The sequence below is a fragment of the Strigops habroptila genome, chromosome 6 (genome assembly GCF_004027225.2).
Source record: "Strigops habroptila isolate Jane chromosome 6, bStrHab1.2.pri, whole genome shotgun sequence".
NCBI classification, from domain to species: domain Eukaryota; kingdom Metazoa; phylum Chordata; class Aves; order Psittaciformes; family Psittacidae; genus Strigops; species Strigops habroptila.
This window is the reverse complement of record NC_044282.2, coordinates 37,918,370-38,062,548: the sequence shown is the minus strand read 5'-3', so window position 1 is coordinate 38,062,548 and position 144,179 is coordinate 37,918,370. Positions and strand designations below refer to the sequence as shown.

At 39.4% G+C, this 144,179-nt stretch overlaps 1 protein-coding gene across 1 annotated transcript; it reads left to right on the top strand.

Annotated features, from left to right (window-relative positions):
- The first annotated feature begins 84,838 nt into the window (after window positions 1-84,838).
- Window positions 84,839-133,705, top strand: FAM83B (family with sequence similarity 83 member B). The gene is made up of 5 exons (XM_030489901.1): window positions 84,839-84,987; window positions 89,555-90,059; window positions 121,217-121,381; window positions 128,409-128,533; window positions 130,645-133,705. Exons 2-5 carry the CDS (start codon window positions 89,616-89,618, stop codon window positions 133,001-133,003), a joined length of 3,093 nt encoding a protein of 1,030 aa, XP_030345761.1. The 5' UTR covers window positions 84,839-84,987; window positions 89,555-89,615; the 3' UTR covers window positions 133,004-133,705.
- Window positions 133,706-144,179: the final 10,474 nt, after the last annotated feature.

Genomic DNA, 144,179 nt, shown 5'->3' with positions numbered 1-144,179 from the left:
TAATTCTTTTGTATGATTAGCTTACATCTACTCAAGAATAACACACATCTTTACATTCTTGGGTTGCTTCTACTGCTGCCTCAGTTTCCATCACAGACTTTACTTCCTTACATTTCTTGTCACAGCTCCCTTTCCTGTTTATTGCTCTGTTCTCTGACTCCTCCAGTTTCTCTACTCATCAGACTAATTTCGAATAATGCCACTGATGAAGTATCATTCTTTATTTGATTAAACACTGTGTAACCAAAACCACAGACTTCGGATAAATGTTTGATGATTGACTGAAGGTTTTTGGTAGCAAGGATTTAATAGGAAATAAGTAATTATCGTAAAGTGCATCACAGAAACCAGGAAATGAGTTCACGCTGAATAGCTACTGAGAAAGCAGTATCTATAAGTGAGCTAACAAAAAAGTAAAGAATTTGCTACGTATCTAAATGACTCAGTTCTAAAGGAAAGGAAGGCTCTGAATGCCACTTGGGCATAGGTGGGTCTAAAGCTGTTGCTAGGGAAATGTGGTCCTACAGAATAAAATACCTGACTTTCTGTTAGAAATGTCTCAAATCAGATCATCAGAAGAAAAATGATCTGTTGATTAACCCTTATCATGTTTCTTCTGTTAATGCATTTCTGACATCTCAAACTTTCTTTGGTATGTCTATGATGTTCTATATTGTCTCCTGAAACTTACTCTGTGAACTTTTGGTACAAATCCCTTTGTTACCATGGGAGCTGAAAACTGTAGAAACCCAATCTTCTTTACACTCTTTTTTCCTTTTTCTCATGCCATTTCAGCTATCTTGGCCACAGAAAGGGTTGGTTTTACACGTAAAATTACCAGTAGACTAACACCAACTAGGTTTTACTAGGTTTTACTAGTTAGCAAAATACAAGGTACAGGAAATAGGAGACACTGCTATTTCAGATATACCAATTTCCATTTGGATGGCAAATTCTACAATCAATCCTAAAGAAAGCAAATAATCAGTGAATTCGTATATAAATAATTCCTCAAAAAAATCTTTTGCCTCTGCCAAATGCTAGCATCCTGAACTCTTATGTCTGAAATGTTGCACCACAGAAAAGACTAGGAGGGAGAGCCTGAGCATATCCTGTTGCCTATGGACTGCTAATAACCAGTGCTCTTTCTGACTGCTGAGGCAAATGGGAGTACTTTCTTTCAGGATGAAATCTAGGCTGTTAGGGGCTGGCATTACTCTGGTTTCCAAAACTTGCCTCACAAAGTACTACAAAAATAAGTTCTATCTCCCATATTATTTGAGCCCTCTGAGTAGATTTTTGGGAATTCAGGTGTGATATATCTGCATTTAGCAGGATAGAAGAGGACCTCTGATAATACATACACTTAAATCATAATCACCAAACTCTCATGCCACATCAGCATGGAATGACATTTGGAGAAAGAATAGATACCCCAAGCCATATGTCAGCTGGATTGAAGGAGATACTAATAACAAAAAAAAAAACCCACAACAACGTGTAAACCTTTTACTTTCATATTCCCCAGACAATGGCACTTGACTCTGCATTTTGCTAGCCTGCAGCCCTAATGTCCTTGAACTCTCCTTGGTAATACATTACATCCTTACAACCCCAAAACACACATCTGACAGCATAAATATAGCCAGAGAGATTAATGTATGTGTTAGCTCAAGGTGGACTACAGCAATGCTTCTGATATCGTGACAGAGCAATACAGTCTCTGCTCCACTTGTTAGAAAAAAGCAGCAGCTCACTGGCCTTGGAAAAGCACTGTTTGACTTGTCAAAACAGATGTGGCCGTTAGCACTACTGTCATTTCTCCTGACTGCAGTCCAGGGTCAAATGTGCCACAGGAACTGGCCCTGGATGCCTGTGAAACTCCACTGATGGTCATTGCCTACTCACGAGGGTTTGAACATTCTGTTTTCTCTGATTTAAATCACTTCAGGAAATACTTTAAAGACATTAAGAGCCATTAGGTATCAAATTTGTTAAAAATCAGTGGGAATTATGCTCCTTCTTTCTATCTCCATATTTTGAATCCTTCTTTTTTTGTATGTCCATAATAGTATGTTAAAATTTTACTCTGAAGAAGAGCATAAGGATTGAAGAAATGGTAGAAAACTTAAAGTACCTCTGCAAATTTGAACTAAGATCAAACTTCAGTTGTATGACATATGCAATATTTATTTAATAAATTTAATGTACTAATAAACTTCTTACACTGTATCATTATTAAGAATTACAAAATAAATTACTGACAAAGTGAAGCTCTGATAACTAATTTTTAATTACTTTAGGTGACCATTGTCTAATAGAAAAGGTTCTGAGCTAATTTGTATGTGTGCTTAGCTATTCAAGGGAAATCAACAGCTAATTCAATGCATTTAAATTTTCCACTGTAGCTTAAATGCTTTCACGAAAAATCCTTTCCCTATGGGGAAAATTAATGACTCATATTTTTTGATTAACTAACATAAACACAACGGAATTGTAGAATAGAAAGGATAATGCAAGTCACTTGAGCTTGAAAGAATAAAATTATCATCAACATAAAGCTGCATCCTTCCCACTCACTGTACTCTCTCATGTGGTTTTACCTGCTGCTTTCGTCTGCTCTTTTTGAAAATTGTGTTTCAAAATAGTCTACTTCTAGCCAGCTGTAATATTTAAAACCAGCACCAATAAGACACTGTAGGTATAAGTTTCCATACGTGAAGCTGTTTTTCCTTAGTATTGAGGTTATGACAGCATATTGCTTGTCCAAGAATATTAATGACCAATGGTAATAAAACAACCAACCCTTCCCATACAGAACCTAATTTATAAACAAAGCACAATAAATTACAAGAAACTAAAGTGTAAGATCAAATAGCCCTTACATTAATCTTTTCCTTTATTACTTGATTATAGCCTAAGTGAGGCACCTCAGCTCCTTCTGTGATCAACAGAGAGAAAAGAACATCAGAGAGGTGTTCATAGTATGTGAAATGAATCATCTTCTGGAGGTGTCTTTGAGGTGATGTAGCTTAGATTGGCAGTTCAATTTTTACATGGCTGTGATGAGCTGAAATGAATGCCACACTCATTAGACAGGCTTTATACAGGAAGTCCTAAGGGGTTTCAGTGACAAGACTTTGTCTTAGTTTTAGACTGCTCAAATATAGACTTAGTCTACTCAAATACAGACTAAACTTCCTGTGGCTGTTATATCCTAATTAGTATCAAAGTTGTTTGAAGGCCAGACTGAGGCCTCAAAGAGATTTAGGCAGAGGGGTGCCTCACCTGAATGCCAAATAGGCTTGGCAAAGTTCAGCCAATGGGGAAGCATGAAGATACTCCCTAGTAGTGCTGAGGGACCCAAGCACATAATTTGAGAAGAATGCAGGTGCCTGCAACTGCTGTGGCAATGAAGCAGCATTTCTACAGCCCACTAAAGGAAGGCTGACGCCTAAATCTTGTGAATGCAGAACAAACACCTGACCTCAGCCTTAGATCCATAGGGCAAAAGTTAGCCCCTGGGACCAGCACTTTCCACCTGAACCAAGGCTGGGCTTGCTGTTTCAGGCTAATGAAAAACTGATACTACTGATTGGATACGCACTGGTTTCTCTTGATGTAGCATGTCTGCTTCAAGCTAGCTTTTGTCTTTAGGTCTACGGATATTTTAATAGAGTTCATTCTGATAAGGCTTTGTCCCTGTATTTGCAGATAAAACAGACTTTAACATAAAGTGTAGGAAAACATTTTTTATAGTAAAAAGAAAAATACTGTCCATCTTGACCTTAGACTAAATTTTCTGAGTATGTAAGAATCAAGAAATAATGTACCATTTGAATTTGAATATTAAACTTATTAGTCCTTGGGAACTCAGTTATTATGAGGTCTGTAATTAACACCTCCTCTTCTTCAATGAAATGGGACTCTGCTGGCTTATTGTGTCAGCAGGTTTGTATGCTTTTTATTTGGCACTTGCTATTTTGTGTTACCATAGAATAAAAAGTACACAGACGATGGCTTCTCCCACACCTATTGGTAAAAATGAACATAGAATCATAGAATTATAGAATGGCTTAGGTTGGAAAGGACTTAAGATAATCTAATTTCAACCCCCCTGCCATGGGCAGGGACACCTTATCCTAGACCATGTCACCCAAGGCTCTGTCCAACCTGGCCTTGAACACTGCCAAGGATGGAGCATTTACCACTTCTTTGGGCAACCTGTTTCAGTGCCTCACCACCCTCGCAGTAAAGAACTTCTTCCTCATATCTAACCTAAACTTCCCGTATTTAAGTTTAAACCCATTACCCCTTGTCCTATTGCTACAGTCTGTAATGAAGAGCCCCTTTCTGGCATCCTTGTAGGCCCCCTTCAGACATTGGAAGGCTGCTATGGAGGTCTCCATGCAGCCTTCTCTTCTCCAGGCTGAACGGCCCCAACTTTCTCAGCCCGTCTTCACACGGGAGGTGCTCCAGCCCCCGTATCATCCTCATGGACCTCATCTGGACTTGCTCCAACAGCTCCATGTCCTTCTTATGTTGAGGACATCAGAACTGTACACAGTACTCCAAGTAATAAATTTTCTTATCTTTTTCTTCCTTTTCTTAGCCTTTCAAAGCTGCCAAAATGATGCACTTTGAGGTAGTTTAGGCAGTTATTTTTCAGGATGGTAGGTCCTTTTTTACAGAGAAAACTTACTGAAATTAGTGGATTTATGAGATGCACCCCATCTTTGGGGTGCACAATCTGACTCTGCATGTCTCTAACATCTCTAATAAATTCAATGAAAATCCATCAATATTCATCCACTTCAAGTACATGTAATTGAAAATCAACTTTCTTTCCCTCTTTATACAGTTCTTGGAATTAAGAAAGCCAAATGAGTAGGTCAAAGGAGTTCTTCATAAGTTTAGATTACTCTCTCTAACAATATTGCAAGGTCGGGATCAGGTTAGCCATTTAAATTGTTACTGTCCATTTCTACTGCTATGCCCACAAGGAGGGCAATAAATATCTAGTTAAAAAGTCCTCTCAGTTACTTACATAAATGGCATCTTTTCCATTGTGCTCATCTCTGCTGGAAACGGCTGGTTGATACCTTCTGGCCATATGTGTAGCTGTGATGTTGCTGTTTGATTTTCCACATCCTCAGCTTTAATTATGCTTTATTCAGCTGTAGCCATTCTGATGACAACAGAACTCTGCTCTTAACCGTGTATGGGGAGGCAGAGACAGCCCTGGCATGCACATTGTGCAACAGCTCTGGGTGCTTCACATCTACACATATTGCCAGTGAGTAGTGTTGACTATTTAAAAGTTGACAGCTGTTAACCATTTTTGCCCTTTGAACTAGGAAGCAGAAATCATGTCATGATTGACATAATTGACTTAGTGAGTTTATCCTGATGTCAAAAATAGAATATGTTTAGGAGACACCATTGCTTTTCCGCTTCAAAAAGAAATTAAATGAAAAGCATATCCCATTGGCCTCTTTGCAGTGGTCTGATTGTCAAGTTTGTATTTTTGGCCCAAACTGTAAAGAGGGCAAAGATAAGCCTGGATGGTTGACAGGCTGCATAGAAATATTTCATTCTTTACACCAAGATCCCTGTCAAAGTTGCTACGCCACTGTTATACGTTCATTATAAACAGCATTTTCTCCTGTTCATCTGTATAGGGTCATCAATTTGTGAGGGGAGGCTCAAAGGGAGGCTTGTATTTCCCTTGTTTGTGGCTATGAATTTTAAATAGGAACATTGATGCAGAAATGACTGTTAATATGCAACTTTTTAATACATATATGAATGTATATATTCTCTACAAGATCCATCATCTTAGCTGCACCTTTAATTTAAGAAATACTTACAGATTTTATGGCTGGAGGTGGGGCAACTGTCTAATATTCAACCAGTGTAAAGGCAATGCTGAGACAAATGAGGTAAATAGGCATATGTTCTGTACAGTTTATAGTAAGAAATATGTCTTTGCATGGTCTTAAAGAGATGGGAAAAAGTGTGGATGTGGCTCAGGCCTCTTAATTCCTTTCCTAGGGGGAAGTTTAGGACACCTGCAGGAGCCAGTGCAGCCTAAGATAGAAAAAAACCCTAAACTCCACAACCTTGTTTTTGGAAAAGACAGAATAACCCACTTGCTAGTTACTGTCAGACATGAAAATGATTTCTCCATTCATGTCCATCCTCCTTGCTGCTGCTCCAAGAATTAAGAATCTTAATGGGAATCTTGTCATCACATATATTCATAACAGAAAATAGAGTCTATTATGTGGCCCCGAGGGCAAGCGGTATAGCAAAGCTTGCCATAGCTAACCTCCCTTCCCTGATCCAGACAGCCCAGCTCTGTCCAGATTACATACTGGAAGTATTCCCTGGCTCATGCTGCTCCTCAGACCTTTCCTGGGCTTTGCCTGATAGTTGCTGCAGCCCTAAAACTAGCCTTGTCATGCCTGGAAGTCTACTAGGAATAAAATGGTATGGATGATAGGAACAGTGCTGAGATGTTGTCCTAGCCTTGTTATTTTATCAATTTGCACTTGCCTTTGTGCTTCCTGCATGACCTTTTCTCTGTTTTGCATCCAGGCTGGCCCATAATTTTAGCTGCTTCAATGTCTTTGTGAAAGGATATGTGCAGATTTGACTATTTTAAACCCCTGCTTTTCTTTTTTTGTTCTTGTTATTTGTTGTCTCATTAATAATTTTAGTCCTGTTGTTCCTCACAAACCAAGAGATTTATTTCTTACTGGTCTTCAATCCATTGGTCAAAGGTGCATGATTAGAGAGTGTTGAAGTATCATGCATAGATAAAAAGATTTTTTTTCTAGAGAATTCTTCCAACTTCTGGTCATTAAAGGATATTTTATGTTGCAAATAGCAATGGTTTTAATGCTCAGCAATGGACCTATTTTCCATCTATTTCCTTGCTTGAATTTCATTATAATCTGTACTCTCTAATATGACCCATCAATGAGTTCTATGTTTTATTATATGTTGTGCAGAAAAAAAAGTAATTCTTTTTAGCTATAAATCTGCTAGCTCATTATCTCACTAGTTGTCCCCAAGATATTGTGACAAATAGTGAACTATCCGTCCCTACTCACTGCTTCCAAATCTCTGCTATATGTATTTTCTAGATCTTTATCATATCTTCTTGTCACCTTTAGGCAATGAGTTTTAATTTTTTTAGTAACTCTTCAAGCTCTCCCACATCTTCAGGCATTATTCTTACCCTTTTGGTTTATTTTGTTGATATAGATTTTCAGGATTGTACTGAATCTTTAAGGTGTGTGTGAACCATCACAAACTGGCAGAAAATAATGAATCTGTTTTGTCCTCAGTTCTTAATAGTTCTAAAAAACAGCTTACGTGTTTTTTATGTTTATTGAGGACTTGACCTTCCTCCACTTGACCCCTAGATTGCAATCACTGATTATTTCTATTCTGCATTTTTGCACATGTGAGTTATGAAACAATGTCCTACTTCTTTTTCTTTTTTTTCTCTCTTTTTTTTTCTTCGTTTTCTTTTTTTTTTTTTTTTTTTTTGGTTCTGCTGGTATCTTTAGTCATCACTTGCCCAGATGCTTCTCCCAGCTGAAAGCTGAGGGTGATATTTTTTGGTGTTTCAGGATGCGGTTGTGTTTCTTGCAGTGCTTTGAGAGATAGTCACAGCATGTCCATGTCCTGAAGGACTGTATTTAGGTAACAACAACATTCAGATTTCACTCCCTAGACTTCATAGTTCTGGGAAGTAACATTTGAGCATTGTTTGAAATGGTTTAATTAAATGGCTTCTTTGCTATCTGAGTCCTCAAGTGGACTGTTCAAATGATTTTCAAAGTGGACTACATCTATTTTCTTGTAACACCAGTCCTTCACATACTGTAGATCAAAATTTAGTATGTGAATTTCCTTTTTTTTTATTTTTTAATTGTTTTCATTTTTTCTTCTGTATTTCAATGTATAAAATTGTAACTATTTTATTTGACTTTGTATGTAAATCAGACTTCTTACTAAGAGCTGAAAAGATTTCACAATGGATGCAGAATCAAAAAATGAAACAATTCTTTTGGGTGGCTTTCTTTTACTCTCACATGGTTACAAAGAACTATACAATATCCAATGGAGAAAAATGCCCCTTGCATTATATTTCATAGAATATATTTTAGTAACAATTATTCTTAAACCTACCTGCATATTTTCTTCATTTTAATAAACTCCATTGAGATGTATATGGTATATGGCACAGTTGATAATTTTGAATTCGGGATGAATTTTAATGGTTGCAGTTCAGTTCCTTAACTTTCAGCACTCCCATGAGCAGAATGCTATACTCAATCTCCTGCAGGTACAACATGCCAGTATAGCTTGATTTACATACTGTAATGGTTCAGATAAGAGCAAGCCTGAAACAACTAAATTGTGAAGACAGATATTGCAGGTAAACCCAAACATGCTGGTGCTCAATCAGACCTGATCTATTAAAACTATGTTTTTAAATTATAAAATGTGCATCCTATATGGCTAGAAAGATTGAGAGTTTGCTTTGAAGAACCTAAAAGGATATAGTCTAAGTCATGTCAAAGTTGTCAGAAACATTCATGTCCATACCATAATAAAGGTGAAGATTTACTTATTCCAGGTGATAAGTCATCAACTCATACCCTGAGCCAGGCAGGTGGAGAGCTTTTGAAGGGTCTACCTGGGGCCTTCTCTGCTCACATAACAGATTCTCTTGAGAGATGAAAAGGCTTTCCTAATGCCAGTCATTTCAAAATTCATATGAAGTAGCCTCATTTGAGGTATGAATTAATACAGGTCACTTACTTGTCCCAGTATAAACAGGTCCTGCTGCACAAAGGGATAATGAGCAAAGCACTCTGGTCCTGTTTTTCAGGAAAGAAGAGGAACACAGAGGAAATACGGAGCTGTGTGCAGCAGTAGCTCTAAGAGGCACAGTTAAGTGGAGCCCTTTCTGCCAAACCACCTCTTCAAACCAAAAGTGCTCCCATTTAATGTTCCTCAGCAATAGCTGGCTGCTGAAGATTTGACTTAGCTTGCTTATAAGCATTTGTGACTGTGAGATTGGAGTAACTGGGGATTCATGGGGGTATGGGGATGTTGCTAGGCTGGGATCCTATTACTCTTTCTCTTCTTGGCTAAATGCTGTTTACATTGGTAACGGTCTCCAGTGGATGAAGTTCACAGCTTGAAGTTGGTTCCTCAGTATGTCAGTGATACTGAGACCAGCACTCTGTATTTCCTTTAATAAAATTTTATTTTCATAGGTGGTGAAAACATGCAGATAAAATTTAATGCCTTGCTTGTTTCTGGTCCTGTTGAGAGTCTTTGTCCACAATAGCTGCAATCTGATCAGAATTCCTAATTTACAGGAATCACTTTTCTGAAAACCCTTAAGATATGTCCTAATGGAAAGACTAAATTATACTGATTTCCATTTTGCCTCAGCCCAGGTTTCCCAAAGGGACTTATTTATCTGGTTGCTGTAGCAGGATCCAAAGCCACCTCTGTGAGCCTCCAGTCTATTGCAGGAACAGAGTTCAGAAGCCAGTGTGCTGAGAAGACTGGAATTAGCCAAGTCAGGAAATTTCAAGAACAGTCTGCCTGGGACATTTATTGAACAGCCACCTGCTGATGATAGAAAGTGCTTTCTACACTTCAGATTTATAGTGCAAAAAATGTCTTCTCTTTCCTAAAAATCTAAAACTTGTTGGTTCTGTTGTGTTTTGGCTTCTTTGATTTTTTCAAAAGAGTTACCCTCTTCTGCAGTAATATATAAATGTCCTAGTATTTAAAACCATCATCCAGAAGTGAGAAGATTTCCCTCTGTGATCTGAAAGTATCCAAGCCCACATTTTCAAATTTCCATTTATAGCTGTTGCTGTGGGGTGAGCATTTGTCTGTAGGGGACAGTGCTTGCTGCTGAAGCCCAGTTGTTTCTCCCTGCAAGGACCCAGGATATGTGGGGAAGGACTAGAAATACAGAAAGAATTTGGAAGGCAGGGAATGAGTCTATAGGCAGTAGATTTGCATTCCAGCTATTTTTGCAGGAGAACAGGCTTGGCATGCCCCTGAGAACAGGTGAGGGCAGCGGTGGCTCAGGGTGCAGGGAAGGGAGTCTCCTGCAGCCCTACCTGAGGATATGCCCTGCAGCCTTCCTGCACAGGTCCCAGAACAGCCCAGCTCTTCTGGCCCCACTGTGCCACTCACCCTGACACACTCATTGGCAGCATCGTGTTTCCTCCTAAAGGAAGCAGCACTGCCCTTGCCAAGAGGTCCCAAAGAACCAAGAAGTTTGAGTTTGTTGTTGGTGAGAACTGCTGGGAGAAGAGGCAGGGGGAGCAAGAGCACAAAAGCTGATGAGTAAAGGAGGGCATCGCCTGCCTTTGCCTCTCCTCCAAACATATCCATACTCTGCTACAGAAGTCTCTGCCTGAAACTGTCCAGACCACTCTCTCCTACCCAGACCTCTGGAGACCCTTCTGACTTCTGCCTCTTGCTCTGCATCCCACGCATGTCTCCTCTGCCATCCTGCTTTTAAGAGAGCAAACTCCAAACTGCTCAAAACATCCTCTACTTCTCTCAGCTCTCTTTTTGCCCACCCACCCACAAATATGCTCCTTCCAGTGCCCCTGCTTCATCCAGTCCAGATGCCTTCTCAAAACAAATTAAAACAATTGTACATTTAGGCATTTTCAAACTAGGAAGTAACCTCATAGGAGTTAGCCATCTTTCATATGATTTACAAGTAATGTCTAAATGGCATTAAAGCTTTTATTTTGTTTTATAAATCCTGGTATAGGCTTATTATTTTGTACTCCATTCAGAAAAAAAACTCATAAAAAATGTAAGTGACTGAAAAGACAAAATACAGTCTTAATTGAGAAATACATGCAAAGAAACACTCTTACGGCTGAAAACCTTGGTGATATATTATTTTTCATGTTGAATCAGTAATGAACCTCAAAGTCAGTTTAAAATAATTCTAATTGAATTTCATACCAGATGTATTTGTCAATAGAATAATAGCATGCATCAGTGGGCTGTAGCCATTTTTTTCCTTTCATCTCTATTCCCTACCATTTGGCATTTTATGAACCATGCTTTTTTTTTTCCTAAAAGAGTCAGAACCCATTGATTTTTAAAGTAACCTATGGAATTCTGCCTTGTAAGGTGCAAAATGAACATGGAAAATCACAGAATGTGGTAAAAAAACCCTGTGAAGTCCTCTCTAATTAACTGTGTTCCTGAAGGATCCCCAGGAGAGGAGAAAGGCGCTTATTAGACAAGGCAACAGTTTCTATGGAAATGTAAAATAACCTCTCTCTAAAACTTCCTACATAAAACCAGTTAGGCAGGTTTTATGAACTATGTTATATACGGTAGTTCTTTCCAAATGGAAAACTTGTCAACTTTGAACTCTAATAATGACATGGACTTCTGTTAGTCAAATTAATAGAATCTATATGTGCAGCTTTATTAGCTCAACTTGTAAAAGACAGGTGGATCATGCTATTCTGTTCATGTATGTGACCGTGTTCAATTAATCATTTTTAGATCTCCCTTTTTTTTTGCATAAAGTGTTGTTTAGTTATCATTTGAGTTATTTTCCGATGTACTTGTCTATTGATCAATAAAATCTGACTTTTTAACACTGGGCTGCTGTGAAAACTGCAGTTACACAACCTATTTGTAGCACAGTTGTGAAAGCACTCATGAGCTACCTGGCCAATGAGTTTTGCTTCAGAGGCCACATTGTCCTGTCTTACAGTCCGAGTCCTTTGCAAAATTCAGGTCACTGAACACTTAAATGCAAGCCCCAAATGCAAAACAATCCAAAACCACTGTATGGATTTTACAACTGATTTTTTTGCAATAGCAGCAGAAAAGTATGTTTGAAGCTCTACAAGTTATGTTAGGATGAATGCAAACCAATGTTCGTTAAGCAGCAAAACCAGAGTAAATACAAATAGAACATATTGCATATTCAATTTAAACTGTTCCTTTTATAAATTAAATTTAAAAATCTTTCTGAAATTAATTTAATTATCTTGGCCCCTGAAAAAAAAGTAACTAAGCATAAGGGCTTGAACTACGGTCTCACTCTGGTGGTGTTCTTGCAGCCTATGATACATCTCTAGCTTTGATGAAGTTGGTGACATAACTCCAGATCCCTTCAGTGTCCGGGACTGTGAGAGATCCTGGTGAGAACTGCTATATAAAATCCTCTGGTTCTGTCAGACCAGTAAAACACTGTGTTTTTCCTATTATGAAAGCAGGTAATAAGTTAGCATCCTTGACAGCAGTAGCCTAGTTGCAGACACGACACAAAAAAGAGTAGGCAGCCTGAATTCACCATAACTTTCAGAGTATAGTTCTCTGAAAGGAGTCTTTCCATGAGTTCTGGCCACATAGACATAAACAATGGGTCGAAACAACAAAACCAGACCTTAAACTTCATTTGCCACTGTACTTTTTCTTACTAGGTGATTTCCTCATATTTGAGCAGTTCAGGCTCCTTCTGTGTACACACTTTCAAAATACACAGCAGAACTCATATTTCTGCAGCATTTATTTTAATCAGAACTTGTGGGATGAAGCTGCACCTAAATTACCTCTTGTTCACATACCTTTTGCTGAAAAAAATAACCTCTGTGCAAATGAAGTCTGATTTGCAACTAACCTCTGTTAAGAGGAAGAGAAAAATAAACCAAGGAAATGTCATTAGCAAATCTCCACTGATACTTCTCATAGCTGGCTTGATAGCAAAAATGGTACATTTTTATCAAAATTATTGTATCGGTTTTGTGTGGCAAGATTTTAATAATCATACAAGTAAAAATAAATGTTTATTGAATAGCTATTTAGATGATGAAGCTTTTGTTTCATAATCTTCAGTAGGAGACAATGTAGTATGGAAGCAGGGGATTTTATTGACTGCTTTTTTGTATGAAACTAAAAACAATGCTCTACAGTATTTGAAAGACTTCATTATGTCACCAGAGAATGACAGGCCTGAAAATTAGTTTTTAATTGTGAGTAAAATTATATAAAAGCTGATCTGAAGCGTTATTAATAGAAAGCTAGAAGATGATAATATAATTAATACCAACCAACTAATACTAAAGACCTACTATTGAGAATATGCCCTGTCAAAACAACTGAATGTTAGTGCAATATTGCTGGTTTGGTTTGCTTGGAGATACACAAAAAACTTAATTTCATAGCATGACTTTTTGAGGAACAGTCTAAAACAATTTGAAGCTGACAAGTGTTAATTAGGTACTTTGCATGTTTGAATTGCAATTTGAGGGAATTATGCTTCTGCAGGGTATTCCAAGAATCATTTCTCAGCTAAAGATTAGTGAATATATTTACTGGCAAACTGAGTGTGAATACTGTCAGTTCCCTGTCTGTATAACCAGACTCATGTCCAGTATCTTTTATTCGATATACCATTATCAGATGTATTGAATTGCCGAGGTGAGTGACTCCAGAGAGGACGCCTTTAACACCGGAGCGGGGGGAAGCACCGCGTCCAGCAGCCTCAGTTCGGAGCGGCAACAGCCACCGAGGGAGCCTCAGGTCCTCGACAGGACTTTCCCGGGAGGCGGCAGCTCCGCTGACGCGAGCAGCTGACTCACAGGGGGCGACGCCAGGAGTGACGGCACCAGCCCTCAGTGGGGAAAAACCCACCCCAGGGAGCGCGAGCGACCAGGAGCGAGGCGAGCAGGGCGGGCAAACAGGGCGTGGCGCGGCAGTTGGCGCAGTCAGGGCGAGCGGGCAGCGAGCGGGATGGTGAGCACTCGCTTCAGGACCAGGGCCCGCTGTGGGAGCTCTGCCCCGGCGGTGGCCAGCGTAGGCACCCAGACAGAGCCGATGAGAGGGGAGGCTGCGGCGCAGACCTCGGAGTGTAGAGAGTGCCTCGACTGGTCTCTTGAGGCGAGGGTGCACAATGGACAGGGCTGCACTCGGTGTGCCGTGGTGGAGGTCCTCCTGCAGCAGGTGGCTGAGCTGCGGGAGGCTGTTGGTGAGCTAAAAGATGCTAGGGAAGCTGAGAGGAAGCTGGGCTGCTTGCTCCAGGCCCAAACTGTGCAGGGGCCACAAACGTCCAGCATTGCTCATATAGGAAAGAAGGAGGGCAGCAACCCAGGAAGCTGGGAATTAGTCACGAGAAAAACGAACAAAAAAAGGAGGAAGAGGACAATTAATGACAAGGGGCTTCCTCCTAAATTTGATGTCCCCACCCAGAACTGCTTTGCAGTTCTGCAGGGGGCTAATGAGGAAGCACCCACCACACCTAATGAGCATCCTGCTGATGCACCAGAAAAAGGATCACTACTGGTGCCTCCAGGAAAAAGCAGCGGGTCATAGTAGTAGGTGACTCTACTTTGAAAGGCACAGAGGCACCCATCTGCTGGCCTGATCCAGTCTCGAGGGAGGTGTGTTGCCTGCCAGGAGCTCGGATCAGGGATGTTGCTGAGAGGCTGCCTGCTCTAGTAAGTCCTGCTGACTATTACCCCCTTCTAGTGGTCCATGTGGGTGCTAGAGATATAGATAGCAGTAGCCTGGAGAACATTAAGAAGGACTACAGAGCCCTGTGAGAGGTGGTTAGGGGCTCTGGAGCTCAGATAGTTTTTTCATCGATTCTCCAGGACAAAGGAGAGGACCTTAGAAAAGCTAGGCGCATTTGGCAGGTTAATAAATGGTTAGAATGATGGTGCCATAGTCAGGGGTTTGGCTATTTAGAACATGGGGCTCCATTTGGGAGGCCAGGTCTACTGGAGGCTGGTGGAGTTAGTCTAACAGAAGGGGAAGAACTGTTTTGGTAGGAGGCTTGCCAGGCTAGTCAAGAAAGCTTTAAACTAGATGTGTTGGGGGAGGAGGGCATTGATCCATCCCAACACTCCCAGTCAGTTGCCAGCACCTGTAATAAGTGCTTGGAGCAATGTAGAGATGTTCCAGCTGCCCCAGCCATTGAGTTGGCTTCATTTGGAGCTCGGCTAAGATGCCTCTATACAAACGCCCGTAGTATGGGGAACAAGCAAGAGGAATTAGAGATGTGTGCAAGGCTACGGGAATATGATGTCATTGGTATCACAGAAACATGGTGGGATGGCTCCTATGACTGGAGTGTCGGAATGGAAGGTTACAGGCTCTTTAGAAAAGACAGGCCAGGCAGACGGGGAGGGGGCATTGCTATTTATGTCAGTGGTAGGCTGGAGAGTATGGAACTCTGTCTGGGGACAGGTGATGAGGTAACAGAGTGTTTGTGGGTTCGGATCAAAGGGAGAACAGCGATGGGGGACATTACGGTGGGGATCTGTTACAGGCCGCCTGATCAAGAGGACTCTGTGGATGAAGCGCTCTACAGACGGATAGGAGCAGCCTCACGCTCGCAGGCCCTTGTCCTCATGGGGGACTTCAACCATCCTGACATCTGTTGGAGGGACGGTACGGCCTGGCACAAGCAATCCAGAAGGTTCCTCAACTGTGTGGAAGACAACTTCCTCTTGCAAGTAATAGAGAAGCCAACAAGGAGAGGTGCCATGCTTGACCTCGTGCTCACCAACAGGGAGGGACTGGTTGGAAATGTGACACTCCAGGGCAGCGTTGGCTCTAGTGATCACGAGATGGTTGAGTTTGAGATCCTCAGGACAGTGAGAAGAGCATGCAGCAAGCTCACTGCCCTGGACTTCAAGAAAGCAGACTTTGGCCTCTTCAGGAGCCTCCTTAGTAAGGTTTCATGGGATACAGTCCTAGAGGGCAGGGGGGCCCAAGACTGCTGGTCGATATTCAAGGATCACCTGCTACGTGCTCAAGAGTGTTGCATCCCCACTAGAAGAAAGTGCAGCAGGAGGGCCAGGAGACCTCCATGGATGGACAAGGAGCTGCTGAGGAAACTTAGAGGGGAAAAAGAAGCTTATAGAAGGTGGAAGCGAGGACAGGCAGCCTGGGAAGAATATAGGAGCATTGCTCGGGAAGCTAGGGACCAGGTTAGGAAAGCTAAGGCCCAGCTAGAATGAAGTTTGGCAAGGGATGTAAAAGATAACAGGAAAGGATTCTATAGATACGTAGCAAATAAAAGACAGGCTAGGGACAACGTGGGCCCTCTCCGGAAGCTATCAGGAGAACTGGCTACCATGGATTTGGAGAAGGCTGAGGTTTTTAGTGACTTCTTTGCCTCAGTCTTCACGAGCAAATGCTCTGACCACACCACAAAAGTCTTGGAAAGCAAATGCAGGGACTGTGAGAATGAAGACCTTAGGCCCACTGTAGAATAGGATCAGGTTCAAGACCATCTTAAGAACCTGAACGTGCACAAGTCCATGGGACCTGATGAAATCCATCCACTGGTCCTGAAGGAGCTGGCGAATGACGTTGCTAAACCACTGTCCATCATATTTGAAAAATCGTGGCAGTCAGGTGAAGTTCCTGATGACTGGAAAAAGGGCAATATAACCCCCATTTTCAAGAAGGGGAAGGTGGAAGACCCAGGAAACTACAGACCAGTCAGCCTCACCTCTGTGCCTGTCAAAATCTTGGAGCAGATTCTCCTGGAAAACATGCTAAGGCACATGAAAAACAACAAGGTGGTTGGTGACAGCCAACATGGCTTCACTAAGGGGAAATCCTGCCTGACCAGTTTGGTGGCCTTCTATGATGGAGCCACAGAACTGAGGGACAGGGGCAGAGCAGTTGACGTCATCTACCTGGACTTATGCAAAGCGTTCGACACTGTCCCGCATGACATCCTTGTCTCTAAATTGGAGAGACATTAATTTGATAGATGGACCACTCGGTGGATCAAAAAGTGGCTTGATGGCTGCACACAAAGAGTTGTGGTAAATGGCTCGATGTCCAGTTGGTAACCTGTAACGAGTGGTGTCCCTCAGGGATCGGTGTTGGGACCAGTCCTGTTCAACATGTTTGTCGGCGACATGGACAGTGGGATTGAGTGCGCCCTCAGCAAGTTTGCCGACGACACCAAGCTGTGTGTTCAGTTGATACGCTGGAGGGAAGGGATGCCATCCAGAGGGACCTTGACATGCTTGTGAGGTGGGCCAATGCCAACCTTATGAAGTTTAACCAAGCCAAGTGTAAGGTCCTACACCTGGGTCAGGGCAGTCACAGGCACTGCTATGGGTTGGGCGAAGAAGAGATTCAGAGCAGCCCTGCAGAGAAGGACTTGGGGGTGTTGGTTGAAGAGAAGCTTAACATGAGCCGGCAGTGTGCGCTTGCAGCCCAGAAAGCCAACCGTATCCTGGGCTGCATCAAAAGAAGCGTGACCAGCAGGTCGAAGGAGGTGATCCTGCTCCTCTACTCTGCTCTCGTGAGACCTCACTTGGAGTACTGTGTACAGTTCTGGTGTCCTCAACATAAAAAGGACATGGAGCTGTTGGAGCGAGTCCAAAGGAGGGCCACGAGGATGATAAGAGGGCTGGAGCACCTCCTGTATGAAGACAGGCTGAGAGAGTCGGGGCTGTTCAGCCTGGAGAAGAGAAGGCTGCGTGGAGACCTCGTAGCAGCCTTCCAGTATCTGAATGGGGTCTATAAGGATGCTGGGGAGGGACTCTTCCTTAGGGACTGTAGTGGTAGGACAAGGGGGAATGGGTTCAAACTTAAACAGAGGAAGATTAGATTAGATATAAGGGAGAAGTTCTTTACAGTGAGGGTGGCGAAGCAGTGGAATGGGTTGCCCAGGGAGGTTGTGGATGCTCCATCCCTGGCGGTGTTTAAGGCCAGGTTGGACAGAGCCTTGGGCCACATGGTTTAGGGCAAGGTGGGTTGGAACTAGATGATCTTAAGGTCCTTTCCAACCCTTACTATTCTATGATTCTATGTAGTTTCTTAGTATCTTTTGACTAGTAAACTGTGATAACTAGTGTGTGTCCTAATTTTTGTGAAGTAACAAACAGAACATGTCACTTGGGAACCAGGATGACTGTGGGGGAAAGAGGAGCCCAAATTCCTCCACCTGCAAGTGCAAACTACTAGGAGATCAGAGGCAGAGCTCAGTCCTGGCTGCAGGGTCTTCCCTGGTAGCCCCTGTGTTGGTCCTCAACCTCCTTATGAGCTCCTCTCTCCCTCTCCTCCTCTAGCACTGGCAACATTCTGTGGACGAAAAATTAATTAAGCACTTTTAATGTTCAGGGAATAGGCTATAGATGTTGGAACTGAACTTCTGCAAACCACATTGGTTAGAATTAGCTGTTGTCTTTAGCGTCTTGTGTAAGTGATCTGTTAAACTTAATGGCTGAAAGAAGCAGATCACTGTCAGACTCTTTGACTATGTATGTGCTGCTAAATGTAACATGCAAGAAGCTGTTCTCTGGTCCTATGAGCAAATGGCATATCACAGCTCACATCCTTACAGCTAAGCGCTCTTCCTCAACAGCCAGTTTGTGCATGTGTCAGGGAATCCAGTTGCAGTTGAGCAGTATGGACAATCACACACCAGTGCCTGAGCTCATGTGCAAATCTATCTAATACTCTTGGCTTTTCGAAGCTGACTAAGCAAATCACATTAACGTAATAAATGGAACTAAAAATCACCTTTAGTGGACCAGTTAAAAGCGTCATTGGCACTCTCTGGAAACATGGATGACTGATGAACACATAAAGAATAGTTCATGTCATGACTGTAAATGATGAGTGCTAGCTAGTCAGAAGATGGTTTTATTTCAGGCAACAGATGGTCTTGCTTTTATAAGGCATAGTCGGTCACCTATGCCTGAGTTAACAATGAAACTGGAAATTAGAAATGTTCAGGGGGTACTACATTCTCTGTAAAATAAAGAGATTTTTCTGAAAAATATGACACCCCAAAAAACACACCCGTAAAGCAATTAATCCCTACTCTAAGGCAGTAGATCCAGTCTTAAAAGTTTCTGAGGTTAATGGAGTCTGTGAAAACAGGATAAATCATGACTGGAGCACAGGCCAAAGCTCATCGATATGTTGAGGAAACCCAGACTTAATACTTAGGCAAGGAGTTAGAATGCGTTGAGAAAGAAAATCTCCCAGTCTTGGCTGAAGCTTGCCCTTTGACACAAGACCAGCACTGAGAGCTAAAAATACTGTAGTCAGAAGCAGGTTAAAAGTCACGAATAATTAAAAATCTGAGTTCCCTAGGAAGAGCTAGAGCACCATGTTCTGTCCAAAACAATATCCAAATGTGCCCACTACAACCATGTGCGTCAGGTAGGGAGATATCTGAAGCACCCTGAGAGCATGAGTATGGTCAAAGAGATTGACAGCTTTGTTGGCTCCCATTGTCCTCACTCCTCATGGGTGAAGTAATTGCAAGCAATGAAGAAAATAGTTGCCATGAAAACAAGTGGTGTGTGTTAGTTTTAAACTGGGCATATGTACATGCCTGTTATATCAGAAGCAGCAGGACCAGTACTAAAGGAAGAGATACAGTGACCAGAGGTTTCGGGTAACTTAATTCTTCTGAGTAATTATTTAAATTGTATATTAACCATACTTTCCCCTATTCCTTCCTTTTCCATGCATATATCACATACAGAACTGTCCATGAAATGCACAATAAAGAGGGCTTGACACTAACAGTTTGAACTCTGCCTGTTGCTATGAAAAGTATCCCTCTCATGAGTGAAAACTGGATAAACAGGACTTTTGAGAAGAGAATGTACTAAATGAACTCTCAGAGGGTAATTCGTGTGCTTGCTATTATCCGCATTTTTACCTTATCTAGTTTTTCCCAAATTTCCATTACCCTGATAAGTGAGTGATGACTGTGTATACTTAAAATTCATTGCTTAATGGGATAAGTTCTTTTCACAGAATGTGTGAAAGACCTAAATGCATGCCTTTGTGAAAATGGGAAAGCTGTAATTATGATATCATTGGAAGAAAAGAGAGACCAATAGTGGATTAAATGGCTGTCAAGGTATTGTCAAGTCAGAGCTCTCACGAAGAAGCAGTGAATCAAAATAAGAAAAAATTGGAGAACTTACAAAGGAATGGAGAATCTCTCAATGGAGAGTAGATGGGAACTGCAGGAGTTTTATATAAAGGAGTATATTCACATAATTTTGTATATTGATTCTGTATTTTTGTTTATAGGTGTTGGACCTAGAGCAGAAAAGGATCCATGGAAGATCAATGGTTTGCATTACACAGGCACATGTATTTCACGGCAGTGATCCCCTCTGGTCTTAATCTCTGTATCATAGCGGAACTGTAGGAATCCACAGCAAATGACATTTTTCCTTTCAGCATTCCTAGAGAGCACAAGCACTGTGAAGTTTTGAAAGTTAATCCAACTCTGTTGACTGACTTAGAAAATTTAGGACCATGGTTCACTGCAGATTTGGGCTCATATTGTCACTAATGCATTTGTGTACTACAATGCTATTGTGTTGGCCAGAACATGGAAGAGAGTAGAGAATAGAATCATAACTTTCCGGGGGTATCAATGAGTCAGAATTTTCACTGAGCAGTTACTAATTCTCAGTGTCCAGGTTTTCCATTTCTGTAAAGATTTGGAAGGATGCTATGTCACATTTTGATTGTGAAATGAAAGCTGATGTTCCTATACTATATACAGTGAAATACATGGTTACTATTATAAAACAAAGCATGCAGAGAAGTTGTGACTGTCAACTTTGAGGATTACCGATGTCATATGATGGCTTACATCATGGATAAAATATTGGAAGAAAATATTCCAACTTGGATAAAATATGTATCTGTATCTGCACTCATGCTTGTTTATTTGCAGAGATAGTGAGAACTGGTTGAACACCCTGTAGCATATCAGTGAAAACTCTGCTTCTGCAAGCTAGAACTAGCAAGACACACCTTGAATAGCATGAGATACTAGTAGGCGAGCAACGTGCCTTTCACACATTAATATGCACGGTGTAATTTTACAGTAGGTTGAGGACAGTGTAGATATGTCTTGAAGGTCAAGGTCCTACTCAGGAGGAAAAAGTTAATTTGGAAATACGGTTTTGGGTAAGGCACTGTAATGCAGCCTACTCTTCATCTAATTGTTGTGAACGTGCTGGTTGATATGTGGGTTGAACTTCCAAGTAATTTGAACAGTATCATTAAGGAAAAGTACACAGAACAAGGCAGCCTGTGCCAATGTTGCTAGAGCTGGTTCTTTCTTAAACACCGCCTGCATACTCAATGCTGGGAGAGACATTACAGTTTGCACGTTCCACCCTTACTGGTGAGCTTCATCTCAGATTAACAGTCGTTGAAAGCAAGCTATATAATTTATGAGGGGTGTGAATTACCTCTCACTTAGCAATTCTGCACAAACCTTTAGCAAGCAATACAACTTAATCCATATTTTCAGAAAAATTGAACCACTATTTCAGCTCTTCCTGGGGTCTATCATAATATCATTTCTGGGTTTGTAAAAATAAAATAATGGAAAAATGATTAATGCAAGAAGGAAAGAGTATTCCTTATTTAAATCCCATCCTTATCCTCCAGTTCTGACCTTGTCATCTTTCTAAAAGAAAGAACTTAATAGAAAAAGACAACTGTTTTATAAAACCTCATAACTAAAATTATTTCACTACATTTAAGAGATAACCTAAAACAAAAATTAAGATTTCAAAAGTTTTTAAAATTCTATAACATTTTCAGAATAATATGGATATGATATTTCTTTTTTGCCTTTGTTAAAGTTTTATGTAGCAGGATTTTGTTGTTATATGCTACAGTTTCTAGGATTTCTGATAAGCCAGTCTTTAAATGGGATGACTTTCAGATCAAAAATATAATCAACTTTCTTATCAACTTTCTCATATATTTTATTTGCTTGGATTTTCCCCACACACACCTCCAAACCCTTAGGCCACTTTCTTAAATTATTGAATTACATTATTTAAATAATTTTACAAATGTGGGATGATAATTTCTGACAGTTTTGAAAAGTAAGTGAACCTAAATGGAAAGTTTTAAGAAAAGATTGGGCATGAACTTGACAGGAATAATCTAGGCAGCTATAGTCTTAGTCTCAGAACAAAGGTATGTATCATATAACATGTTGAGGGCCCATGCAATTCTACCTTTTCATTATTTTTCTGGTTTTTTAAATATAAGCAACCTTGGGCTAATGGTATCAGAAACTTAACTTGAACTACAAGTTGTAGTATATTATGTGAGGAGTGTAAATTAAAATTAGGCTGCTCATTCTCAAAAGATCCAAGAACTATTTTGCTGAAGTAATTCTTTTTTTGTTTGTTTGGTTGGGGTGTGTTTAAGAGGACATTTGAAACTTGAAAAATCTATGAAGTTTCATTCTAGGAATTCAAATCACACAAAACCTTATCTTAAAATTCATTATAACTTTGACATAAAAATATAATTCATTCTAAAATACATTGTATAATCAGTTACAATGTCAAATGAAAGTTGGCATTTCTCAAGTGCTTGCTATGTGTAAACCTTCTGGGAAATTTTGGTTCTTTATAAGCATTAATCTATTATTTTTAGAACACTGTCTTATAGCAAGTATTAGGGAACATGGGGAAACTGGTGTACAGAACAACTAGAACATGAAAATTATGGAGAAAGTTGGGGTTGAGTTTTTAATAGAGCCCTTGTGTCCCTGAAGCAGAAGAAATTTTCCCTATCCTATGAGGGGGCAGGAGAGTCTCGGAAAAAAAAAAAAACCAAACCAAAAAAGAGGTTTTATTAGTCTCTTCCTACAACTTTTAGTGTACAGGCGCGTTGTTGAGTGCAAAACGAATGCATGTATAAAGGCAAATAGATTATAAGTGGAACATGAGGTTTTTATTGAGGAGGCCCTATATACCCAGAGATACAGTCTGAAGCAACCTGGAGATGAAGAGTAGACAATCAGGGGGTTAAACTAAAGGTTATATATATGGACTCTGATGTGCCATTTCCATTTCAACCTAGAATTACATCCTCCTCCCTATTCTGTTTCATAAGATCTTAATTTTAAAATGTAATTTAAAGGGTAGCATCACCTTATGTGAGCACTTCTAACCTGGAGAAACCATGGAGGGTAGGGATGCTATTTTCAGGAAAGGGACATTGCAGTTATCTTTTCTTTTTCCAGCTGGCTCTTGGATGCTGGTTGCATTCAGACTGGATGGTCACCCAGCTGTTTTCACCCAGGCAGTTCAAAAAGTGAAAAAGAGCTGGTTAACATAAAAGCAGATTATCAAACACCAGGAAAGTGAGAGTTACATAAAGGAAAGGGCTGAAATGCTTGCCAGTTCACACAAGGATACTGTCCTGCCTTGCTAAGCCCTTCCAGACTCTGCATGTCCACCAGGAATGACTGTATGAAGCATGAATGATTGTATGAAGCAAAACCATCAGGAGTCTACACTTCTAGAAGGGATTGTCTTCCACAGTTTTGCAAAGAGTTTGTGATCAACATTTTTGCCTGATGCACCTTCTGTTCATGAACAGAACCCTAATAAAATGGCATAAACAATTAATTTTACAACAGGAAAGCTTTAGGCAAATTACAGGGCATGGACACTACTTCAACTTGAATATTTTGTTCTCATTTTACCCCATTCCATATTTTGCATATTTTCCCTATTTTGCCTTTAGAGTTCTGTTTTTTCAAATAGCTATGAGAAGTACATGTAAAGTAACTCTAGTTTATATGAATTTAACACTGAATAAGGCCCTTAAAACTGTAACAGAAATATTTAGAATAGTTAGAAAAATATAGACTGGGAATGGAATAGAAAATCCCATAAAAACATTGCATGCTTTATCCTACAACATGTTGGAGTCAAGAAGGGTTTGTAAATATAAAATAGATCGGGAAATTGCTCTCATATAATGAGGAATGGAGGCGGATGCTTTAGAGTATCTAGCACTTAGTGGAGTTAATCAGAAAATGTAATTTCCCCTGTACGCTGTGAATAGCTTTCATCTCTATACAGCTTCAGTATGCAAACATTACTTTAAAACTACCCTGTTTATTTTATTCCTTATATTAGATATCTATTTATATTTATTTAAAACTTCTTGATTGGCCTTTTCTTTTTTAAAATGAGCACAAGAATTTTTGCCTTTGTTTCACAAATGCATACATATTAAACAAAGTTAGCTAATCTCAATTACACTCTGGTGAAATAGTTTTGACCTATGTATGGTTACCTTGCCCTTTGAAAAATAGAAAATGATAATCATTGTAGCAGGGATGAAAATCTTGAACCAAATGGGTAAGTGAATAGATACTAGCTAGTTGTCAGGATTCTTTCCCAGATGTGGGAGGGGATCCTCAGATCAGCCTTCTCACTGAATTCTCTTTGACAGTTGCTCATTTACGTAATCTGAGTAAAAAAACCCCACATTTACTAAAGGCTTCTCTGTCTTTGTAATCTTCAAGAACAGAAGTTAGGGGGGAAGGGGAGTGTTCCCTCGAGTACAACACCAGTTTTTGGCATCTCTGGTGTAACTCCAATGAAACTTGAGCAAAGCAAGCCTAGTATTATCCATAGGTATCTCAGGGATATTGAGACAGCAGCAAAACCTGCTTAACCTGTTTGCTTTCCCATACTCCTAGGCTTTACCTAGCTGCCTTATGCCAACCTCCTGCTTAATTGTTTGATTTAATTGTTTCTCATAGAATAATTGTTTTTTCTAACCACATCAACAACAGTTATACAGTCTTCTTGTTTTTCTTGCTTTCATTTATAGTTACCAAATTTTGTTTGTTCGCGTTTGACACTGAAGAGCTTTTAACTCAGCCAGTACTTAATTTAGGGCCATGATGCTTCTCCATTCCCTGTGTCATAGAAAGAGATTAGCAAAGCCAGAAAATTTCATGAGATTAAATTAGAGGAGATTCTTTCAGGTATGTCATCCCATTGTGTCGAAAGAAGACAGGGTCAGCAACCTGTAAGTCCTGCTTGTCCTTGGGATCCTAAAACAAGAAAAGTGCCAGACACAGTGGGACAGGCTAAATTGCTTTTATGAAAGGATGGGTGCTGCAACAGCAATGCAGCTGCTGGAAAGCATTGCAGGCAAATACTCAGCCCTCCCTCTGTTTTGACAAGTGTGAAATGAATAAGCCTCAAAAACTGAACATTTGTGTAACTTCTGTGATTCACTCTTTCATGAACATCAGTTATACTAATGATTAAATTTAAGCACCCAACCAGTGAAAATCAATGCTGTGCTTACAAAAGGCAGATAAAAAGGTGTCACTATAAAAAATTCCTTCAGCTGAGTGACATTTTCTCTCATGCCACATCCCATTACATCAATCCAGTTCCATCGGCCTTTGTTCAACAACAGGAACTGCCAACATGTTGCTATCATGCATCCCAATGTGTACTGTACGGCAGTGCCTTTTTGAAGGCCGTCTCTTAACTTGTTAGAACTTGATTGCTCAAAGGCACATAGTATTGCATGTACTTGCCTGTTAACTGCTAAATAAAGGTCTTAATTGCTGTATTTTCAGCTTTTCTCTCACTTCCCAGGAGTCACTGCCTATGTTTTAGCTGCTCAGCAGCAAGTTGTTATTCTGACCACATTTTATCTAATCAGGACTTTCTCCCTTTCCCCCTTGGTTTGTAAACTGTTCAATTACTGACATCAACTTTTGCCAGGTTTTACTGATACTTAGTGGAAATCCAGTTATTTTCACTCAGCATCACCGCGAAAGCCTGCATCACAAATACCTGGTGTACGTGCAGAAGAGCTGGGCAGTGTCCAAGCCTGTGGTGCATTCCTGCCTGCTGGAATCACAGCTTGGTGTTCAGTTCTCTGCACAAAGCTTCTGCCAGTGTCAGCACAAAAATACTTTTAGATTTTAACTCTTATCCATCTCTACTGGCAATTTAAGCTAGAAAGCCAGGTTGAAAATTTGACAGTGAGATAGGCATACATGCTTTCTGCCACTGCAGTGCTAGCCTGAGTCTAGCTTGGAAAGTCTTGATTCCTGAGTGTTTACCAGACATCTTGATTGCAGTACCAACAAGCTTATTAAAAGCCTGCATATGCTCAGTTTTGGGTGGTTTCAGTGTGGCTCATGTGGGGCTGACACCACTTTGCCACTGGGCTGGCTATGTTGGCTGGCTCTCTGGCTACCTCCAGCCCACAGCCAGGAGACAATGGTGAGGGGACACATCTCAGACACAGCTCTGACAGTGCCAACCTTTGCACACTGACACAGGGTGAACAGAGGTTTGGGACTGCTATGTGTTGTCTAACTAATGGGGGAATGATTCCTGAAGATGGGGTGGGAGAGAGGAGGCTCTGGGACACCAGAATTCTCAAGGCTCATAACCAGAAAAACATGCCTGTCTATAGCAGTCTTTCAGTAATTAAAAAGGCCTTGTAAGAAAGATGGGCACAAACTTTTTGGTAGGGCTAGCTGTGACAGAACAGGGGGTGATGTTTTTAAACTGAAAGAGGGTAGATTTATATTAGATATAAGGAAGAATTTTCTTACAATGAGGGTGTTGAAACACTGGAACAGGTTGCCCAGAGAGGTGGTTGATGCTCCATCCCTAGAAACCTCCAGGGTCAGGTTGATGGGGCTCTGAGCAACTTGATGAAGTTATAGATGTCTCTCTTCATTGCAGTGGGATTGGACAAGATAACTTTTAAAAATCTTTTCCAATCAAAAGTATTCGATGATTCTAAGTCTGGCCTCAGGTGTCTTCTCTGCATGAAGGACTCTGAATGCACACCTCCTGCCTCCTACTTCCATCGAGCAGGACCTGGGCAGAGCTTGGACAGAAATAAACATACACTAAAGCTGTGGCATGAAGGCCAAGAGCTCCAGGAGGAGGGCCTGGAGTTCCTGGGGAAGGCTCACTAGCTAGCTAAGATGATCCTTGTAGGACATGTTGAGAACAAAGTGAGGTGCAGTCTTTCTGGGGAGATGACCTGTACTGAAAAGAAATGGGTACGGGGTATGTTCATGCCCTTATTCTTTTATCTTCTGTTAATATGAAACTAAGAAAACCCTGCAGGTAAAATGGTGTTTTCTCACTACTTTTACCTCACTTGAATCAATATGATCATACTATCATTTTATACACAGATGTGAATGAAATAGCAAGACTACTTTAAATCCAGGACTGTTTACCACTTTTAAGACACTTAAAAAAAACAACTCAGAAAACTAAATGGTGAATAGATATAAATTGGTATTTTGCCTCTGTGGCTTCAACATCTGTGCTGTATCATGACATCAATTTGTGAACATAATTTCTCTTTGGAATGGCCTTTTCCAATATGTTCCAGTAACTATAGTCTCACACTTCAAACTTTCCTTTCTTTATGGAAATAAATTTTTTATTTTGTGTATGTGTTGAATATCCTGCTCACTCTTAGCTCACAAAAATATACTTCTGGAGCTCTGCAATATGACAGTAATGGGGTCATTTTATGAAAGTTGGATGTTTTCATCCTGCTGTACTACCTAGCTCAGTGGTTCTCTTTGCTATATGTGTCAGCCATCTCAAGTACAGGTAATTAGGTTCTCTGTGTCTAATTTTAATTGGCTGTTGTGTCCTATGTTGTGTTTTTTTACACAGTTGCAATGAGTTGCTGTGTTCTTAAATGAGGCAAGGAAGAAGAAATATGTTTTATTAAACCAACTGAGATACTTCGGAGTTATGGTAAAGGTAACCACAAACTAGCGTGGTGTGGACTCCTCCCTGAATAGATCTCACGTACCTGAGCAATGCATTGTGAAATTTCTTGTTTCAAGCTATTTAGAGTTTTCAGATTTAAAGGTGGGGGGAAAAGATTGTCATGATAAAAATGGTAATAGCTTTTGCCACAAATATTTTATGAATACGATGTTCATTATTATAATGTTTGTGGAGCAATGAGATCCAGAATTGTGTCACCAGGTCCAAAGATGCAATTAGGAGGGACCTTATTGATGTTCTGGGAAAACTCCAGTCAGTTTATTAAGAGTCATCTGAGTAATCCACTTGAGAATTTAGGACCTGGAGATGACCCTCATGAAACTCATGATACCTTCTTGCATTTTGGTGCTATTGATTCTGAGCTGGGCTTCACCTACCTGTCAACTATGAACTGTTTAAATTAGGATCATTGGAGCCTGTCTCGTTCTGTCCTTCAGTCAAACATCTGCTTTACTTGTGTTACCACACTGTGCCTATTCCCAACCCCTAACCCAGTGCTCTGTATATTTTGGTCAGTTTGATCTGCTTTTCTGCAAACAGTGACATATTGAATGTTGTGCCACCATACCTCAGCCTTTGCTAGAAAATTTTAGGATGTACTCAAAGAAATATGTAGAGGACATAACTTTTCACTTCAGGCTCTTGCTTAGGACATGATCCATTCTGCAACTGGATGTTTTAGGAGAGAAAGATGGAGAGATCTGATTTGTCTACCCATAACCCTGTAACTATGAAAATAAATATAAAATATGATTGATTGTTAATCAAGAAGAGCATTGCTACAAATTCAACAAATTAGAAAAGTGCTGACAAATATGTTAAAATCCTGCTTGGCATAAATTTCATCAAAGATTAAAAGTTATTTTTTAAGCACATCCAGTGACATTAGCATAGGCTTTTCACCAAAAATAATTCCAAGTCATCTATTTTCCCCTCTCTTCATGATTAAACAAAGTGAATAACGGAATGAATGAGATCTCTGTGTCAATGCAAACTATATTTTTTTTAACAAAATTATAATTATTTTTTTAATATGAAGTAAGAAAATAAACTCTTTCCATTTATTTTCAGAAGAAAGGTATTCTCTATTTCAATCAAAATTTACAGAGTTGATGCATAAACTGGATGAATTTCTAAAATTTTATGTTTTCCTATGGCAATAGGACTTCTGTTATCAAAATGTACTATCTTTAACCACAGAATTTGAATTAGGTCTCCAATGGCTGATTATTGGCAAAGGTAGGAACTGGACCTGCATCCAGTGATTTCCAGACCAGTGCTCAATCTGCTGGGCCATGCAAAGGAGAACACTTCAAAATTTATTGCATATTTTATATATGTTAGAAATGTGTTTGTTGTCCTAAGCTGGATAACTGTTTCTCTCACAGCCACAGTTAGTCCTCATTACACAAATTTTATGTTTACGATGTTGCGTATCAGACAATAAGTATTTGTAACATATATTAAAAAATAGAAACTTTTTTTTTTTTTCACTACTAGAGATAGTGATGGGTAATCTGTTGTTGGAAAACTCAGTTTTACTAAACGTGAGTGACCTTTTGTCAATCTTGAATACAGCCAGATTGGCTTGCTTTCATGTTTGCTCCAGGGCCAAGTCAAATGATCATTCTACACAGCACACATACTAGTTCATTCCCAATGTCCAGATTGTAGCAATCCAATTAATTCTCTTGATGAGGAAACTTTTGGTCAAAAAGAGAAAAGTTTGCTGACAGATGAGTCATTTCTTTTTTATTATTATTAAGCAGCACATCTCAATTTACCTAAGACACAACTTTACGTGTATAACAAAAATACCCAAGTGTAGCTGGCTGTGAAACAGCCATTCCATTATTCACCTGTTTGTCTCTTTTCGCAGCATCTTCTGTTGAGGACAGAGCATGCAGCTACTCACAGCCGCTTTTCCAGCCCACTGCAGAGAATTTGCTAGGTTATTTGTGAGAAAATTGGCAAGCCTGCTGTGTGTATTGAGACATCCTGGGAATTTCACTAGTCAAAGTTGAAAAGCGCCAAAGCTGTCAATCAGTGTGTATTTACCAGTTTCTCTTCTTTTCCAAGACTGATGCTGTTGGAGGAGATGAAAGACTTTGTGATGAGACAAAAGCCCAGCATGCCTAATGCCCAATTTATTCAAGAGATGTCTTTTTCTTCAAATGTTATGGCAACTTGTGTACTCTGTCTCAAAGTTGCCATAATACCTGATCTATACCCGATAAAATAAATTTATGCATAACACACACGTAAATCCATTATCTTCAACACGTATAATCCATTATCTTCAGTATTTCTGGGAAATAGTTCTCACCCAATTTCTGCTTCTTTACACAAATTTTCCAAGATATGTTTCAGAGCATTAATGTTTAAATGTATTACCCACCTGCCTAATGGAAATTTCCATTTAAGAGACTACCACTTCACCCCGTACGTAGAGCACTCTTACTGGGAGATTCTACTTACTCTTCAAGTCTGAACTTTAAGTCTTCTTGATAGAGGTAATAAGTCTTTCATTCAAATACGCAGTTAGCCCTATCCTAAATCTTACTCCAGTCATTTATTTGTCTCTTCTTACTCTGCCATATTGCTATCTGCCCATTTATTATCCCATCTCCCTCACTGAATTGTGAGGGTTGCCAGTGTAGCTATGAAGAGTGTGTATTTTTTCTTCCAGCCGTAACACAAAACGATTGCTTGTCCTGATATTCCTGTCCTTTCATTTATTTCATCTACAGTTACTAGAAATAAATCTCAGCTCTACTCTCTTAGAAAAAGAAAAATATATTCAGGAAGTCGTGTTTGCACCTGACAATAGGTTTTATGGGAGTGGATAATACTGTTTCTTTCTTGTTTTTTAAAAAAAAATCTCAAAGGCAAAAAAATTCATTTTAGCCATCTATTCCTATCCTTGATGTTAACTTAGCACATTTATCACAATTTAAGGTATGTTTCAGGTTTTAGCATTTCTTCCAGTTACAGAGATTTTTAATTACATATTAGGTGTTCTTACCATTTAAAAACTTTGCATTTAATCAGCTTTCAGCCTTGAAGAGAGAAATTTTACTGCACAAACCCCTATCTTACTTTAGTTAAAAGACAAAAAATCTGGGGTATCTACTTCTCAAATGTAAAATGACTTTAAAAGGGTACTTTAGTCAAAGAAACCATTTTTCTGTTGTATTTGCATATCTTTTCATATAGAAAATGCACTTAGAATTATCTTTATCAAGGCAAAGCACCTTTTCTACTTCATCTAATTCCCCGGAAATATTTCAGTTTAAATAGAAGAAAAAAAAAAAAGGAAGACGATTTTAACATGTGTTTTTCATCAGAATAACATCTTAACTTATAGTAATATGGTGTCTTCTATGGACTGTTGATATAACATGTTATAGTTTTACTCAGTTGGAAGGAGACCAAAGGAGAGGAATTAAAAAAATGAACAAAGGGTTAAAGAAGTTTTGACCCTTTGCTTCATGACTTTTCTAAGCCTCTTAACACTCTTTTCTCTGTAGGCCTGAACAGGACAGGACAGGACTGGACATCTTTTTCCACAACTTCTGTAAAATTTTAAATTGGAAATGGCCACTACAACTGTTCTGTCAAACAGACTGCCTGACAAACCATTGCTTCAGTAATTCTTATACTTCTTTCATAGTGCTTAAAGCAACACATAACCAATGCTAATAGAATATTTTAGACACTATAGAATTAATTATAATTAAAAGGTTGGACTAGATGTCATCTAGAAGTCACTTTCAAGCAACATTTCCATGCTCGAAGGGTTCTGTTCAATTTTTTCCCCATAAAGCAGCCAAGAGGATCTCTGCACTATCATGAGCACTGGCAGATGATGAGAAAAATCACAGCCATCTCCATCTGCCATACTAACTCCTCTGAAGATGTTACACATTGAATATGAAACCCTGCAGAGGTGAAATGTGGCAGTTGTTCCTTTTATACTGTTTTTTTGTAGATACAATGCTTTCCTTGTCTCCTTAAACCATTCTTTTGAAGTTGTGTCTATTTTGAAAATGACTTTTTCTTCCAAAATTCCACCACATCTACCACAAAATCAAAACCTAGTGAATTCATTCATACTGACTGACAATAGAGATCTTCAGTAGATCTAATTCTCCTGACAAACTTCATAACTTCATAAGCACCTTTAAAGTACATTTTGGCAGCCTATTTGAGGGGATGGAGTGTCATAAACAACCATTAATTAACTAACTAACTTATGTTTGTGTATTTAAATCCATGTAAGTCAACAGGCTAGAAGGAAGTTCAAAGGCATTGCAAAATTCATTGTGCATTTTTTTGTTTTCCTTTTTTTTTTTATCAATAACTAACAAGAACAAGACTGCCCTAAGCTAAACACAGACTGATGGCACTAAAGAGCCATATTCTTCAAAGCACAATCAAATATCTACAGATATTCTCAAAAACTCCTGCCTTAGAAATAACTAAATTCAAGTTAATTTTTCACAGCTCATTTTAGAGCTGGCAGCTGTGTGGATTTTTCTTAGATGGAGCTGTTGTCTTTTTTACAGCTATATTTTATCAAGTCTCAAGGGTCAAGGCCTGGTGGTTTGTTTTTTTTTTTTTTGTTTTGTTCTTACATCATAAATCTATAAATCCAAGCCAATCTAAAGCCTGAGAGAAAGGAGCTGGACTTTAAGAAATTTAAATTCAAATAATATAAGCTCTTCTGAGCACCAGCTTGTGAGGACAAGTTGTCTGATGGTACCTATAGTAATAAAATAAATTAGGCATTGTACAGCATAGGATTTATTTGAAAGTGTATTTTGACAAAATGCAGTATCCATGATAAAAATAAGAAGAGTATTTACAGCAAGATAGTTTTAGAACCAAAATATAACTGGAGGATATAAAACTCAGAAAAAATGAACACTGGCAAACTATTCAACAATAACTTTTAAAGAATTGGATCAGAGAGATTACAAATGGGGGGGGGAGGGAAGAACAAAACCTGAATATGAAAAAAGAAACAATATCCGGCACCTTTTAAAAGAAGTGATTTAAAATGATGGTCAATTATGTCAAAAGAAACATGCAATCGACAGAATGTAAGAATGAACCTCTCTTATACTAAGCAATTAAATATTCCATTTTATATTAAAAATATTTTTATGTAGAGATGGAAACAAGTAGTATAAGAAAAAAGATATTTCTCAGGCATGATAATATTCTTTGGAATTAAATATCAGAGGCATAAAATTCCCTTTCAATTTTCCTCTCAGACTTCTTTAGCTAGGGCCTTAACTAACATTTAATTTCATTGCTTTTGTTACACACAGTACAAGGACAATTAAATATTTTTGCAGTAAACATATTTGATGTAGCCCTGGAGAATACACCAGTGGATAGCCCTACCAAACTGCAATATTTTACTCTGAAGCTGGAGGCTGAATATGTTTATTCTGCAATCATCTATTAATTCATTATTTTTCTTTGAGCACCTCTTCCCACCTTCTCTCTCTCTCTCCATGCTAACACATTGACGTTACCAAAGTGGTATTGAATTTGTAGCTAGCTCAGGAGAACAGGGAACAAGTGTCTTTAAGTAATATTCACAGTTTCCTGGTTCTGAGTGAATCCAAGTACTGGCAATATAATAGGAGTAATTGACACCTCCAGTTTGGCTCAATCATCTCTCTCAGTTGACCCTAACAAACTCCCTGCAAAGTTAACAAAGACACAGCCTTGATCTTAGGTGCAGATTACAATAATTGGATTCAAAGAACAGATAAATGTTTGTCTAGCAGACCACATGTAAGTGCTGTGCTAGGATCTTATGCTGCTCTAGGTCTCTTACCTGATGAACAGAAATAATACCAAATGTGAAGATGCTGCTATTTGAGGATCACCAGGATCATAAGGAATTTTGACCACCCTCTTGAATCCCATTATGGGCGTACAGTTCCAGACACAAAGACTTCACAGCAAACAAATATTTAATCTCCTGCTGATTAGTTTAATACCCCAGCAGCTACATCATCACAGAAGTGACCAGGGGGTTTCTGCTAGTGGAAGTAGAAACACAATGGTTTCGTTGTATGAATTATTTGTTGGCCACTGTTCTGCAGCTTCTAAGTAGGCAGAATCTCCTTCAAGTGCATACCAGTTGTCACTGACTTGGATTCACAATGCCCAGTCCTGGCACTGATCTGAGTTGTAGAAATAAGAAAACATTTTCCACTTTAAAAACTGGCTGTTAAAGAAGCATAAACCAGAAAGGATATACCAAGCAATGGGTAGTTATGTGAAGGTTATATCAGACAAAGCATAATTACATGAATTGCCTAAAAAAGTTGCAGGAAATGAACTCTGAATGATACAATGAACAAAATGAAATCTGGAAGTTATGAAAAAGATGTTGTAGTAACTGGTTAAAAAAAAAATTAAAGACTTCTTTAGAATAGTATTTCAGAAAGCTAAGTAATAGTCAAAAAGGTGACGGTATTAGGGAGTTTTGAATCTAGCCACATACATCTGAATGGGTGTAATCAAATTCATGTGTTCATAACAGAGAAAAAAAAAAAACAGGAGAAAGTTTTTATTCATAAGCAGCACATAAATTTCTATCCTAGCTTATATATCATTGGTAGATTTATTAGTCAAGCCCCTGGTCCAACTTCCGTTAAAATAAAATATGAATTCAAATTAGGTCCCTATATTTCACTTAATAATTTTTTCAATTAACTTTACCAATATGCAGACTGGAAAGAGCTAAGATTTACTTTTATATTCTCATGTGACTCCGAGGACTGTAGTTTCATTTTCTTTTCTTGTTAAGAATCAAATTCATCCTGGAGATATTTCCACACAGCTATTTCAATAGGTCATTCATCACAGAAAGAAAACAAACCAGTTTCAACATACAATAAAGTGTTGGCAGGGTCCTTTCTCAACTGTCCAGCTCTCAGTTTAGTGTCTGATCCAAATATAAAACTTTGTTATTAGCACAAGTGCTTGAGAGCTCTTTGTTGCAAAATATCTTTGTCTCTACAGTAGCCCTGTCACAACTATGGTTAGGCTGTTGTATTGCTCAGCAAACATCTAAAGCCCTTTTGCAATGTCTTTGAAAGGCAAATATATTTTTATGGCAGGATATGGTGACCTGTGCAGTTGTGTAAAGGTGGCTTTGCACTCTCCTCTTTTGTTTTCTTAGATTTTTCTGACATGGACACAGATATGCTGGACTATACTATGGAAAAAACAGAGACAAAACCACCCAAAATGTAAGATTACCAGAACAGCCAATTAAACAGCCAATTAGAGTGGGTTCTATAAGTGTCAGGAAACCCCTCTCATCCTAAAATTTAGAGCCAAACTTCATATGTAGTATAGGTGATTTCATGTAATAAAGCATATTATGCTCATATAATAAAGCATATTATGCTCTATCAGTGTAGATGGGGGATACAATATTCTTAAAATACAGTGAGCATAAGAATACATTTTTCCACAGAAACAATTCCATTGTTGTACGTGTATTTAATGAACATTTAATTTAAATGGAGGTTCAGAAAAGTTTGAACCCACTTCATTTGGATAATGAATAATGTCATGGTGAAGGTATTCAGCAAGATGATAAAAAGCATGATTTTTAAGGAACAAGGGCAGCCCCTTTCACAGGTTTCTTTCACATCCTGTATTTAATAAATGTGTAACTGTCAGTATTGTCTCCTTATGACAACTTGAGGTACATATCTTTTTGTCAAGCTGGCTAGCAAGTAAAGGAAATCTTTTTACCTTAATTTATAAAAATAAATGAATAAATAGATAACCACGATTAAACTCAGTATCCAAAAGTAGCTTCTTATGATCCACTCCTTCAGAATATTACATTATAGACAGTCCTTGAGGCATTTTTAAGGCATCTCTGGCATCGATGATGTCAGTTTGCAGTCTCCAATGGCAAAGGCACATGATGAGCACTGACCCAGAGAATGAGTTAGAAATATCTTTTAGAACACAACAGACCAGATATACATTATTGTAATGTCAAGAACTAGGTACAGGATATTTATGTGTATGTGCAAAAATCTATGTATGTAGAGATGCATTTTAACTACATATAAAATAAGTAGAAGTTGCAGTTACAGTCAACAGATAGTGCTCCTGAACATACAGTTAAAAGTACTCTGAAAGCTTCTGGTTTAAATCACCCAGACTGACACCCCAAACTGCTGGAAACTTTTGACCGTAAACAACTTCTGCACTGGTTTCTTACTGCAAAAAAAAAAACCAGTTAATTTGAGTTTTGTGAGACTGAATGAATTAATGTTAGTAAAGCACTCCAACACCCTGGAGGAAATGAATAATTCTACCTTATAGGAGTGTTTGAATAATGTTAGGCAAATAAAGCCATAGGGTATACAGTGAACAGTGAGAGGCAAATATAATGCACAACTGCTCACTGCTGGAGTACTGTCTATTCTTTGTGCTTAATGAAGCAGGGGTCCTCTGTAATTACAGTGTCAGTAGTATATTCAGCAAAAGAGGGCTGAATTAAGGTTTCCTGGGCAATCTTATTTCTGGCATTTCCTATCTTTAGAGTACTTGACTCTGCAACCTTAATAATGTTCTTTTGTGTTTAAGATTATTTGTTTTTTAAAGACATAAATCATTCCAGTATCTAAGCAACACAGCATGAAGTACAAACAGCCAATCCTTCATTATAGAGCAACTTGCTTGCTTTCATCTCTTCCTCAAGAGAAGGTAATCCACAGCACAGTGTATCCCACAGCATGCTCCCAGGAGCAACTCTGTCGTTAGTAAGGCACTCACAGAAAGTGGTCTGGTTTTGAATGCTCCTTTAGATTTGAGGACAAGCTTATCTCTGGCAGCAGCATATTCCGTACGGAGAAACCCTTCACTGAAAATACTCTGCCTTTACCTCCTCAGAGTTGAAGCTTTCATGAACTCCAGCATCATCATCAAATGCAACAGCTGCAGGAGGAGACCAATGTAAGGGAGCAAGCTGGAGAAGCTGAACAGCATGGCTATAGAGGCAAACAAATATTTTAGGGTATTGCATTGAATCCAGTGTTGCATAAGTAGCCACTTTACAGCAAATTATGGTACAGCCCATTTTTTTCCATCCATGGTAGCAGCTGGGTCACCAAACAGCCATAAGAAGCTGCAGCTTCTGCAGAGCTTTTAAATTTCATTGGAAAAAATTATAAGATATTTCTGTGGTAGCTGATGGCATGACTTGCTTCAGCTGAGACCTCTACCAAAAATTTGACTGATATGAACCAGCTGAGGTAGGACTTCTGAAGAACAGAAATACACAGCTGCTTACGCTTTGGGAAGAAGCCCTTTAGCCCACAGTATACTCCAAAATATGTCTTTATAGTTAATCAGAATACGCTGTAAGAAAGATATCTGCCCAGACTTCTTCCAGAAAAGGTACTGTGCCGTGGAGATCTCGTTGTTGCTTACTGTTTCAACTCCACCAGAATCTGAACAGTATGAAGTCCCCCACCCTCTCTTTTCGAAATAGTGTTTTCTCCTTGAATGAATGATTACCTACCTCCAACATTATCTTTCTCTTATCAGTCATCAGTATAACATTTTCAGGATGTATAGAATTTGAGTTTTCAGAAAAGTATTTTAGACATGTAAGCAGATATCCTTTTATCATTTGGTTTTTACCCTTCAATTTCTATGAAAAATAGTGAACATGTCTATTTCTATGGGGAGCAACAGTCAGTCGCTCCCTATGTCTAATAACCAAGACTATTTGGAAGGATTATCTGCAAAGCAAGAACATTTTGTTTTCAACCGGCTGTTTAATACTTCATAGTGAGTGATAAAAAATAACTAAAAACTTCAATAAATCTTACCATCCTTTTTCTTATTTTTTTCTTTACACTTGGGATACCAGAATTGTAGTATAAGGATCAGCATTTTTTCACCTTCATCCTCCCTTACACCCATCTCTTTGAAGGATGACTACTGCAACATGATATCTCAGATGAATTCTACAATGATCTCACTGTAACGCTTTATCAAAGAGAGACTGATGTTTCTAGTGAAAAGCAAACAGAAAGATATGAGGGCTTTTTTGCCTTATTAAAAGTTGAGGGAGCAATGGAACAGTCTTTTTAATACTGGAAGCTTTACAATGTAAGACCATTTTATTTTGCTGTGCTACAGTTCAGTTTCTTGCTCCAAGTGGTAAATGCTTTAACAGAAATGCAAGAAATATAAGCTGTATTTTGTTGTTTGCTTAGATTTCTCCAGAAAACAAAACAAAGCAGTCCCACTGTTGCTGAAATACTTAATTCTATTGGCAATTTATTAAATCTTTCTCCTGGTAGCACAAAAGATTTAAATTAGAGCCCAGTAAAAATTATCTGGAGATAACAGAAATGCTCCTTGAGACTTAAGTGGGAAGCAATGATTCAGAATATTCATTGCCATATAGATCGAAGCTGAAATAAAGTTGATGATGAAAGTAAGGAGAAGGCTGCATGATATCCTAACCTCCCACACCTATATATGGGAAGTTCCCCATATCAGGTAGTACTAATGGGTGAGAAGAACAATTCTCTCTTTCTTCTGCCTCTACCCTCAGTGTCAAACTGTGCTGGGCCTGCACCAGTCAGACAGCTCAACTACTCCTGGAACAATTCCACAGATGCCTTGTCATGCATTCCCAGGAAGACATTATACACTGAGATTCTTAGATGGTACCACAAAATGCAGAGAGAAATAAAAAGATGCCATGTGTTCTTGTAAAAAAAAAACCCAAACAACCAAACCATTACACAAAAATGTCTAGCTACTCCAACAGGATTTCCCAACAATGATGATAAGGTTGGTTACTGCAAAGATGTCTTCTGAGAACACTGGCATGAATAGGCTATATGGGATGACTGGGAAATAATTGTTTACCATTTCTTGTAATACAATGCAATACAATACTGCACAATATATTTAAGAGTTACTTATCTAACTACAGCCATCCTTGGCTCTCCTTTTGGTCAGTGGGAGCTTCTACAAAGAAGTCCATTTAACTTGTCCTAAACACATTTGGATAAGCTGGATAGCCTGTGGGGAGTGCAAATTGTCTTCCATTAACTCTATAAAAGAAAATTGATGATTGTCTCAGACAATTTTTAGAAGTCTAAAAGAGGACTATTCTTGGTTCTCTTATGAATAGTACATGAAATCTGAGGTTACCAGGGTCCTAATAAGAATCAATGTGATTTATGTTAGGTATTGTGTCTACCACATTAGGATTAATCCATATATAACTTGAAAATAATGAGTATTAACCTTTGTTGAACATTCAGGGTACTACAACTCTGACTGAATAAAAATGTTCTGATCTAAGGTGAAATCTCATTCTTGTGCAAACTAAGATGTCAATATCATTTGCAACATCAAATGCAAAATATTGATTCTCATTTTGCTGGCACAAAAAAAAAAAACCTACAAAGGAAAACCCTGTTTTTCTTGGATTCTACTATTTACTATTTTCATCATAGCAAAAAAAAATCTCCATTATGATTATACTACTAAGCTAAGAACTGCACAAATTTGAGAAAACATATTTCCCCATCTACAAAAACATAACTCTAAAGGAGAATAATTACAAATGACTTTCGTCCTCATAGCCTTATAACAAGAACATTTTTTTTAAATTCAGACAGATGTGAAGGATTACATATAATAAATGTTGCACAGTCAGTGTCCTCGTCCTTTTAAGTAATGTTTTTTAAAGTCCTGAGCACTTTCAAATTTTATATTCCGTAGCTGATTTTGAAGTAATCTTTCTTTCTTTCTTTCTCATCACATCAAGGCAAATCCTGGGAGGTGGCATGTCTCTCACTTTTGTTTTTCCCTACCTCACTGGAAACAGAAAGTGGAGGGGAGAAAACATGACTTTCAGAGCTTAGTTTTCAAGATGTTTCTCTCTTTTTTTTTTTTTTTAGTCACAGAACTGCAGGATTACACTTGAACTTGGTTATAGGATTTACTAGCCTGCTGGTGAAGCTCTTGGGGCTAGATCTGGAACAGACACAAGACTTGTTCTGTGTTCTGTGTCCAGAACAAGCAGTTCTCACTCCCTTTTATTTTTGTTTATTGAAATAAAAAGGATCAGAAGAACGATATCAAAAAGCAGACATATATTTGAGGTTGATGCGGTACAGACTGGCACTAACCAAAAATTACAGAAATTATAAATATCCTATTCCATTACTGGCATTTGTACATTACAATAATATCAAAATCATATCCTAAACTCATATTTAGGCTTTCCCTTTGGTTGGTGGGACCAAAAGGCTTGAGCACTTCCCACATGAAGACAGGCTGAGAAAGTTGGGGCTGTTTAGCCTGGAAAAGAGAAGGCTGTGTGTACACCTCCATATCAGCCTTACAGTATCTGAAAGGGGTCTACAGGGATGCTGAAGAGGGACTCTTGATTACAGACTGTAGTGATAGGACAAGGGGTAATGTGTTTAAACTTAAACAGGGGAAGTTCAGGTTAGATATAAGAAAGAAGTTCTTTACTGTGAGGGTGGTGAGGCACTAGAACAGGTTGCCCAAAGAAGTGGTAAACGCTCCATCCCTGGCAGTGTTCAAGGCCAGGTTGGATGGAGTGTTGGGTGACATGGTTTAGTGTGAGGTGTCCCTGCCCATGGCCAGGGGGTTGGAACTAGATGATCTTAAGGTCCTTTCCAACCCTAACCATTCTATGATTCGATGATTCAATTTTTTCTAATAATTTGGAAATTAATTTCACTGTGTACCTTTAAAAAATCCTAAATATTTAAAACTAAGTCCTGAATTATTTGGATTTTATTGACTTGATGACACTGAAGTCTTTCAAGCTTTACTGAATGGATGAAGGAACGGGTTTGGTTTAATTTAAACAGTATAAACAAGAGGTTTGTCATGGATCTTCTAACTGTCACATTGTTTCATTTGCACAAGTGCATCATTCTTACTTTGCTGTTGAAAAAGAATTGTAAGTGATGGTTTAAACACTACAATATGCATAGTATGACAACAACAAAAAGCTCATGTAGCAGTACTGCTCCATTTGGTTTGTGGTTTTAATTTTAAATATAGAAAATATTATTAGCAGATGGAAAAGGGTTAACCAGCTGTCATTGTTTAACCCCAGCCAGCAAGTATCACGCAGCAGCTCAATCACTCCACAAATGGGAGAAAGGTAAAACCCATGGGTTGAGATAAGAACAGTTAAATAATTGAAATAATAATAATAACAAGAAGAAGAAGAAGAAGTATGTGAGAGAGAGGAATGAAACCTAAGAGAGACAAGTGATGTACAACAAAATTGCTCACCACCCACTGACCCACACTCAGCTTGACCCGAGCAGCGATCAGCCCCTTCTTGGTAACCCCCTCCAGTTTATCTACTGGGCATGATGTGCTGTGGTATGGAATACTCCTTTGACTAGTTTGAGTCAGGTGTCCTGTCTCTACTCCCTCCTGGCTTCCTGTGTCCCTCCTCACCGGCAGAGCATGAGACTGAGAAGTCCTTGATCAGGGTAAGCTCTACTTAGCAACAACTAAAACATCGGTGTGTTATCAGCATTGTTCTCAGACTAAAGACAAAACATAGCACTGCACCAGCTACTGGGAAGAAAATTAACTCTATCCCAGCCAAAATGAGGACACCAGCTTTGAAAAAATATTGATTAATAGTCAGAAGGACTGAAGGTAGAGCTGTATCTTAAACACAAGTATTTAATGTAGATTTATTCCTCATGGTTTCTGGGTGAATAGCCATTGTGGCCTATTGTGTTTTCATTACTGGATGAATTCCTGAGACTTTCCATGTGTATCAACTTTCAAATCTATATTCCTAAAACTAAGCTCAACACTGCATGATGCAGAATGTCTAGTTGAAGAAAAAAAGCAATCAGAAGAGCACACTAATCTTTAACAAAGCAAAGCACGTTAAAAAGAATCAAATCAACTTCATCTGCATTAGCCATACAATTACATTTCAATAATGACTAGATGTTTTACTGAGTCAGACCTAACAGCTATGGTATCATACAGATACCACTAAGCTTAGATAACCAAACACTTCTCTCTGTCAACTGAAACACCAAAATACACAATTTGTCGGCTTTTATTTTGGCAATTTGCTGTCTTATATCTTCTTGTTCCAAGCTTGCAAACTGTGATAATGGATAAGGGTAGGTTGTCTTGTTAGCTTTGATTACGTCCCCCCAACCCCCTCAACCCCCCACCTTTAAACCTGCCTTCCTTAACTGTAGTACTGCAGGAAGCATTTTTCCTAATGCTTGGCACTCTGTCAAAAAGGTAAATGTAAATTTCCTGAAAAATGCCAAAACATAGCTTCAGCTGTGTACATAGCCAAGACATTTCTTTTCAAGAGCACTTAAGTATAAGGATGAACATCAAGTATGAGAAAATATAATTGGAAAAGTACCAATGTTACAGAAATACCTTTTCCATGTTGTAACATGATTTTGAAGATTCTTTACCTAAGTACTGAGTTACGCACAAGTACAGTGTGAGGCAGCTGCCCTCGAGGCATAGTACAGCTGAAGGTGCAGAGGAGTGAACTCCCCAGAGAGTCATGATTTACTGCTGACCACACCTACAGCATTTATAAAATGTCAGTACAGCACATCTTGGTGTGGGAGAGAAAAATACAGCCAAGCAATGTTTCCTTTAAGAGCTCTTCTTTTCCAGGCTTGATGTCTGCTCTATGTTTTCATTGGCTTTGAATACTCCTTTTTTTTTTTTTTTCAGATCAGAATTACCATGCTAATGACATTTACAAACCACCTGCTGTGTACAACTCCTCCAGAGAAATTTTGTGGAAGGATTCCAAGTCTTCCTTTCTTTACGTATTTCTATATATGAAAGAAGTTACAGTGTTTGTGGATAAGATAAAATTGGATTGCTTCCATCTAGATAGCTTTTATCGTCCACAGGGAAAATTTGTGGGTATTTGTGCCTCACTACTCCATTCGACTCCTCTTTCTTAGGCACTAGTGCTGATAAGCTTTCAGGAGGGAATGTAGTCTTGGTATGAGATCCCACTGATGTCGAAAGCAGATATCACATGAAGAAGACACATTGTGTCTTCTAAGTCTACAGTTTAAAAGTTCTAGTAGAGCTAGACTACTTGTGCATGGTTTCTTTTGTGGTATGAATAACAGACTGCCAAGAGATCAAGTAGAAGAGCAATGTCACTTCAGATAATCTTCTAAACAATTCCTAGGGGGTAGCAGCTTCTTACTACTAACAGCCTGACAGATAAAATGGTGAAATGAATCAATACTTTATGGTGCATTTCTCATAAAATGAACGCTTGGTCTTCAACGGACACCTCCAAAGTGGTGTCTGCAGGTGCCTGCAAGTGCTGGGCTTTCTGAAACAAAAAACTTAGCACGAGAACTGATAGCAGAGGAGCATTTTTACTTACTGAGCAAGTTCTTTCCTCTGTCAGAAGTAAGCATTGTGTTTTAAAGGTATTCAGTAAGGATCTGTATGAACATGTTCACAAGCAGAGTCACACCCTGCTGCATGGGGTTTACAGCATGAATCAGAGACGGAAGCACAGTTTGAAAGTTTGGCCTGGTTTTTTTTTTTGCAGAGTGCAGATATCCCACAGCAGTTGAAGAAATTATGTGGAAACTTTGCTTGGGAACAACCCAAGAAGGACATTTCCTTGCTTCTGTAACGTTCACCTTATCAGGAAACATTGCCTTTGGGATGTTACTCTTACAATTAGTAAATCCCAAGACAAAGTTTCCAACATCATGAAGTGCCTACTAAGCACTCTATGAAAGGAAAAGTATCAACAGATGGCTGACCATCTAGAGCAGGGGCTGGAGAAATGAGCAAAAAGATAAAGCATGAAACATAAAAAAATTACATGGATAAAATTAATTATAAACCACACAGAATCCTACTTTAGCCACTCTAGAGTTAGCCTGCAAGCTCTACAATTAGAGATCTGCTGGGATGCATGTCATTAAAATGAAGCTTGTGTTATTGTTCAAATTTAGATATTTTGAGAAACAGGTTTAAAGCAAAATTCTTTTTTAATTTGATTTTCTGCTGGACATTTATATATTTATATCCTGAGTTTATGTATTTGTTGAACAGCTGTTCATAAACAACTGTGCAGCTGAAAACCTGGGTTCAATCCCTGACTGCCCTCATCCCCTTGGTTTCAAGAGAAAGAAATCAAATACTGTTGATAAACCTGGCCAGGAGTGCTCTGAAAACGGAAATACGCATACCAATAAAATGTCTTTGCAAATGACAAAATCAAAACATAGAGGTGACATGATTTTCCCAATGGAGATGAAAGACCAATAGCAGAAAGCAAAATGGTTACCGGTCTCCTGGTTTAGGTGAGTTTGATTCACTGTTGTGTGTACGGGTTGGAATGGTACTGCAGAGGACAACTCCTTTAACTTACAACTTGAGGTCAAATTACGAAATTCAACAAGGACAGATGGAGGCAAATAACCCCTGTTAGCAATTCAGGCTGGGGCCTGGCTGCCTGAGGGCAGGTCTACTCAAGAGGCCTGGGAGGTCCTAGTGTGCAGTGCCTGAGCCCTGGCAGCAGGGATGGCCAACAGGGGCTGTGTTAACAGAAGCATAGCCAGTGGATCAGGGAAAGGTTTAGTGCCTTTGTTTAGCACATATTAGACCACATCAACATGGCATCTGGTATTGTGCACACTCCACCCCCCAGAGATAAACATTGGTAAATTTGAGTTATTTTAGGATAGGCCACCAAGATGGTCAGGGCTGGAGCACTTGCTCTGTGAAGAGAGGCTGGGCGAGCTGGGCTTGTTCAACCTGGCAAAGACACAGCTCTGGGGGACACCTGTGGGGAGGTTTTTGAGGATATAGAGTCAGGATCTTCACAGTGCTGTATCATAGGATGAAAGCAAATTGTAAGCTGAAATAGGAGGTTTGGAGTGGATATAAGGAGAATTTTTTCATCGTAAGGATAGCCTGGCAGTAGAGCAGGTTGCCCAGAGAGAGATTATGCAGTTTGCTTCCTTGGAGGTTTTCAGACCCATTGGAGTAAAGCCTTGAACAACCTGCTCTAACCTCACCATTGACCCTGGCTGGAGCAGGAGGCCTGACTAGAGACCTTCTGAGGTCCCTTCACGCCTGAATTATTCTGTGATCTTATTACAGTGGCTGTGACTGTTTATACCTATGTGAACATTTTGTACTGGCAACAACACTAGAAGTCAGCTCACTCACAGCATATAACATCTATGTTTTGTACAGTATTCTTGAATGGGTTTTCACACTTTTAGTCTAATTGAAGTGAAAATATAAGCTTAAAAATGTGAATTAGTATCTGTAAATATTGTTCAAGAAAGTTAATGTTTTCTAATACTTAGTATTAGAGTTTTCTAATACTTAGTATTAGAAAAATACATAATTAACATTAACCTAATGTTCCTAATAAAGAATAAGTTAAATCATCCATTAGTGACATTTTAGGGTTATGTCTCATGTCACTTAGTACAGCTGTTGGGTGTCTGCTTTAGAAAAACACCTTTTGTCAGAACCACAATAAAAAACAAGCTTACTGACTGTGTCAGCAGGGCTCAGTAACATCCAGTTACATCCAGTTACTGTAACATCCAGTTACAAAATACACTAGGGATTGCTCCACGTAATTGTGGGTGCAGTATTGGTAATATACATTTCTGTAAATGCTCAACTAAGTTGGAGGACACATCATTTCTAATAATTTTGCTGTCATCATTTTTTTTAATTGAAGCAACACGATTAACACTTAAAAAGGTATGGCAACATCTTCATGGATAGTCTGAACTGATGCTTCAAGGATACCATGGATTTTTTTTCTGACAGAAACGAGCTTCATTCTCATGCAGTACAAAGCTGTTTCTAACACTGAAGTCAGAGAGAATCCCCCTAGAAGTCAGTAGCTGGTAGAAAAGGGCTTGAACTTGTGCATTTCTGTTGGCACTAATATCATATTGCTCAGGCTTTAGGTTCCAAAAACCCACTGTTGCAGTCCTCTTCAAAGATACAGCTCATGATGCCACATATAAGCAAAGGTGAACTCTACTAGTTCAAATCTGATAGGTGGTGATTCAGACACAGTTGATCCACAAACCATAAACTGCCAGATATTTTTGTAACACAATGAAACCCTTTGCTACAAGCCATGATGAAAAGAGTGGTTCACTACTAAATCTGGGATTTAGCAGGTATCTTCTTACATGTCTGTTCAGTGGAACTGAATGACTTTCCACCTAATCAGATCACAGCATAATCCTGTGCAGTTCTGGTAAGGACTGACAGTAAGCTGTTGGTTCCAAATACATTTATATCTAAGCTAAGACACAACAACTTAAATTCAAAACCGAACATCTTCATGTGATTACTTTGTCTTTCTTCTGTCCTTTTGTGGGTGTTCCAGAAAGCTATTAATATTGGTATAAAGAGGGATTAATTGACAATAGTAGTGACTGAAACACAAGGCTGCATTTAAGCTAAGGCTTCTGTCTTTTTTCTTCTTGCTCCTATGTATTTCTTGTATCAGACAATTGCATACTCTACTGCTTAAACCTTTATCTCTTCTCCTGAGCTGACTCAGCTGCTAAAATCTATCTGCTTTTGCTGTCATGTGGTCAGCTAAGTCAAGAAAATCAGTGGTGAATGTAAGTTACTGATATAATTTTTGGCCTTAATGCTAACCTGGTTTTAAACCCTTTTAATTAGTTATAGGGAATTGCAAACTTGGGGAACCTAAAAATGAAAAGGTTGAGTCTTAAAATGGTTATTATTTCAAGTGATTCACCTCAGAATCAACCTGATATTGGTAACAACAATCCATTCTTCTTTTTCTCTCCCCTTCCCAAAAATTCCACTGTCACTTCAAAACCTGGAAATAAATTAGTAAATTAGTACATTTGTTGCTTTTCCATTCACAGGAAGACAGCAACTTTAAATATGTCTAGATTTAACTCTTTCCCTTATGTGTAAACTAGCATAATGACAGAATCATCTAAATGTGAACAAAGCTTCATGATCAAAGGGATTATCTGAATCTCAAAGCAAGGACATGGCACATTCTCTGTAGTACTTAAAGGCAAATATATCGCCCCTACAGCCTTGTTCTGGAACTCTCTGAAGCTGTTGAGGAAGCACTGGAAGAAATGCAGACGATGGTCTCTTGTTTCCCAGAAGACTCAGATAAACAGCCAGCAGCTGCAGTTCTTAGAGGAACCCCACGATAACAAGCCTCCATATACTGCCCCTGATAGTGATGACGGGCAGAGTGCCATAGCATACATCTTCTTGCAGACAGATCTAGCTCTCGTTCCTGTATCCAGGGGGCCAAATGCTGCATCTGAAAGCTAAAACACCATGGTTTTTATCTGCTTTCCACCTTGACCACTGGCAAGCACAGAATGCTCTAATTTAGAGATTTCTCCTGAGCAGTTAAAAAGAAGAAAAATAACAAAGGATCTTTGAATAAAACTGTGTGACACAAACATATTTTTATGTTTTTATTTACTCCAAGGAAGACCTGACTCACATTTGGCACTTTATTGGCTTTGGTTGTGAAAGAATATGTGCTTTCTCTAAGTTGCTGTCCTTAGTATTGTTCCTATTCTTTGTCATCCCTCTTATCTGTGGCTCCTTCAAACAAGCACAATGTTTATCCAGGGAATGATGGGATGCTGATAAGAAAGCACCTGTGATAATCAAAACCCTTCTGGGTTTCTCTGTGGTGTGATGACCTAGTGCTCTACCTCTGCCTGCCTTCCAGCCAGTGCTGCCTGGACACAACAGTGTTGATGAGAACTTCGAAATGTGTCAAGAGTCCAAAGTTCACATCGAACTTTGCATTTGGTAATAAAACCAGCTGCAACTGTGTTGCTTAACATTTTTTCTCCTGGAAACCAAATAATCTATAATTAGAGGTAAAACAGATCCTATATATGCATTGGATAACTAATAAGTGATAGATTTTTTTAGGTATCTATAATTCAAACCACCAAAATAGAATAGTATTAAATGGCCAAATCTATGCCTAAGCTGTGCAGCCATGTCTCTTTACACATGCTTTTTTAAATACCTGACACAGTTTTCTGTGTATCAGAAGGCACACGGGGGAACAGTGTAATTTTAACCTGTAGGAGACAGCCCTCTATATGGTCCCCATACAGTAGGGAACAGAGTACACATTTGTAAATACCAAACCCCTGCAAGTTAGAACAGCAAGAAAGTTCATTTTCATTGTTCTTGGGGAGATTTCCATGCCAGCTAAATATCAGAAGGAACATTGATAACTCACAGCTCTTTATTTGTGTTCACTGATGTAATTTTAGAAGGGTTGGCAAGGTACCCATGGACACAAGGCTCTGTGTGGAGTGATTCTCAGAAGCCATCACAAACCACTGTAAGCCATTATTTTCAACAGCATACACAAAATCTTAAGGTCTTACATTTTTTAATTACTTGAACCAAATTTTGGAGTTGGATGCATTGGGATACAAAATATTTGTGTCTGTTCATACGAATTTTTGGAGAGTTGAGTGTCAAGGTGTTTTTTATTAAGTATTAGTAATAGCTGTATGCATATTTCATTAGAGGTCTTCATCAAAGCCATGAGGCATGTATCAAAGAAAACTGTCTTCCTTGTGTCATACACATCACACAACCTTCACCAGAGACATTGCTAGAATGGGAAATCGCCTTGGGAAATGAGTCTGGAGAGATAAAACAAAGGTGAATGATGAAATAGGGCCAAAAAAAACAAGGAAAAAGAGAATTTTCCCTTTGCTATTTAGATACGTGTTGTGATTTTGTTCAAAGCAGCAGTCTGCCAGTGGTTCCTTAGATTTCTAAAAAGTAATGTTTTTTTCCGAGAAAAACATAAACACCCTTCAATGAACCATATTTACATGGGAAATTTTTCTACAGACCCTTGAAGCATCACCAACACTTCATTAGGCGTAAACTGCCTGCTTTGCTGCAGGTGACATGTAAAATTTGTACACATAAATCAGCTGAAGACTGCACAAATATACATGCATTATTCATGTGAACACTCCTGTTAGCATCAGCTGAGCTTCCTAGGGACTGGAAGTGTCAGACAATAATGCCCAGATCAGTGATTCTGTTTGCAATGGAAGTGACAACGTTAATGTTATGCCAACCTGAAGTTCACATCCTCTTGAAAAAGAGATTTCTTACCAAGGAACAATCCAGAGAAATGTCAAAGGACTTATTTTTATTGAGGAAGAACAGGTTATAGAGAAAGAATAAAGGACATAAGAGTCTGAAAATTCTCAGAAGTTATAGAGAACATATTTATCAGTATGGTATTAGATGTCCCAAGAGACCAGGTCTCCTAAGCTCTTGCTTCTTATTTCTCTGCTGACATGCTGGCAGCACTGAGGGCAAAGAGAAGCTGCACCTTAGCCAAGCAACTGTGTCCTTACACAGTTACTGTGTGAAAATGTCTCTCTGCTGTTACCCACACAGCGCTGTTCTCCAGTTTCAGTCTGCATGGCCACTTGGGAAATGTAGGCCAGTGTCGTGGTTTGAGCCCAGCCGGTAACTCAGAACCACACAGCCGCTCGCTCACTCCCCCCACCCCCCCTTTTTCTTCCTCCCCCCGCTCCCGGAGGGATGGGAAGGAGAATGGGAAGAATGTAACTCCCACGGGTTGAGATAAGAGCAGTCCCGCAACTAAGGTATAACACAAAACCACTACTGCTATCACCAATGATAATAACAATTAGTGAAATAACAAGGGGAGAGGATACAATTGCTCACCACCCGCCGACCGATACCCAGCCCGACCCGAGCAGTGATCAGGGCCTTCCGGGTAACTCCCCCCGGTTTATATACTGGGCTGGGCATGACGTGCTGTGGTATGGAATACCCCTTTGGCTAGTTTGGGTCAGGTGTCCTGTCTCTGCTTCCTCCCGGCTTCCCCTCCTCCCTGGCAAAGCATGAGACTGAGAAAGTCCTTGGTTGGAATAAACATTACTTAGCAACTACTAAAAACATCGGTGTTAACAGCGTTGTTCCCAGGCTGAAAGTTAAAAGACACAGCACTGCACCAGCTACTAAGCAGGAGAAAAATGACTGCTATAGCTGAACCCAGGACAGTATCCACCCCTTATTCCATACCATTCACGTCATGCTCAGATCCCACATCTCTCAGCACACCATCACCCCTGTCCCATATATACACATATATATACACCCACACCCACACACAGAGAAAGATATCATTCCCTAGTCCATGGACCAATCCCTGTAAAATTGCTGAACTCATCCAGTCCGTGATGTCAGGCTCCATCTCTTGTAATAGTCTTTCGGGGCAGGAGGGACGGTACGTAGTGTTGGGTTGTTGCCTGCTGATGATACCGCCAAACTCATCTGGTCACTGCTGAGCTCGTCTGGTTTCCTCAAAATTCATTCTTTGTTGAGGTGATGATCGGAGGGAAGTCAGGGTCAATGGCTGGTGACCTGAAGATATCTAGCTGGTGGGCTATAAAAGTGTTATAGAGCAGGCAACAGCGTACAATTGAGTTCATTGGCTGTTTTCCCCCAAAATCAAATCCCCTTGAGGTACACATCGGACTTCCCCATCTTCCCGCATTACCCACCAAGTATATCCAGGTCCCTGAGCAAAAGCAACCCCACGAGTGGGTTTGCCTTTACCTGAAGCAGGAATAACCCAGACTGTCTTCCCCAACAAATTCTTTATGTGCACCACAGGAACTTTATCCACCTCTACAGTACGTAAAAGTTCTGATTGGGCTGGGCCAGCCCTGTTGGCAGATCCCCTACTGTTGACCAACCAGGTGGCTTTTGGTAAATGTGTATCCCAGTGTCTGAAAGTCCCACCACCCATTGCTCTCAGTGTAGTTTTTAACAGCCCATTGTACCGTTCGATTTTCCCAGAGGCTGGTGCATGGTAGGGGATGTGGTATACCCACTCAATGCCATGCTCTTTGGCCCAAGTGTCTATGAGGTTGTTCCGGAAATGAGTCCCATTGTCTGACTCAATTCTCTCTGGGGTGCCGTGTCGCCACAAGACTTGTTTCTCAAGGCCCAGGATAGTGTTCCGGGCAGTGGCATGGGACACAGCGTATGTTTCCAGCCAGCCGGTGGTTGCTTCCACCATGGTAAGCACATAGCGCTTGCCCTGGCGGGTTGGTGGGAGTGTGATATAGTCAATCTGCCAGGCCTCCCCATATTTGTACTTCAGCCATCGTCCTCCATACCAGAGAGGCTTTAACCGCTTGGCTTGCTTAATTGCAGCACATGTTTCACATTCGTGAATAACCTGGGCAATAGTGTCCATCGTTAAGTCCACCCCTCGATCACGAGCCCATCTATATGTTGCATCTCTGCCTTGATGGCCTGAGGTGTCATGGGCCCACCGGGCTAAAAATAATTCACCCTTATGTTGCCAATCCAAGTCCATCTGAGCCACTTTAATCTTAGCAGCTTTATCCACTTGCTGGTTATTCTGGTGTTCCTCAGTGGCCCGACTCTTGGGTACATGAGCATCTACGTGGCGTACCTTCACCACCAGGTTCTGCACCCGAGCAGCGATATCTTGCCACAATGCAGCAGCCCAGATGGGTTTACTTCTGCGTTGCCAGTTGCTCTGCTTCCATTGCTGCAACCACCCCCACAGGGCGTTTGCCACCATCCATGAGTCAGTATAGAGATAAAGTACTGGCCATTTTTCTCGTTCAGCAATGTCCAAGGCCAGCTGGATGGCTTTCACCTCTGCAAATTGACTCGATTCACCCTCTCCCTCAGCAGTTTCTGCAACTTGTCGCAGGGGACTCCACACAGCTGCCTTCCATCTCCGATGCTTTCCCACAATACGGCAGGACCCATCAGTAAACAAGGCATATTGCTTTTCACTCTCTGACAGTTCATTATATGGTGGGGCCTCTTCAGCACGCGTCACCTCCTCTTCTGGTGACATCCCAAAATCTTTGCCCTCTGGCCAGTCCATGATGACTTCTAGAATTCCTGGACGACTGGGATTTCCTATTCGAGCTCGTTGTGTAATTAGTGCGGCCCACTTACTCCATGTAGCATCAGTTGCATGATGTGTAGAGGAGACCCTGCCTTTGAACATCCAGCCCAGCACAGGCAACCGGGGTGCCAGGAGGAGCTGCGCTTCAGTTCCAATCACTTCTGAGGCAGCTCGAACCCCTTCATAGGCTGCCAGTATCTCTTTTTCAGTGGGAGTGTAGCTGGCCTCGGATCCTTTATATCCCCGACTCCAAAAGCCAAGGGGTCGACCTCGAGTCTCCCCTGGAGCTTTCTGCCAGAGGCTCCAGGTAGGACCATTCTCCCCGGCTGCGGTATAGAGCACATTTTTCACATCTGGCCCGGCCCGGACTGGTCCAGGGGCTACTGCATGGACTATTTCTCGTTTAATTTGTTCAAAGGCTTGTTGTTGCTCAGGGCCCCATTTGAAATCATTCTTCTTCCGGGTCACGTGGTAGAGAGGGCTTACAATCAGACTGTAATTTGGGATGTGCATTCTCCAGAACCCCACAACACCTAAGAAAACTTGTGTTTCTTTCTTGTTAGTTGGTGGAGACATTGCTGTTATCTTGTTGATCACGTCTGTGGGGATCTGGCGGCGTCCATCTTGCCATTTTATTCCCAAAAATTGAATCTCCTGTGCAGGTCCCTTGACCTTATTCCGTTTTATGGCAAAACCGGCCTTCAGCAGGATTTGGATTATCTTCCTCCCTTTCTCAAAAACTTCTTCCGCTGTATCACCCCACACGATGATGTCATCAATGTATTGCAGGTGTTCTGGAGCTTGCCCCTGTTCCAGTGCAGTCTGGATCAATCCATGGCAGATGGTAGGGCTGGCTGTGTTTCCACCCCTGGGGCAGTCGGTTCCAAGTGTACTGGACGCCCCTCCAAGTGAAAGCAAACTGTGGCCTGCATTCTGCTGCCAAAGGGATTGAGAAAAATGCATTGGCAATGTCAATTGTGGCATACCACTTGGCTGCCTTTGACTCCAGTTCATACTGAAGTTCTAACATGTCCGGTACGGCAGCACTCAATGGTGGTGTGACTTCGTTCAGGCCACGATAGTCTACTGTTAATCTCCACTCTCCATTAGACTTTTGCACTGGCCATATGGGGCTATTAAAAGGTGAGCGGGTCCTGCTGATCACTCCTTGGCTCTCCAGTCTGCGGATCAGCTTATGGATGGGAATCAAGGAGTCTCGGTTGGTGCGATATTGCCGCCGGTGCACTGTTGTGGTCGCAATTGGCACTTGTTGTTCTTCGACCTTCAGCAACCCCACAACAGAAGGATCCTCTGAGAGACCGGGTAAGGTGGACAGCTGCTTAATTTCCTCTGTCTCCAAGGCAGCGATACCAAAAGCCCATCTATACCCTTTTGGGTCTTTGAAATACCCTCTCCTGAGATAGTCTATGCCACGGATGCATGGAGCCCCTGGACCAGTTACAATGGGGTGCTTTTGCCACTTCCTCCCAGTCAGGCTGATTTCAGCTTCCAGCATAGTTAACGCTTGGGATCCTCCTGTCACTCCAGAAATAGAAATGGGTTTCACCCCTTGATACCTTGATGGCATCAGAGTACACTGTGCACCGGTATCTACTAGAGCCTTATACTTCTGTGGGACTGATGTGCCAGGCCATCTGATCCACACAGTCCAGTAAACCCGATTATCCCTCTCCTCCACCTGGCTGGAGGCAGGGCCCCTCTAATAGTGATCACAAAATTCTCCACTTCTGTCTTGTAGAGAGGGATTAGTATTCCTTATCACAGGAGCTGGAGTAAAATCAGCTCTTTCGCTCCATCTGGGAAACTGCTCGCCAGAGACTGGAGCAGCAGCTTTCCTGGGAGGATCATCCTTGACCATTGTTCTCCTCTTCAGTTCACGCACCCGTTGCTCCAGAGCTGAAGTAGGTTTTCCATCCCACTTTCTCATGTCTTCTCCATGATCCCGCAGGTAAAACCATAGGGTGGCCCGTGGCGTGTACCTCGTATATTTTCTTTCTCGAGCAGTAGGGCGCCTTCTGTTAATAGCTGAGACGTGGGTTGGTACGCGTGGAGAGCTGGATAGATCGGATAAATCGTCTCTCAATTGTTTGAACTCCTGGGACAGTTTTTCCACAGCTGAAATGATGGAAGGGGTGAGATTGTCTTCGAACTCTCGGAGTTGACGAATCAGGAAATCCACTGTTGGTGATACTCCGTCATTCCAGGTCATTGATGCCAATGTGTGGGCATATGATGATGGCGCACTCCGTGTAAGTTTCCGCCACATGGGTCGTGTACATTCGACTTCATCTGGGTCTACGGATGTGTTCCTGGAATCCGGCCTACGATAGATCATCTCTATAATGGCTGATTCCCTCAGGGACTGGATGCCTTTCTCTATCGTGGTCCAGTTGGCTGAGCGATTCGTAATATCGTCTTTGTAGGGAAACCTTTCCTTCACAACTGCCAGGAGCCGCCTCCAAAGACTGAGGGCTCGCTTCTCTCTTGCAATCGCTTTGTCAATTCCTCCTTCCTTAGCAAGTGATCCCAGCTGCTTGGCTTCCCTACCTTCTAGTTCATGACCGTCGGCCCCATTGTCCCAGCACCGGAGCAACCAGGTGACAATGTGCTCCCCTGGAAGACGGGTGAAATCTTTTCGCATATTCCGTAGTTCGGTTGAGGTCCGGGGTCGAGAAGTGACCTCTTCTTCTTCTTCCTCTTCCTCTGACCCACGTAGTAGTAACTCTTGCTCATGTGCTGTTGCATATAGTAATGGCACTGGGTCTTCATCTTTCTTCGCTTCGCGGGTTGCTCTTTGTGCCTTTCGTCTGCTTTTGCTTACAGGGGCAACAGACATTGTCACAAACTGGACATTTGGTTTAGCTGCAGTGTTTGTCACTGTGGTTGGAGTGGCTGCAGTGTCTGCCACTAGGATTGGAGTGGTTGCAATGTCTATTGCTGGGGTTGGTGCAGCTGTTGTGCTTGGGAGTTGAGTAACACCAACAGCTGCATTGTCTGTTGCTGTCGGGGTTTGAGTAGCTACTGTGCTTGTCACTGGGGTTGGTGTAGCTGCAGTGCTTGGAGTAGCCATATTGTCTGTTGCTGTCGGGGTTTGAATAGCTACTGTGCATGTCACTGGGGTTGGTGTAGCTGTGGTGCTTGGAGTAGCTATATTGTCTGTTGCTGTCGGGGTTTGAGTAGCTACTGTGCTTGTCACTGGGGTTGGTGTGGCTGCGGTGCTTGGAGTAGCCACATTGTCTGTTGCTGTCGGGGTTTGAGTAGCTGTTGTGCTTGTCACTGGGGTTGGTGTAACTGCTGTATTTGAAGTTGGAGTAGTTGCGTTGTCTGTTGTGGTCAGGGTTTGAGTAGCTGTTGTGCTTGTCACTGGGGTTGATGTAGCTGCTGTACTTGGAGTAGCTGTGTTGACTGTTGTGGTCAGGGTCTGAGTAGCTGCTGTGCTTGTAGTTGGCATAGCTGTGTTGTCTGTTGCTTTGACATCAGATCCAGAGACATTTTTTTCCCTTTGAAGGTGCTGGATAGTGTTGAGCAGGGCTCTGTAGGCATAGGCCAAGCCCCAGCACGTTGCCAAAATTTGTCCCTCTCTGGTATAACCAGGACGACAGCACACCTCGTTTAAGTGTTTTACTAGTTTTTCCGGATGTTGCACTTGTTCAGTGGTGAAGTTCCAAAGCACTGGAGGGGCCCACTGGCCTAGGTACTTGCCCATACTATCCCACACACCCTGCCACTCATAACTGTCCAGCCTCAGGGAAAATCTCCTGGTGGTCCTCCTATATCGTCGTCTAACCCTAGACCAGATTCGAACCTGATACTGCTGAATTTTTGACATTAAACGAAATAGGATGTTCCTACGACGGGATGGCCGTGGGTAAAACACACTCCGTATGTTTGCCAACATGCTGATCCCCAGCACAATCAGCAGGCAGGTTTCAAGGGTACTCAAAGGCCATCTAAAACCTTCAGAACTCTCAACTGCTGTTGCAAATAGGCTGGTGGGGGACGGGGGGTGAAAGAGAATGCTTCCTTCGTAAGTTTACCCCCCGAGGAGAAAAAAAAAAGATATGCAATTGCTAAAATATATAATGTATAGTGGTGATGGCCACGCTGGAAGCACAAACCAGACCAGTTTCATGATCAATGAGTCTATTGTATTACAAGTCATTACCATGAAGTACAGTGAAACAAGAACCTTAGCCCAGGCCCCCCAGCCGATAAACGCTAAAACAGCAAATAGTGGCTGTAAGTAAGGTACAACATGCTGAAATTCTGAGATCAAGCGCAACAAGTCTGAGAGCCAAATAATCACCATTGTGACGAGTAGTAACAATGAATTCTTATCACAAATATGATTAAACACACTCTGGTCAGATCTGTCGTTATCTCAACCTTTCGTGCCCCACGTTGGGTGCCAAAAAGAACTGTCGTGGTTTGAGCCCAGCCGGTAACTCAGAACCACACAGCCGCTCGCTCACTCCCCCCCCCCCCCCCTTCTTCTTCCTCCCCCCGCTCCCGGAGGGATGGGGAGGAGAATGGGAAGAATGTAACTCCCACGGGTTGAGATAAGAGCAGTCCCGCAACTAAGGTATAACACAAAACCACTACTGCTACCACCAATGATAATAACAATTAGTGAAATAACAAGGGGAGAGGATACAATTGCTCACCACCCGCCGACCGATACCCAGCCCGACCCGAGCAGTGATCAGGGCCTTCCGGGTAACTCCCCCCGGTTTATATACTGGGCATGACGTGCTGTGGTATGGAATACCCCTTTGGCTAGTTTGGGTCAGGTGTCCTGTCTCTGCTTCCTCCCGGCTTCCCCTCCTCCCTGGCAAAGCATGAGACTGAGAAAGTCCTTGGTTGGAATAAACATTACTTAGCAACTACTAAAAACATCGGTGTTATCAGCGTTGTTCCCAGGCTGAAAGTTAAAAAACACAGCACTGCACCAGCTACTAAGCAGGAGAAAAATGACTGCTATAGCTGAACCCAGGACAGCCAGGTGCATGTAAGGAAGATGGTATCAGCCTCACAGTCCACAGATGAACTTCATTCACATCCAAAAGTCAAATGGAGAAACACATTCAGCTCTTCCTAGAAAAAAGGTGAAGGAAAATGGTGGGAAAGGAAATTCAGACATTCTGCCAGAAAAATACAGCCAAAAGTAAATATGGGAAAATATTATGGTAGAGCAGAAAAATTACACTGCTTGGCATGTTTAAAATCAGCCATGCTTGTTTCACTAATAAAACCTCTTTTAAGGAGCAGTCCTACACTGCTGGAAGATGACAAGATGTCCCAGTAATTTCTTTCCACTTGCACATTCTTTGGCACTAATTTGTGCTACTTCACATCAATTTTAGACATCAACAAAATCTGTTGCTCATTCTGAGAGCGCAAGTGAGAGCAGAACTAAACAACCTGACCCCCTGATAACCCATTTGCTAATATGGAGTTAAATGTGTGATTTTCCAATTGCTTGTTTTCTGGACAGATGGTGTTTCTTTTTAAAAGCTACAATGGCTGCTAAGACTGGGCAGCTCATATCACTACATCAAAACCAGACAAAAAATGACAAAAAAAAAAAGAAAATGTCGATGCTGTTGGTAAATGTCTAGGAAACTCAGCTGCACATGTATTTCCATGCCCTGCATGAACCAGGTCCATAAGAGGCTTCAAGAGCCAGGTAAAAATGTGGTAGAGAGAAAGAAAGTCATAACTTTTACTCATATGCCACTATCTTTACGCAACTTCTTACCCTAAGGATACTGTGCAAGTGACAGGTGATATCTGCTCAGTCTTCTGTTTGAAGGGGCAGTGTAGGAGTGTATGAATCAGACAATCTCAGAAGAATGGCCAGTGGGAGTCAGTGCTAGTGGATCATTTTTCATCTCATTTTCAGTAGGAGTCTGTTCTCTCAGCAGCAGCCCATGGGTTGTGGCAAATAAATCTGTTTGTGCCATGCAGATTCTTCCTGATTGTTTTTCTTTCTCTGAAATAGAGATAATTTCATGTTCTACCTACGTATGCAAAGAAAACACCAGTATTTATGTTAAATTGTCTTAATATAATAATATTGTATATACAGCACAAATGAAAGATGAGTTCTCATTAAAGTATTAGATCCCGCCCAAAGTTTTGTGGCATCCTAACATTATAACACATGGCAAGTTCAAACATTTTTTCCCTCATGCCTGGTTTCTTCTGCGTTTGCATTCCTAACCTCAATTACACCAATTGCCTAGGGCTTCGCTCAGATGATGAGGACTCTTCAGCCATTTTAATGATTTCTGTGGACTCTGGAGACTTCCTACTTGAGGCCAGAAGTGAGAAAGAAGATATGAATTCCACATTCAAACCCGGGGATTGAGAGGTGGCTGACCTATGGTGCAATTTCCTCCTGTGTGAATAAGAAAGGTAGTGTAGAATATCCAAAATCAGCATGTGAGTACTGCCTGAAAAGGACCCTTTTGTAGTCTAAAAGCATATATAGATTTAGTGCCACTGCAGTCTTTCCCAGAAAAGGATGCATCATCTGTCAACCAGATCATATATTAGAACGTAGGAGAATTCAGCTTTATTTTCACATTGGCACAAGGGGTAAGGAAGCTTCATTTACCAGTTGAGTCTAATCTCAGAGATACCAGGGAAATCTGTTCAGGAAAGAAACTTCAAGATCAGATTGAGCCGACAGCAATTATATCCACAACTATGTCACCTGCGTGTATTGAAACATGATTTTCCTGACCTTCTCCGTTTTCTCTGCTTCTGTTCATGACAGCTGAGCAGAAATAAAATTTTAAAAAATGTTTAAAAACCTAGGCAAAAATTGGAAAAACACTTTTGTTTGAAATTTGTTTCAAGAATTTGCTTTTGCTGAAAGATTAAAGCCCTAAGTAAGTCGGAAGGGAGGGAAGGGTGAGAAAAGTCAGATTTCAGCTGGATATTTTCATGTTCTGAGCAAAATACTGAAAGAGTGACCTTAGGGCAGATAATATGGCTTTTTTGAAGGCAAAAAAAAAAAAGTTCAAAATTCAACTGAAGTCTTTCAAGGAGGTGTCCAGTAAATGTTAGGATTTGATTTTCTTTTCTTGGAGGAGAGAGAGTTATTACTGATCACAACTTGCAATATCTTCATGTATAATGAATTTCATATGTTCTGCCATATAACTAAACATTTAGGCCATTGGAGGAGTTCTGTAACTTCATATTCCTCTTCTATTTTTAAGCTGAGATGGATAGAAAGAACCTATGTTAAGACAGTAAAGCGTACATGTCCAGACAAACGATCCTATCTTTCAGAACTAATCAGAAACTTAGTTGAAGTAATATCTGACTAATATTCAACTTGATAGGTATAACCTATCTGAAATGTTGCTGAAATATGCCAACTGGTTTACTTGTCAAGTACCTGAGCATATTAAAAAAGATTGAAAGAGTCAAAAGTAACTCTGAATATTCACTTATTATTACATTGTGAAGATTACTGTAGTCCAGAGGCTGCTAAATCAACATGAAGAAAAGGTTATTGTTTTTCAACCATCTGTTTTGTGCCACCATCACTATACAAGGCACGATCTAACCACAAGTCAGGGTAAACTGTCTCAAATTACTTCCCACAGGTGAGACTGATACACTCTGTTCATGATGAGCACACTCATTTTTTCTCTGTGAACATCATTAGGAGATAATGTCAGGAAGAAGCAAGCTCATAATTTTTTTTAACAGCAATACAGTATTTTTGTCAGATATTAAAAAAAGCTGTCTTCCTCACCAGCTAACATCTGAGTAGTTTCTTGAGTAACAGTTGGTTTTAGAAATTATTGTCTGAGTTCAGGGTATATGATGTTATAAAACAGAACACACAAGGACCAGATTAAAACAAAAAAGTGTGCAAGATAATGTACACTTTATTGTATTGTTTACGAAGTAGTAAATTGTAGTAAATTGTGTACAGTACTGCACTAACAGGTAAGGTGTTTTTCTTGTCCCGAAGAACCTACAGCCTTAACATAGCATGTCAAAACACAGACTTACAGGCAAAAATAAGTAAGGGTGTGAGATTACTACTGTGGATTATAAAGAAGAGTGTTATCTTGGAGATACGTGTTCAGGGAAAGACTGCAGAGTAAGAGATAAGAGAGTCTGATAGATGAAAGCAGAAAAGGTGTTCTAGCAGGATAGAAGGAAGGAAGCAGAACAGATAAAAGCAGCAGGAAAATTAAAGGATTGGGAAGAACAAAAAGAACAACAGAAGGAAGATAAAAGCAGGGGTGAGGTGATGAGATATGCAAAATTCTACACAGACACTTATAAAATTAAAAACACACCCTGGTGTGTACAAAACTTACCCACACCTTCTTTTCACACACAGATCACTCTAATGCTACCTGATAGTCCCATAGATATGCACTCCATTTCACAAATATAAAGGCATATAAAATCCACAGCCAACTATCTTCCAGTCTAAACCAGATACAACCCTCAACTGAGCAGCAATTTCTATAGACATTGAACTTATTACCATGAGACATCACATTACTAAGGCTATACACTGTCCTGAAGCTTAATATGCAAATAGCTACAGGGTGAGACCTCTACGTGTATGCTTCCTACTTTGTTTCCAGTCTAGTCATATGCCTATTACTAAGAAACTTGCTACCTTTAAAAACCATAAAAGTGCACTGGTGGTACCCAGTGTGACACAGCACATGAAAGTGTCATTATGTAAGACCTTTGGGCGGTGAAAGAAGTGCAGTGATAAAATCAGAGAGCAGGTGTTTGGGAAGTGCTGCTTTCCTGTATACTCAAGGCTGTAGATATTAATGTTTGAATAAGGGTTGTCTTTTTGTTTCATTTGGTTTGGTGGTCAAATCCATCATGCTTCGAAGGCCAACTGGTGGCAGGATACCAATAAGAAAGAAATTACAACAGTGGGCTTTGAGATCATATTTGGGAGCCAACATAACAAATGGTTTCAGAGTTTGAGTGTGGGGAAAGTCAACTACTAGAAGAAGATGCCTTGAGCAAGAACCCATCATTCTGGCTGTGTGGATGTGCAGTAAAAGCTGAGAAGGGATTTGAAAGCTTATGTAAATTAGTGTGGTGAATGTTAACACGCACACGTTCATGTGGGTGTATACAGTCTTCTAAGCAGAGACACAAACATACAAGGGGGAGTGATAGCCATAACCAAGCACCTACACATTTTAATCCTAGGATCATTTAATCAGATGCTTATAGCTCTGAGACCTCCATTTTTATTGTTAGTGCATGTATTGTTTGCAGCAGGATGGTCTTGCAGTGGAAAAGTTTATCCTGATCTACTATATACATGCATCTGTTTAATACAGAATATGATTGTATGAAGAAGTAATATTCCTCCCAAAAGATTCCTGCCTCATTTAGAATACCTATTTTCTGGTTCCCAGAATAAGGAAAAGGAACTATGGAGATGGCAAACTCCTCAGGGCCAGTCATATCCCATTAATCTAATAAATCCTGTCAAACTTGACCTGGGTTTGCACTTATCTCCTAGCCATACAAATACAGCAGGACTCTCAGTGTAACTGGTCTGCTGACTCACTACCAAATAAAATTGTCTTGCCGGATGGCCGGACCCTTGGGCCACCAGTGGGTCAGCTCTGTAGCAGATAAGGAAGAGGAGAAGGAAGACGCTTATGACGAAGTGCAATGGGGAGAACACAGGGGTCATCTTTCTCGCTTTCAGTATGGCAACTCCTGCCTGTTGGCTGAAGCCCTGAATGTTTGCTGAACATTTGTTGAAGCCTTTCCCACAGCCTGGTTAGGATGGCTAGCTGCCCTGCTTGCCTGTGCTGTGGGGAAGGAGGGAGAGAGAAAAAGCAGTGTTGGGAAAAGTTACATCAGGAATACTTTGGAGGAAAGTGGTCCTGAGGGCTGCAGTCCTCCTCTGCACGGATCAGGTGAGGGTAGATGGTTAGTTCTTTCCAGCTTTACTGACTCTTGGTTTCTTTCTAGACTTTTTGTCACAGAGATGACTTAAAATGTCATCAGTCTGGTCTATGTCTTTCATGCACTGAAAATAATTATGTTACAGGTGCCAGTGTTACGTACTGCTGCTACGTCTTTCCCAGGTTTAGGCCTTTTCTACCAATTATAGCGAAGTGCCTATCACATTGATTACAGGCACTGTCAAGTTTATCACTTCGCTTCATTATGCGCATCGCCTCTTACCCCAACACAAGTGGCAAAGGAGGCAACATCACATACTTGTTCTCTTCCCTATCGCCACATCCCAGATATTTGCAAGCAGTTTGGCATGCTTAGACATGATGGTCAGGTAATTTCTGTTTAACAGGTCTGAATAAGATCTGCAGCAGTAGACATTAGGAGATAGAACTGCAGAAGCAAAAGGGCTCTTACTTGAATCTGTGCCAGATATTGGCTCCCATGGACAGCCTCACTGCTTGTTTGGACATTTTGAATACATACAGGAGATCAAGAAGAAATATGTGGCAGATAACCTTATCTCCAAGCAAGTAAAAAATGCAGAACCATGAAATGTCTAATGACTGACCACAGTGAAGAGCTTGGTACTCGACTGTAGGAAGGGAGTGCTTCTATCATAACTTCCCTAAAAATTTCCTTATTATAAGTTCAAAAGTGAGTCTGGACAATTTAAGATTCAGGCAGCTGCTCCTCTTTGAGGAAATGATTTCTTGAAGGCTTTGTGGTATCTTTTTAGTGGTAGTGGTTACACCACTAAAAATGACAAACACAACCGAAAACCATTGGCACTGCAACTTGTACTGTTATCCTGCATGTCCAACAGGTTTCATGTAAGTGCTTGAGGAGGGAAGTTTATAGGTTTCTTTAAGTAGTACTTTGTCTATTACCCATCGCTTCTCTGTGCTGTCAGAATATTGCACCATGTTGCTCAAGTAGTATCATGTTGCTGGGTTAGTATCTGGAACAGGATGTGGATTAAAAGCTGCAGAAAAGCCTAATAAATAAAATTACATTGTCCACAGCAAAACAATGTTCACTTTTACATGCTGTTAAAATACTCTTGTTTATATGCCAACATCGTGAGATCCATGATGCTCAGACTAAGTTCTCAATAGGCCTCTGCTAGTATTCCAAGTCAGTTATTACCCTAGTTTGATCAGTGAATTAAATTACACAATTCATAATAAACATATTCCATTTACATTGTTAGTTTTTTGCCATCATGGTTTATAGAAACCTTATTACATGCAACCATCTATCTCTGTGACTTTGATCAACATAGACTCTCCTCCTTGACCTTTAATATTAAAAATTATGGGTTTCTGGTCAATTACATTCTTTGACTAAAAAATAATTCATAGAGATTTTTCTTCTAGCTTATGTCATACTATTGAAAGCACCAAACTTAGGAAGCATGAATGCTCATTTCAGAGCCCAAGGAAAATGGTTGCTGGTTGTTTTCTGATTTCAGAGAAAAGCTATGCTAACAGTTGTTTCTGCCGACTTTACATAGTTCTATCAAACAGCAGTGTAAACTGGGAAACACTTTGTCTGCCAGAAGTATTGTTTCCCTGTCCTTTACTTCATACAAATTTCATTTGCAAAATAAATTTATTTCTTAATGGATTAGCGACACCCAAACAACTATTTCAGCCTAATACAACAGAGTGAAATCTGTGTAAGTTACTGCCAATTTAAAATTGAAACACAATGTCTTTTAGCTTCACACTGCCATTGGACAGGTCACCTATTCGACCTTGAGAGGATCTGAGAAGTCAAAATGTTCTAGATATAATAGATGTACAGAGAGTGAGCAAATGGCACTTTTTATCACTTTGATCACTGCTTATAAAAATGGTTCTAAACTCTCCCAAAAATCTAACAAACTTTGTACAATTTGCTCTTCAAGTACTTTTAAGCTTTGACTAATATCCTTGAGCTTAGACATGCTGATATTTTGAAAATGTTTCTTCCAGTTTAAATTAAGCTTGTTTCTTAGTTTGCAATATTAGGCAAAGGAAAATTTAAGCCTACTCAGTATTTACACAAGAGAGCACAGCCCAGGGAACAAGTGAGGCTGTGATTTCACCATTCTTAATACCAGACGTACATTACCACATCTCTAAACAAGACAGACTCGTCCTGGGTCACACAGGAGTACACAACCGCACTGCAGAGGATAAATGGGCAGGCAGCCACAAGACACGATGCACTGATTTGGTCAGATTAATGTTTTGAAGTTTTCTTAATGCCAGCTACAGGAAGACAGATGATGACATATGACAAATATCTACATTAAATTCCATACAGCATTTGATCTATTTATCAAATACTAGTGCCTGTTCGTTACTATGCCATCATAGTCAGTTAGAACAAAGTCTCACATATCTCTACTCTTAAGAACAGCCCTTATTCATGTTGACTTCATTTGAAGGTAGTAAGAATGTTCATCTTGCTTGGCCAGGTAATACTGTTTTTCTTTCCTTGTGACCTTGTAAGAACTGAGAAAGCAAAAAGGTCAAAGCAATCCATTGATCTCAAAATTTTAGATTTTCAAAATTAGTTGTTAACTAATCAGCATTTGAACACTGCAAAATCATCACAAAAAGATCTTTGAATAAATGTAAAACATTTCTATGATATTTGAAGTTCCTTTTAATAGCAGTCCTATTTTAGCTTTTGCCAGTTTTGGTGTAAATCAAAGTATCTGCCTGAAGTGGGACAAAAGGTCACTCTCCTTTTTGTGTGCACTGAGAATCTGAACCATTTTCCAAAACTCCTGAATTCCCAGAGTGTTCACTTGACAATAGGAAAAAGGCTACACAGATAATGGGCAAAGTCTGTGACTGAACACAGTACCACCTGTTATCTGCTGACACTTACATGTAGGCTTAGAGTTGTTTACTCATTGATGGTGATCATCAGTTGCTATTGATGAATTATGTTACTTGAAGCAGCCAAGCAGAAAGCTGCAGTACAGGGTGGAACGACACAACCTGTTGGTAACATCAAATGCTTCTACAAGCCTGTGCTCGGCAGTTGGAGGCAAAATAAGCCTTCTGCTACCACATTAAGAATTGTACATCTACAGATCTGTACAGTCTCATTTTAATTACATAAACCTGTAACACAGTATATCTCAGAAATGAGACACAAGTGTAGGAATTTAAAGTAGATGACACGGAAAAGGAATCATTCACATGGAAATTAAATCCTCATCATTTTAGTAGCCCTGTCAAAAGGCTTGGATTGCAATAATCATCCCAGATCTCCAGCAGTGGTTCCAGTCGCTCTAAATATTTTTCCAATTCCTGCCTTGTTTACAAATTAACATTCTTTAGCAAAATGATTAAGAACAGATCAGTGCTAAGTTCCAACAATATGGTATTCCAGACATGAACCCCAAGTTCCAGCATGTCCTATCTGTCAAGATCCTGGATACTAGTAGTGTTTCTGACCCTGGCAAAGCATCAAGGTAGCTCTGATGGCTGTAGAAGTTTAAATGGGCAGCAGTCACTAAACACACAAAATTCTCCAGGTATTTTAAATAAGATGAAAGAAATAAGTCTACAGTATGTAGTATGACATTTCCTTTCATTAACCCTTCCTGCATTGGACACTGAACTAGAGCTGAGACCAAGCTTGGCCAAATCCTTAGCAGTGGCAGAGAACCCCCCCCCCCGCCCATTATACAACAACTCAGATATGAGCATGCTAATGATATCACTGTTTCTTACCAGTTCTAAGAGTTGGTTTACCTTCACGCTGAATAATAGTAATGATTTAAGTGATCCCATAAGACGCTATGGAGGAGTGCACTGAAAGCTGATTGCATATCCTCACATAGGTTTAGTAACTCGTTATTTGGAAACATATAAAAGGAAAGATACCACAGGAATTTTGTGGGAAAAGTACCACTCCCATCTTCCTTACGATTTGTCCTCTCTTCCCTTCTGCATATCTGCATACAGGAGGACAGGGAGCTGGGGACAGGAACCAACTCTACATGTCCTACACTAGGTCAAACAAACACAGCAGTTAACTTTAAGATACACTGGAACTACTGTATTATTAATCCAATTTAGGAGCACAGATCTTAAATTGAGACATGGAAAGAGGTGAAGAAGAGCTTGATTTAATTTTTCCCAACCATCATGCAGTAGTGACAGCTTTTCACACAAGGAAAACCAACCTATATTCCAAAAAAAGATGTAGCGATGGGGTCAGAGAAGAGCAATCTTTGAAAGAGGGTGACAAAGTTCTTCTTACTTCTTTTCCTGAGGTGGTATGCTTCAGTATAGCACCTGTCCTGGAAAGTTGTCAATAGTTATCAAGTAGTCAAGTTGACTACTTGAATGTAGTCAATGGTATTATGGAGAAGGAACAAATAAAAGGAGGATTATTATGTGTAGGAACATAATGTTGTCGTTCAAGGATAGAAAGAATGAGAAATTTTAAGAAAAGTTTAAGCCAACGGTATTGATACCGAATTAAACAAATATTTCATTGTGTATAGAGCCATAGTCACGAACAAAACTACAAAGATTCTCAAGATAAGGAAGGCATGCAACAAAAGTACCAGATGTTGTCTTTCAAATTGATGTGGGCCTTCCTTCTGTAGATAAGCCCTGAGACACAGGTAAACAATTGCAAAGAAAACAGCTAGAGGAGCCTCTCTGGGTTGTAAATTAGCCCAAGCAAAACATGTAGTTAATTGGCAAGACTAGAGAGCGCCTGCGCCATGGCCTTATCTTCCCAAATTACCATATCAATGAGTAACAAGAATTGGGTGGGCATTTCATGGAATTATTATGAATATGTATATGATAAAGGTATATAAGCTGTAAACTGCCTCTTCTTGGTGTGCATGATAGGCAGAGCAATCCCCCATGCACCCAGTACTGCAATGAAGTAATGTTGGCTTTCTAACTTTGTCATTCTGGTTGGAGAGTTTATTTCACAGATTTTGGTAACAGTAGACATGCTAAATATCTCTAAAATATCATGGAAAATGAATGTAAGTGAAATAAAAATAGCAAAGAAAGATACAAAGTGCACGTTTATCCACCTAAAGGACCTTTAAAGATGGACATAAAATATATGGAATGGTAAGACGTAAGAATGGCAGACACAGATTAATATGGTTACTAGTGCAGGAAAGTACAGAATTCTAGAAAAAGAAATGTAAGGAAAATAAATACAAAACTGGAAACACCTGAAGGCTATAAAACAATTTTTTTTTAAAGCTCCATAGTAAGAAGACACAGGGCTTTATACAGGAACTCTATCTCTTGAGAGGAAATAAGCCTATAATTGAGTGAAAAATACTTTAACTCAAGACTGCATTCATTCCTTCATTCAAGAGACAAAAAGTTTTTCCTTAGTAGTGTTTTTTGAGTTACAAGATCATGTTTCTGTCACTTTTCCCTGTAGTAATATCTTTTCTGTGAAAAAATCTGCCAAACAGAGGACTGTTTCCAGGCAAATCATAAAAGCTGCAAAAGTATAAGTGTCTTTCATAGCAGTAAGGTGTTCACGTTTCAAAATAATTGAGACTGAATGTCTGTCTCAATTTAAGATTAGGCTAGATGCAAGTCAGGACATTAGTTATCAACTGATCTTCTTTCAGATCAGTTACTTTGGTTTCCATTAAAGGCCACAAAGGCATTGTTATTAAGCTCCATACTAACTTTTTCTCCACTCATCTCTGTGTTTCCTTAGCAGGAATTTCCTGATACACTGCTTCAAGTTAAAAAAAGGATTGAGACATCTTCTTGGCTTTTTTCCCCTTTCATTAGAAAATTTCCCATTCCTTTGTGTGACTACATTTTACTATTGTAAACACAGGCGCCACCAAGTATCTTCTACAATCCTAGACTTTGGGCATTATTTCCTCAAAAGAACTAATTTCATTAAAAGCTTCTGTTTATTTTCTTTAATGATCCAGTTTTAATCCCAAGTATCTATGGAGCCTATTTTACTTCAGGACTGGTCTGTCCGTGATTTTTCTGTCAGTCCATCTGCTGTCATTATCCCTTCACCACGTCTACAGTACTGTTAGTCCACTGGCCAACTGGACACAAACATGCAGGTCACACCTTATTAAATTGTGAATTTCATGAAAATTGGTTTCTAGGGAGGGAAAAGGAACCCAAATCAATGTTTTTCCTGAGAAAAGGCCTCCCACATGCTCTGTTTCTCTTATTTTCTTGTGAATGTCAACTGTTATTTTTTAGTGAATAAGCATCCCATGTAAGGCTCCTTACAAATGTCCTACATGGGACTTGATCTTATGCAATAACCTTGGCTCCTTTTTCAAGGACTCATGCTTTATGTTTTTCTACCACACTGGGTACATTGTCAGGACAAGATCAGCACGTGCTTCTGCCTGACTGGCCAGGCTGCCCAGGCAGGGAAACAGAGCTGGCCAGCTGGAAGGTCAAATGAAAAGAGTTGTGAGTAAAAGCACATGGGTTCTTTCAGAACGCTAATGGGAAGGAATTGGTTTAGAGCCAGAAGAAATGGGCAGGAAAGGATGAAAGAGTGAGAAGGTGGAGAGGACACAGGGGCTGGACTTGATTGCTCCACATGACTGGATTAAGAAGTGCCACTTAGCACCAGTGGAAAACAGAGACCAGAAACAGAATAAGTCACACTGAGAGAAGATAAAGTTGATGAGACTCTGATCACCTGTAATGGTAGAGAGGTGCATGAGTTCTGGGACTGATGGAAAACTGGGAGGCAGGACTACAGACACACCGCTGGGACAAAACAGGAGCAAGAGTGGTATCAGTCACCACTAGGGAAAGAAGGCACAGATATTTCTATGGGCAGCCTACCCTGTTAGCGGAGTGAGACAAGTGATCTGGCTCCACAACAAGGCACCTATTGCAATAAAGTTACTGTGTGAGCTAATCCATCCATCTGAAAATTGGGGCTTTTACGAGAGGTGTGTCACCATGCTGATATAAAAATACCACTTATCTGATAGCATGGGAACTGTACTTGTATTTCCTAATATGTATAGCATCATGTGGACATTTTAGCTCAAGTGGCATTAGCTTAGCATCTCTATAATCCACTCCATACAAACAAATGTAGGCTCAAAACTATCACACATTCCCTTCCAAAGCCCAGAACAGAACTGAAGCACCATTTTCCTCTTCTGGCAAGGTGTATTTACGACACTCAGTGTACCTCATCTCTCACATACAGAGCCATAAATCTATTTGCTAAAGATCCAATCTTGGTGCCTCCAGGCTGAGACCAGATACAATACTGTTCCTAAAGTTTATCAAGTTGATTAAAGCTGTGCTTTGAAGATAAAAAAGTGTGATAAAGTATTACGTGCTTTGAAAACGAAGCATGAGACATCTTGTGTTTGGCATCCAAAACTAGCGAATGCTTTTGACAATTCTGACATTCATCTTTGTGTGTCTAAATTTCTCAATTATAAAATAAGAATAATAGTGGCATTTAATTTTGTAGGGAACCATAGATTAGCTAATTTTTTGAAGCTATGGTGAGAGCACAGCACAATGATCCATGAAGATATTAGATAATTTTTCATTTGATGCAGGATCTGCCTGTTGGAAATTGACTAAGATCTGATATTAAATCCTGAAGGAAGAAGAAATATGGAGTAACTACCCCTTTATTGAAGGATTTCCCAAAAAGGGAAAAAACACATATCTATTCAATCATGTAATTAAAAACTGTCTAACAATGTATATACACAAAAAAGGCAGAATGAAATTTGCACAGGAAGCCTTTATTTTTACATTCCTCGCTTTTTAAGGACCTGACTTTGCAATTCTTATCACTCTTTTTGTATGGTTTCTCTCTGTAGGCAACTCTATTTTAATTATATTAGAGTTTGTTGCATAAACTAGTTAAGCAGCTTAAAAGTTTTAAAGTTCTGGTTTTCAACAGAACATTATTAAAATTCATTTGATTGTCCTTTTTATCTTTACTGTGTACTTCTGATTTATTTGTAAGTATTTTTATATAATGATTAAATAATCTATTGTTTTCATTGTTGTTACTGAAATCTTATCAGGAAGTTAAACATTTCATTAAATTACTGTCGTGGTTTGAGCCCAGCCGGTAACTCAGAACCACACAGCCGCTCGCTCACTCCCCCCCCCCCCCTTCTTCCTCCCCCCGCTCCCGGAGGGATGGGGAGGAGAATGGGAAGAATGCAACTCCCACGGGTTGAGATAAGAGCAGTCCCGCAACTAAGGTATAACACAAAACCACTACTGCTACCACCAATGATAATAACGATTAGTGAAATAACAAGGGGAGAGGATACAATTGCTCACCACCCGCCGACCGATACCCAGCCCGACCCGAGCAGTGATCTGGGCCTTCCGGGTAACTCCCCCCGGTTTATATACTGGGCATGACGTGCTGTGGTATGGAATACCCCTTTGGCTAGTTTGGGTCAGGTGTCCTGTCTCTGCTTCCTCCCGGCTTCCCCTCCTCCCTGGCAAAGCATGAGACTGAGAAAGTCCTTGGTTGGAATAAACATTACTTAGCAACAACTAAAAACATCGGTGTTATCAGCGTTGTTCCCAGGCTGAAAGTTAAAAAACACAGCACTGCACCAGCTACTAAGCAGGAGAAAAAATGACTGCTATAGCTGAACCCAGGACAGTATCCACCCCTTATTCCATACCATTCACGTCATGCTCAGATCCCACATCTCTCAGCACACCATCACCCCTGTCCCATATATACACATATATATACACCCACACCCACACACAGAGAAAGATATCGTTCCCTAGTCCATGGACCAATCCCTGTAAAATTGCTGAACTCATCCAGTCCGTGATGTCAGGCTCCATCTCTTGTAATAGTCTTTCAGGGCAGGAGGGACGGTACATAGTGTTGGGTTGTTGCCTGCTGATGATACCGCCAAACTCATCTGGTCACTGCTGAGCTCATCTGGTTTCCTCAAAATTCATTCTTTGTTGAGGTGATGATCGGAGGGAAGTCAGGGTCAATGGCTGGTGACCTGAAGATATCTAGCTGGTGGGCTATAAAAGTGTTATAGAGCAGGCAACAGCGTACAATTGAGTTCATTGGCTGTTTTCCCCCAAAATCAAATCCCCTTGAGGTACACATCGGACTTCCCCATCTTCCCGCATTACCCACCAAGTATATCCAGGTCCCTGAGCAAAAGCAACCCCACGAGTGGGTTTGCCTTTACCTGAAGCAGGAATAACCCAGACTGTCTTCCCCAACAAATTCTTTATGTGCACCACAGGAACTTTATCCCCCTCTACAGTACGTAAAAGTTCTGATTGGGCTGGGCCAGCCCTGTTGGCAGATCCCCTACTGTTGACCAACCAGGTGGCTTTTGGTAAATGTGTATCCCAGTGTCTGAAAGTCCCACCACCCATTGCTCTCAGTGTAGTTTTTAACAGCCCATTGTACCATTCGATTTTCCCAGAGGCTGGTGCATGGTAGGGGATGTGATATACCCACTCAATGCCATGCTCTTTGGCCCAAGTGTCTATGAGGTTGTTCCGGAAATGAGTCCCATTGTCTGACTCAATTCTCTCTGGGGTGCCGTGTCGCCACAAGACTTGTTTCTCAAGGCCCAGGATAGTGTTCCGGGCAGTGGCATGGGACACAGCGTATGTTTCCAGCCAGCCGGTGGTTGCTTCCACCATGGTAAGCACATAGCGCTTGCCCTGGCGGGTTGGTGGGAGTGTGATATAGTCAATCTGCCAGGCCTCCCCATATTTGTACTTCAGCCATTGTCCTCCATACCAGAGAGGCTTTAACCGCTTGGCTTGCTTAATTGCAGCACGTTTCACATTCGTGAATAACCTGGGCAATAGTGTCCATCGTTAAGTCCACCCCTCGATCACGAGCCCATCTATATGTTGCATCTCTGCCTTGATGGCCTGAGGTGTCATGGGCCCACCGGGCTAAAAATAATTCACCCTTATGTTGCCAATCCAAGTCCATCTGAGCCACTTTAATCTTAGCAGCTTTATCCACTTGCTGGTTATTCTGGTGTTCCTCAGTGGCCCGACTCTTGGGTACATGAGCATCTACGTGGCGTACCTTCACCACCAGATTCTGCACCCGAGCAGCGATATCTTGCCACAATGCAGCAGCCCAGATGGGTTTACTTCTGCCAGTTGCAGAAGTAAAGTGCTCTATACCGCAAAACTTGCCAGTTGCTCTGCTTCCATTGCTGCAACCACCCCCACAGGGCATTTGCCACCATCCATGAGTCAGTATAGAGATAAAGTACTGGCCATTTTTCTCGTTCAGCAATGTCCAAGGCCAGCTGGATGGCTTTCACCTCTGCAAATTGACTCGATTCACCCTCTCCCTCAGCAGTTTCTGCAACTTGTCGCAGGGGACTCCACACAGCTGCCTTCCATCTCCGATGCTTTCCCACAATACAGCAGGACCCATCAGTAAACAAGGCATATTGCTTTTCACTCTCTGACAGTTCATTATATGGTGGGGCCTCTTCAGCACGCGTCACCTCCTCTTCTGGTGACATCCCAAAATCTTTGCCCTCTGGCCAGTCCATGATGACTTCTAGAATTCCTGGACGACTGGGATTTCCTATTCGAGCTCGTTGTGTAATTAGTGCGGCCCACTTACTCCATGTAGCATCAGTTGCATGATGTGTAGAGGAGACCCTGCCTTTGAACATCCAGCCCAGCACAGGCAACCGGGGTGCCAGGAGGAGCTGCGCTTCAGTTCCAATCACTTCTGAGGCAGCTCGAACCCCTTCATAGGCTGCCAGTATCTCTTTTTCAGTGGGAGTGTAGCTGGCCTCGGATCCTTTATATCCCCGACTCCAAAAGCCAAGGGGTCGACCTCGAGTCTCCCCTGGAGCTTTCTGCCAGAGGCTCCAGGTAGGACCATTCTCCCCGGCTGCGGTATAGAGCACATTTTTCACATCTGGCCCGGCCCGGACTGGTCCAAGGGCTACTGCATGAACTATTTCTCGTTTAATTTGTTCAAAGGCTTGTTGTTGCTCAGGGCCCCATTTGAAATCATTCTTCTTCCGGGTCACGTGGTAGAGAGGGCTTACAATCAGACTGTAATTTGGGATGTGCATTCTCCAGAACCCCACAACACCTAAGAAAGCTTGTGTTTCTTTCTTGTTAGTTGGTGGAGACATTGCTGTTATCTTGTTGATCACGTCTGTGGGGATCTGGCGGCGTCCATCTTGCCATTTTATTCCCAAAAATTGAATCTCCTGTGCAGGTCCCTTGACCTTATTCCGTTTTATGGCAAAACCGGCCTTCAGCAGGATTTGGATTATTTTCCTCCCTTTCTCAAAAACTTCTTCCGCTGTATCACCCCACACGATGATGTCATCAATATATTGCAGGTGTTCTGGAGCTTGCCCCTGTTCCAGTGCAGTCTGGATCAATCCATGGCAGATGGTAGGGCTGTGTTTCCACCCCTGGGGCAGTCGGTTCCAAGTGTACTGGACGTCCCTCCAAGTGAAAGCAAACTGTGGCCTGCATTCTGCTGCCAAAGGGATTGAGAAAAATGCATTGGCAATGTCAATTGTGGCATACCACTTGGCTGCCTTTGACTCCAGTTCATACTGAAGTTCTAACATGTCCGGTACGGCAGCACTCAATGGTGGTGTGACTTCGTTCAGGCCACGATAGTCTACTGTTAATCTCCACTCTCCATTAGACTTAATAGATTAAATAATCTATTGTTTTCATTGTTGTTACTGAAATCTTATCAGGAAGTTAAACATTTCATTAAATTACATAATTTATGAAGAAGGTGGAATCAAATTAATTGAAAAACAGAATTCTCCCATTTTATTAAAGTAACGCCTTTCACTCAAAAAAGATCCAACTGGCATAAAAAAGTTGTAAATGAGATTTGTTGTTCAGTACAATGCTCTTATGAATTTATGTGTGCAACAGTCCAGCTTTCTGCCTAAGGGTAAAGAGAGTCTCCAAGAGAAGGAATTTTTTGTAGGTCATTCCAAGAAGTGTAAAATCATTTTGGACAGAAAATAATAACCATTGCATGCTTAGCAATGTGCATTTGAGATGCAAAGCATGTCTTTTCAAGCCTTAAATTTTCTAGTAAAAACACCAATTTTTGTTTGTTTGCTTTATTTGTTTGGTTTTTAACTTCCCTAACTCTTCCTGGGGAAAATCCTACAAAACCAAGTAGTATAAAATGTAAACAACTTTCCTTCTGAGGGAAAAGGAAGAGAGGGAACTGTATGTGCTGTTTCATATGCCATTGGCAAGGCTTAGCCAAAACTTGGTGGGGTCATAGACAAAATGGTAAAGAATAAGAAATAAGATGTGTATTGACTAGAATATGGTTTTCACTGTACTTAAGAGTATTTAATGCAGGCTGTAGTACATATGCATTCAGACTTAAATGTGTTTCCTATCACTAAATGTCATTTACTATCACAGAAATTCCATTACAATCAGGATACGATACCTGAAATACAAAGCTCCCCAGTACAAACAAATCTTGGAAATATTGAACTTAATTCAGTACAATCTTTCTTGCATTACAATGTTTGTTTCTCCTCTCAATAACTAAATTTAATTTGAAGAAGAACTATATTCCAAGTATGAGCACCAGCATTTTCTGGACAAATGTGTTCATTTAGTTCTGTGAATAAATTAATTATTTTTTGTTATGGAATAAACCATCATGGTCATATGATTTCCCTTTTTTTCCCCTTTTCAATACATGTGCTATGCTCCTCATTTTTGTCTTAAATTTGCTGAACTGGGTATTTTAAGCTCCACCTTGAATGTTTTAAAGTCTGCATGGATTATTTGTACTTCCGTTTGCTATGATGCCAGTAATTCACTGGAATAATCTACTCAGTTCCACTGCGACATCTCTCCTCTAAGTTGCCTGTCGCTCCTATGCACTTCTCAGCATTCTGATTAATGCATGTCCAGAATGCACTTGCTAATAAAATAGATTGCAGCAGCTGTATGAATTATAACATGGAATCAGAACTTTAATTTTACACTACACAGGATTAAATTCATACAGGATTGTATGAATCTCCCTTCTCCATATCTCCACATTTCCAGCCTGAAAGGCCAAGATCACCCTTACAGGCAGGCATTTTCAGAAATCTCTCAAGGCTTCTTCCGGGGATAGTGTGACTCCTGTGTCAGTTGACAAGATGATGATCACTGTCCTATTTTCTATCTGGCAATGGAGCAAGAAGAATTCAGTCAAACACAGTCACTCAAGCACTTCTTACCACAAATATTACCGATGTTTGTTGCACTTGGCTTTCTGCAAAGCCCAATCTGACACTAAATTAAACCAAAACTTATAGACAAGGTATGAAGCCTCAGTGCTATGTACATTTTCGCACTTTATCAGGCTATGGAGGAATGTCATGGACAAATTCATGGGGAATGGAGAATTAAAATTTCATTCTTTCAGGAATATCAGACTTTTTATCAGGAAATTGATGAAAAAGAAAAGAGCAAAATTCTGACAGTGAAAATTATGTTGTTAAGAAGGTATATTACAGCAGTATGCATACACAAGTTAGGGCATAAGGGTAATTATACAGGAGGCTATTAAGTCATTTGCCTATAAAACAGCCCTCAAGGAACACTTTTGTTCTTATCACATCTGCAATTATTTGTATTGATATTTCTTATTCTTTTGTCTCTCACTTTGTGTTAGATTTCACATAGGCAGTAGTGTCCCAAATTCAGACCATGATTTATTTTGATCATCCTTCACAAAAAAAACCTGTTTCTGCTATGAATAATATAGCTATTAAATGCTTCATATTATGGCCAATTTTTAGACTATTAACCAAATCCAAGAGGTGTTGCTTACTTGTGTTCCAACTCCACTGTTTATTGCTTCCTACTACTAAGATATGCATAATAACAACTGGACATAACCTTGTATTTGTTGTTCTTCCTGTGGGTGTGGACGTGTTGCATGCTGGTTCATGATGTAGAACGTCACCAGTACTGCATGTTTCTGAGGTCACCGGAAGCCTTCCTTACTCACTGCAGTCTATGCACCAGTCTTCTCTGACTCACTCTGCAAATCTCCACTGAGATTTGTGTTCTTTATTACGAGCCTGAACTAAAGCTTATTGAAAGAAATTAAAATGGGAGCATCCTCTTTCATTTCACTTCAAATCACTGTAAATAAAACCTGAAATATAGCTTAGAGGACTAAAGCCAACAAAGAGCCCAAGCACCTAAAACCTTTTCATCTGATCATCACATGGAATGCAAGAGGAGAAATTCAAAGCTTCTGGATGTTGATCAAGCTCATGAGTTAGGTGCCCATAAAAGTGCCCAAAGGGGCCAAGATCTGTGTATTCACAGGCACAGGCTGACAAGCACGACATGCTGGAGCTTTAAAATGGAAAAGTAAGACCCTGTGGAAACACTTTAAATAACAGTTGAGAAGGGCTTATTTGATGAGCAATTTTCAACAGGTGCCTGAGGTCCTGTGTTAGTCAGCAAAGTCCCTATTAAAGTTGAAATAATTTTGGCTACTTCATCCAGAAGTTGCTTACACTTTGATAAAAAAATGAAAGAATAGCATCTACTTCATTTGGAGAAGGTGTTTATGCTGTCTTACATTTTTATGATTGTGTCCCTCATTCTAGAGCGCCATACATTTATAGTTCAGCATGACTGAGCTTTAGGTATTTTCTAGCTTTAAAACCCTTTCCCCCCTCCCCTTCCCCCCATGAATGATTCCATTTTAAAATAAATTCAATTGTTGGCAAGGGCAACTCCCAATTTCCACATTCATAACCCAGCTATTTTTGCTGAATTACTCTTTAGTCTGTGTAATTTTTGTCCTCAGTTGAACTACTCTTATTCATTTATTAATTAAGTACAAGTCAGATTAGGATTGCCACTTACATGTTAATGTATTTGTTTGATCAAAATGAATTGGAAGCACATGATGTCTCAGAACTGGTAAACGTAAGATGATAGCTCAAATCCACCTCTTGGGCCTTTATCACACGAGTTAACAATTTTCTATTTTAGATAGATGAAGGGAATGGAAAGAATCCATAAACACTTGAATTTATGAGCATGTTTTGCCCAAGATACTGTTCAGGAACTTGACTGTTTCAGATTAACCATGAAACGTCATAGAGGACTCAAAGTGTTGAATTATTTCAAGGTTTGATGCACAACATAATCTCTTGCAGCCATATAAATGTTATTGATAAAGTACAGAAAATTTTCAGCTTGTTTGCTTGTAAATACTTGACATAAAATTTCTCTCAGACATGAGATGGTCCAATAGCAACCATTAAAATCTCACAGTGTATGTTTTGCTTGACTTGCAGTTTCGTAAGTGATAATCGTGTGTACATAAGAAATCCACATAGCATCATGGAATTACGGTTTCAGATCTAAGCTTGTGTTTAAAAACAATAACCTATTTCTGCACAGATTTCAAGACAGACCCTAAGGACATTAACAGCTAGCTGAAGACTCAAGCACTGGGAGTGAATGGTTTCCATTACTCTTTCTGTTTTAACTCCAAGCCAATTTAAGTACCAGAGAATTTTGCCATTCGATTGCTGATAACGTTAGTAGACGTCACCAGGTAACAATGTTATTTCCTAATCTCAACCTATTACTTCTCACTATTTCTTAGTTGCTTCTTTTATGAACTGGCAAACCCCACAGTTTCCTAGAGGTAACTTCTACAGTGCTCTTATATGCTGATAACATAAAACTCTTAAGCTTGTGAAACCAAAATTTTGATTATCACCATGTAATTTTAGTTTAAGACTTGGGACTATAATCTAACACACAACACAGAATCATAAAAGAAAACTGCCTTTTAGCAAAACTCTGGTGAGGCCTTTACCATTCTAGGGATGGAGGAAACTGTAAAAATTACATCTATTACAGAAAGGAGAATAAATATAGAATCGCAGTATCATGGAAAAATTAGGTTGGAAATGGTTTCTGGAAGTCATCTAGTCCAACCTCCTGCTTCAAGACAGCCTAACTGAAAACTTAAAAGAATGGCCAAGGCCTTGTCCAGTCATGTTTTGAAAATCTCCATGGAGGTGGATCCCACAGGCTGTCCGGGAAGCACATCCCAATGCTTAACCACCCTCGCAGAGAGGAATTTTTCCAGTGCCCAATTAGAATTTCCCTTGCTGCAACTTGTGATTGTTGCACCCTGTTGTCTCATCCTCACGCAGAGCACTGCCTAAGTGCAATCACAATGTATCTCCTTCCTCCCACAACCTCACAGCAAGAGTTTTTAGAAACACATTGAAACAAGTGACTCTGTATTTTCTCCACTTGGGTTTTCAATTATGTTTGGGATTTCAGCGCACTTTATCCATCATCCCCAACTCACATACGCCTCTCTGAAAAAGCTGGCAGCTGAACATATGAGACTAAAAACCTGCCCACATGTTTTGTTCTAACCACTTACCATCAGAGACATGATGTTGAATTAGACGCACCTAGGGTAGCAACTTCTGTATTTGTTAGTTCTTTCTCTTCTGTACTTGAAACATCTCTAATTCAACTCAGAGCAATTGTTCACAATCTGTAGTTGGATTTGAAGTTTGCTCCATCTGTTTCAGACTTGGAGAAGCTTCAGTGTCCATAAGCTTGTCTAATTTTACCACAGCATTATCTAATGTGATGAAAGACATTACTTACAAATCTGTATCCTCGATATCCTTAGTTTATCATGGTGACACTAACACTACTTCTGCATTAATTCTGAAGACAGCTTTATGAATGTAAAGTAAATTAAGTTTATTTCATTAATTGTACATACAAATTAACAAATTCACACTGATTGTAAAGCAACAAATTCATGGGAAAGCATTTGCTGAATGCATGTGTGAACTCCAGCATTTGCTTTGTATCATTCAGCCAACAAACAATCCCTAATGATAGGTCATTTGTGTTTTCTGGACAGGTATGTGGACAGTTAAGAAAACCTTGTCTGAGGATGGAATATTTTCAGAACTTGTTTACTGCTTATACCATTATTAATAACTTCCTTGGCTATAACTTCATTGGCAGCTTGTGAATCTATCCAGAAAAGAGTAAGCCTGCCATTTCTAGCAGCTGCATTCAGACTTTTGATGTTGTTGATACTTTGGAACATTAACATAACTTTCTATGCTGTTGAGACTTTTATGTGATTTTATTATTTTATATAGGCTGCTCTATTCCCTGGTTTATTTTTCCCTTCTGCTTCTGCCAGTATTACTACTGATGGCCAGAGACCTCCCAAAAGCATTGTGAAACCTTTAATTCTTCCCAGATTTTAGCACTAGAAAAAGGTTACAGCAAAGACAGGCTTGGGTTTACAAAGCTCATTAGGACCACAAGCACCCAAGCAAACACTAGGGTAACAGTGAAGGCTCCAATGCTCCAGTGAAGCATCCACTGTAACCAGCCCTGGGAAGAAAACTATCTTCAGGCACTTCTGGGATTGGAAGGAGACAAAAAGACCTTTCATCCTTTTGCCAACCTCTCCTCCAAGCAGAGAGCTGAATATTAGGCCAAAAGTGGATCCTTGTCAGTGCCAACATAGGCCTTTCAAGGAGGTTATAGCTTTGAAAATAAACCATGTGCAAATTGAGAAACAATTTGTTGCCTCTAGCCCTGTTTCATTTTTGTCTTTCTATGCATTTATTTACAGGTCTCACCTTTTTTCTCAGTCAGAAACAACCTGGGAGCTGTGAATTCTCCTTTCGACTAGAAGATCCTTATGGCTATGTTGCAAGAGTCTACACAAACCCCAGGTACTTGTTTCAGGTTCCTGGCCATGGCCTAATGCAGGAATTGGATCTACAGTTCATTAAAACATTAAGATCAAACAACAAAAGACAGCTTGCCGTTCCACTGAGTACAAACAGCTTAAACAGAAAGAGGTGTTTTCTATTACTACTGTATCAACAGCAGACTGGACTTTGATTTACTCAAGATCTTGGTCCAACTGGGTATCCCAGGTTCAAGGCTAGATTTTAATAACTTGATTCTTACCTATACGCAATGCATAGTTGTATATAATAGTTTCTCTAATATTATAAATGTAAACTACAAAAAAATTTTCAGTTTTTTTAATATAAAATTTATACATAAATATAAAAATATATAAAATATATAAAAATAGAAATATATAAAAATTTATAGAAAAAATTATACTAAAAATAAAATAAAATAATTAATTAAATATAAATTTATACTATAAAATTAGTATAAAATTTTCATTATTGATCTCTGCATTACCCCAAAGTATGCCTGTCTGCAAGAGATAAGAGTATTCATCCCTAATTTCTAAAGCCCTAAGCCCCAAATCTGGTCAATTTTTTATTACTACCTGCTTGTAATAGTACAATGTGTACTATTTCCAAAGTAAGGCAAAGGTGGATGTTCAAGTAAAGGCAAGTGAGAAAAGAAAAAATTACAAGAGTCAGCCTGAAGTATTTCGGAAATTACAACAACTACATGAATACCAGCTGGGCAAAAAGATTTCTAAGACAGAGCCTGAACCACAAGGACATGTAAAATCTCCAAAGACCTCAGAGAATATGAAGATTTAGGTAGGCTTGAAGAAGATACCTAACTGTGTGACTAAAAAACTTGAGAAGCCATGAAGAAAACAGAGAAACAGGGCTACTTGCTGCTAGCTGTGCAGCCATCCTTCTCCAGGGGCCGGGCTGGAACTGTGTTTAAGGGCACACACAGAGGACTGGAAGCCTGTAAGAAGATCAAGGGGAGCTACTTCTCTGACCCATAGGTAAGGAAGTTAATCTGCAACAAGGAAACTTACTCCTCCCCCTTTTCTATACATTAGCATGCTCTGAAGGAATACAAGAACAGCTGTATGAAGTCAGAGCAAAGGTCTGTGTAGTGCCCGATCTGCCCTTGAATGACTAGCAGCACATACAGACATGAGGCAAAAGAAAAAAGGAGAGAAACAGGGCAGAAAATATTTTGTCCCTCTTCATCAGTTTGGAACTTCTTGTCTCAGAGCCTCCTGAGCCAGAGGTATTGTCTTCATATTACAGCAGAACTCAGAGGAGTTCCCTTCTCTGTGTTCCACTCTGCTTTACAGCAGAGATACAGGGTATGTGACAAACCACATCAGGAAGCCTCAGTCGCCAACTCCATTCCCAGCCTGAAGAGTCCCAGACTGCACGGTTCTTCCTCAGATGGCAGCTGTTCTTCACCTTTGATCATCCTTCTCACTCTGCACTTTTATCCTCTCTCTCAGCTATATATATTGACGGCAGAAAGTAAAGACCAGTGGATTTTTATCTATTTACTTGTGTCTCAAAATAAAAATGTTTTGCGTAATTTTATTAATCTCTTACCATAAATTACTTAAAGGAAACACTCAGATTCTCTTCACAATTGAAGTTCTTAAAGCCATTTCAGTAGGTTTGCACAAGGCCTTGACAGGACCTTGGACAAAAATCTACCCTAGGGTATATAGCATATATACCCAGGCCACTATATATGGGTTAGGAAGCCTCTTTCAGTTAAAGAAGTTGACTTTAATTCTTTGTATTTCAACTACTAGCCATTTCTTGATAGAAGCTGTGGAGTAATTAGTAAGCTAATTGGTGTTTGGACACCACCAAGTGTTTCCATTATGTCACTATGACCAAATTAATGTATCCTTGATTTAAGAATATGATACCAAAAATAAAAGGTTATGATTATTTAATTTGAAAAGCGTGTATTGATACTAATTTGTACTTTTCTGTGTCACTATTCTCTATGCTACTCTATGAAAGGTGGGGGTTTTGAATCAGTAGTCATCAAGCTTTGTATAAATGTAGTGCAGCTCTTTTATATCCATAAATGTAAATAGCACATTTCCTCAAATTTTAAGACCATTGTGTGAACTCTCTATGCTTATACTTTAGATGAGATGGCCTTTGATTTGCAAATAGCATGAATCTTCAGGACTGTACTCTTTCTTCATCTGTTTAAAATTTAATAAATCTCAACTCACAGATATCATGAATTGTATGAACACCCACTTCTTCCAAATCAATGTCCCCTTTAGTGAATCTAAATTAAATCTTGGTAAGCATGCAGTAGGAACGTAAGTATCATTCATATAAATACTTATCCTTAATAAATATTCATATCATAAACTTCTGGACTGGTGTCATTGTATATGTGATAACAATCTTTTATACTATGCTTGCATTCAGCTAGACCTGTACATGGCAAGGTCAATACCTAGAAAAGTCTCAGAACTGACAACTGGGAGTTGATAGAAGTCACAGAGATGACAATCCATCAGCACCCTCATCTGAGTACTCAGGTCACTTCAGACAGTAAGCATTCTTCCTGATTACATTCTCAATATGGTATAAAACAGATGGAGTTAATTCTTTCTTGCCCATGAACAAGCTGTGCCTAGAATAACAACTTCTTCTTCTTTTTTTTTTTTTTTTTTTTTTTTTGCTGTAGTTTTAAGGCTTCATGAATCGGTGGGATTCCAGTAAAACTATTTCAATCAATATGATGCTTCAACTGGCCCAGCGTTACATTTCCAACAGCAAAAGGAAAGGTTGTTTAGGCAAACGAGAGCCTGGCCAGTTTCTGCAGTCCATTCCTCTCAAACTGCTGCAGCTCCACAACTCTAGGAGTAAGGACACTTACTCCTAGAGGCATACCCCTGCAGGCATACCCCTGCTTCATCCTTTTATAATCCAGTTTTATACGTATTGTTTAAGAATTTCTTTTACAGCTTGTTGAACTTGCTCATACCATCTGCCTCCATTGTCTCCTGTAGCTGCAAGACCTGGAAGTTTATGACCTGAAAGTTTATTACCCGCTGAGTAAAAACGTTCTTTATTTTGACAGATGGCTGCGGGTAGCTGGTTTCCAAAACACGTTATCCAAGCTAGGTTTTATGAAATGTCTGGTCTGGTATAGCTACTGGATGGCTTCAGTTGATAACCTCAGGCAAGCCCCAACTGTGTGGAAGAATCTCAACAGCATTTGCAATCCCCTCTTTCTACATTTTATGCAAGGGCTTTCTCAGTGTTTAAAAAGATCTGTGTAAGTTTTCTACATCTCTTCTCATCGCTCTGTTTACCCATTAATTTTAAAGTTGGCATGGTGTACTGGCTATTTAGAGAGCGTATTGTTCTCTTTAGTAACAACAGCAATAATAGTGTCGTATTATTACTGATATTACTGTCACTGTTTTATACTGTATTGTTCATTTGTATTGTATGTGTGCATGAGTGTTGCTGAAGGTCTCAGTATTAGATTGGTTTCCCACTGAGCTGGGCACTGTAAAGGCACAGGGAAAAACCTTTTCTTGTACGGATACTAATGTAGCAAAAAAACCCCTCAGTCCTTTTTTCATGCAGATTTCCTTATTTAGAAAGCTACTACTGATCTCATTAGAGCTTTTTTTTATGCTAAGCTGGTACTCAACCACTGACTTCTCTAAAAGAAAGACCTAGTAGTACTTGTAAATTTCATGTAATCAAAGTCCAACCAATTCACTCAAGGTTAAAAGTTGTTTTGTGACCATCCATCTGCCTTCCTACCCTTTCAAAAATAATTGTAGAAAATAGATCTGCTTTTCTAAAAATTTACATGGCCCCACCTCTTGATGGACAAGTTTCCACAGAAACATATTCTCCTTCCTGACCACACATTTTCATGGGATAAAAAGTACTATGTTCTAGCTAACTATAAAGTACTAAGTAAACTTTTAAAGGTTGTTTTTACTACAGTTTTTCCTCTTTATGTTTCATCAAACCCAGGGAAATTCTTTTTTGGGTGTGAGAAGAGTCTAATCATTTAATGCAGGTGATCCGAGGCCTGTAAACGTTAGTCCATGAGTATACTGACATCAACTATCTCCTCTTTTGCACTCCACTACATGAATTAACTGTACAGAAAAGTACTGCCTGGTGGCTACCAGATTTATACATTTATATATGTATATTGTTGTATAAATATTACATATTTTTTTTTTCCTCAAAGAATCCTCTTCAAAAAGTCACAGTAGAACCATGACTACCTTCAGAAATAGGATATAACCTGCACTTGCTATGGGGCAGTAAAGGTTAGAAAAAAAGTTTGTGCTTAAACCCAGACCGGATGAACTATTGCCAATAAAACGTAATTGTCAGGGTTACACTGCACTGTCTTAAATGGCTCATGAAAAAACTGCTCGCAGTTATTCATCACAGGGTATGATATGGACAAAACCTATAAAAAGTTTCCATCTATTGCCATTAATTTAAAATGACAAAGAAAACTCGGTGTTCTTATGCCTCGGTGTGCTTAAGTCATGCACGTATGCGACATGCTGATGTGTCGGCAGTTGCATGATCCTACTACGAAGATGACCGTGTTCTGGAAGAGCCTTACAGAAAGGCTCTCAAGGGTTTCCCAATGTGGGATTGCCAAATTGGCGTGCCCAGCCTGCGGGCAGGCAAGGAGGATGACGGTGGCACCGCAGCCTGGATGGGGGGCTCTTCCTTCAGGTTTGTTTCTCCAACCTGAGAAAAAACGAGGGAAAGAGCATTTTTAAGCAACTGATCTGTGGAAAGTGGGCTCACCCACATAACCCCATTTAAAGGTCTCAAACGTGCATCGCTCTCTTGCCATGACTTGCTCCCTGGGAGTTAACCTGGAAACCGTGACTCCAGGCTGACGGGTTTATTTTGTAATCCAAGCCAGAGTTTGTTTCAGTTTTATCCCCCACGCACACACGCATCCCGCCCCCAGGGCCCCCGCAGGGCTGCCCGTGTGCGCGGCCCGGGACGGACCCTGCCTCGAGGGACCGTGGGCACCCGCGTCCGGCCCGGCAGGCAGGGATGGGCCGGGATGGGATGGGGTGGGGTGGGATGGGGCGGGGGGGCCCCCCACGGCCCTGGGAAGGCGCTGCCCTTCGCTCCGCGCGAGGGCCGGGCTTCCCCAGTTCAGACAAGCCCTTGCCCCGCTTCCGCGGCGGCGGGTTTGGTGCGACACCGTCCTGACATGTTGTAACTGGTTTCCACACCCACCGCGCCTGAGAGCGACGGGAAGTACCTGCGATGAGCCCAGCGCCGCCTTGACTCGCCGCCGCCGCGATCGCAGCAGCCGGATCGAGCCGCCCCGCCGCTCCGGAGACGAGACCCCACCGTAGGGCACCGGCGCGGTAAGTGGGTCTGCCCTCCGCCTGCCCCGGGACGGGCAGGGGCAGCGGCAGGGGCAGGCTCTGACTCGGCTGCAGGCAGGCGTGTGGGGTGGCCGCCCCCCCCCACTCCTCCCCGCCCCTCCAGCCGCGGGGCGTTTGAAAGGGGGTTGCGGGGATCGCGAAGTGGAGGCGGCGGTGGCGCGGCTCTGGCCGCCGGCACCTGAGGGAAGCCGGTGCTGAGCCGCGGCGGGCGGTGGCGGAGGAAGGGGAAGAGCCCGGCGGGGGTAGCACAGGCGTGCGGGCCTTAGGGCGAGGCGTGCCCGCAGCGGAGCCAGCGCGGGGCTGGTTGCCGCCGCTTCGCTCGGGAAGTTAACTTTCTGGATAGTAAAGAAAAAGAAAGAAGCAGGAACGCTTGGGGTGTTGTTTTTCACTTGAATCTGATGCCTTTGCATCCACGGCAAATAGTGTAATTCCGTTTGTAATGAAATAATTGCCTGTGACTGCTTAGTATAGGTAATTATTATTTATTCTTGATACAATTCCTTCACACGAAAGTTGGTGGTAGGCAGCTGTCGTAAACCGCCTGTTTGGTCACACCGGGCCCTTGAGCGGTGGGGAGGCTCCTCAGCAGAGCCGCGAGCCAGAGCTCCTCAGGTGGATGTCCCCAAAAGCCATACGTGAGAGAGGGGCCTGCGACAAGATGTTCCCGTGGTTTAACTTTCCACTTGAAACTTTATGCAGAAACTGTCAAAAAAATCACATTTCCTTTGGAAAAGATAGAAAGATATCCCGAGGAGAGCACCATAGCCAGGGCCTTGCCAAGGACCGGCTGTGCGAGCCTGAGGTTAGAGCCCAAAGTTGCTGAATAGGAAATTTTTCAAATCTTGTGAATATTAGTAAGGCAGGGAAGTTGCTTGTCTCTAGCTCTAGCCTGGAGGACTGTGCTCCTGGAACCACTGCAGAATGTTGTTGCATCATTTTCTTCAGTGGGCAGTTGTCATCTGCCACTTTTGTGGAAGCTCCGATACTCTTATCTTTCTGCAGAAAGGCACATTGACTTTTCTTTCAAAGGAAAGCTTTCTTCTTGCTGGGTTCTTGATAATGGCACTGGAAAGGTCCGAGCATGTTGTTAATAGAAGAACAACATGATCACATCAGTGCAGGATTCAGGATTTGCGTACTGCAGCAGAAGATTCAGTTTTAGCAGCTGCATTGGAGTTTAAATTCAATTGAAGCCCATTAATGGCACTCAGTGAAAAAGTTTTAAGTAATGTATCCCTGTGTCCAACCAGAGAATATGGCTGATACGCTGGGCTGGGAATAACAGCCAAGGTTATTTCTATTTAGAGGATGAACAGCAGCTTTCCTGATGCTGGTAAAATTTGTAATCATGTATATGAAGCATGATAAAGCTCTGGAAGGCTCCAGAGATGTGCCTCATTCTGCTTATAGAACTGTTCTCCTGAGGAGAACCTCAGGAGAAGAATCAAGTTGATTATGCAGAATCATTATACATGGTTGAAGAAGACACCAAAATGTTTATTTCAGAATTCTAAACCCCTGCCGCTCTGTTCAAAATTGTATTAGTTTCATAAGTACATTTCCTACAAAATAGCTCTTACCTTCTAAGAAGGAAAATACCTGTGTCAAGACATCTAGAACTTTTGTTAAATATACCTGAAGCCATCATTTTAATTTGGGAGTTTTCTTTTGTTTCTTCTCATGAATGTATGGCGTGCTCATGTCCTTAATGACAAAAAACAGAATCAGAATCTCATCTGTTCTGTGATTTATTTCTGTGCTGACAAGATTTTACATTTACTTTCTTAAATAAATGTGCACTACTTGAAGCTTCTTTTGTAAACTGCACTTCTAAATCAAAGATCAACATCAAAGATGTTCACTGCAAAATAACTATTCTTGTTTGGAAGACTACACTAGAAGTCTCACCCTTCGAAGATTACAGTATATTTATACCTGCTTTCAGCATAAGTCTGAGCATAAGTTACTGTATTTGACCTATGCCACGTTTAATTAATTCATTGTTTTCAATGTAAAGTCAAACAATATACTATACTAATGCACAAAACAAATCAAAAGAACCAAACCAAACAAAAACAACACGTGAGCCACATGCAATCATTTTTTGCCTTTTATTTGTTCATAACATCCAATACTTTAAATTGCACAACGTTACATAGTAAGTATAGTCGCATTCCCTTATATTATTTTCAAAGGAAAGAGTGAGGAGAAGAAAAAGGGGATTTAAACAAGCTTTTGAAATAAACACTGAAGTCTTTCTCAACTGTATATATGCAATCAGTGGCAAAATTCCTATTTTAGAAATACATCATTCCAAAGTAGGAAGAATTTCAGAAATATCTTTAATTTGTAAAATCAGATTTAGTCTTAAATGTCACAGTAAGACTGATTGTTTTACTATACTGTTTTGAGAGTTACTTGTCCGGGGGGGCCCTACAAGAGGGGTGTATTAGATTCTCAGTAAAGTCACCTGTATTAGTGTTCAGATTCTTCAGAACAGCTCAGCTGAGTAACTGCATTTTTCAGTCTTGGTGGTTTTCGTTCTTCATCTAAAATGTCTTGAAAACCTGTTCCAGATGATTGGCTTCCATGGGACACTGATGAATGCTTTAATTTTACAACATTATAAGGCTTTGACCTTTGAATCGGTCTGTCTCGTCTGTACTGTGTGCTCAGTTCTCTGTCGCCTTACGCCACAGGTTGTATCTGCATCTGGGCAAAGTGAAATGGTATCACCCCTATTTCATAATGTTCTATTTCTACCTGTGAGAGCAGTGTGGAACGAAGCCCTGAATACCTGACAGGGGAATACATGTAATTCTCGACCAGGGAAGAGCAGTTGGATCCCTTTTGCTCTCTGCTTTCCAGTTTGCCACAAAGAGCTACTCTGGAAGCAGCCAGAAACACTCCTTACCCTCAGGCTCGAAAGCAATCCTATCTGGGAAGATCTACCCTGCTATTTGGCTGAGAGACAGGATTCAAATGGAATTATTTCATATGACATGCTGATGCCAGCCTCAGATCTGGATTTTTCTTTCTTGGTCTTTTTTTAACCTCAGAGTTCCCAAGTTCCTCAGAAATCTTGGTTTAATTGAACACTTAATTGAATTTTGGGTTATCAGTAGTGTATGGAGATTTTGATTTTCATTCTTTTAGGTTAATGCAGCTAATTTGTGTTTCCTTTCAGGAAGATTTAAACTGCTCCCAGCAGACAGTGTAAAGCAAATGCACTGTTTGCAAAATTTCTGAAAGTTCTTGATGTGAAGAGAGAATTGTGTTGCATTTATATGCTAGTAAATTAAATCAGAACTTCAAATGACCATCTCTTGCTATAACACTGCTATACCAATAACTAGGCGTGTAGGGAAACCCAGTGTTAACTTTCAAGCCATCATTCATATATGCTTTTTGTAACTATTCTGTCTTTCCTTCCTACTTCTGCTTTCTCCTAAGCTTCATGCCCTAGTCCTGAAAGATTAAACACTACTACCGTTTACCATCTTTCTATGTACATGGCCATGCTCATGCCACTCCCATGAAGCCTTCCCTTCTCCCCCACACCTTTGTGGGTTTTTTTGTGGCTTACCTGTCCAGTGCAGAAATTTATTGCAGTTTAGGTTTTTGATGAATGGTGAGGTTGCTGGAGTGCCAGAAGGTTGCACAAACATGAAGGAAGAAATGCTGGCCATTTGTCATCTCTTTACCTTAAATCCCAAATTGTTGAAGCAAGAACCAACCCCCTCAGCCCTTGCTAAATGAAATTAAAAAAAATGGTAAGAATGGATTTATAAGTTCAGCAGCAAACAATTTACTTATTATTAATGTTTTGGGGGAAAAAAAATAGGTAAGATTAAAGCAGCCGCTCCTTTTGGCAGAAGGAATAAGCAGGGTGGAAACTAGACATCAGATTGCTGATTCAGAGTTTGATCCCAGATGTGGGAGGATAAACCTTTCTGGAGTTCCTCATAACTCACTGAAACGAGGTAGGCTGGTCCTGCTTGGGAGCAACAAATGGATTAGATCAGCATGGGAGAACAGATGATAAGGAGAAGGACCTGAATGACTGTGGTTTCAAAGAAGACAGAAAACAGGAATGTGTTGCAGAGAAAGAGTAGTGCATCAAAAAGTAGGAAATGCAATTGGTTTCTGAAGTGTTTACCTGAACACTACCCTGTCAGTTGCTATAAAGAGTTTTGAAGCGTAACCTGTGGTAGCATACTGGACCATGCATTAGGTATGTATTGGTGTTAATGGTACAGATCTTCAGTGTGTTATGAGTTTTGCTGTAGCTTTTAATTTAAGAACATCAAATCACTTAATTATGTGTTTTGTTTTGCCTTATGCAGAAGAAGCTCTTTATCTAGCTCTTTAATATTCATTTGGCAATATTAATCCCTGAGCCTTTTCAAAACATTTAAAATTTTTTGGAAGATGCTAGAAATACTTAGAGCCACATTACCGGAAAAGTATTTTGAATAATATCTGTGTGCGTGTCATACATCTCTACAAATATTCTGATTGTTTTCTTACTTTTCTCTCTTTACAGAGAACATTTCGTCAGCTCATGAATGGAAGTTTAAGAGACTTTCTACAAAACATATGTGAAAATGGAAACTTCATCTTTGCTATCATCCTTACATGATGAATGCAGATCAGACAACTATATTGAACCTCATTACAAGGAATGGTACCGAGTAGCTATTGATGCTCTGATTGAAGGAGGTTTAGAAGCCTACAAAGAATTTCTTTCCAAAGAGAGATGCTCAGAGTTCCTAGCAGATGAGGAAATCGATTATATTTTGAACAATGTTCACAAACTTCCTCAAAACACAGTTTATTCCTCTAACCATGCTATTGATGACACCTCTTCCTCGGGAACCTACTGGCCCATTGAATCAGATGTGGAAGCTCCAAATCTTGACTTAGGTTGGCCCTACCTAATGCCTGGAGTTTCTGGTGGCACAAATATTGATCTGCTTTTCCATCCACCACGAGCACAGCCTTACACCATAAAGGAAACTATTCGGAAGATGATACGAGATGCAAGAAAGGTAAACATGAAAATTATTATTGGGGGGTTGAAAAAAGTGCCAATAATAATCTAGTTGTGTTTTACTAGAGGCTTTTTTTTTTCTTTCCTCTGTCAGAAAAACCAATCTGCTAACAATTCAAACAGAAAGGTTTTCCCAGACTGATTGGTCATTTGGTACCAGATGCACCAGTGTTTTTAACCTAATTTTCAAGGATGAGGGATTAATGGGAGGGATTAATGAAGCATAATTTCCATTTTACTGTAATGCTGACCAGTCCATGAGAAATTCATAGATAATTAGCACACATTTTCTTTGACCTTAGTTGAATATACCTCAAGTGATACAAGTTTGTCCAACTTCAGGATATATCATAAGGTTTCTCTTGCATTGGAGGGAACTTTCCTTGCAGAAATCAGTCAGAAAGTATTAAAGAGAGCTCAGAAAAAAAAAAATAAATAAAAAAACTTAAGCAAGAAGGAGATAGGTTTTCCTTCTGTACCTTACCTTCATTTCTGACTAATGACTAGTTATAAGAAATGTGGACACTTTTCCAAATGTACTTGTCTACACTTAGGGTCACTTACATCTTGAGTTTCCTAAGGCACACCCAGCTTACACCTCAGTGATAAGGCGCTGTATGTACAAACCACCTTTTGCTTTCCAGTGTCAATTTAAAAAAAAACAAAACCAAACACCCAAAAATGTATTAGCATGTAGATCTGTTTGTCCCTGGGCCGTGTTAACTTTTTAAACAGATGTGACAATGTTTCAGAAATATTCATAGGAAGTACCCACCCTCCTCCTTCTTCCCCCTGAAATAAATTGGGTTCTGCATGACTCTACAGGCTTTAAATCAGTAGAACGGGCTCTAGCTCGAGTGCAGCCATAAGCACTTCAGTCTCTGAAACGTGCGTGTAAATGTGTGCAATAGAAATGGACTGAAAAGGGTGGGGAAGGGAAGGACAATGTCCTTTTACAATGTCTCTCGTCTATTTAGATAAAGCATATAATTTGTTGCAGTAATAGAGTTATCACTAGGCCTTTCACCCTGCAGTTTACAGTCTAGAACGACTGTATGCTCAAGGAAGAGGAGAATTAGTTACTTTTTGTCCCTTTCAGAGGGAGATGCCATGTTTTCTGCTTTTGTATGTAGCGAGGCTTGAGCGTGACTTGCCTAAGGCACTCCCTGATCTTTTTCAACTGCAGCTCCTTGGCTACCATGTATCCAGTGTAAGGGAAACCACAAAAACACAGTTAACTATTCTGAAGACTAGCTCAGATTTGCTACAAGGTCTTGAAATGCCATGAAGAAAGGCTGTTTTCCGCTAGTTGCCTTGCTTTTTGTGCCTAGCTGGCTGGCTGCGTGCGATCCAGTCCCTTTCCAACAGCTGTCTTAGCTGATGGTGCTGCCTTGTAAAATGCCATTTTAAGGAGCATGCCTTCTTTGAATGCAGCTGTGGAGGAAAATTATGTATGATTCTTACCCAACTTTGGAAAAAGATTGAGCACGTAGTATATTGGCTCTCTGGTGTGTTTGTAGTGCTTGCACATTATAAAGAGGATGTTATGGATGTGCCACTGTCAAATCTGGCAGCTGAAAGGTTTGTTTAGTTGATCAACGCAACCTCAACAGCAACAACCATAACACTTTTGATACAGTGATATGTGTTGGTTGCTTCAGGAAACAGCAATTAAATCTAAAAGACAGTGTTCTGTCTGCAGATGCATAGAAAAGTTTAAAGGACTTCTACGGTAAAATAAGGTATTTAAAACATGCTTACAGTAGGCAAACACTTTGTAAACAGGCTAACCTACTTCTCCTAAGTAACTTATAAAAATACAGTTACATTAAACAGGGCTCTTTGTTATGCAGTAGTGGAGATGTGTGGTCTTATGAGAATATTCAAAGGAAATAGGAAAAGGTTACACATGAAAAACAGAAACCTGTAAAGAATAAACAAGTTCTTCAGCAAATCACATTAAGCCAATACAGCTCTAAGCAAACTCTATGGGAATTTCAGCAAACTTCTGTGGGAAAATAAACAAACTATTGGAGGTGGGTGTATTCATACCATGTAACTAAGCACCAAACCTGAGTGCTTGAGTTCAGGCACTGATTTCCCTGGGCTACCTGAACATTCGGTGCAGTAGGAAGCCAACTCCTACAAGGTCAAGTATTTCTTCACTCATTCACCCCATGAAGGAACCCATTTGATATATATTTATATGTATATACTAGCCCAGAAATTCATGAAGGGGGCTGAGCCAGTTGAAACCTGGATTCTATCTGAGTATTTGGAGATATATAAGGATAAACATTAGTGGACTTACTCTTGACCTCTTTCATGCTTGATGCATCACAGTGTCACTCCTTAAAATGATTATTACATATGTTAATTTTGACCTTAAGAAGAGATGTTGTAAACAACATTAAGCAACTTGCTTGCTGACAGTGATTTTTTCCTGACTAAAGAGGAAAATAATTTGTAAGGCTATGCTATACTAGACTAAAACCAGTGACTATGAAAAAGTGTCATAAGAAAATCTTGTCACTTACATTTTTCTTAAATGCATAATCTGCATAAAAATTATGCATATCACCTTCATGGTAAGTACAGGCAATATAATAAGTTTTCTTACAGAAAAGGATCAGTATTATTAAATTATAGAAAAATGAGCTAACCATTTTAAAGAGATGAGTCCATACTTGTGGTATATGTTTCTGAGCTTGTATTAGAGCAGGGGAACTGTATTGTATACAGGATGGCATTACATTGCAGTCTGTGCTACAGCACTTCCGTGGGATTGGTGTGATGGTAGCAGAGTACCTTAGGTCAAACCTAACATGTCAACAAAATGGGTTTACTGCCAGTGTAACTAGACCTCATCTCCAAATGACACAGCTTGCCAACCATCCTCCTCTGTCAACATAACCTGTGTTCACACAAGGAGGCTGTTTGGCATGACTGTGTCAACTGGGGAGACAGAAGTCTTTTTGAGGTGCTGATATAACCATGTGGGTAAAAAGCACTGCAAGGGCTGTCTGACCTTAATGATGGACAGGCTTTTGCAAACAAGCTGGTAGCTTTATTTCTACTGTGTTTTGGAGGAGGCTTCTACCTTTAATCATTTGCAGTTTTCTGGCTTTTCTGAAGCTTGAGGTGCTCCTACAGCCTGACTCATCCTGACTGGGCTGTCCGAACCACAACTGATAATGTTTAACATTTTTTTCTGAGAAGATTATTCACCTGGGAAATGGTATCAAGATGATTACTCATTTGTGTCAGTTAACATGGAACTTCCTTCTCTTACTATAAAGTAGCACAAGAGACTTCAGTAATGAAGTGTCCTCTCCCTCTGTGACTTCTCATTAGAGTTGCCTCAAACCCATCAGTTATGAGGCTTGTACATGTGTGCAAGAAACAGCTCGTACTATCTTCTCAGACATGATTGACAGGGTGAGGCAACAGGGAAAGGACAGGACAGAGCACCAAAGGGTCCTTCTGGCAGTGTGTTTTTCTCTTACTTCATTAACTGCATTCCTCTCTCCACCACTGAGACATTCCTGCACAGTTTTAGAGAGAATGCATAGCTCTGAGTCTTTTAGACTGATATCCAAATAAGAATCAGCTCTTCCTGGAGAGAATTCAAACCTGCTTTTTTAAAGAACTATGTTGTTTAGACAACCCAAGCATTGCTGATTTGCAGCAGAAGCCGGAAATCACTGAGAGACTTCCCTGACATATTTTTGGGGTCTCTGATGGAATCTATGAAGCTGCACACTAGTTGATAAATATGCAATACTTTTCACTGATTTTATTTTACTCAAATAGAGTAACAGTATTAAGCCTGGATTCATAAAATCGGTGATAGTTGTAAGACTTTTAAAAAAGGTAGTTGTTTAGAAGCCTAAGTAGAAATTTAGATGGTTAGTGTGTTACCATTTTGGAAAAGAAAAAAAGACAGTTGTTTTTGCTGAATTACTCATGGTTGGCTTTTTAACATTAGAAAGAGTTGCAAAACTTAGACCTTTGGGATGGAATTAATTTACACTGTAAAGAAAGTTTTGCCAGACCCACTGTAGTTAGGTCCTTAGTAAGTCAAAAAAGACTTACTTTGAATCTTGTGAGAGTTATGTACAAGATCTGATGCCTATGTTGTCTTCTAGAGCAGTGGACCTAGTCACATAAACAAAGCCAAGTGACTAATTTTACAATCCTATAAAAAAGAAAATATTTTGTTACAGATTGGGCTTTTTTTTTTCATTTTATTTTGTGTCAGGCAAAAGTGAGAGTTTATTTCAGAAAAAAATGATTCTTCGCTATTGATCTTTTGTTTGCTCATGTATATAATACAATAATAATAATCTAGTACCAGCTGCAGTCTAGTATGAAAGTAAAATTCTTTACATGCCTATATGAAAAGTGATGTTTCTATACAGAAGGAAATTTGTAGAACATGGGTGTGTTGAGCAATCTTTTTTTAGTCTCCCAACAATACTTAGCCAACTATTTTAAATATAATTTGAACACAGACTGGAACAATGATAATGAATTGCACTTGTGGCAATGCTTGTCTTAGCTCATTAATTGCAGCAGTCCAAGCAGATGAGAGAGAGGGGCTGCATTTTTTTTTTTTTTTTTTTTTTTGTTCATAAAAGCTAGAGCAATCTGCTGAATTCAAGGAGAGAGAATAGGTAAATACGATAGTCATCCCACTGAAAAGCTTTCTACGTTATCTGTAGAGTGTCTGATAAACAGTGTATATCTTTTTTAAGCTGAGAGTAACATTCAGTTCCCAGCTGAAGCCACATAGGCAACATTTTCCCTACCAAAATATTCTACCTCACAAGGATTTCAGGAGGTACTTTTTGGTTCAGCTACTGCACTGAAAGGTGCATTCATCATTCACTTCCACTCACCTCTTGTTAAATGACTTCCTCTTTGTTGAAAACCAGCGTGGCAGTCATCTGCATGGTTTCCAGGTGAAACATGATTTTTAGCTTTTGGTAGATTTATTAGAGTGAGTGAGGTCATGTTGCAGCTTTTCTAATTGCACAGGGCACATGCCATGCATTGGAAGAGGACACGTGTCTTGCTCTTGATGCTATTATTGTGTGACCCAGTATCAATTCTGTCATCTGCTCACAACAGGTAATTATTTCAGATAATTTATCTGCTTGGATTTGCCTTCGGAGTCTTCACACTATTTTACTTGCTTGTCCCCTTCTCCCACTGCCCTCCTCTGTGTAAGGGTAGTCCCAGAGTGGTCACAGCAGAGCACTTATAGTGCAGAGAGAGAGGACTGCCATCAATGGGACATGCCTGTGTGCAGTTTTATAGTCTGGAAAGCCTGGGACTTCTGTGAAATGCATTTTTTATATGCAGTTGCTCTAAACATGAAACCCACAATTTTTTCCTGGTAGCCCTCCCATTAGATGGGAAGGATCCAAAACTGAAAAGCAAGCAGAAGATAGGGCTAGCCTGGGGTGTCAGAATCTGATAAAATAATTGTTAGTCACTTGTGGTATTTTACTTGCAGGTCTATCAGGTCAAATGTTTGCAAAACTATTTTGACATCTTTCGTACTCATATTTTGTATTAAAATATATAACTAATTTGTAGGTATTGACATTTTTATGTCACAACTGTGCTAATGTGTTATCAAAATACCACACCTCTGTGATGTGGAATAGGGAAAATTAAAAACCAGATTGTACAGACAGCTGTATCTATTAATGTCTGTCTCATTCAAGCATATATAAGAGGTAAGCATACACGTTTTGTAGCAAGATTTTTTCATTAAAACCATTGACATAAATCTATGTCAGTTAAAAAAGAGAAAAAGTGCTACTAAAAAGTCATTTACGGTTTTCGCATATTCAGTAGATTAAAAGGTTCTTTATCATATGAAACAAGAAGTTTGTACTACAATATGCTGAAGCAATTATAGGCCAAAATATGCTATAAATACAAAACTGTTGATGTAAAATACTTTTTCCTAGGCAGAATGATTCTTTCAGTGCCCAGTCCAGTGTATTTGGGTTTTGTCCCTCTCCTTTTCTCACTTGTCAAAAACCCTGATAATGTTGAAATGCTGTTTTTGTTCTTCTGAATTACCTATCCTCAAGAGATCTGAGTTTTGCTAGGTTTTTTTTCAGCAAGGGAACAGTCTTGCCTGAAGAACTATAGTCTTAATTCACATTCATATTGCCATAGGCCTTTTTTCATTTTTTGCAGGTTTAGCATAACTTTTGATCTCTAATACCTTTCCACCGTAGCCAGCGATGCCTTGAGGGATGTTGGGACACGTTTTGGGGGATTTTAAAATTTAAATTTATTTGTTATGTGTCATAATTTGGAAACTAAATTTTATACTATCTGTGATAGAATTTTAAATGAGCATAGCTTGGCATACAGATACTTGCAATACTGCAGCAGTATTTGTGTAATGCAGTAGGGTAAAAACTACATGGAAAGTAGAGAACTGCTGACATGGAGCAAAACCAAAAAGCACAAAAATCCAAGAGAAGCTGCCAGTTCAGAATTCCCCATTCTCCTGTTTGGAAGGAGCAGGACTGAATGCCACTGAGTTATGTGTGTTAAGTTTCCTCATGTATCAGATTTGAGTACAAGTATCTCCTTCACTTGCAATTATTTCAAACAATTTGCTTAATACTGTGTTATTTTCCCTGAGGAGTACTGCAGCTATTCCAGCGCAGGCGATAGAGGAGTCAAAGTACATTTTAGTATTTACTTCTCTAAAAGAAGTGCAGACCTTGCCATTGGTACTTTTCCTGTTCATACCTTTCCTTTTAGCCTGTTGATAAGGTATGTCTATAACCATTTTCTAATAAAGAGGTAAAGAGGTACTTTTCTCTACAATAAAAATCCACATTTTCAAAAATGCTGTCAGCATGCCTGAGACCTCAGAGGACTTTAACTCTTTAAAGTCCTATAATAATTTATATATGCGAGGAAGGAATGGCCATCACAACAGTAACAGGGTGTAACTGGCACTGAGCTTGCTATTTTATACTGTGATCTACAGACATCCATAAAATGACTCACCTCAATACAGCTGTTCAAAATAAGTAATTGCAAGATCTGGTATGACTGGCTTGATCAACAAAGGTAATAATTGTTCAGTGTACAGTCCACTGATCAGTAAGCCAGTTGAATTTACAGTAGTGTTATATGCATTATAAAGATGGAAGTGGAAGCAACTAAACTAGCCATCTCTGCCTTCCTTGCCTTTGTTTGACAACTTTTCCCATATCCAGGATGTTTGTTTTCTAAAGCTGTAAACATCATTATGTTTTGCTGCATGTCTGTATATCATACAGTTTACTGGCTCCTTCATCTTCTTGTTTGGTGCCAGCCAGTACAGACATACCACTATTGTAGTATAAACAGTAGATTCAGAATTCATATGCTCTGCTTTGTCCTTAGCCATCAAAGAACATGACCAAAGTGTGTTCAGTTTTATAGATGAGAATACTAATTCACAAAAGCATGAAGTTCATATGTGTCACAGCTCAAAAAGAGATTATAAACCTAAAGCCTGAGAGTATTATATGTTAGCAAACAGTACTCAGAGCAAGTAGGGGCTAGATAGCAAGTTTTTATTTTCTTGTCTCTGTGGTTTTAGTTGCAAAAAAAAAAATCATAGTTGTACACTTAGTTATGAAAATTAATTTCTGAGGAACATCAGTACTTCAAAACAAGTTTGTGTTAGTGTGTATATATAGTGTATATATGTAGTGTGTATGTATATAGCATATATAACTGTGGCTTTGTGGTGCTTACTTTTCAAAAATATTTGTAAAACCATAAAGTCCTTTCTTCAGATAAAGAGGGTGCATCTTCAAGACATACACAGAGTGTTCTCATACCTTAGCTAAGAGCAGATTATTTAACCAGTTCTCTTGTGGTCTGGAGTGCTTGTACTGACTGTCCAGAAGATGTAAGACACACGAGAACCAGAACAAATTCCGCAAAACCAGGATCTATGGTGACCCCTCCTCTCCCCAGCAAGACATGGGCACAAAGCTGCCTTCAGAAAACTACCATGGTACGTCTTTTATCCAGGGGCTTTTGCTAACTGCAGCACCAAATCTCCTCAGGCCTTTTCGCTTCTGCCTGCTGTAAGAGATGAAGCTGGGCGATAGGATAATATGAGAAGGTATGCACCATATCTCTTAGAGATGAAAAGAAAACTTTGATATCTCCTTTATCCACTAGCAATCGGGCTTGAACAGTAGCACAGGATTGTGCATTCAAGTAGCCAAATGGGTGTGCCTTCAGTTCAAACAGCAGATTCAACATCTCAGCCTTATTTTCATGCTGTTTCCTGGAGCTGCAGGCACTCTTTGCTGAGCAGGCTGCACTTCAGCTCAATGAACTCCCTCTGTGGTTTAAGCACTAGGTAAAGCACTAGACATCACCTTCTAATTCAGGTGAATGAGCGGCATCAGCCCAATCAGAAGGTATTGCAGTTAGTGTTTTCTTGCTAGGCTTTTGATGCTCAGTAAGCCAGGAATAATAATGAGAATGAGGTGAAATAACCAGCACAGAAGAGCAAGTGCCTGCAGATTCTCTGTGGGACATTTCTCAAGAAATGCCCAAGCGACAGCCCTTTTTAAGCTGTGCAGAATCCACTGCTAGTGAGTGGTAAACTCCTGATCAGAGACATTGGAGGCAGCAAGCAGAAGTGACAATGTCAGCCAGCAAATCTGATTTCCCTCAAATGCCAGGGGGATACTGCTTGTCAAAGCAACAAGGTCTCCATCCAGCATGACAGAGCGTAATAATATCTGAAGCTATCTGCTTGTTCTGATAATTTCTTGGCACTGCCTAATGGAGGATTAGCACAGGCACAGAATAATTGCCTGAAAAGTCACTGTCAGGGGTGTGGGTTTCTTTTAAATAATAGCTGGGTATATGTAGCTGCACAGTATCTGTTTGATAGAGAGCTGTAATCTGACTTTGCTGAGGATAGGCCTAAAAATATCAACCATCAAAGGATTCCACTCTTACAGTAGAATGTACTGAGTCTGTGGAAAGCTGCTTTAAAATGTAACAAAAACTATATTATTTTGCTCAAAGGAGATACTTTTGAAATGGCAAAACTAATTGAAGAGATGAAACTGGGAATTATGACTGATTCTTCTATTTGCTGATTTATTTGCTACTATCTTATTTCATGTTTTAACACTATATGATCACCAGTAATACCATTATATTTTATGGTAACTTTTATGATGCACTATATGACTGCAGTAATGCCATCATCTATTTTGTTTATGAATTCTAGGCTTATTGAATGACAATAAGGTACTTGTGCCAGAAATCTAGTTATTCAGATGATGCAATTTCTTATGCATAAGTGAAATTTAATGATGGAAGTGCAGTCCAGATCTGAAGTACAGGATTGCAATCTCCTGTAACAGGATTTCTGTCCTGAGTAGAGGCCCAGTACTTTGACTTGAAGTTCAGAGTAGTTAAACAGTGTCTTTGCAATGAGTTCTCAAGAATTCAGGAAGCTCTTCTGTGTAAATGTCAGAGCCTTGCAAAGCCAGGGCTCTGAGTGCTTTTTAGGGGAATAAAAAGGAGGGAAAAGACGTGCTGTTCTTGGGAGTTGGGAAAGAGGCATGCCAGAAGAACAGGGGTTTCTGTCAGTCCTTTCAGTTGGTGAAAGGCATCCTATTAGAAACTAATGCAGCAACTAAATACTGTTTAGACCTCCTGGGGACTATAACACTCTGGAGCCTGCACCCAGTGTGAAAATGCTGGAAGCTTTGGATTACTTAGAACATCATGTAGAAGGGGACAATTTAAGACAAACGCAGGTGGACTTTGATTCAGCTGAGCTCTGCTCTGTGCTGTTGTACACTGATCAGAAGTAACTCCATGAGAATCAGTACCAAATGGAAAGAAGTAAGATATGGAAGCTCCGTGTAGTGTCTGTAATATGCAGGCATTTCTGCTCTCACCCCCTGAAGTGACCATACTTACAGTACAATGGGAAACCTATACATTTTTGGTTGTAATTCCTCTTTCCTTCCCCTCCCTGTTCCCACTCCAGTTCTTCCCCTTTGATAGCCCCTGCTCCTCTGTCTTTTCTCATTTCATCATGCAGTCCAGCCAGAGGTGAGCATATACTGCTTGCTCTGGGTACTTTGGGCATCTTTCCTGAATGCAGTTCCAGGCATGACATCTGGGAATGTGAGCTCCCTCTTAGATCGATGGAGAAACGTGGGTGCTTTGGAGGATGCCAGTCAGCACACCTGAAGCGAGTGCTTGCCGTAAGAGGTTTGAGTCTTTTCCCATCCTCTGTCTCTCTCTGTAAGAAGTGGTAAAACACCGTCATGATGTTAGAAATACAGCAAAACTTTTGAATTGCTAGTTAAATCACTCAATTTTATTGACAGATTTCTGATATTTATTATCAGTTGTAGATTTCACAGATTAAATATTAGGGGGGTACTTTTTCTGAATAAGAGTGTCTTATTTCCAATCTGTTTTGTTTTGCAAGAAATTGAAGGTTTTGGCAACAAGGATGGAGTTCACAGACCATTTGTGTATCAAAAATCACAATCTGCTATTTAATAACAAAATTGACTTGTATACACGATTGAGTTTCATCTCATTTTGTCAAACATACATCTAATAAAACTTGGAAAGAATTTTTTCAGGTATTTAGTAAAGGTCAGAGAGAGACAAAAATACAATACCCACCCGAAGAAGACACTTTTTTTTCTTCTTCAAACAAAATCAGATGCCTAATCCTGAGAGAATTTAAATAGTTTAATTTGTGTACACAAGAGGTTCCAATAACTTAACAAGCATATGTGTGTGCAGGATTGATGCCTAGGGATATGACCATGTATCATTAAGAATCTGATTTTAAATATTTAATTAATCTCTCTTAAATTGCTTCACAGTACACCTGTAGTACAAAATGAGCATTTATCTTCACAGTTGATTGCATCTACTCTGAGCAACTAAAAAAAGAATAATATGTCCAAAGCAGACTGATGTAATTTTTTTTTATTCTAAATAAAAATTGTGTTGAATAACTGAGTATATCTGAAGCCCAAGCAAGGCACTGAAACTGGTGGAAGTTTTTCCCTTCCCCAGATGCTGGTGATGGAATCACCACACAGTCCTCCTTTACTGATCCCAGCATGCACAAGCAGGCCCAGGTCCCGCAGACGTCAAACTAAAGGAATGGATGCACCTATAAATGTTATAAAAGACAGGCTGGTCTCCTAAAAAGAAATTCAAGAGCAAGACTAATTTATCATGTTGATGCATAAAGAGCAGTAGTTTTTGCCAACATAGAATGTCTATCAAAGAACTTTTTTTTTTCTCTAACTTAATATAAATGGCCTCAGCCAAAATTCCTTGAGTCCTCAGCTAGCAAACCATAAGAGCCTGTACTGGGGATAGAGGCTTCATTATCTTCTGCCATGTTACACATGCTTACTGAGCTCATATACAGTGCAAGGAAAATTCCAAAGACAAGTTTCTCAATTTGTACTCTAAGGCTATTGAAATGATTGCAAAATGTGTATTAAAAGTATACATGCACTTTTTTATGCGGGTTAGCAAGAAAGCACAATGAAATTAAAACCACTAAGAAGTGAACATCTGGCATTTAGTTATTGAGGTAGAGATGTCCAAAATAGTTTATGGATTTTGGTTTTTAAGTGCTGCATATTCTTAAATTAACCAAACAAGCAAACAAGCAAGCACCTTGAGAAATAGTTTCATGGACAGTTACGACACTATGCTGATACAAAATTGTGCACACAGGTAAATAGACATTTTTTGAGTTTTGTTAGTGGTGTTTCAAAAAATCCTAGGGATCAGAATTTCATAATCTGCTAAATTCTATGAAGAGACATTGCTTATACTTTCTGAGGAGATGACTCTCTATATTTATGTAAACTAGTCCCTCTTGGGATATAAATGAAGAAAGCATTTTGGTTTAATATGTTACTCTTTAGTTCATCACTCAGCTGTCTATTTTTAAGATAGATAGTAGACTACACGTGACAACGATACAGATAGATAGAAAAGGGAAAAGATCTAATTTCTGAAACATATAATAGTACTTAAGTGAAGGCATTGAAATTAGCAAGCTCAGTAGTGTATTCAAAATCAGCATTAGAAGATGATCTTTGACAGACTTTTTTCCATAGAATGTAGTTAGTTTAAAAAGAACATAAAAAGCTAGGTGTTTAAAGAATTTTGGGGATTTCCAGCAAAGTTCATTGACTCAAACTTTCTAGCAGCAGAGCTATATAGCATTATCTGTTGTGGAAATACTGTACTGAATAAGAAACAAAACGTTGTAGCATTTGAAATCCAAATACAAAAATCTCTCTGCTTCTTTTAATGAAGCAAAAATAACATTGTTAACTGCATTTCAGTTCACTGTGATGTCCACATGGAGCTCCTAGCTTTAAAAACCCAAATGGAGTTTACTTGCAGCTGCTTGTTTTCCTACAGTTTTTATGCGGTTCCATAGTATAATGCATGCAAAAAGAAATTGACATAGATTTAAGCATAGTTTTTTCTTGCTCAGTAGATCCAAATTTGGGCAGATTCTTTCATCACTCTTGGCTGAGTGTGTGTCACAAAGGATAGGAAAAAAATCCCTGATATGGCACAGAACTGCAAAAATTTCTTATCAATGCCTATTAGAGGTGTTACTGTCTCAACAGTTGGGGTATTACTGATAATTATGCTAAATATTCTCCTGTTTGGAAATGTGGAAATTATGCAAGAAATTGTTTTGACCAGTCTTTGGGGTATTTCTCTATTGAGGAGAATTTTAGAAATGTAGGAAGCATTGTAACATACAAACTAAAAATAATCCAGTACTTTACTTTTTTTTTCTCCTGAATTAATGTCTTCCATTGATTCTAAATCCTATAGTGTAAAACAAAAGTACACTGAATTATGTTTTCGCAACACAGTATATCTATTTTTGAACAGCTATGGATAAAGTCTGTAGCAATTACAATGTAAGTAACAAGTGCTGATCTGTCTGCTTTTCTTTTTAAATTGCTTATCTGTGGTTCTGGATGGGATTTTAGCCTGAAACAGTAAAATTTAAAGCATCCTGCTTAGTCAATCTTATGACTATAAACTATATAAACTCAGTAGGGGAAATCTCTTCAACCTTAAAAAATGAAAAAAGAGACATTAAATAATTTTCAAATTATCTGTACAAACAGGTTACGTAATATTTATATAAATAAATATGCACACTCACACTCTGGAATTTCATTGAAAAGCTTGCTATCAGCAGCTGCTACAGTAGATATTGCACCACACAGGCTGAAAGGCAGAACAACTAGGAGTATGATGTATGTGAAAAATCTTTCATGGTAATTATTAACATACTTAACTAAATTAATACATTATGAAAATTGAGAATTGCATTTCACTTAGGACATTTTAATTCATTTCAAAGTCATGGTTGGCTCTTGAAGGTCAGCAGGTTGGCCAGGAAGTATTGTAATGTTCATAAACTATGCTCCCTTTTTCCTTCCTTTCTCAAATTTGCTCAAAACCACAAACCCAAGAAAATCTCAAATTAAATGTTTCATTTGTTTTCAAATGAAAAATTTCAAATGAAAAAATTCCAAATATTCCTTAGTGTTTCAGAGAATTGTTTATCTGCAGGTTTTGCTTACTTGGATGTTTTCAGGCATGCTTTTGGGTACTTCGTGCCTGCAGCTTTGAAGAGAATGAGCTTTCTGCACTGCACCCAGTGAGACTTCCTATGCCCTCAAAATCTGAGTGGCAAAACTTTAGTTTTGGGCTGGTTCACAGAGACATGATCTTCTCCTCCAAGATTAGTAGTGAATGTGATATTTTAGTGAATGTGATTGTTTGTATAAATCAGTATTCTTCTTGATTATATGCTGCTTCTTGTACTGAGTTCATATGTCCTCTCCATTGCTTTCCTTTTCAGATATGATTTTCTAGTTGATTTTATTGGAATTTGGTTTGAGAAAGAGCTCAGTAAACATGAACCTGTAATCAATGTTTGTATGCTTTAAAAACTTGTAGTTTTCCACCAATTTTTGGGCCTCTCCCTATTCATCTTTGCAGCCATTTCCAGACTGCAATATCAGCAGGGGTTGATAAAACTCAGAGATTCACGCATTTCACAGAAGGGACCATTATGATCATGAAATCTGACTCCCTGCCCAACACAAGCCTGACAGTGTTGCATTTCAAAGAGCTGATGCTAAGAATAAATCTGACCTTAAAACACTTGAGTGCTAGTTTTATAGTCAGCACTTCTGGGTAACTAATTCATAATTGCCCAGGAGATCAGATATATTTTTTGTACAATCACTTTAAATGATGGAATTTGCTTGAAGAAACCCATTTTGAAAGCCCAGACTAAGCCTGCCTGAGCTTTCTGCTTGTGTATCTCATGGCTCAACATGACAGTCAGCCAAAATAGAAGGTACAGAGAATTTTAAATGCAGGACTGGAGGGTGAGGTGAGGCTTGGGCTGCTGCATAGCTGCGGGGATTGCTTTCAGAGGGACTTTGGGATGCCCAGCGTCTCTGTAAATACAGGCCATTGGCCTCTGAGGATCTGTTCACATGGCATGGTGAAGTGCAGTGAGGACATTCACAAGGAGCAGGGCGTTTTCACCTTCCCACAGCATCACGTTAGCGTGACTAGACTTTCCAGCAGCAAAACTAATTAGCGATGGGCTGACTCAGATGTCCCTGCAGAGGACAGTGGTGTGACACGCACACACACACCCTATATATTTTCAGTTTCCCAGATAAAAATAAATGCATTAATGTTATTCCCACATTTATGAAATGGTTTGTGCTTTACATATAAAAAGCTTTCTCTGTGCACTTAAGTGTTATTGTAAGTAATTTAAGATTAATTTTAAAAGCTGCTTCTTTCTTTTCCTAGTAATTTTTTTGAGTCTTTTATGAGAGAGAAGTAGCAGACTTCAATAAATTTGAAGTTTTTACTTATGCCACAGATGATTTGGAAGGCCATTAATAACATTAGCCTATTCAAAATATATTTCCATGCTAATATCTTCTAGAACTAGCTAAAATCCTATTTTAGAGTGATTCACATGTTGTGCTAGTTCCATGCTTTTGCATAGATTCAAAGACCTTTTATATTCTGCCCCCCCCCAAAAGATATTATTTGTATCTTTTTATTTTTTCTGAATATGAGTCATGTGATTAAAAGCATTTGTGTATTGGTCTAGGACGTGGAAGACTTGTATACAAATTGCAGAAAATTGTAGGAAATTTATAGAACACAGACTCCTCATCTATAAATGCAAATATTAGCTCTGAGTGATTTGTGAAGACATATTTGTAGTTTGGGGTACTCATGTACTAGGAGTAGTGAACACAGTTTCAAGAGCTTAAGCTGGAATATACCTTTTCAGGTTTAAAACTTTGTATTTTGCATCAATCTTTTGTGTATTTGTTCTTGTCCATGAGATTGTTTGTTTGCTTTAGAGTGCTCAAGCAGAAATATTTCAATCATATCCAAATATGAAGCAAAGAGTTGTTCACTTACCCATTATTCTGCCCTTGTTCTACTGTTACTTTTTTTCCACAGTATTCCTCTATGCAGCTGTGAGAAACAAGAAAATATATTTTTTGTTGTTCACGTGAAGTAGTGTTTCTGATTTAGGATGCATTTCAGCAATCGCTCAGTGACCCACATAACTATCATGGAAGTCTTACCTGTTGCATGCCTGACTTCTGTTTCATTGCAAAAATTGTTCCTGTGTCAATTAAGATGATGTGTATCGTGGTTTTTATGATTGATAAGAGACTGGTGTATCTTTTAGTTACCAACTACTGGTCACAGATGACCAAAAATTATAAACTCCCTGAAAAATTCCTTCCTGATAGCTGCACCTCGTCTGTCTCATGGATGAGGACTGCACTGACATCTGAGAGCAGGTTCAGAATTACAAGGGAAGAATCTGAAGAAAAAGTACAGATATGTGCATTTTTAAGGGAGGAAGAAAGAAAGTCTAAAACTGTTCAGTTATTACATCTGAAACAAATGCTGTTTTTTCCACAGTTTTATCAATACAAAGCTGGTTTGAAATTTTTTATCTGAAGAGGCAAATATTAGAGTATTTCTTTTTTGGTCAGTGTGTTTCCATGTGGTGCAGTCTTCTGCAAGGTAAAGGTTTCTAGGTATGCACACATGCACAGGATGCATAGCAGTCTGGTACTGCCTTATTGGCATGAATTTGGAGTGTGCAGGTTACTCAAGGGAAGATCTTCCCTGAGATCAGAGAGGCGCTTCGTAAGAACAAATGTTTATTTGAAAGGCACTAGTTTGCATCAAAAAGCAGTTATTTTCCAAAGTGCTCTTGGAATAAAATGTTCACCTCTCCTCCACAGAGGTGTTGCAGGTTCTCATCTTCATCATTATTTCAAGCAACTCAAGTCATCTGGTACATTAAGCTATTGGCATGTGTGGCATATTTTACAAGAGCAAATTTTCCAACAGAATGTGTCTTAATGTAAGTCCATGGGTGGGTTGGTCAGTGTTGTTTCTGCCTTTTGTTCCTTCTGATTAGAGAGGCTCTGTTTTTGATGGCAAAACAAGTGAATTTTCCTCTTTATTCCTCACATTTGCTAGCATATGTACTCCCAAAGGTATACATCTATTCAGCACCGGAATGTTTTGTGGCTTCAGGGGTCTCACTGGCACAAACAGGCAGTGAATCTCTCAAAGCAAGCTACTGAAGCACTGCAACAGGTGCCCCTGAGACTGATTTTCTTCTTCCCCCATTATTAAAGCTAGATGCCTGTTGTGATGTTCTGGAAGAAACCCCCTTGCTCTAGCAGGAGCTTTGCATTTCTTGGAGGTGTTCGGTATGATTCATGATTAGATCTCTGATTATCATCACCAAAATGGAGGGGAGTGGAATGTGTGAACCAGCAAGCAATGCACATCAGGAGGAATACTTTGTAGAAGGGGAATGATCTCACATACATGAAGTTGTACAATGGAAGACTTGTGATAACATGTTTCTCTTCTACCCAATAATAAAACCCTATTAACTTGCCATGTTGGTCAAAAGCTCAATTGAGTATAAAGGATTCAGTTACTTGCACACCAGTAACTCATTATTTGAATAACTCTTAATTTTATTCATTCATGAAAGAGTGCTTCATATTATTCTTGTGAGGATGAGAAAAATAAGAGGAGCAGACCATGAGTGTAGGATGATAGTGCCCGTTGGTGGCTGAGGCAATGGAGTCTGGATTGCAGAACTCTGTCCTGCAGCCCAGCCATGTGTCTGCTCCTGCCCAGATACATCCTGGAAGCGGCCTAGGACTCGGACTTAAGAAAATGCTATGAATACACTGAAAAATCTTTTAACCATAAAAATAAACTTACATTTAAATGGAAAGACTAGTAGATATCAAAGATGGAGCATTGTAATTATCTGATCTGACTTTATCACAGAGACCAAATAATCTTTTGTGTGATTTTGCATAATTGCAAATCAAATTTAAACTGATGAATTAATACTTCTCCAGTGGCCTTATTGGGGAGCTGTACGCAGATCAGTGAAAGCTGATGGTAACTGCACGTACAAAAAAATAAAGTATGTGTCACCAAGATCATAAGCTGATCATGGCTTGCTGTTGTCTGACAAAAATGTTTATTCAAAATTCAGTTTACATAAAGACTAAAAGACCAGTTTAGCAAAAAACCTGGCAGAAAGAAATCAGAAAGAAATATTTCTTTTAATTTTAAAAATTTGTTTCTATTAATTTCCTTTCTTATGCATTGACTTGCTACTCCCTCAATTGTCTCACTGTCTGTGGAAGATTCATCTTTGAACAGAACTGTTTAAGGTTTCTCTTAAAAAGCTTTTAGATGGTTTCAAATTTGAAATATTTCACTTAATCCAGGAATTAAATTTTGTTTAATACCTTATTTAGTTCCAATTCACTACCCACTTCTCTGGGGTCTACAGGAATTGTGGAATTACTTATCTACTTCATTTCAGTTTGCTTCACAGGAAGTTTGAGCAGGGTTTTTTTAATTGCTTCCCTACCATTTCAAACATTTTGCTCCATATGGTAATGTGCATTTTGAAAAGTTTGAATTTGTTTTCTTCCTGAAAGGCTGCACATAATTACTTGTTAATGAGATTAATCTTTTCTTATCTTCAGGACATTCTGCTGATGCTTTCAGACTAGTCCACAATTATTTTTGCCTTTTTCATCTAATCTGTATAAATAATCTAGCATGCCAGGGTAATGGATTTCACCTGAGGTTCTTAACATTATTTGCAGACAATAATTAATTAATTAGTTTCACAACCTGTCTTTGAAATAGGTGAAATTGAAATGCAGCCTGCCAGCACACAGTCATTAGCAACATGTTGCACCATTTACTGTAGCTGCTCTGTAAGTAAGCGATGTAACCCATTTCTCCCAAGCATCAGGGAAGGTTCCTGCTCAAGTGGCACCATGTTAAAAAAATAAATAGGTAAAATCATCTGGCTGTGTTGCTTACCTGGCATTCAGATGTAATTATGTGCCATACGGACTACGTCTGTAATATATATTGTAGAATATTGATCTGACATAATTGCTGATGCTTTTTTTAGCAACATAGATGTTTCTACAGGTATTTGTTAGGCATTGTTTTTTTACTTATGAATGCATTTTACTATGTCACGTAGCTGACATGGAAAGTGTTTAAACATATATATATAAGGTGAACAAAGAATTTTTCAGAGTTAAACCCTGAGGTAACTTCTCATTTATGCAAGAGGATCATTGGCTTTCCTTCATACTCACCTATCACTGACCTATCACTGACCTGTGACCCTTAATTTTAAACAGCCTGGATTCTGAATTTTTCTGGTTTACCTTAACCATATTACTGCTTGAACTGAGCTCCTTTAATAGAATTAGGTGCATCTATAGGGATTGAAATTAGTGGCAGTGAAGTAAATAGCATCTGTATCAGGAAGCAAAAGCTTTATTGTCAATATCATAATATCATAATAAAATTTGTATAAAATGTGTAGGAATCTATTTTATGACCACTTTCAGTATCCAAAATCAGATTTTTTTTTCCAATCTCAATTTTACTGAGTTTGAAGTACTTGAAATAGGGAGAGAGGGGCAGGAAGGGGTAAAGAATTAAGGAGACGAAGGCGGAAAGGGAAGGGAGTAGGAAGGGAAGACAGTGAGAGAAGGGAGGGAGGAGGGTATCACAAGTAGGCCATAATAATCTGTAAATTATAGTGGGTTTGTTTGCACTTTTGTAACAGCAGTATGAAAATCTTTAATATCATTGAGTCCTACAAGCTGCTAGAAATACACACAATCAAAATGTTTTCACAGGACAACTGCTTTAAACATCCGGCTGTTAACAATGTCCTGAAATGTGTATGCTTCATGTGCCTGTTACTGGCTCTTCATCGTGTGTATGAAGCTGAATACAAAAGCTGTCATCATGAAAAAGGATGAAATAAGCAATATTTGACAAGCTATTTTTTTTCCCTCTTCCCCTTCACTGAGTATATGATTAATCTTTATGTCTGTATTCATTGGCTTTTGTGTTGGTTTTCCTTTCAGAAGTAAAGCTGAGCAACCAACTTGGTCATCAAGCAGTGTTTTGAATATTGGGCATAAGCGTTACTTTCCTGATACTCAAAAGTTTAATTACGAATGACCAACAGCAGAGCAAGGAATTCATTTGCTGTTTTAGGTGTAAACTGTCCAGGTCTGTTAATGGCAGTTGTGGTAAAAAATATTTCGCTGTTGCAATGGAGTGTAATGTTTCTTCTTAATCTTGTAAGACAAGGAGATTATTCCACTTCTTTCCAAAGACTAGAAGGAGCCTCTGTTGAGAACTGCTTTTTCCACTTTGGTATTACCTTCACAATGAGCTAGGGGAAGTTTTTAACCAGAATCAGTTCTAGTCTCAGTTGAGGTTCTGTGGACATCTAACAATGTCTTCTGCAAGGACTTCCAATTTTTTTATTTCTCCTTTTCTTCTACATTTATCTCTGAGACACTTGGACTAGCAGGGTTCCTTAGGATTATGAAATGTAGCTTTTAGAAGAAGTTTTAAGTGTCTACAGTCAAGTAACCTCCAACAATTAATAAAATAATTAGGGCTTATTTCTCAGTTTTTATAATCAGGTCATGCAGATTGGTCTGTAGGCTTCTACTAATCTGACATCTGGGAATTTAATTTATTCTTTTTTTAATTGGGCCTTGCCATCCAAAATAGATTTGTTTTCTCTTGGATGTAAAGTCTTTTATGTTAGAAAACAATAATCTTCTAATTAAGTTCTGTTACTTGCTGCAAGGTCACCCTGGTATAAGGCTCATGGACTTACCAGTACATGGCTTACAAGTCTTTCACAAAAGCATGTTTTTATTTTTCCACATACTAAAAATAGTTGATAGGCCATCCCTGTGGACTGTGGTCAACATGCTACACATAGGCATTCAAAAGTCCATTTTTCTGAATCATAAGCAACTCAAACACATCAGATTTGTGTGCTGACTTGGATCCACCAAAATCTTCATGTGCTTAGAAACACAGAAAATAAATGTTTCATGCTTTTGAAGCAGTTATTTTCATCTACGTCCATTATTTTACAAGGTGTAATACAGAAGCACTGTTTCCACCTTTTTCTTAAGTCCCTGCCTTTTTTTTTTTTTGATTCTTTTCTTACGTGCTCAATGTACCTGTGTTACATATTCATTCCTGTAAGTAACTGCAAGGGATTTCAGGCAGTATTATACAATTGAACAACATAGTTATGTGTTACTGGATTTTTTTTTTTTTTTTTTGTCTGAAATATATGTATACTAGCAGCAGCATTGAAGTCTGTGCAGGATATTTTAAATATGTTGTTTATTTAGAAAATATGAGTATTAGCTATTCAGCTCTTCCCATTTCATTTCAGTTCAGTTCAGAAATGTGCTTACCATTAAGGTCTCAAAGATGACAAACAGTGCACAGCTCTTGCATAAGCAAACTTAAAAGCAAAGTGATTCTTCCCCGTCTAGAAAAGTGGGTCTGAATCATCTCTTGTTCCTATAAATCAGCCTTCGACTAAGAGAATCTTTCATTGTTTCCAAATGTCTAATTAACAAATGCCAGCAAAATTGTCTACTTTAAAGAAATGTTGCTTGTTTTTATAGCTTAAAGTCTACAGCCTGTAAGTGTTCATTAATATCGTGGGTTTCTATACATTGCCTAGTGTTTTTCAATATGTAAACTAAACTCTCAGGAAGTGTGTAACTTTATTCCATTCCCAATCTTAGAAACCCCACTAAAAATGTACTGTTACAGGTGGCAAAAACCCAAAATCTTTTCAAGAATTCCTATCCAGATTAGCCAAAACATCAGAATCTCAGACATTTACTTTGACTCTTCAATAAGCAGTGAAATATTTTAAGATTTCTTGAAGAAAATCTCAGAAAGAGCCCTCAGAAATGTTGGCATCCAGTCTAGTTTACCTTGGCATGAAGAATATTTGTAAGCAGGAGCAATTGGAATGGACAATTTTAGCACATTTTTTATAATGTCTTTGTTCCTTTGCATTCCTCCACCCCACCCTCTTACCCCCTCCCTATAGTTTGAGGTGACTTTCTCCCATGTTCTTAACTGTGTATGGCAATTTATGGCAGCCCTTCATAGTTTCAAATATTGAGAGAGTTCTTAACTGTACAGCGGTCGACTCATACTTCCCTTGACCAGGTAGAAGCTAGCCAGCAGCATCTACTGCTCTTGCTAGTGCTCCAATTATTTGGAGGAAGTCTCAAAGCTGAGACTGGTCTCTGAGGTTGCTGTATGAGGTTTTCAGTCCTGCATGGCGGATCAAAAAGTAAAGTTTATTAAGAGTTTAGTTCTAATTACTATTGGCACTTAAAAAATATATAAAAAAATTAAGGCTTATCAACAATGGTTGTACATTGTTTGGTTTTGGGCAGTCACTAAGTAATGCACACGTGAATAAATAAGTACTTCTACTTAGAAATTTAAAATAGAAAGTATAACATTATAATAGTAATTTAAGTAGCCTGAACATTCACTAAATATTAAGGGATCCAGTAAGAACCCACATATTAAAGCTGTTAATACACTGAAATAAAATTTATTTCTGAAGCAGCAAGTCTTTGAAATTCATCATACAGAAAGCCAGAGGCTACAGAAGTATCTTTTATTTTTGCCATGAATTTCCCTTTTGGTACAGCTGATTTGTTGGCTGTCAGAAATCCTGGTGTTTCCTTTCTGTTTGCTTTTCCAGGAAAAGCTTGGCAGCTTCCCAAAATAACAACTGAGTAAGAACAGTCTGAAGAGCTAAATACAAATATTAAAATCCTGCTACCCAACCAGCTGCAGTCCACATGGCACTGAGAATAGAGCAACGACATCAGTGGCAAGAGAAGAAAGGGCAGAGTAAGCTCCCAAGCATGCTCCCTCCATCATGCCAAGGATTTTCTGTGCTGCCTTATGCCAAGGATTTTCTGCTCACTTCTGTTCACAGTGACAGAACACAGCTTTCTTGTTAAATACTAAACCTGGTGTAGTCATTGATGGTAGTATTGCAAGCAGAAAGCAAAGTGTTAAAATTGAACACTGAATGCTTGTTGCTTTAACCCTGCATGACAGTTCTTTGCAGATTTAGGTAAATCTTTTCTTGTTTGTGGTATGCCAGTCACTGGGCAGCAACTGTTTCTTTGCAGATCCTTTCTTCCAAGGATTAGGTTTATAAACGCTTCTTGAGAAGTCCCCACAAAGAATCCCCACAATATCCCCTTCCCTCCTTTCATCTCCATGACGTGCTGAAACTTGATTCTGCATGTGTGAAAATAAAGCTTCAGAGGAATTATTGCCTCTGCTATCAGCCACAGCGAGATGGTGTCTCCTGTAATTCAGTCAGCTCGAGATGAGTTCTTACTAATCCTTCAGCAAGAATAACAACTACAAAACCCATAGATACAGATTACATTTATAGAAGTAATGTAGCTCACTCCCATATGTTTTGCAAGATGCTCACCTGTAAAATTCTTAGTTGTGTGAATTTGAAGTTGTATACAGGCGGTGTCAGATGGTACATGTGTGACTTGATAGCTCAGCATGCAATAGCTTTCTGAAAGGTAATCACAGAAGCATAGTTTCATAGTATGGTTTGGGTTGAAAGGTACATTAAAGATCATTTAGTTCCTATTCCTCTGCCATAGGCAGGGACACCTTCCATTAGACCAGGTTGCTCAAAACCCCATCCAACCAGACCTTGAACACTTCCAGGGATGGGGCATCCACAACTTTTCTGGGCAACCTGTTCCAATGTCTCGCCACCCTCATAGTGAAGAACTTCTTAGTATCTCATCTAAATCTAACCTCTTTCATCTTAAAGCCATTCTCACTTGTCTTATCCCTACATGCCCTTGTAAAATGTCCCTCTCCAGCATTCATGTAGGCCCCCTTTAGGCACTAGAAGGCTGCTATATGGTCTCGCCTGAACTATCTCTTCCCTGAGCTGAACAAGCCCAGCTCTCTCAGCCTGTCTTCATAGCAGAGGTGCTCTAGCCCTCTGAGCACCTCTGCGGCCCTCCTCTGGACTCACTCCAGCAGGTCCACATCCTTCTTATCTTATCTGCACTTCAGAGAACTTTTCTTTTGCGTTGGTTTTAGTTTCATTTGTAGAAGAGGTAATCCTGATATTCTGATCTGCTTTTTCAGAGACAATGGTGGGTTGCACCAAAGTTGCCAAATTGAGCAAAAGGCAAAATCGTCAGGTAGTTGTTAGAAGATGGCACATTGTAAAAAATGTATCTTCCCAGTATATTTTGAAGTTAAATCATGTCCTTCTTCAGAGCTCCTGGTTTTACTGCCATATCATTCTTTGCTGCTAGAATCAGAACATTTTTCCCTATTATTGATAGCTCCTACCACACATCTTTCTTACATGTTTTTGACAGATGAGGCCTCGCCCTGTGGGCTAGATGGTTAAACTATTTATGTAGTGCTTTATGTGGTTGCCTCCATTCATTATTTTCGAGAATAGTTTTTTCCCATGTTGTATTGCAGGAGATTTTTAGGATTTTAGCTTACCATTTGTTTTCTGGACAGTGACTCTTTCTTCACAAATTTTCATTTATGTTGAGCATGTCTAACATCCTGTTACAGAGAGAAGCTGTTGAGATTATTGAAGACTGCTGATGTACATATGGAAGTTAATTTTTATTGCATTAAAACTTATTTTTAACTTTAAAATGCTTATGTTGTGTAGATGCTATGTGACATGATAAACTGAGGTGTGGTGATCAGAATAGAAGACGTATTTGAGGTGCATGCTTTATAACCTCAGAACTAATGGTGGAAACACTTCAGAACAGGAGGAGGGGAATAGGATAGTGAGGGTTAAGAGAGCTGCTTCTGAAGTACTGTAGCTGCCTGTTAAGTGCCAGACTTCACCCTACAGTTAGTTAAATTGCTTTTAAAGAGTGCAATAATGGGACAATGTTTCAAAGTACACTGTATAGTTATGGTCTATTGCTCTCTGAATGCAGAGCCCAGTTAAATTAATGAAATATGATCTCAGGGAGCAAATTTTGGTAATATACTACAAGCAGTGACATTAACTTCATGGAAGTTGCATAGGTATAAATCATCTCAGTATTTGTTCCATTACGTTGCCACTGAAATTGTAGGAGAATGTGTCACACTCAGATGTTTCATTACTATTTTTATTATCGTATCTAGGCTCTATTTACAGATGAGGCCTCCCCCATTATACTGCTCTTTGGTCCTTTGTTTCAAGACTTCTGATCTGCTACATTTGCTATGGGAGACCTCAGCAATAACAGCCAGCCCAAAGGTGACCTGAGATATTCAGGAGCAAATCACAATGGTTTCAAAGTATGTTTTGCAATGCAAAGAAGTGTTGTGCAAAGCATTTCAGGGCTGTGTTCAATTTTGAATATTAAAATGAAATTAATGTACTATCATCTTAGAAGCACTCTGATGTTAGCAACAGTGCCAGAAAGTAAGGATATCAAATGATTTATTAGGGTTCTGCTAATGGAAATTGCAGCAAACATAAACTGAATCTAGACCCTCAACCATAAACAACAGCATAACATAATTAAAAAAACCCATAATAACTTGTGGGATGTATTATATAGCTTACTAGCGGGAAGACTCTCTGCATTGATCACAAAATTTGTCTCACTTTCTTTCATGGTGCCTTAAACCCACCCAGTCAATTTTCTGCCTGTGTCCCATTGCTACAAGCAAGGTATGCAGTACTGTATCTTCTTTCTGCACTGTTGCAAGCGTCGTGATATGCCTGCTCTCCGAGAAAGGCCAGATTCAGATAACACTGAGCCTGTGCCATAAGGAGATTCTCTGCAAAATAGAGATCTGTGAAAAGGAATTTGACTTGAGTGCCAGGGAAGAGGTCAACAAACATAGAGTTAACATTTCTATCTGAAATGTGCTTCTTCGATCTTGGGGTGAGGAAGGGTAGCGGCATTCAAAAGCACTGCACAGTGATATGGAAGTTTGTCATAGCATGCCTGAAGTAAGCCTCACATAGGTTACAAGAAATCAATACTCTTGCAGTGTAGAGTAGGTCTTCAGCATTATTCCCTACTAGGTTATTGATATAATGGTAGGTGTCTTTTTAGTAAAGCCTGACCTAAGGAAGCAGCTGCATTAGAGAATTCCTCTTTTTTACCGTTTATAACACAGGAGGTGTTAAATGACACAGTCTGCAAGATATGCCTGAAAGAATTGTAATTAGTGCTTGTGAAAGAAGTGAAGATGCTGGGATAATGAAACTGTCAGTAGTTCACAAGGTAGACTTACAGAGCACTAGCAGTAAAGGACTTTCATTACCTCTATGCCTTAATTTCAGAACACACCCATTGAAAGGGTTGATTTTGATGAGCTATGAAGGTTACAATTTATTGATTTTTCTTACCAAAATTCTTACCCAAAATGGAAGAAATAAAGCAGAAAAACTTTCCTTCTCAATATTCTTTATTTATAGTCTTTTTCTGTTTTCTTTAAGTCTCACAACAAATTTATAATTACTTCCAAACATGTCAAAATTTGCTTGGATTTTGACAATGGTGGGAGTGGAGATCTCTGAATCATTGACTTGCAGACTTGGTCAATTGGAAGTGACTTCAGGAGGTCTCCAGTCCAACTTCCTGCTTAAAGCAGGGCTACAATAGGATCTGACCAGGTTGCTCAGGACTTTATCCAGTTGGGTTTTGAAAACCTCCAAGGGTAGAGACTGGACAACTTGCTGTACTGCTGGGCTGTTCTTGAGGGAATAAGGGTTTTTCCCAGTCAGAACTGCTCTTGTTTCAGTTTGACCATTGTCTCTTGTCCTGCTACCACTGTGAGGAACGTGGCTTCATCTTCCTAAGATCTTCCCTGTAAAGCACTGGGGAGTGCTGTAAGATTCCCTGAAGCTATCTTTGCTCTGGACTGAACAAACTCAGCTTCTTCATGTACTCTTCACAGGGCAAGTGCTCCAGCCCCAACATCTTGGTCATACTCCCGGGGACACGCTTAAGAGATATTTAGTGATAGATGTTTTTGTGCTGTTGGGATTGGCAACTTCTTTCTATATAAGCCTTTGAATAGAGCTAATTTCTGAAGGTGAGACACATTTAAACAAATGTAATGCCTGTGAATGGTCCCAAACTAGTGAGCAATTACTGTCCTTGTAGTATGATAGATGAACAGAATTGAGCATCAGCCTCCATTTACAGTCTTATAGTATCCAGTGTGGTGTCATGTTACCATGTACTTAAGCTCCTGTTTTGCAAGAATCTGCATGATTTTACAGGATATCTTAGCTATAGCTGTTTATTTTAGCTTTCAAGATATGTGTGTCTGTCTTTCATGAATCTTGTCACTAGTATTTTAGGTAGGACTGAATCATTTCCCGAATTTGGAGATTATTAAAAACTTTTAAAGAATGCAAAGAACTTCAAATTAAAATGATCTGATAGTTTAGAGATAACGATTTTTAAAATGTTATGTCACTTGATACTGTGCAAATTAAATAACTCTGCTTACTGAAAAAATAAGTGTTTTAAAATATTTGCATAAAAATAGTGCTATTCAACACTACCTGTACTTAAAATGTTAAAGTAATGGGTGAAGCTTTACTTTTCTATCGCAAACCGTAGTCTTAGTATCAAAGTAGTAGTAAGAATTATAGAATATGGCTCTACTGGTGCCTTCATGTAAATTGATAAGTCTGTCAGCTTTATTAGGAGTAATTTTGTGCTTGTTAACTTCCGCAGATTCTCTTCTTCTGTAAGGCTGCCATTGAAACCAAATTTTAACTTTAAAAAGCATTCATCACTTCGAAAAAAGAATTGGTAAATAAGATGAAAAGAGTAGTAGGGACAATCTAAGGTTATTTAAATTTAGTTTTGGGGAAAGAAGACTAGTATTAAAAAAAAAATAAATTTCTGCACTGTCTTTGCTTTCAGTTGATCACTGAAATGTGCTCTTCTATCCAGTACCAAATCAGGTGGTGGTAGTTAACTCTTGCTGTGCATAATTATCAGTGTTACGTGATATTATGCACAGCAAGTATCTGCTCCATGAACTATTTTCACCTCCCTGAAAGTATAAAATGCTTAACTATTCCCAACTGAGAGTCATTTTTGATCAGGGTGATAATGAGTTTCTCAAGGTTTGGAAAGTTCTCTCAGAGTTCTGGTTGCTTTCAGCAGAAAACTGCTGCACCCATCCAGTGTCCCCTGCATATTTGGATGGCCTTTGTATTTCCTGTAAAAGCATTAATGCTTGCTTTTGAAAAGACCTCTGCATTTTGCAAAAACAAATATGCTTTGGAAAGAAAATGGCAGTTTGTAAGGAAGCCTACACTGGAGCGTTTTACTTTTGGGGGATAGTCTTGACATGACATAGTGTTATTATGCCCAAAAGAAACAGAATTTGTGGAATAGGCATTTTTCTGACCTGTTTTCTGCAATTTGAATTCTGTCAATTTTTCTTCCTGCTGGATTTTACTGTTATGTGGCTTCTGGTAAGTATCAGGGTAGAAATTAGCTCTGCAATTGCAAAAACAAATGTAAGAACATAATAGTGAAATCTTTTCTTCTAAAGTGATGCAGCAAGTAACTAATCCTGCAGCTGTTGCTACAGCTTTAATTAAAGGTAGATACACACTATAGAATACCTCTTTTGAGGTAACTTCCTAGTCTTGGTTTCCTTAATTAATCAAAACTTGGGACCCTGAATGCCATATGGGCTTTTTCATTCCCTAAGCTCAATAGTCTCTTCTGCAAAGTAGCCAAATGCATGGGGAAACATACCCTTTCTGCACACACACCCCCCCCCAGAAGAAAAAAATATTGAAGGAAGTTTAATACATTTAAAAGCCAGAATATTGTGTCACATTAATGGAATCCACTCTTTCTGCATCAAAATCTATAGTGTATGATCAAACAACTACTCCAATTTATAAAAATTAGTATACACAAATGACCTTATCACTGTAAATTACTTTTTACTAATGAAGGTATACCATATGAATGGTTCAAATTTGGCACTCTCCTTCCTCCAGCAATTGAGTCTAATTACATTTGTGTTGACTAGATTGATAGAGTGTTGCTAAGAGTGAATGGGCAAGCTAATGAGGGAATACAACAAGAGCCATCTTTGGTTTCCAGGGAATGCAAAAAGGGATGTCCAGTTGGTTGTCAGATACAACTGTGGCTTTGCATACATGTTCTTAAATCTAGTGAGGATTTTTCAGCTAGTGGAAGCCTTAGGTTTCAAAACGTAATCCCTATTCCAACTCTGGAAGTGAAACCTACTATTTCTTGCAAGACCACTTCAATGCTTTGCAGAATTAACTCCAAAATTAATGAGCTAAATGGTTTAAGAACGATTCTACTAATGAAGACAAAGAGAATTTTCCTGTTCATTTCCAGGTTACAAGGTATCTACATAGTAATGCATGTGTCCTTCTTACGCCACCAGTTTACTGGCCTGTTTTCTTATGTATTTGTTTCTCTCCTTCCCTCTTCATATAGATATGGACACTCTAGTTGGATTTTAGTTTTTGTTACTAATTTTTGGTTCTTATTTTCTTTGGATTTCCAATATTCTAGTATTTTTAACCACAGATGCTGCAAACAAGTTAGTATCTTAGATATCTGCCCTAGGAAAATGTTAGAATGATTTTTGAAGGCTGTACTGTTGATTTTGAATATTTCATGTATTCATGTCAGCGTACGCTAATGAATCCATTCAAAATTTCTCTCTTACATTTAAATAGATCCTTGAATCTAATGAGCACCTATTTCTAAAAGATATGAACAAAAGGAAAGGTTAAAAAGAAATTAGGGAGTTCGGAGGGAGGGGGACACTGGTAGTGAAACAGAAGTATTTGAGAACAAACTTGCTTCTTTGGTCTTTTAACCTAAAACATTTGATATGTCTTGGCAGATTTCTGCTAAGATGTAAGTGAAACAAGACAAATGAATAAATAGGGTGGCCATGTTCAGTTAATGTTGTGTGTTTCAGATATAAGACCAAGCAGAAAGTGCAGTCTGAAGGTGATGGGGTCCTTAGAGTCAAGATAAACTTTTGTGGGTTTCAGTGTTTCCTTTCCAATTTAGATAAAGAAATATAATTTGTACTGTTAAAAATCACATTGAAGTTTTATTTTCAAAAAGCCAGTAAAATGAATGACGTGGTGCATGGGCATATTACCTAAGATTTATGAAAGAATTCTATTATTTCATGCTATTCAGTTCTTCTCTGACTTGTGGATTTGTAGAGAGCCTTTTATTGCCAGATGACATCTTACAGTATCGCCTAATGCTTTCATTTCTACTACTTCAGGAGCTGTCTTTTTACCTTTCCTAATGACATTGTTATTTTACTTTTATTTCTTGTAGGTCAGCTTTCATTAATATTGCTAGTGTTTTAAGTACATGTCTGGCATAAGTGAGTTTTTTAGTTCTAAGCAGGTAGGATTCAAAAACAACTGAACTATTCCGACAGCTGACAGGAGACATAACTTTTACCTGGGTGCGTGCTACAGCATTTGGCAAATTTTGTGAGTGAGATAATTGTTTCAGTTCTGAAATACGATGAGTGACTGTAACTTAATTTTTCCATTATAGTTCAGGTACAGATAGTTTAAAGAATAGCGACAATGGTAAAGCTCACTATCAAGTATGCTCTGATATCTGTGAAAGGCTTTATTTGATTTGAATTTGCAACTCAGACATCTCATTGGAACTTTTCATGAACACTGTAGTGGATAAGAATATTATCTTTAAATTACACAGATACCTGTTCTCCCTCTGTTCTCTCCTCTAATGATTCAAACTAGTTCTTCCCAAATCGCTATATATAGTACTTCCCAAATACATCAACAGTATATCATCTCCAAGATACCATTAGCAAGACATTGTTTTTCCCAATCAGAAATACTTACCTTATCCCCATAGGTTTAATGGTATCACTAGCTGGTGTTCATCACTCTAATCTTCTTCAAGCTCTCACCAGCTGAGAAAATTTCAGCCCAGTAAGAGTACTGAATGAGTATGGATCCTGAAGTCCTCAACTCCTCCAGCTCTTCAATGTCTGCTTATTGACTCCTTCAAGCCTTTGAGCCACTAGCTTTAGAGAAGATGATGAAAGATGAAGAAGCCCCTTGAACAAAAATGTTATCTGAAACTATTTGCACACTGTGCACTGCAGTTATATTTTGATGGTTTATTTTTTAACTCTGTATTTACATTGCTGTTTCCCCTTCCTTTCTGTTCCACTGGCTTTCCTTTTCTTCATGCAAATAATTGCTATACACATCCACAAAGCAACTTTTTCCAAGCTTTGTTACATGTGACAAATGGCACATATGCAATCATCTGACTTCTCCAAAAGAATATCCAATGGTCTTGAAAAGCCTTCCAGGTTAAGTGGTACCACATGGAAAATATTAGAACTTTTTGGATGCGTAAAAAATATTAGTGTGTTAGGTGCCCAGTGCAAGCTTCAGTGAAGAGTTTTTTATATGTATTCGTACAATATAATGATTTCTGTCTTTTCTGTTTTATTCAGGTCATTGCCATTGTTATGGATATGTTTACAGATGTGGATATTTTTAGAGAAATTGTGGAGGCATCTGCTAGGGGGATTGCAGTGTATCTCCTGCTTGATGAGTCAAACTTCGGTCACTTTCTGAAAATGACGGAGAAACAAGGCTGTCAAGTTCAGAGGCTCAGGGTAAGGCTTCCTGTGTTCCTGTGCGTGAATATTCACTACTCATTCCTCTGCAACCCACTGAAAAGGGATTGTTATTCAAAAAGTGATTATTAAATACAGCTTTTTCGAATTAACAATAAAGCATAACTAGGTAGGCTCTCAGCAGAACCTTCTCTACAAATGTTTTTAGAAAGGTTTTTATCTTTTTTATGAGTCAAGAGTATTTGATAGAATTACGTAATTTTTCATATATTATTTATAAAGTAATTTTCCATTATTATGTATTTAGGAACACTGTGTGCATGAAAAACTAGGCTGCTTTTTGCTTTCTCTTAAAGTAGATTGTAAATAGAGGCATAAAGCTTATGTAAATTAATAAATTGCAAACTTCATGATCTTTTTCTTCAAAGTTGTTATGTATTAAAGTACTTTAAAAGGCCAACAATTCTATTTTATTGTTTTCCTGAAAATCCATAATATCATGTCTGTCTGCATCGTAGAATCATGGAATCAACCAGGTTGGAAGAGACCTTTAAATCAAGTCCAACCATTACCCCAGGACTGCCAAGACCACCACTAAACAATGTCACTAGAGAGTATTACATTTATATACAAAAAATGTAATTTTATCCTCTAAGAACAAGAACGTTTACATTTTTCACAAGATGTCCTGTACTGCTGAATATTTAGCATGGATTAGAATACAAACCATGAGCTGCACTGACCCAAAGTAAATGCTTCATAAATACTTATAAGATTTACTGTACTGTAGATAGCACTGAAGAAGTTCCAAGGATTTGCCAGAGTCTCTTTGCAAAGCTATGAGTGCTGCCTTGGCTGAACTTCCATACAGTTCTATTTGCAATTCCTTGTTTCTGTAGCTAGTTAGGCCATGTTCACACAAGGAAAAAAATATTATAAAAACTCTTCTTAGCAGCGTCTGGTTTAAGAACCCAGTCTAAAAACCAGATAGAGATGTGGTGTATTAGTGAAGATAAACAGAGGGGTTTGATCGATTTTGGAGTAAACCTGTATTTTATACCAATTTTTGCGCTGGAGTGTTGACTTAGATTCTTAAAAGTATTCCCATACCATTTTCCATGCTTGTTTCTTGTGTGTGTGTGTGGGATTGCCCTCTGGTGGCCTAATACACAGAGCTATGGGGACTTTCAGAAAGAAAATATCAAAGCCATGTTGTGGATCTGTAAACACTGGTTGTGATTGCCTTCGTGAAGTCAGTATTTGGCAGTATTTCCATAGTCTGGAACTTGAGATACCACCATGTGCTGATTACTATGGTCAGCTATGTCATAGAGGTTGCCAAAAATGGTGTGTGTCTTTTTATGGCATGAGTTTTACCCTCCCAAAATAAAAGAAATTAGGAGCATGCATTTCAAATGATAGCTCAAAAAATGACATTTTAGAATTAATTCTGTGGCTCTATAGCTGTTTCAAAAGCTTAACTTCTTTTGGATGGATATGAGGTTGCCTTTTTAATATGGTTTTATAGACCTACTGTGGTTGAAGAATTAACATACATATGAGTGAATTTTGAATGGATTAATATGGATTGGAGAGGTTTGGACTTGGCCTCTTCAGTGACATTATGTTTTATATGTTTCTGTTTAGTAATGGTGGGAGAAATAAAATGCGTCTTTACTCTGCAAGGTTTACTTAGAATGCCCCAAGTTTTATCAGAACATGAAAAAACCAAAGAACATGAAAAATCCCAAAGAGCTAAACAGTATGCCTGTTGTGTTCTGGGTTTCCACTTAACTTGTAATAAAGCTCTTCAAATTAATGGTCTTTTCATCCAGGTTATCCCTGTATCTGACTTTACTACTACCACAGTAAGTCTTTTGTGCCTTTCTTGAGGATGAAGAGAAACTGCAGGTGACTATAAGGGAACAGTCAGTACTTTGGAAAAGATTTCTCCCTTTCCCTTTTTCCCATCATCCCAAGGTTCACAAAAACAAAGAAACATCTTCAACTTTTTATGCTCTTGGCTTTCGGTCTTTCCCTTCTGCTCAGTGACAGCAAAAAGAGAACAGAGATGTATGGATCTATTTCTTTTCCTCAAGATGTAGCACCAGAGGCACTGGTCTTGTTATTCTCTGGCATGATTTGGTTCAATCTTGCAGGAGCATGGCAGATGTTCCTCTTGCCGTGCACTCATAATGAGTTTCTGTAAAGCTTTCCTGATTCAACACCTTGTCTGGCTGTTTTTCTCTTTCTTTGAATCAGTAAAGAATGAGATGCAGTGATGAGCAAAACTGTATTTTTTTAATTCAAATTTACAATTCAGTAGACTTCTGTATGAAAAAAAGAGGATTTTATTCATAAATCTACGTTAAATATTTGGGCAGACTGTTTTCCTCATCTGTAGTATGACTGTGTATGAAGGCATGTTTCCCTCTTTATTGAAAGATATAACTGAAAAAAATGATAGACTACATATTCAGTAAATTCTGTATAGGAGAATATGCAGTCTTTTCTACAGCAGTTCTTGTGAGTTGTTTCTTACTTAATGTTCACCTTAATATCACCAGTGGAACTTAACTCAAATAAGCAATTATTTTCCCATACTTTCCCATTTCTCTTTCTCCAATTTCATTTGTCTGTTTCCTGACTGTCCTACATTTTTCCTCCTTAGTTAATGTGTTTCTCTTTTATTCTCTTCTTCACCTAAACTTCTTCTGATTAACTTTGTCACTGGTCTGACTTGTTTGGTCAGCAATTCCTCTGCATAGAAAGATGAAGAGTCATTACAGATTCAGACATTTTTCAGGTGATTTTTCAAAAACTAATAGCTAAATTTTTTGAGGTACACTTTTTTTTTTTTTTTTTAATGCTACTGACAGGTGCTGCAGAAAACTGTGAAATAGATTTGCTCTGCAGAATGCAGCACCAAGACAACAATGTCCTTGAGTGTCCTATAGCCTGTCTTGGAGGAAGGAGAAGATCCTGTGTCTGTCTTTAAAAACCTCATAAAACATCACGTCCTTGATCAAAGTATTCTTTCATATGCATCCCCTAGCAGTCACTGACTTTCCATTTGACTCACTATGGCTGATCTTACCTATGTTTACGTGTCCCATCAGGCTAGCTTGGCTCCTTTATGATGTGTGAGTTTGTTGGTTTCTGGTTTGCCCAGGATTTTCCTCTCAGGATTCATAAATGAACTGCTGCTTTACCCACAATGATGCAGTGATCAGTGACATGCTACCATTAACAGGGAAGTCCTATAGCCTGAGGATGAAACCAAGTAGGAAGGTGAAGCATTTCATACCAAATGGGGCTTGCAATTCAGTATATATATATTTACTGCTTCTCATCAAACAGCTTCTGTTGGTTTACGATAAGGGGGGAGCTCCGCCTGAGCCCCCAACACAAGAAGGACTCCTGTTGGAGTCCAGAGGGCTGGAGCACCTCTCCTATGGAAACAGGCTGAGAGAGTTGGGGTTGTTTGGCCTGAAGAAGAGAAGGTTCTGGGGAGACCTTATAACAGCCTTCCAGTACCTAAAGGGGGCCTACAAGAAAGCTGGAGAGGGGCTTTTTACAAGGGTATGTAGTGACAGGACAAGGGGGAATGGCTTTAAACTGACAGAGGGCAGATTTAAATTCGCTATTAGGAAGAAATTCTTCACTGTTACAGTGATGAGGCACTGGAAAAGGTTACCCAGGGAGGTAGTAGCAACCTGGTCTAGTGGAAGGTGTCAGAGCTCATTGCAAGGGGACTGGGACTAGATAATCTTTAAAGGTCCCTTCCAGCCCAAACCATTCTATGATTCTAGGTGGAACAGATTACTATATATTCTCAAATACTGTCTGTATTTTTGGCAATGATTCAAAGTATGCATCCCTGGCACCTTATTAGAGGGTTTGAAGTAGGTGAAGAACGCCAGATTAACTGTGGAGGAAGAGGAAGTGTTATGTGAGAAAGGTGAACATGATCTCTGGCGCAAGCCTTTGTAATGCCATGTTCCCATCTGGTAGTGGATGACCTACCAAGACAAGGAAAGAGTACAGGATTAAAGAAGCAAGATAAAAAAGCTGCAGGAGGAATAATACTGAAGAGAAGGAAAAGAAAAAGGAGAACAAGGGAAAGCAATGACTATGATTTTTCTAAAACCCAGCAATTTAATGTAAATTTTATTCATTTTTTAGATATGCCTACTTGAAATTATATTTCAACTTATGAGTACCTAAGGCAAAGCTTTTTTTTTATATAGTAGGGTAATTTGCAAGCCATTAGCCTTGCTTGTGCTTCCAGCATTCCAGATTCCTAAGTAATATCCTATCCAATACCAATCAGACCTTATCTCAGTAAGATATGATGTGTTCAACTGTCATGTCTTTAGGCCAGCATTACTCGTTATGGTTATTTGAAAATGTTTAAGCTGCTTCTTAAGTTACCTTTTTCAAATTATAATGACATAAATATATTTTAGTATAGTTAAATATAAATCTGACATACAAATATAATTACGTGGTATATAAAATTGGGTAAAACAGTCATTAGGTAAATGCAAATTTCATTACTAATTCTCAACATTTTATTTTATAGTAAATAAGGTTTACTATTGTGATAGTCTTTAGAAGGGGTAAATTCCAGTATTTTCTTTTTTTTTTTTTTTCAGGAATTACTTTTTCCAGACTATTTTCCACACAATTGAAAGCTTTTTATTTAATTACTTTTACTTAAAACTTGAGTAGCTGCTGGAGAAAGAATACTTTCCTTCAGTGGGATTGGCTTGTTCGAAGTTCAACAAAATCACACAGGAAAAGTGGGAAAATTGACTTTCATTGATAATTAAACTTCTAATTGGAGTGCAGAAAACTTGAAAGACAATGCTACATTGTCAAAAGTGCTTAGCTGGTAGAGATGCAAATTATGTCAACCTCCCATTCAATAATGTAAATTGGGTTCTTATTGTTACTGATTCTTTTTTAGCTGTTTTGAAAATAGACATGATCATCCACCTGTATTTTCACTTTTAACATTTTTACCTTTTAAAATTTTAGAGCACTTCTAGACACTACTTCTTTTATTTATCTGAGAGAAATTTTATGTTTATAGCATATTTGCAAGAGTCCACAAAACTAATTTTTAAATACTGTCTTTGTACCTTTTAGGTGAGTTGCATTTTTATTTGAACACAGCTTGACAAAAATGATATGTAAAAACTCAGCTAATAAATAAAATGTAAAGAACTTGGATAGCTTCAATTAAACCATAATTTACCAAATCAGCAGCTTTTGAGTGTAACTCTTGCTTCTTTGATTTGATTTTTCTTTTCATAAAAGTTTTAAGAAACCAACAGTGAAAATATATACTGATTGCATGAGTTATGTGGAAATATGCTTTCATTTCATGGAAATTTTTCTCCTATTTTTTTGAATTTTCTGTTTGAAAGACACAGTTCATTGGATCTTAGTAGACACTATCATTAAAATTTCCACAACCTCTATCTATTAGAACTTCATATGTTTTTGGTAAATGTGTAAGTGCTTCCATAGACGTTAAAGGTTTATGTAAGTGTATCGCAAACTTAGTCATACTTTATAGACTGGAATCTTAAATACTTTTGTAAGTTTAAACATCTCCACAGGTTCCTGAGAATGGGAAGTAGAAAGGGAGGTGCTGAGCAATTCTCCTTGGTATCCAGTGGTAGGACATGTGGGAATGGTTCAAAGCCGTGCCAGGGGAGATTTAGACTGGATATTAGGAAACATTTCTTTACTGAGAACATGGTCAAGTACTCAAACAGGCTGCCTAGAGAGGTGGTCAATGCCCCAAGCCTGTCAGTGTTTAAGAGGCATTTGGACAATGCCCTTAATACAATGCTTTAACTTTTGGTCAGCCCTGAAGTGTTCAGGTAGTTGGACTAGGTGATAGTTTTAGGTCCTTTCCAACTGAAATAGACTCATCTTTTTCCCTTCTCTTCCCTTCCCTCTTCCCTTCCCTCTTCCCTTACCTTTACTTCCCTCTTCCCTTTCCTCTTCCCTTACCTTCCGTCTTCCCTTCCCTCTTCCCTTTCCTCTTCCCTTCCCTTCCCTCTTCCCTTCCCTCTTCCCTTCCCTTCCGTCTTCCCTTCCCTCTTCCCTTTCCTTCTCTTCCCTCTTCCCTTCCCTTTACTTCCCTCTTCCTTTCCCTTTTCCCTTCCCTTCCCTTCCCTTCTCTTACCTCTTCCCTTCCCTTCCCTTCCCTCTTCCCTTACCTTTACTTCCCTCTTCCCTTTCCTCTTCCCTTCCCTTCCGTCTTCCCTTCCCTCTTCCCTTCCCTTCCGTCTTCCCTTCCCTCTTCCCTTCCCTTCCGTCTTCCCTTCCCTCTTCCCTTCCCTTTACTTCCCTCTTCCCTTCCCTTTACTTCCCTCTTCCTTTCCCTTTTCCCTTCCCTTCCCTTCCCTTCTCTTCTCTTCCCTTCCCTTCCCTTCCCTCTTCCCTTCCCTTCCCTTCCCTTCCCTTCCCTTCCCTTCCCTTCCCTTCCCTTCCCTTCCCTTCCCTTCCCTTCCCTTCCCTTCCCTTCCCTTCCCTTCCCTTCCCTTCCCTCCTTATTTATTCTCCTGGTTTTGCTGAATTTACCTTGTATACAATCTTATCCATTTTGCTTCATGAACAGCCCTAATCCATCTGCCTTGGCCTTTACAGAGGACATGCCTGCTGTGATTTTCAGCCTGTCACTATAGCAGTCCCATGAAGCACAACATTCCTCTGTATTCATAGAGGAATATTGCACTATTTCTGTATATACAGTCTATGTAATAATCATACAGATTCTGTTCTCTTACTGCCAATGCTAAACTACGAATTTCACTCCCACTGCAATACTTGTAAATTACCACAAATTAATGTTGGTAGAACAAGTATTGCAAGGCTAGAAACTGAAGTAAATACTGTGATCATTCACAGCTATATTCCAAGCTATTTTGTGAAGCATTTTGTATTATACAGCCAAATGAGATATATGCTGTAGGTTGTTTTGCATTGAATATAATTTTTTTTTTCTATAAATGCCAACTAAAGTATTTCAATTGGTTTTTTTCAGAACATGAGGGTGCGGACAGTAAAAGGACAAGATTACTATTCTAAAACAGGAGCAAAATTCCATGGAAAAATGGAACAAAAATTTATTCTTGTTGACTGTAAGAAAGTCATATATGGTTCTTACAGGTAAGATTAGTCACTGTGGTGTCCACAGAAAATCTGTCATCTCAGTACCTCTCCTGCTGCAAATTCACTTTTTCTAATATTCTTCTAGGGAACTCCATGGGCAAATTTTATTATCTTTTCTGCAATTTAACAAGTTGTCATAGATACTTATTACTAACTAGCCTAGCACAGAGCCAAATTTTGAGATCCTCTGTTAGTTTTTCACAAATAAGAAATAAAGGATATAGCTTTTGCTACAGCTGGAGATTTGCTAAAAAGAGGGAAAAATCCTGTTTTGTCTTGTATTGTCTGAATTATTCTTGTTTAACATTCACTGTGGAAATGGCTGCCAAAATTATTTCATAAGCTTTCTTGGATAGTTCCTCCTCAAAATAATATTCTAAAGCTTACATTATAGACCTATTCTATGGCACTCTGTAGTATATCATGGTCAAATTCAGAATTGCCTAAGTTAAGTTGACATAGTGTCTCTATATTTGGCTAAGTTTCTTTATTCTACTTTCCATTTTATTTCCAGTGTATGTGTGCAAAGCATAGGCTGGAAGAACTTATAGCTCTGCAGGGACAGTTTTATCTCACGCATTCTTAAATATTTTCCTTCTTTTCTTGCTACACTTTTCTCCTCTGGCCTACTGAATTAATTTCTGCTAGTGCAGTGCCTGGGTGCCAGATCCACAGCCACTGACTTTCACAGATTTCCACCACTGTAAGCTTTTGAAAATCTGGCTTTTTATTTCCTCTGAGACTCAGCCAGCCCCAGATTCCAACTGGTGTATATAAATGGTAGTGAGGTAAGTGACAAGTTCATAGATGAATAAGTATAAAAGAGTCCAGGCAGAGTCTGCCTGTTTTGACATCCACACACAGTGTTAGGAGAGTGTGATAGTTTTTCTCATTTCGTATTGAAAAACAACATCACATTAAGACCTAGCACTGCAGGGACTGGAATCATCAGTTTCTGTAGCAATTAAGCTCGCTTTCGGAAAGAATATGTGATTATAACAAGAAGGATGAGTCTTTCTGAAATCTTGCTCTCTCAACTCAATTTAAAGTTAAGGGTTTTTTCAAATATTACAAAATATATTGTTCTTACTTGTGAAAATTAATAGAAAAAACTTATGCAACATGATTTGATCTCAGGACACCATTATTTCCTGAAAAATACAAAACTAACAAAACAAATAAGATTAAATCAGCAAGCTATTTACATGAATGCAACAAACCTATTTTCTAACACCCAGAAGACAGATGCAAATAAAACAAGATCATTGGTTTAATTTTTTTTCACCTCTTTTTTTTCAGGAATAGAGTATTGCAAAACAGGGTTTTTGGTTTTTTTTGTAATCTAAAAATTTTATGGTTTTGACACCATGATATTAGGCTTGTTGAAACATCCTTTATATACATGTTAATTTATTTTATCTCATTTTGTAGCTATAAAGTAGCTATAGCTACTTAGCTTTGAGCATGTGTTCAGCCTTTCTAAGTACAATAGAAAATACAAAAATTTCCTTCATCAGAATATCATCATTGCAATTAAAAGTAATGTTCATAGCCAATCATCTGGCATGCACAGTAAAAAACGTAAACTTCTTAACAATTCTGAGGTGCATCTTTTTGAAAATTTGTTTAGAGTGAAGTACATTCAGAACTATTGAAGCAGTTCTGCATTTTATTTCAATTTCAAATGTATTTTTTTCCACAACATAATCACACAATAGCATTTTCTGACTCAGGAGTAAACACAGTGGGTCTAGTCAATCACGGCTTAGTTTTTGTAGAGGTAATTTACTCCATTAGGTATTTGTACTCCACTGCTCTACATTTGTGAATACGTTTTTGCAATATCCACATTTTTAAGGGTAATTAAGTAGTTATAGACTCATTCTCACTGTCATAGAAAGCAGTGGAAAGTCTCCAGCTGAGTTTGACTGGTATTAGATTAGATCTTCCAAATCCAAATGACATGAATCATGACCACAATTTATTTATTTATTTAGAAATTATTTGAACAAACCCAGGTTTGTGTGAAAGCTTTCTTCTCAAGAAGGACCAGTGTAACACTTTAGTTCAAGAGAACTGTTTCTAATGGTCATTTGTTCTTCTTTCAGCTTTATGTGGTCATTTGAAAAAACCAACCTCAGTATGGTTCAAGTTATCACAGGACAGCTGGTTGAATCCTTTGATGAAGAGTTCAGAACACTATATGCCCGTTCTTCTGTTCCTAGTTCATTTGCCCCAGAATTAGTGCGGGTAAACAGTCGCAGGACACTCTGGAATAATGATACATACCAACACTCAGTGTCTTCCTTGGCTTCAGTTTCTAGCCAAAGAAACCTTTTTGGTAGGCAAGACAAGGTTCACAAGATAGATCCTGTTTGTTGGAAAACTCGTGGAAGATATGCAGTAAATGAAATAGATAAATATGGCTTGAGAAATCAATCCTATAATAAACAGCCATTTCATCCAGGTTTTAATATGCAAAATCCAATCCAGCAGTATCAACCTAGTGAAAAAAATGAGCACTGGAAGAGACATAGTTATGCTGGGGAAAAACCAGAAAGGACACCTTACCTATTGCTCAACAGAGCTATTAATAGAGCCAACAATCCATCAAATGCTTGGAAAATAGCCTCTGATAGCCTTAGTATTGTTTCTTCGTTACGAGGAGGATATGCAAATAACTACAATACACCCCAGCAAAGTTTTGCTGATCAGTTTGCACGACCAAAGGTAAATCTTGCAGAAAGAAACTCAATTGTACGGAGGTCTTTTAACGGGACAGATAACCATATCCGCCATCTGCAACAAAGGATGCCAACCCTCGAACACACAACGAAATCATTCCTACGTAACTGGCGAATTAAGTCATATTTGGATGATCGATCAGATTATCCAGTAGAGTCTAATGGGTCGGCCTTGGGTGACAGATATGATAGCTATGACACACCTGAAAATATTAAAGCTCATGCGCTGTATTCTCATTCTCGCTTACGATCATCATTGGTATTTCAGCCAACTTTACCTGAACAGCAGGAAGTAAGCAGCTGTGCAAGTTCTTCAAATTCAACTATAATTGGGTCAGAGGGAAGTGCAACACCTAAAGGGACATCTAATCATGCTCCAAGTGTGGAAAATGGAACAGATAATATTTTAGAAGAGCCTAGCACAAACATCCCACCTAAATCAGATGCACCAACACCCCCCAGAATTCATATTGCAGACAACACAAAACCTAGTGTAAATTCAAATGCAGCAGGTGACTCATCTGTCTACTTGTACACAACACTGTGTGCAGACAAACATGCGGAAAATTTGAAGAACCTTCAAAATGAAAATATTCTAAAAAGAAGAAGTTTTCCCATGTTTAATTCAAAGTCCATGTTAGACCCTGGTGCCAACAAACATTCATCCAATTATGTTTACAGCACATTAACTAGGCATAGACTTAAGCAGCCAGTTAGTCCAAAACTTCCAGAAGACATGCTAAAGAGCGCTAAAAGTTTGCATAGTGTGACCAACCACTTGCCACAGGAGGAGAAGAACCTCAAAGAAGAGCTAAAGAGCCCAACTTCTAGCAAGGCAATCTCTATGGCTGCTCTCACTGAACCTGGCAAGGAGGATTCTAGTAAGGACTGCACATCAAAGAAAGAAAGTAAGAGTTCCCCAAGTTTTTTAAAGAAAGGATCCCAGAAATTGCGGTCACTTCTTAATCTCACACCAGACAAGAAAGAAAACTTGTCAAAAAACAAAGCTCCTGCATTTTATAGAATGTGTAGTAGCTCTGATACGTTGGTTTCTGAAGAAGAGAATCAAAACCCAAAGATTTCTGAGAATAAGACAGATTCTTCCCCAAGGAGAAAGAGAAACACATCATCAAATTCTCAAGGTAGCTTGAACAGAAGTAAAGAAGATGTTACCGGGAGCCCAACTAAGTCTCCAAAGTCTCCAAAGTCACCAAAACCTCAAAAACCTCCATCTGATGAAAGCAATAAAAAGTGTCCTCTCTTGTGCCCCCTTGAAAGTAAGTTCATAGAAACTGCAGGAGATCCATCTACCCCAAGATTTAATACAGAACAGATTCAGTATCAAGATGTAAAAGAAATCACCACAAATACTACTCCTGAAAGTGCCGCTGTGTCTGCTCTTCAAAGAGCAAGTTCAGTGACACCACAGCTGGCAAGCTCAAAATGCCAAGAGGAGCTAAGATCTCGTTTGAGTGAAAGGCGTGTTTATAGTCGCTTTGAGCCATTCTATAAGTTGGAAAATTCTAGCCAACCTGCAGGAAATGTACCCAACAGCAGTTTACATCTCTCAGATATCAAAAGCAAGACCTTAGGAAGTAATTACGGCAGGAGTAATCACATGGTCAGCTACAACTCAACTGCTTATCATCCATTGCAGCCTAATGAAAATAAGCTGAGAGGATTTATGCAAAAGTTTGGGAATTTCCTACACAAAAGCAAGTAAAACTTTTGTTGATTATGTTGAAATACAGCAAGAGTAGCAAAGCTGTATATAATCTTAACTGGACAAGACTGGTGGGCAACTTTTGTAGAGCTTACTTGGGTTTCTTCTTGGGTCTAGGACATTGGAATGAATGTACATATTTTTACATAATTATCCTAGAATTGTTAAATCTTTACAGGAATTCTGAGTCCAGAAGATGTCTCAAGGGAGTTGTTTATAATGTTTATATTGTAAGATTAATTTTATACATTTTCCTTGTGGAGAAAGTATGTACTAGCGTATTGTAAGATCAAGTGTGGGGGAAAAAAAGATGGAGGATATTTTTAAACTTCAACTAACACTTTCCAAAGATTTGCCCTTTAAAATTAGAATAGCACTAGGAATAGTGGCTTGCATTTTTTCAGCATTTATGTAGACTTTCAAATGATAATCAAATGTTAATGCATTGCATCTTACTTATCTTTAAATTAATTTTTTGAAACCTCTTTTAGGCTTCATCTTGTTAAAAATTTACCCCATAGCATCTATCAAATTGTGTGGGCAGCAGATGGACCTGTCTTATTTTACTGAGTTTTGCAATGTAATATGATATTTTTCTGAAGTATTTGGCACATAGATCTGAAAGTGACCTTAATCTGAGCTTTCACAGGCCTGTTTACATGGTTAAACTACTGTGAATGTAGAATGAACATTAAAAAAACTATTTGTAAATAAGGTGCCTTGAATGTAACTTACAACTAGTTTAAATTTCAATGGGTTAATTACATTTTTATAACATGCCAGTATTCTGTAATGTATTCTAAAAATAGCTTTTTGTTACATTTTTCTATTTGATGTTTCAAAAAAAATTGTCTGTGGACTTCCATTTCTCAGGTAAGTTTTTGAGTTTCACATGCAGCAATCTGTTTGAAAAGTTGCCAGATATATTTGCAACGTTGGCTTTAATAACCTATTTTTTTAACAAGGTTGCAAGTACGTAGTCTAGGCATATGAGGGAGATGCAAGCTCAATTCTACAATGCTGCCTTATGTCAGGATGAATATTACAAGTCCGGGAGCAATTAAGCATCTGAAAATGAGATTCGTAAAAGTCACCACGTCAAACAATAAAGCGCCTCTCCTAAGCCAAAGTAGTAAAGGGTGATAGTAGCAAGTGTTAACCTCAGTGAAGGTATTTAGGCACCTAACTGCAGTCTAAGGGACACATTCTTATTCATCTGAGCCTCTCAGTCATAAAATAAGATATTAAGTGACTACGCCAGGTTCATGCTTCCAGAAAACATTGGCAGGGTGATGTGTTTGGGCAGCAGCAGTGGCACCCGCTTCTCATCTACAGTGTGCAGCTAGAACATCCAGCTAGCTCACACCCTCCTGACTGTGCAGTTTGCCTCTTAGAAGAATGCCATAACCATTTAGCTGCAAGATGTTCTGTGACACTTTTGTTCCAAATTCAGAGATTTGGGAAAATTCGTTGCTGAAAGCTTATAATTCTTATACAGGGTCTTTGTGTTGAAGGAGCATGTTTTAGGAGGCCATTTCACCCTTAGATGTGAAAGGTCCTCCGCTATGGAGGAGTCCCACTAAGAAGGTCTTGGCTTTATTCTTTACAAACAAACATCAAAAACATTTCATGCACCAGCTAGCTCAGGTTCATTTGTCTCTTCTACCTGTGGCACTGGGAAGAGATTTTATATGGAAATCTCACTGAGAATCTGTTCTAGCTCCTGTGAACTTGCCGTGGTTAACTGTCAGTGATTTCAGTGAAGCAGTGTCAGCTTTTTAGTCAAACTGTTTCTCAGGCAACCTTATTAGGCTGATGCATCATAGCAGTAACTGTTTCACTGTGGTGATGATATTTATTTATGAGAGTGACAGTCTTGCATCTCAGTCCTCTGCTGAAAGTTTAGGTCTCCCCTTGACCTATGACCACGAAAGAGATTTTATGAATCTCTTGAACTCTGGTGACTTTGTTCACTCCTTGCTGAAATACCATAGTTGGTATTTTTCCCAAATGAACATTTATACTGAAATATTCTGTCCCAATAAAGGGCGCATTTTCAGACTCAAAGCAAGGAGTGTCGTCTTAGTACTCCACGCATATTTTCAATATAGGCACAACGTACTTCTACAGCCAACAACAATGCAATACAGTACTTTTTATAACTCTTAATATTTTTTAACAGGGCAAACAATTATCCAGGATAGTGCCTCAATTAACAGTGCAGCAAAGGAACTTAATCAAGATGCAGGTGGTGCTAAAAATGGTGGGGCGAGGATCTTTAGTTTTCCCTCATACTCTCATGAGCTCTGGCGTACGCTTCTAGGCAGTACTATATTTGGGAAGGAAATGAGACAGAACAATGATCTTGGGGCAAGTTTTGAAGTGACAGTGCTTTCCATTTTGCAATAAACTTTGGGAAATCTGTTTTGATACAGTTTGGAAATATTGTACTGTATTTTTCAATTAGATTACTAATTAAAGAGAAGTCAGATATTTTAATTTACCAAGTCATCTATGTTTATAGATATATACTGCTATTTTGTACCTATTTTGTACACAGGAGATTAAGAGCCTTCAGTGAAGAGCCTGCTCATAGACTTAATAATGGGGAAAAAAAATCACAGTAGAACCAGCTTTTCTTTTTTTTTTTTTTTTTTTTTATTATTATTTTGAGATCTCTCCTAGAGATCCCACATACGAATGTTGCTACATTAAGGCCTGATCCGAGGTTAATTTAAATGAATGCGAAAGGCCAGCATGGACCTCAGTGGAATTAGGATCAGACACTTAATGTACTGACACCACTATTTTAGAAATGTTCCAACATCCAATGCTGCCTGGGGAGCACAAGACTCTGACACCACGGGAAGAGCAGTCTAATCCCCTGACTGCAGATGTGGCTTTGGAGGTGGGGAGAATACTGGGGAGCTCCACAGGTGGTGCAAGGACCAAGTGCTAGTTTGCTCCCTACAGACTTGCGTGTTAAAGGTGGAAAAACAATGCTCACCCAGTCCACTCTGATTTGCCTTATGTTTCTGTGGGAACCCAGCTGTTCACAAAATAAAAAAGTATGGGGTAGGGGGAAGATACTTGCATCAGCAAAGAAAAATGATACGCATATTTCTGGAGGGAAAAACAGAGTTTATTTTTTTGAACTTCTTTTTCTGAAGCTTGTCTTGATGTTTCTGCTTTTCCAAGGAGATGCATTTCATTCGATGTGTCCTAAATGTGCTGTGCACATTGAAGGTTTGTTACACCCTGCTCACACCCAATGCACTCCCAGTTTTGAAAGGCTGTGCAGTAACAGCTGTTGCTGTGCATGACGGTCATTTGGCCAAATGTCTTGGCAGTTGTGAAACCCATAAAAAATGACAGATTATTTCCACATTAAATAAAACTCCACTAGAACCATAATAGCTCTAGGAGGGTGGCCATGCAAAAGCTGATCAGAGTTACGCAATACTGCACCACTGGTAGCGGAGCACAGAGCAGACAGGCAATACAGTCTCGTCATATGGTGCCCATTCAATTCACATCATAAATAAACCACCCCTACATATGATCTTAATACCCAGTGAAAAAATTGCTTCATTTGTTTAGCCTTGTAATAAGCAGTCTCAGATTGCAAAATGTTAGTTGTTATCTTATTAAGGAGCTTGCACTGCACTTTTTATTCATGCTAACAAACATGAAGTAAATGTAAAGAAAGGTTAAGAATTAAGAAAAATTAAATTTTCAGCTGCCTAATACACGAGGGTGGTAGTATTTGTTACAAACAAAAAGCTAATCAGGCAATAGATGTTTGTGCGTCGATAGGTGAAAAATTACTATTCAGAGAAAAAAACGTTTGATCATTTTTCAGCTTTATGAAATGTATTAGGAAATGTTGTGGTTTATAAAAGAAGACACAAGAAAAAGAATACTAAAATCTGTTGCAAGACAATGTAAAAATAAAATTTTAAATGGCTCCACCAATCTGTACGGTAATTATACCTTTTTTTTCATTTGTAGCATTACGTGGGATAAGCTGTACAGCCAACAAGTAGCTTTGCAAGTATGTAATGTAGAGAGATCAGTAAGGTTACTGTGGTACTTATTGTAATTGATCCCCCATATCAATATTGTACTGCACAGTACAGTACTCAGGATTTTTAGTTTGGTTTCTTTAGGTCAGGAATGTTAGAGCAACATAAAGCTGCAGTAGTTCATGGGTAACTGAAACATGTTACTCCAGTTTTGTCTTCACTTGCATAAGTACATGTTGCATTAGCACCCCGGTGACAAGAGAGGAGACTGCAATGCTCAAAAAGCCATCTTGCCATTTCATTTTTTATTTCATACAGGTACTTACAGATGTCTTGGTACCTTTCTATAAGCTCTGAAATTTTTTATCATTTTCAATTCAAAACTAGGAGTTACAGTTAGATCTCCATTTTTTCACATTTTGACATGATGCCAAATACATGTTGCATGTTCTGAGAACTCTTCTCTCTATTGAGAAACAGGAGGGAAAAAAGCATTTGCTCTTGGACAGCTCAGAACAGAGCTGCGTTGCTGTTAGGCAAAGCTAGCAGTACAGATATCTACTTTAGTAAAATTGGCTAGTGAAGTTTTAATCCCCTTAGCCTCCTTCTAGTTTAGAATGGTCCTTCCCCACCCCACCCACCCTCCCGGTCAGTATTTCAAAACAATTTCTATATATGTAACATTTTAAAATGTGGTCAAGTTCTATTTCTCAAAAGCTAGGGGGATATAGGGAGCTAGATTCGCAAACCAATTCTTTTTATATCTTGAAAATCATAGAATCATAGAATCAACTAGGTTGAAAAAGACCTTTAAGATCATCAAGTCCAACCATAGAAGACGTAGCACTGTCAAGTCCACCACTAAAGCATATCACTGAGGGCCTCATCTACATGTTTTTTTAACACTTCCCTGCGCAGCCTGTTCCAAAACCTGATCACCCTCTTGGTAAAGAAATTTTTCCTAATATCCAATTTAAACCTCCGCAGGCACAGCTTGAGGCTGTTACCTCATGTCCTATCACTTATTACTTGGGAGAAGAGACCAACACCCACCTCACTACAACCTCCTGTCAGGTAGTTGTAGAGAGCGATAAGGTCCCTCCTGAGTCTTCTTCAGGCTAAACAACTCCAGTTCCCTCAGCTGTTCGTCGTAAGACTTGTGCTCCAGGCACTTCACAGCTTTGTTGCACTTTTCTTTGGACATGCACCAGCACCTCAATGTCTTTCTTGCAGTGAGGGGCTCAGAACTGAACACAGGATTCAAGGTGTGGCCTCACCAGTGCCAAGTACAAGGGCATGATCACTGCCCTGGCCCTGCTGGCCACACTATTCCTGATACAAGCCAGGATGCTCCTGGCCTTCTGGGCTCCCTGGGTACAAGCTGGCTTATTATAAACCCACTGTCCACCAAGACCCCCAGATCCTTTTCCATTGAGCAGGTTTCCAGCCACTCTCTCTCAAGCTTGTAGCATTGCATGGAATTGTTGTGGCCCAGGTGCAGGACCCTACACTTCTCCTTGTTGAACCTCATACAACCAGCCTCAGCCCATCAATCCAGCCTGTCCAGATCCCTCTGCAGATCCTTCCTACCCTCAAGCAGATCAACGCTTCCAACCAACTAAATGTCATCTGCAAACTTACTGATGGTGCACTCAATCCCCTTGTCCAGATCTTTGATAAAAGTATTGAACAGAACTTTCACCAGTACTGAGCCCTCGGGAGCACCATTTGTGATCAGTTGCCAACTGGATTTAGCTCCATTCACCACCATTCTTTGGGCTTGACCAGCAAAGAGTACACCCATCCAAGCCAGCTTATACAGAAGAATGTTGTGGGAAACGGTGTCAAAGGCTTTACTACAGTCTAGGTAGATAACTTCCACAGCCTTTCCCTCATCAACTAAGTGGGTCACCTTGTCACAGAAGGAGATCAGGCTCATCAAGCAGGACCCGCCTTTCATAAACCCTTGCTGACTGGGCCTGATCTCTTGGTTGTCCTGTATGTGATGGCACTCAAGATGGTCTGCTCCATAACATTCCACAGCACCAAGGTCAGGCTGACAGGCCTGTAGTTCCCTGGATCCTCCTTCTGGCCCTTGTAGATGAGCATCACATCTGTTAATCTCCAGTCAGCTGGAACCTCCCCAGTTAGCCAGGACTGCTGGTAAATGATTGAAAGTGGCTCAGTGAGCACTTCCACCAGCTCCTTCAGTAACCTTGGATGGATCCCATCTGGCCACAGGCACTTGTGTGTGTCTGAGTGGTGTAGCAGGTTGCTGACTGTTTCATCTTGGATTATGGGGTTCATTCTGCTTCCTGTTCCAGGCATGCAGTTCAGGGTGCTGGTACACAGAGAACAATTAGGTTTACTAGTAAAGCCTGAGGCAACGAAGGCATTAAGTACCTCAGTCTTTTCATCATCGTTTGTCACTATGTTTTCTTCTGCATCCAATAAGGGATGGAGATTCTCTTTAGCCCCCCTTTTGTTGCTGGTGTATTTACAGAAACGTTTTTTATTGTCTGTTATGGTAGTATCCAGATTAAATTCTAGTTGGGCTTTAGCCCTTCTGATTTTCTTCCTGCATAACCTCATGAAATCCTTGTAGTCCTCCTGAGTTGCCTGCCCCTTCTTCCAAAAGCCATAAGCTCTCTTTTTTTAATATACTGTCCTGGGTTCAGCTATAGCAGTCATTTTTCTCCTTCTTAGTAGCTGGTGCAGTGCTGTGTTTTTTAACTTTCAGCCTGGGAACAATGCTGATAACACCAATGTTTTTAGTTGTTGCTAAGTAATGTTTATTCCAACCAAGGACTTTCTCAGTCTCATGCTTTGCCAGGGAGGAGGGGAAGCCGGGAGGAGGCAGAGACAGGACACCTGACCCAAACTAGCCAAAGGGGTATTCCATACCACAGCACGTCATGCCCAGTATATAAACCGGGGGGAGTTACCCGGAAGGCCCAGATCACTGCTTGGGTCGGGTTGGGTATCGGTCGGCGGGTGGTGAGCAATTGTATCCTCTCCCCTTGTTATTTCACTAATCATTATTATGATTGGTGGTAGCAGTAGTGGTTTTGTATTATACCTTAGTTGCGGGACTGCTCTTACCTCAACCCGTGGGAGTTACATTCTTCCCATTCTCCTCCCCATCCCTCCGGGAGCGGGGGAAGGAAGCGGGGGAGTGAGCAAGCGGCTGTGTGGTTCTGAGTTACCGGCTGGGCTCCAACCACAACATATATATATATTTGCATATTTTTTCAAAATATCTTTATGTATTTCTGAAAGAGAATCTAGTTTACTAAAAATGACTGGACATTCCTTCAGAAGAAGCTGCTGTGAAGACTATGCGTCTTTCTCCCACTTTGTGTGTTACACTAACTAAAAATGTAATGGATAAGTGCAGAACATAGAGGGAAAAATAATTTCTGATGCAAAGACCATGATATATGTTTATTTTTATAGTATTGCTTCCATGTGTAAATACAGCTGGAAAAAAAAATGCTTCTTTCCAAAACAGACAAAATTTATGACAACTGAAGTAGAAATCTTTTAAAGACTAAGCACCAGTGGCAACATTTTATCATGTTTGAGAAATGAGTGCAACTCACTTATTAGCATTCAAACTCAGGACTCTTACATGTCCATTGTACACTGTCTGTTCCTGCCTCATTTAGCAGTCAACGTGCTCAAAATTCAGACTGATTGTCTACAGCTTCCCAAGCTCTTGAATAACACTCTGAAGAACTGATCTAACAAGACATTAAACACACACTTAGCTTTTTAAACTAGGCTGTCCCAGGATAAAGCATAAGAACAAGCATACATATTTTGTTAGATTTTGGTGTAAAAAAAAAATCAGTGTAGTCATTGCTGATGTATTTTAGGAAACTGTTGACTATATAGATTCATTGTTTTCTTTGGGTCATGTCTAATTTTGACCCATGGCGACATCACATTTAGACATCACGTCTGGTATGTTTCTTCCAAATGCCACATATGCAGGTATTAAAATAACATTATTCTGGTTTCAGAATAATGATAGAAGGCCAATCTTCCTTAGTGTAGGGTCTCTGAATCCCTGGTAATCCCTAAGATTTCAAAAGGGGAGATGGAACTGAGTTTGAATTACTAAAAAACCCCAGACAAAACAAAACAGCATTTGCATATATATCCACATACAGAAAAGTAAGCAAGTAAAATCAGAACATAAAGTTGTAAGTGAACATTCATAATGTACTTTTTACCAGTTGAAAATGAAATCTGGTACAGCAACACTGCAGGAAAAATAGTAATAATCAGGTGTTCTTTGATGAAACCGATCTAGATGACGCAAAACAAGCATGAGGGGTGCTAGAAACACACAAGACCCAGAATGAATATTACTGGGAAATTTCGGAATGGTTAAAAAAAGGAATTCCATGAAGTTGGTTTCAATACTCACAGATGTAAGAGTCTGCTGTTTTCATTTAAAATTGTTACTTGATATGTAAATCCTTTTTTTAAAGATGGAATTCCTGGATTATATAGCAGCTATGTTATGGATATACTGTGTATGTACAGATACAAACAAAAAAAGTGTCTTGAAATAATTTATTACTTTTTTTTATTAACCAATTAAAATGTTTCAGTTACAGCTCAGCTCATTCCTGTGTTCTTGTGTTCATACTGTTACTAACATTTCTCATTTCAAAAACATCTTTTTAGAAAACACTGATATCAGAAATGTCAAGTGAAATGTTGCAAACTGAGGTCTCAAAGCTGTTTTGTGGGAGCACCACTGTTTGCAGAACTGCTGCACCTTCTATTGGGACCAAGAGTTCACACAAACAACAGAGAAAGGACTAAAGCCAACAGCATTTTAATGTAAAATTTCTGGAATAACATATAGGTAACAATAAGCTGGATGAAAAATTAAACAGGGTAAGGTCCACTGTGTTAGAATCCTGTGTTTACTTTCAGAGCCTTGTCTCACTTCCTTGCTCTGACATTCTGGATTTGTTTGCCTTCCTGTTAATTCTCCCTTGCTAGCAAGGTTGTTTCCTCCTTCCATATCCACCTTAATTTCCTTTCTATTTACATGAAACATTCTTCAGAAATCTGTTTGCCTGCCTCTTGCCTTGTAAACACTATTGAAAAAATCACTTCCATCGGTTGCTTGCGAGAATTTACTTCATGCAATTCAACGCACATAAGTGCGTGCTACTACTAAATGGCTCATGAAAGATTGATTTTGAGTCTTGAATATTTGCTCAGTGCCTTTGAAAAATCAGTAGGAAACATGGTAGCCTTTCTGAACAGCTTATAGTCTATATTTAAACTCACTGGAGGGAGGAAATGAAGAGAAAGAGACGAAGTGGAAAGAGCAAAAGACAAAGGTTATAGAACAGTGGGGTGGTTGCACGGTTGCCACATACAAAAACTTTGGTGGTTGAGGTTGTGGCGGTGTGTATGCAAGCACACATGCATGTACCTGTATGCATAATACCAAGGCTCCTATGTGTACAGGAGCTTCTGCTTACATAGTAATATCAATAAAATTCATCTTGTTTAATTGAGCTCAAGCCTTTTCTCAGTTCCCACACACAGAAGTCATTGTAATTCCCCTCTCTTCTCCTTTTTTCCTTTTTTCCTCACTTAGGTCAAATCTAAACTTACCCTGCCAGTAACTGTCTGCAGCATTTCAGCATCGCAAGGTAAATATTAAAAAAACATGAACCTTTTCATTTTATGGACATATCATTGGATTGAGTAGGCAGCTACACCTATAGCCAAAAGAGGACAAGACATGTCTGCATGAGTTCGGGATTTCTGACAGGAAAATACATGCATGCCATAGGCAGTCAACACTTAAATAATAAAAAAGTTCACCATTACTCTTCATGTGCAATGGCCAGTGTCAAATCCATCAGAACAAAGTCTTCACAATTGTTGTGTTTGACTTGCTCCTGAAAAGAAATATATCTCAGTTCTTTCTAAGGTGGGACAGAGAGTTGGCTTTTACAGCTCGTTGAAGTCTGTGGATGTTTGTATCCAAGTGATGCAGAAGACTCAGCCTGTAAGCAGACAAGTCAATGAGGCAGCCAGGACTTTGGGTCAGGATGCTCTTAGAAACTCTTCATGATGGTTTCCCTAATTAAAAGCATTAGAGTGATCAATATAGGCCATAGGGAAGCAGGTAATTGTCATATATTAGTTCTCACACTGATAAGCCTGTCAGGCAGAGAAGTGCTGTGAAGGTAGTGTGCATGCCTCAAGATTCATATCCTCTGTTCCTCGTCTGCTGAACAGGGCATGGGTTTGAGGAAAAACACACAAGAGCTGGAGGAAAAGAGATCTGGGAAGAGCAGAAGCCTGGTTGTCAGCAGATTTTATTCTCCTGTCCCAAATAAAGAGCCTTTAGGAGGACAACACCTGTCACTGGTTACTTGACAAATAAGTAAACTGCTGGGTTTTAGTTATTTCACTGACATCCGTCTCTGGCTCACATGGTCCCTGCACTGCAAATTCTTAGTGGTGGTGGGAATATTCTGAAGAAAAATTACTGCACACAATTTCTTTCCAGCCAAGTAACATAGCAGAGCCTCTCAGCTATTGACTAAGGGATTGTACCATCTTCCTTTGATGCTTCAAATGTTCGGGGAGAGACAGGATCACAAATCATGAATCTAAAAGAGTATTCTCACTTGCTGGGAATTCATAAGCTATGCCTCTCTCTGCAGATTTCAAGAATGGATGTTCCACAAACTAGCTTTTTTAAAACTTAATTTCCTTATGGTTTTCTCGTACACACTGTGCAGACCTAAAGTAATAAAACTGCTTGAACAATAAAGTATTAAACCTTTAGGAGATTATAAAGAGAAAGAAAGTTTTGCCTGGAGCATTTATGTCCTTTTTTTTTTCCACCCACACCACCAACGTGGCCAGAGAGCAAAAAGCAATGAAAATGAGAGTAAGCCAGAGGACCTTTGCATCTCACGTGTTCATACGTTTTTTATTAACAGGGCTTCTGCACTACCTATTGGTTTTAGCTCTCCACTGAAAATCTGTGGGCTCAACCTGCACCTCTTACACTGGTTTTCAAACCCACTTTTCACAGACTTAGGTTTAAACCCCCATTTATTGCATTATTTCATTCACCACTCTGTGGGGTTTGTAAA

Coding starts and splice junctions, on each gene's coding strand:
- FAM83B (XM_030489901.1), top strand. CDS start 89,616: ATGGAAACTTCATCTTTGCTATCATCCTTACATGATGAATGCAGATCA. Junction 90,060..121,216: donor TGATACGAGATGCAAGAAAG/GTAAACATGAAA, acceptor TGTTTTATTCAG/GTCATTGCCATTGTTATGGA. Junction 121,382..128,408: donor GTCAAGTTCAGAGGCTCAGG/GTAAGGCTTCCT, acceptor GGTTTTTTTCAG/AACATGAGGGTGCGGACAGT.